General features: G+C 47.2%; 1 protein-coding gene across 1 annotated transcript; it reads right to left on the bottom strand.

Moving 5' to 3' along the window:
* Positions 1-38,521: 38,521 nt before the first annotated feature.
* Positions 38,522-134,843, bottom strand: LOC138492667 (catechol O-methyltransferase-like). The gene is made up of 5 exons (XM_069619986.1): positions 134,755-134,843; positions 123,893-124,089; positions 57,093-57,286; positions 46,379-46,510; positions 38,522-38,744 (listed from the first exon to the last, which is right to left on the bottom strand). The coding sequence occupies exons 2-5, from the start codon at positions 124,029-124,031 to the stop codon at positions 38,565-38,567; spliced, it is 645 nt and encodes a 214-aa protein (XP_069476087.1). The 5' UTR covers positions 124,032-124,089; positions 134,755-134,843; the 3' UTR covers positions 38,522-38,564.
* Between the last annotated feature and the right edge of the window lie 6,426 nt (positions 134,844-141,269).

The raw sequence follows: 141,269 nt of genomic DNA, 5'->3' as shown, positions 1-141,269 counted from the left end.
CGTTTTGACCTAAACTCCAAACCCTTCTGCATAGTAATGCGCTTACCTTCAGTTGCATTGGTCCCACCTCGCAACGCACCACAGCCGCCCATGAACAACACATTATAGGCACAATGCCTTCTTCCCCAGTAACGCAAGCCCTCTTTCATACTACATTGCCGCCATTTAAAAACATGCCAAGTTCTCCTTCTAAAATCTAACCGTCGTACACCGCCATTTGTGCAGCCATGGACCCCGACTACAATGCTCGTTCAGAACCTTGATTCAACTCCCTGGCCGCTCGTCAGGTCGCACCCCATGAAAGTCAAAGATACCGGAGGAGCAACGTGGCAACCCAATGCATTCCTCACCAACTCTCCGTATGCATACTCTTTCCATTTTTACCACAACCCAGCGGTCAAAAGCCAAACCCCATGCACCTTGATAGCAAGCCGAGCAATCGCATTCCACCTGCCCGTTTTACAAACATTTATATGCATAACATTCATAACGAATGCATTGTTCTAAACCATTAATTTACCTCATAATTGAAAAGTGAGCCATGAAACCCTCGTGTATAAGTGTGCTATACTGCCATTTTGTTACATAACTTAAGCCGTCAACTCACCCAGCTTGCCCATTTGTATGCACCTTGTTCCTCTGTGAATGTGCACCAACCCCCAAGCAACTGCATTAATTGTGTGCGCCCATGCGACGCACCGTTACTCGTGGTGCAACCAAGCCGCGGCAGACAGGTCCTTAAATGCACAACATTTCCCTCTATCCCTGAGCGATATCCGTAACAAAAGCGGTCTCTGCTCTCCATTCCGCAAAAACCCAATACCAACATCGCTCCATTCCACTTACTAGTTCCTTTGAACCTCTTAAAGCATTCCATATGAAACAATTAAACCCACGCCAACCTGGCGTGCACCTGAACACAGCTGCCGTTAGCCCTTTCTAAACAAGTTAATCACGCTATCCGTGAAGAGATTAGCACATTCGAACCTGCCACAAAACTTACTCTTATGTGCTGCATTCACAACTCTAATTTTACCGCTGGGTTTATACGAAATTGTTTAAACCACCCTGCACGCAAAAAGGCATCTAGAAAGACTTTGTAGGCTTGCATATTTATTTATTTAATTTGCATTTTTATAGCGCTCCGGGGGCATCGAGGCGCTGTTACGGGAATATGCCTTAGTTGCATAATTATCACGTGCTTAATACCCAGACGTTTCTAAGTGCGGACCCGGGGATTTAACCTGTGCTGCTTCGTGTCGTCTTGTTTGCAAGGCGTGCACGTTGCCGCTGAGCTATCCTGCCAGCCTTATCACAAAATTAGCAACTGTATACTGCAACGGTTTCCGGTAACAAATCCGTCAAACTTTCCTTAAAACCCCCATGACTATCCCTTTACCTAACTCACAGAGAAAACACAAATGCTGATAGATTACTTGTTCCCGTTCATAGTTAGAGCAAAGAATCTGCATGAGGAGCTGAAAAATAGAACTACAAAGACTATAACAGCAAGCACGCCAACACCAACACAAGGAACAAGTCCAGGCCTACGACACAGCCACGCATTGGGAAGTTGGTGAGCCAATGGTGGTTAGAGGAAGTCTATGAAAAATCTCAAAGGGAAAGGAAAAGGAATGTAAAACCTTCTCCTACCACAGCGATGCAGCCAAGGAAACCTGCTCCACCGAGACAGCCAGAGTGGAAAAGCAGCACAGATGCATTTAGAGACATAGTCATAGCAAACTACAGAAGAACGCTAAGAATCAAGAGAAGCCTGTACGAAGATAACAACGAACTAAACGATTACCTGGACAGCACAGCCCATCTCGGAAACAACATATGGTACCAGCACATGAAGGAAGTAGGACGAAGTCAATCAGAAGGAGAATGCTTCGTCTGCGCTCTTCTACCATACAGCATGGGAAAATCCAAAATCTTCGTGGCAGTAGAAATTGATGTCCCCACAGCACACTGTATGTGACACGTAGCAATGTGCAACACCAGAGGACAATTTATGGGAAGAGATGCCTCGTTGATATGGGCCAACGAAAAGGATTACCCAGATGAAGATGGCTACGTCCAGGACATTAAAACAAGAAACAGGGCGCACACCAGGAATCATGTGATCAGATACGAGAATCCTGACGTCAAAGGATCAGGAATAAGATGGGAAATAAACCCAAGACTGAATGTTCAAGGAAAACTGCAGAAGAGGCTCAAATCTGGAAGAACAGAGGCCAAATGCAGATCTGAGGAACAGTAGTCTCCCCAGATGGATGGGAAGAAGGAGTAGTAATCTGCCGAGCTTGGATGGTCATTGGAGCGTGCCAAGAAGCAATAGAGAATTCACAAAGCTTATGCAAACCTCTATGGCCGAAACTAGTAAAGCTGCTAACATGGCTCGAGGACAGAGGAGGGCCCCTGCAAATAGTACCAATGGAAAGCCCGAAACTATGCTTCAGAAGTAATGGCACGAGGAAGATGGGAGAGAATGTAAGCTGCGGATGAATCTTTGAAGCCCCAGGAATGACACAAGGAACCGCAGTCATTATGGACTATTAATGGGCGTGTGGATCCGATGCATACATAAGACTGCCGAAGAACAGGGGAGGCATATGCACACTGGTGAACGTCCACGTTCCCGCATTAGTGATCCCTAAAAATGACCTGAATTTGGACAGCTTCCGAAAGCAGATGCTCATCTAAGAAAAAGGAGATCTGTGGAACTGGTATCCAGGATGAAGAGGGAAAATTACTTTTCTGCCAAATCAGAAGAGGCATTCCATGCAATCCCATACGAACACAGGCTGTTCAGCCTCACCTCAACAGTATTCACCACACTGCTCCTGCCACACATCCAAGTTGGAGTGAATGCTAAATGGCTGCAGATAACCAGATGGGAGTTATTGCAGACGATCAACACTACTATTAAAGGATTTAACGCAATCAAAAAAGAACTGAGAGCAATCAGACTGATGACCCTCCAAAACAGATATGTACTTGACATTATCACAGCGATGGATGGAGATGTTTGCGCAAAAATCGGAGAATCATGTTGCACATTTATACCATCGCACGATGAAGAAAAGGGAACCCTAACAGAAGCCATAAGTATGTTGACAAACCTAAAGAACCAGATGATCGATGAAAGTGATGAAGTGGACGATGACAGCTGGTTTGGAGCCCTGTTCTCATGGGTCCCACAATGGATGGCAGATATATTCAAGTTTCTGGGAGCCTTACTAGCAATGGTACTACTAGGATTCTGTGTTATTAAGATAATCATCACACAGTGCCAGAAAACTGCGAAGAAAGCCATTGGAGTGAAAATCATGGTCGATGTCAAACCAGGATGGAAGCCCAGAGACCTGACTGATGAAGAAATAAGAGACTTTGTGAAAGCCAGTGAATTTGCGCCAGAAGGAACAAAATTTACGTACCCTAGGAAACGTAGAAAGTATGAAGGGAAATGGATCTACTGCAGCCCAAATGGACAATGCCAGTTGATGACATGGAATAAAGATGAACATGTAAAAACAGCAGGAAGTTTTGAAGGGTGTGATAAAAATATGGACCCCAAAGACGCACACGTTCACACCATCATGTACAAACCCTGAAGACGATGAACAAGACACTGAAGAATCTATGGAAATAAATACAAAAGAAGAAGCAGAAGTGGTCGATGAACCGACCAGAGGGGGGAGTGTAGAGGAGGTCCCAGGCATGGCCTGCACCCCTGTCCCCCACTTTGAGGTACCAGGAGCGTACTCGCCAAAGTATGTGACATATGAGGAGCAAATGAACAACAGAGAGCTGCACTAGGTCTCTGCCCAGTGTACATCAGAAGAGCCGTACCTGTTGAAGCGCCCATAACCAGATAGTCATGGGCTGCACAATACCCTCTTAGACAACCATACCAGCAGCTGAGACAAAATGAAGAGTACCTACAGGCGGTCCACGAAGAGACCCGAAGAGCCTTAATGGATGGCCAGTGGAAGTGACACAAGAGCCTGGACAAACTCGAGGGTGAACGAAAACGGTTATCAAGGATAACATGCTAGTGTGTGCAGCTATGAAAACTAGATGTAATGGACACGGTTAAAAGAGACGATGTTAAAACGTAAGGAAACGTTGCTATGAGGTAAGATGGAAGTAGCCAACCAGTTAACGTGTGTAAATAGGCTCGGAACGCAAGAAGCTGAGAAAACGATACTGCTTGCAATGCTTAGCAGAAGAATAAAGCGGCCAGCGCCAACCATATATCTACCTCAATAAGGCACACTATGCAAGTGCGACTCCATTTTGTAAAGCAGAAGTATGCTCAGGCGGCCAGAGGCCTAACAGGCCAGGTTTCATATCTCATCCAAAGCTAGGAGAAGGAGCGGAATCGAAACTCAACAAAGAGCAGCTCATGCCTGGGAATTTGAGGTCAACCCAAGGAAAGGGGGAGAGCGACAACGCTGGAGAAACGAAACTTCAGAGCATACCAGCCTGCCCCGTGAAGGTCAAGATAAGGGGGGCCCAGGCAGGTGGCAAGGCTAAAGAAGAAACAAATACACGAAAAGCTGGAAACTGAAGCAGATTCACGGTGAACAGACATGTGACCAGTCAGGCGCGAAGAGTTACCAACGGCTGATGTCACCCAGATCCAAGGGTGCCATAACTTCTCCAGATAAGAGGCTACAGTTTCAAGGCCATCCTCAGCCAACTAATTGACACATAGCCCAAAAGCACTGATTGATGGACAGGAGGCAGGGTGAATCTTGGGACACTAGGCACCTGGGTGTCCAGTCTGCATGCTGCTAATTAAAATGGAGATTTATGCCTAGGGGTGTAACCCACCCAATCACAATGGACCATTTAATCTAAGGTCCTATAGATATTATAACCAATAGGACGTCGTACTTGTAGTGATGTCTATCTCGCGTGATGTAGAGGGATGGGCATAGACACCCACCCGATAAGAGTTGTCCAATCCGAATGCTCTGTTACCATAGACAGATATAGCACCTATACTTAAGTTACCTTTCCTAACCAATTAGATGGCATGACAAATTTGTAGAGTTAGACGTCAGTGATGACGAGTTTTGTGAATAAGTGTTGCTGTTCGACTGAAGTTCGAGGAAGTTGGAGCGAGACAGGTGATCGCAACAATGCTGATTTCCAATTGTTTCCCTGTTTGATGTACTTGTCATTAAACGGACTTCCCTTTGCCAAGCTACTGAGTCCTCATTATTGAGTCGTGTTGGAGTAAGTGAATCCTGCACCCCCATTCCTCACATAGTGAAGCTATCTTGTCTTACAGGACTGACCCATGGGCCCGTCAGTGGAAATACCGCCTTACTGTGCAACGGACCACGGTGGTCCCAGGCATTCATGGCACTCCAGACTCTCTGGCACCCAGAATGTGTATTAGAATCAGACATTCCAGCCCACATCCTGGAGGCACACACACAAGGCATGCAGAAGCCCACAAAAGCATTGGGATTTGCGGGAAAGTGCATGACCAAATAAGTACTGACCCGGGTTGACTCGACCTGGGTAAGGCGAAGGGGCAAGATGGCCAAAGGACAGGACAAAGAACCTCGTGGCATGGCCATTTTGGAGCTAGGCCACCTATTCGTGCCAAACGCGGTTAACGCAGTTAAAATAGCGGGAAAGGGTTAAAAATCATGCAAAAAGATAGCTGCCACCAGTCCTGTCCATGACCCATCTGCACAGTTCATAAAAAGTCCAGCGAGAGTATCTAGGGCCTGTGGAAATGACTAAAGACCCAAGTGTGCTGTATGGTAAGATACATTGCACACTTGTTACATATTGCACAAAAGCTGCAACATGAGGAAAGGACTAATGGAAACAAAGTCTCCCTGGACTAACTGTCTTAAGGGCATGTCAGTTTCCCCATAAAAAGTGAGCGAAATCCCAGAGGAGTGCAGCTGAAGGCTCTGCTTCTCTGGCAAAGTCAGTCAATGGTGTCTAAACAGTAGCAAAAAGTTTGGGGGTTGACACATGGAGGGAAAATTACATACAATTATGAAATCTTTCCTAACACCGAGTAACAATAGACATGTCAGGAAAACATTTTATGGTGTGTATGCCAGCGATACATGCCACATGTGACTACCCTGCAGACGCCCTGTTAGCCTGGGGTTGAAAACCGATCCGCAGGCCCAGGGTGCAACACATTGGATAGCTCTATAGCTGGAGGGGGATACGCCAACAGTGTTTGCAGCTTGGCACACTTTCCACAACACCCCATATATACCAATGTTTTAATATTGATTATGTGAAAAGCATTGCAAAGTATTTACAGAATATCACTCTGCTGGTCCAAGACTAAAGCTATTACATGAGGACAACACTGTATTTTCTTTATCAATCAAATGTCAGAATGGCGTTCGCTGTCAGGCTGTGTTGAAAATTTACTCGAGCAATCACAAGCAAAACGATCAAATGGTGAAGACATTTGTTGATAATGGTAAGACATTACACAGCGTGTATCGATCTTGCAGTCTTTGTAACCTGCGTCAGAAATGCAGGTGTGTGTTCTATTTATTGTTAAGTTTATGAGTAATAGAGTGGTATACCTTTCATCAAGAATTTCAAGTGACAGGTGGCCCGCCCCTTTAGCACGCCCCTGTACCCCTATGAATGTAATCCCCCAAAAATGTTATATACATTTTATACAAACGCTATAAGAAACCTGCTGTAGTGCATATAATATTTGATTCCGATGTATCCAAACTCCTATACATTTAATTGGGGGCTTTAACAGGGCTGGAGCTAGCCAGGGCATAGCCCTGGCATCCTTCAAAAAGTGCTCCCGGACCGGGGTTCTGCCGGGCTACCCTCCTGCCCCCGACTAGCCGTACAAGCACCAAACACCTCACGCAGCCCTTGAGCGCAACAGATCTGCATGGTTAAACGACTGCCTGCAAGGTTGGAGCTTCAGATTACAAAAAACTGAGCGGTCCCCACCTTGCAGGCAACCCTTTAACCACACAGTTATGTTGAGTTAATGGGCTGCCTGAGGGGTTTGTACTTCTCAAAAAGAAACAAAAAGGCAGGGCGCCACGATTATTTTGCTGCGCCCTCTCCCTTTGTTTCTTTATCACTGTCTCAGACACTCGCAAGCGGTGCCTGCTGTGGTCCGAGACAGTGATTAAGAAACAAAAGGAGAGGGTGCATCCACACACCCCGTCCCCCTTTTCTTATCTCCCACTATTCCCCCTGTCTCATTACCCCCACCACTAAGGCCATACACCCTTGTCCGAGCCCCCCCTCAAACCTTTACACCATTTAAAGCGCTGTCTATTAGACATGGCATGGACCCACACCAGCCCACCCTAGGAAGGTGGGCTATGTAGTGGCTTTATGATCAGCAGGCATTGTAATTCTTTTTATCCTGGAATTTCTTTAAAATGTTTTATTGAACGTTAGCATTGTCTGCTCATTTCTACTTGATCAGCAGCACCAGACAGGCAGTTTCTTAGGACATGGCTATAAAAAAGTATGTGCAAAATAAAGTAACATATTAACAGATGACTAATGAGTACCCAGGAATGCACGCCGAAGGGACTCACATCCGTGCAGCAGCATGTCCACACCCACATGTTCCATACAGTGCACATGTTATGCTATGTTACTATGCTTTTATACTGCACCGATATCAGCACCGGAGTACTTTCAAAACGCCAAATCCTTAGCCCAGGCCTATAACCGGGCCTCAGTCTTCTGAGAAGAAAATCACAAGAAAGGGTGATGTAAAATGGAAAGGAAGAGGGGAAGGAGTTTGCAGACGCAGAGAAGGAGTTAGGCATCTCACTTTCTGATCACATGACAGCACTACATGGGGTTGTATCATTTGCTTTTTGAAAACATTGGCATAAAGAACAGTGATGCATTGGAGAACAGCAATAGTCCATATGCAAATAAGCCTCCAAGATGGCTCCAGAAATGGATTGCTACGGGCGGCCATTTTAGAAAGAAGCACTGCCATTCTGCAGCAATTCTTACAAAGGAATAAGAATAGATGGAGGACGGGAAACCTGGCACTGTTGCGGTGAGGACACAGCCTGTCCGAAAGTAAACACAGCTCAACATTGTATCGCTGCACTACCAAGTAGGCGATATAACTAGACATGACATTTCTGACGAGCCCTCTGTCTCCCAGTCCAGACAGGATGTTACCTCATCTGAACAAGGTCAGTCTTCCAGCTGGCAATCTATTCTTGAAACAGTTACTTCCGAGTTGCAAACATTTCATTCTAAAATGGCTCCCCACAGGAGTCACATTGAGGGCTAATTTACACATATAACCTCATTGCAAGGTGGGCGGTGGGGGAAAAAGTGGCAGCAATTCCGTTGCTGCCACTTTTCTCGAACCGCCAAATTATAATGTTTGCTGGATTTACTGTGCTGTAATTATACCAGCGGTAAATCCATCAAAAATTCCCATGGACTCCAAAACAGTGAATTAGCACCAATTGTAATCCCATGCTAACTACACAGGACCAAGAGGTGATAACAGTAATTGAGTTTGGCGGTATTTCAACAGATTTACCGCCAGAATACCGCTTAACTCATAATGAGGCCCATAGTCTATCGCTATTCTCCCGGGTGCCACTGGTGATCACTTCAATGTTTGCTTTTAGAAAATCGATGCACGACACTACTTGAAATAACACTAAGACGCGATTGCAAAAGGCAACTTTCAAACTTTACCATTCTATAGCGCTGATCTGTTAAGTGGCTCCGTGCCGCCTGTCTTTGTGTTCAGCGGCTAGATGCCGATAGGGGCAATTGCTTTACCACACCTTCCAACATTAAGGGTTGTTTAGGTGGTTTAAGGTTAGATATTATGCAACAATTGTACACGTGTGCTTTTTTCCCAGCTTCAGAAACCTTCATAAAAAAGCATAAACAATTCAATTGTTAAGCCAAAGCAGATGCACTTAACATGGCTCCTGTCCGGTCTATGGCTGGGGAGGGTGCAAGTGCCAGCACTTCTTGGCAGGATGGCTACATGCTAATGTCCCCCTCTGCCGCGTTTTCACTGGCTGCCTGGTCCCTTCTGAGTCATACAGGCCACCAGGCCCTCCTCGCCGAGTCTACCCAGGCACTTCGTTCTCCCCGACTCCCTCCCCACCCCCTAACCTGCACTTGGCCCTTCTGGGCTCCCCCCACTTGCACTTGCCTGGCGGGCCCACACCCCTACTGAGCCCGATCCATCCCTGTCCTGGCACTTACCATGTCGACCCTTATTCCCTTCACTCCCTGCTTTCCCCTGCCACTTGTCCTTCTGGTCTCCCCTTGGCCCTCGCCGCTCCCAGGGGCCCTCTCCCCCCCGACACTTGCGTGCTCTCCACTCTTCCCTTCCCATCTTTTCATTAGCATCACGCTCTGACCGGCAGCAGGGCTGCTGCGCTTTTAGGAAGGCAGGAACCCAGCACTTCCCAGCGGGGCTGCTGCACTTTAGTGAGGCAGTAACCCCGTGCTTCCCAGCAGGGCTGCTGTACTTTTAGTGAGGCAGTAACCCAGTACTTCCCACAGCACTTCCCAGCAGGGCTGCTGCGCTTTTAGGAAGGCAGGAACCCAGCACTTCACAGAAGGGCTGCTGCGCTTTTAGTGAGACAGTAACCCAGCACTTCCCAGCAGTGCTGCTGCGCTTTTAGTGAGGCAGTAACCCTGTGCTTCCCAGCAGGGCTGCTGCACCTTTAGTGAGACAGTAACCCAGCACTTCACAGAAGGGCTGCTGCGCTTTTAGTGAGACAGTAACCCAGCACTTCCCAGCAGTGCTGCTGCGCTTTTAGTGAGGCAGTAACCCAGCACTTCCCAGCAGGGCTGCTGCACTTTTAGCGAGGCAGTAACCCAGCATTTCCCAGCATGGCTGCTGCGCTTTTAGTGAGGCAGTAACCCAGCAGTTCCCAGCAAAGCTGCTGCACTTTTAGTGAGGCAGTAACTCAGCACAGCTGCTGCCCTTTTAGTGAGGCAGTAACCCAGCACATCCCAGCAGTGCTGCTGCACTTTTAGTGAGGCAGCGTCCCAGAGCTTTCCAGCAGTGCTGCTGCACTTTTAGTGAGGCAGGAACCCAGCACATCCCAGCAGGGCTGCTGCACTTTTAGTGAGGCAGTAACCCAGCACTTCCCAGCAGGGCTGCTGCGCTTTTAGGAAGGTAGGAACCCAGCACTTCCCAGCAGGGCTGCTGCACTTTCAGGGAGGCAGTAACGCAGCACTTCCCAGCAGGGCTGCTGCGCTTTTAGGAAGGCAGAAACCCAGCACTTCCCAGCAGGGCTGCTGCACTTTCAGTGAGGCAGTAACCCAGCACTTCCCAGCAGGGCTACTGCACTTTCAGTGAGGTAGTAACCCAGCACTTCCAAGCAGGGCTGCTGCACTTTTAGTGAGGCAGTAACCCAGCACTTCCCAGCAGGGCTGCTGCACTTTCAGTGAGGCAGTAATCCAGCACTTCCCAGCAGCGCTGCTGTGCTTTTAGGAAGGCAGGAACCCAGCACTTCCCAGCAGGGCTGCCGGGCTTTTATGAAGGCAGGAACCCAGCACTTCCCAGCAGGGCTGCTGCACTTTTAGTGAGGGAGTAACCCAGCACTTCCCAGCAGGGCTGCTGCACTTTTAGTGAGGGAGTAACCCAGCACTTGCCAGCAGGGCTGCTGCACTTTCAGTGAGGGAGTAACCCAGCACTTGCCAGCAGGGCTGCTGCACTTTTAGTGAGGGAGTAACCCAGCACTTCCCAGCAGGGCTGCTGCACTTTTTCAGTGAGGCAGTAATCCAGCACTTCCCAGCAGAGCTGCTGCACTTTCAGTGAGGTAGTAACCCAGCACTTCCCAGCAGGGCTGCTGCACTTTTAGTGAGGCAGTAACCCAGCACTTCCCAGCAGGGCTGCTGCACTTTCAGTGAGGCAGTAATCCAGCACTTCCCAGCAGGGCTGCTGCGCTTTTTAGGAAGGCAGGAACCCAGCACTTCCCAGCAGGGCTGCTGCGCTTTTAGTGAGGGAGTAACCCAGCACTTGCCAGCAGGGCTGCTGCACTTTTAGTGAGGGAGTAACCCAGCACTTGCCAGCAGGGCTGCTGCGCTTTCAGTGAGGGAGTAACCCAGCACTTGCCAGCAGGGCTGCTGCGCTTTCAGTGAGGGAGTAACCCAGCACTTGCCAGCAGGGCTGCTGCGCTTTCAGTGAGGGAGTAACCCAGCACTTGCCAGCAGGGCTGCTGCGCTTTCAGTGAGGGAGTAACCCAGCACTTGCCAGCAGGGCTGCTGCGCTTTCAGTGAGGGAGTAACCCAGCACTTGCCAGCAGGGCTGCTGCGCTTTCAGTGAGGGAGTAACCCAGCACTTGCCAGCAGGGCTGCTGCGCTTTCAGTGAGGGAGTAACCCAGCACTTGCCAGCAGGGCTGCTGCACTTTTAGTGAGGGAGTAACCCAGCACTTGCCAGCAGGGCTGCTGCACTTTCAGTGAGGGAGTAACCCAGCACGCTGAACCCAGCACTTGCCAGCAGGGCTGCTGCACTTTCAGTGAGGGAGTAACCCAGCACTTGCCAGCAGGGCTGCTGCACTTTCAGTGAGGGAGTAACCCAGCACTTGCCAGCAGGGCTTTTTACTCCAGTGTGCATATAACTATGTGAAAGTTAAAAAGGCGGGGGGCGGCAGCGAAGCGGGAAAGCTCGAGCTGCGGAAATATTCTGTAATGCAACTTCTGGGGTGAAACCCCGGGATAAAGACCCGCAATGGGGTGGCGGGGGTGGGGCGATGGGATGGGGGTGGGTTGGCGCCATCGCTTGTGGCTTTCACCTGCACTAGGCAAGGCCCGCCTGATATGGAGGCGCTGTACTCACCTGCTGGGAAGTCTGCTCAGAAGTCACGTGACCGATTTATACAAACAGCGAATAAAGAGAATGGGCAGGAAAAAAGCGGTGAGGAGGAGAACCCACGAAACCCGGCTTCCGATTGGTGAATCCTCCTTGCGAGCAGCATGAACACATGTACCAGCCAATCGCGCGGACGGGCGGGGTTTGCCAGGGGCAGGGCAGGTAAGTGGGAGGGAGGGAGCCTCCCTCCACCCCCACAGGAGGTATTCAGTTTGGCTGGGAAATGCGTATTTCGTTCAACGTTTCGAAAGAGTCAGGGCAGTACAATGTGTAACCCATAGCTGGCATGATGCTTCCCTTTGTCATGCGTGGCACACCTCGAGCAAGTCACGTTTTCCTTTTGCATGCTGGGACTTGTAGTTCCGCTTTTCTCATTGTAAGCATGGGCTTACATATCCCAGCATGCAATGGAAAAAATCCCGGTCGGTATATGGGTGTCACGCAGGGTATAGGGCAGATTGGCAGCTATACAAACTTTCACTTTCGCACTTTTTTGCGCTTTCATTTTTTGGCATTGCTCTACAATTCTTTTTTAATTTTTCTAACTTTTGATAGTTGTTTTGTTTTCAATATTTGCTTGACTGTCAGGAGTGTAGCCCAGGGCATTCAAGCTCCTGCTGCTTCAGAGATCTCGGGTGTAACCAGAGTTGAATTCCAGCCGGGCTACCCCTCACTTTCATCCCCCACCTGACCTGAGTGGGATGAAAGACTTGACTGGTGACGAAAGCACTACCGGCTGCAGGAGTGCAGGGGTGAGTAGTCGCTAAGGTGCCTACTCAGCAGCCCCACACTACTATTTACAATGTCTGCAACAGCGCCACGATGCCTAGGGGCTGATGCACGCCTTATAAATGTTAATAAATAAATAATAACCCAGCAGGAATCCCAATCATAAAGGTGAAACGGGCACAGCTCGACAGGCACGCCTCCTTCACCCCCTTTGGTGGCGCAAGCTACTCTCTTCAGAGGGGCTGTGAGGTGGTACAGAAGGAATCCAAGCAACAATAGCACTGTGGCACCAAAATAAAAGAATGCCCAAACAAGGCTCAATAAATAGAGGTTGCATGTCATTTTTCCGCTAATTGAAAGCCACGCATTAAAAGCTGCGCGGTCCTAAAAAAAACGAAAAAGAACGTGGCAGAGGTGTTTTTTTTAAATTCGGGGGTTGGGGGTTTCACCCCTTGAGCCCACCTTTCCTCCTTGCTACCCTGCTTACTCAACCCCCACCACATAGACACTTGAATGCAAAAACATATTAATTTCGTTCCTCCTTCTCAAACATTAGTTTTCTCTCTCTCACACATACACAGACACACTCCGGCGACAGTCCCACGGCTCTTTCTTTTTCTTTAAATTAGAGTAGGCGCGGGCGGACCCACGCAGGCGCTTCCCCATCCTAAAGGATGATGTGCACCAACCCCACCAATCAACACACAGGCCACACTTCCCCGCAAACCACCAGCTACCCAACCACACCCCCAATCCAACACCACCAGCCACCCCACCGCAAACACACACCCCCCACCACTCAAAACACCACCCAGCGAGCCCGGAGACCAGCGCGCAGACCCGCGAGACCCCGGTCCGTACGCCTAAACATGCGCTTCAGGCGAGGCACCGCGCGCCGCCACCCACCCACCGCGACCAACCCGAGCGACACCCACACTTCCACACGAACCTACAGCCACCAAACCACAAACAACCACTACCCCAATCCAACACCACCAGCCACCCTACCGCAAACAACCACACCCCACCAATCCACACCAACAGTCACAACACCCCAAACTCACACCACCCAGCGAGCCCGGAGACCGGCACGCAGACCCGCGAGACCCCAGCCCATACGCCTACACATGCGCTTCAGGCGAGGCACCGCGCGTTGCCGCCCACCCACCGCGACCAACCCGAGCAACACCCACACTTCCACATGAACCTCCAGCCACCTAACCACAAACAACCACCACCCCCAATTCCACACCACCAGCCACCCAACCGCAAACAACCACACCCAACCAATCCTCACCAACAGCTACCCTACCGCAAACAAACGCCCCCCACCAACTCACACCCCGTCCCCAGCTCCGCCAACTACCCGCCACTCCCAAACGCATCCGCCATCCGCGCAACACCTCTCAACAGCCCAACCACCTTCCCGAAACATGCCGGCCGCACTTCAGCGTCTTGACCCCATTCCTCTACAAGATATGTCAACCCGTCACCTGGGGTCTCGCTTGGCAGCCCCCGCGCGCAATAGTGTGCGTCACAGGGGCTGACAGTTTGATTTAGAAAAAAGGAAAAACGCTCTGCGCAATCACAGATCGGTCTTTATAAATCGATTTTTTATTTCATCGTTTTATTTGTAAACTATATGTTCACTTATTACCAAAATAGGATCTTTCATTAAACTAACAAAAATTCAAAGAACCAATTAAACACACAAAACACAACTGGCCCTCCCCTGCAAGGGAAAACGCAGAGAACACAGATGTTAGATAAAGGTGGTATATAGGAGGCCTCAGGGAAAGCTTCAGCAGCAAAATGTCAAAGTTAATGATTTGTCTTTCAAAAGGTAAAAAAGGGGACTTAAAGGAATTAGGGCCCTTTACAGGGGACAAGGGGGACAGGGACACTTCAAATATATGTAGTTCTTGCCTTTCAGGGCTCAACTGCATTGAACCCGGATTTTCAGTGTTGAACCGGTAGTCTGGATGCTTTCGGGCCCAGTTGGTGTTGGGTCAAAGAGTGGCCCTGACCGGTTGCAGCCATGTGGTGCTATTTGGCAGCGGCGACTTGTTGGTCGAAGATGCTGGGAAATGGCAGGTCGGTGACGCTGAATGACTCAGATGCCTTGAGTGCGGAGAAGTGGATCAATGCTTTCAGGCTCCACTAGCTCAGCTAGGCATTGTTCTACTGCAGTGGCAACAACTTGGAATTGAATAGGCTGGTAACCAAGCAGGCGGCGTAGAGTTGGGGGACACTAGGCGACCCGGTGGGTCTCAAATGCGGAGACAGCAGAGCTTCAGCGTCAAGTGAAACGCGGTCAGGCATTGAAATGGAAGCTGACACCGGCGGTTCCCTTGCAGCATTTTGGACAGTGTTGAAGGTGCCCACACCAGCATCAAAGTGGTTTTGATGTGTCGAGAGAGCCAGGTGTCGCGTCCTTGCTTTTTTGGTTGCTGGGAAACCCGGTCTAGGATCACGGTGGCAATGTGAGTACTTTCATGTGCGCTTTCCAATCAAGAAGGTCTGTTGAGATCACTTGCAAGGTGCTATGTGAGCAGGGTACTGGGTACTAGTGTCCCAGTGGCAGTAGGCCTTCTCGAGTCGGGTCGTCATCTCAAATCCTTGGGATAGTTAGGGAGAAACGTTTTCCTCTTCCTTGGAGCTCCTGGTCGTCACCTTTTTGGTAGAGTCCTTTGAAGTAGACTCTACACCCTAACAGGTTCCAGTGAATCCTTCTTCAAGCAAAGTCCAAAGATGAACCGGCTGAGTGGTGCATTGAATCTCCTCCTCTTTTTATATAAGCAAACTTCCACAGCGGATTGGTCCAGAGCAAACCTGTTGTTAAGCGTCCAATCCACGCTGCTGTAAGAAATGTTCTTTGCCTTCTGATGGCATAACCATAGTGCTTTGTCTGCAGCAGATGGGGATGGGGACAGGAAGTGTGGGAGCCCTAGCTAATTTGAAGATGGCAAGACCTCTCTGTGGACGGTAGCTCACTCCTGGGCTATTGTAATTCCAACCCCGTCTTCTGATTGCCTACACCAAAGGGGCTCAGGTAAACAGCACTCTGGTGTGAGGTGGCCATTTTAATCACAGTTCTGTCCCTGAAGCATCGGTTTGCAGAGGACCTTCAAAGAAGTGTTACTGTTCCCAGGACAACCCTTTTCAGGGGATCAAAGAGAGGGCTTTCTGGGCTGCACCCAACAAGTTGTTATGGCTATGCCCAGACGGTTCAATACACGCCATGCCCTGTGTTGAATGAGTCACTGTCCACCAAACTGGGAATAAAATAACCTCAAGTGACTGTATAATTAGGCAAACTCAGTAGCCACCATGTCAAAAGTAGACATGGTTTATAGTTAGCTTTTAACAACTGACACCAGCCTTCTAAGGGACTCAATTATAAAGGTGTTGAGCTAGAGGTGTATACAGTTAAGAAGCGACCTATCTGCAAGAACTTTGGGTACCGCCAGCGCTGTTTAGGATTGGGCATGTGACCTTTCAACCTGCTCTACTGCTCTGCAGGGCAGCTGCTGGGGATGTGCGTTATGCTTTTTGGGGTGGAGCATTATGAAAGTGGGGTCTCATTAGCCGATCTTACTTTCAGAAACAGAATGAATCACAGCACTGCCTTTTTAATAAACAATCTTGGGCTTCCTGCCCTCACAGATGGCATTCCGTCACAACAGGCACAAGTGGCGAGATGTGACGATGTTGTGTTGCCATAGTTGCCAACACTTTTGAAGCTTCATAGGTACTGCGTTCTACTGTTTCCTAGCACAAACACATCCCATACATATTACATACATACATGGTGAACATGAGAGGAGCTGGGGCTTCATACTGAGTGGGGGCATAGGGAGCGGGGGAGGGACACGAGAGGCACACTTTAGCATGGCTGAGCTCTGGGTAGTAATTGAATCATAGTTGCCAATTTATGTGTCAGACCTCGAGCCAGCCCTGGTTTTTCCTATACTTAACATTGGAGATAAAAAAAACTGCAAGTCACAGCATGCAATGGGAAAAACGGTCTTGAAAAACTACAAGTCACAGCATGCAATGGGAAAAACTGTCTTGAAAAACTACAAGTCAAAGCATGCAATGGGAAAAACTGTCTCGAGGTGTCACACATGGCAACCTGGCAGCTATGGTGACTGTTCTCACTGCATTGTCTACAGCCAGTTCCCTCCTACCCTTTGCATGGCTCCCCCCAATCGATACATTTACCTGCAGTGCCCAAAACGGACGAGAGCGTGGGCTGAGGACTCGTGCTCCCATTACCATATCTTCTTTTGTTTGGTTCCGAAGTCCTCCGGGTTTGTAGAAGAGCTAACCCCAGACTACCCAGGCCCAGCCGCTTGCACTCTCCTAGCCTGGGGCAGAGTGGCATGGCTGACCTTACCGGCAGCTCAGTGCGGGATCATCCATTAGGCCAAGAAGGCACCGGTCCGGTCTATGGGCGCGACTCCTTTTAGGGGCCCCGCAACAACGGATCAAAATAAAGCAGTACAGGAAATTAAAAACTTATTAGGAGATAATTTGCGATGGGGGGGGGGCGACATTCCGAGTGCCTAGAGCCCTCCAGAGGGTTTAATCCGGCCTGTGGCAGCTTTGTTCATATCTGGCATGTAGGGTGCCAGCCTCTTCCCCTTTTGCTTCAGGAGGTCTAGGTCAACAGATGGCAGCAGCCAGCGAGAGAAGGTCCCGTGTAATTTAGGGACAGCAGAGATACTGACCTTTAGCCTTACAACTGGAGAGCAGGTGGAAATATCGCTGTGGACTTGGCGTCAAGAGACATACAACATAGCTGCCACGTTGACCTGTGTCGCGCTTGACACCTCGCGCCAGTCCTTTCCCCATTGCAAGCTGGGAGTTGTAGTTACATGTACCCATTGTAAGTCTGGGCCTACTACACGTCTCAGCATGAATGAGAAAAAACAATAGTGGCTCCTGGTATCATGCGTCATACAGGGCAACATGGCCGCTATGACATTCCATCTGGTGTGGACTGGGTCACTGGGGATTTCAGATGAATCCAGGCTACTTTATAGTCTGAGTGGTAGATGACCAAATTGCTCTGTAATTTCTACGGTCCTCGATGGAAAGGCGCTGCTCCACAGCTGAGGAGCTGGAACACTGGGCATGTGGGTGAGCAGCAGAATCCATTGCCGAGCGGTTGATGGGACGACTATTCAGGGGGGAATCGGCTATTTATGTCTATATTGGGGAGACTGGCTGAAGAGATGGCGCAACCAACTGTCAAATACATTCCCTCTCGTTTCCTCAAATCCATCAAACCTGACAAATAGTTTGTGTAATTTCCCCGGGAGTGGAAAAGCTCAGGGCTGAGCCTTACCCATCTACAGGGACGAAGGGCATCCGGGTGTCCTCCGGTCTATCGGCCACAACCAGTAGTGGGTGTTTACTTCTTTTTATTTTTATTTATTAGTGGTTTATTAGTTTGTTCAACAAACTTTCACAACTTTAACATTACAAAAACCAACACTTGGTAAAATAAGCAACATTAAAAAGAAAAGTTCTTGTCACAATTTTCCATGATGCAATGGGAAAATAATGTTTCTGTGGTAACAAAGGTCGAAGGAAAAAAAAAAATCGCTTTATAAACCCATTCCAAAATATGATTACTATACATATTCATCCTTATTGCAGTTTCTCAGCCACAAGGTCTTTTAAATCATACATCGGTGGTGTATGGCCAGCATATACATACCACTATTTCTAAAAAATATACAAATTTCATCTAACCCCAGTAAGTAGTGCGTGTTTGACTTACCTCCAGGCAAGCCCATTTTCGAGTATCCATGTAATTGAACGACGGGGACATGTTACGTTTACACTTTTGTGTAAACAGGCCCCGCCGCCTCATTTGCACAGCGAGTGCAAAAGGGAGGATAAAAACAGGGGGCATACAATAGTGTGCCCTCCCCTGAGTGAGGTCGGTGTATGGCAGAGCAGTCTTGGATCTAGACAGACCAGTCACCAGTGTGCGATCGTGTTTGCCAGCTCTGGAACAGCTGGACGTGCAGTGCAATATAATTGCGAGGCATTGTCATGCCAGGCTGTGTGTCCCAGTACTAGAGCTGCAGGACTGAGGCACATCTGTGCACTGGTCGATCCTTCTCTGATTGAGATAGATGAGAAGTGTCAAAATGCACGTGTGTTAGTCAGTACAAAGGTGCAGTGCTTTAAGTGGGCTGGGGCCTGCCGGGACCGGGCCCCGACATTCTCCAAAAAGTGGGGCCGAGCCAGGGTCCCCCGTCCCACCTTAACATTGGCGGATGCATTATCCTGTCGCGACAGATGAGAGCGGGTACCCCACCACCGGATCGCCTGATGGAACGTCTCATTGAGGGGGATCCTGTCCTCGAAGCTGCCCGTCGACTGGACCCAGCGGGCGTCGAGGAACTCTTGTAAGGGGCGCATCCGAAGCCTGCAAAGGCGCACCAGATAAATGCAGGAGGACATCATCCCGAGGAGGGACTTGATAGATCTTACCCTGGCCATGTCCGTGGCCAGCAGACGCTGCACCCTGCCCTGAATGGTCCTGGTCCTTTCCTCCGACGGCAAGGCCAGCCGCGCCACTGTGTCGAGCTTGGCACCCAGAAACAGGGCGACTTGCGACGGAACCAGGTGGGATTTTGGAAAGTTGATGGAGAATCCCAGGTCCGTGAGCAGCTGGACGGTCTTCGCAGTGTGCTCCACGGCGAGCTCCCTTGTACTTGCCCGGATGAGCCAGTCGTCCAGGTAGGGGTAGACGTGGATCCCCTATAGGCGCAGCCGCGCTACCACCGGTGCGAGGCACTTGGTGAACACCCTGGGTGCCGACTTCAATCCGAACGGGAGGGCCTTGAACTGGTACTGCCGCCCTTGGACCACGAACCTGAGGAACTTTCGGTGTCTTTTTAGAATGGGGATGTGGCAGTACGCATCCTCCAAGTCCAACAACGACAGGAAATCGCCCCCTCCAGCTGTCCCAGCACGTGCTGGAGGGTGACCATCCGGAACTTCTGTGCCTTGATGTACTTGTTCAGTTGTCGCAGGTCCAGGATGGGGCGCCATCCTCCTGTCTTCTTTTTTACGAGGAAGTACTTTGAGTAAACTCCGGAGCCCCGAAGCCTCTTTGGGACGAGCTCGATGGCACCCTTCTTGAGCATCGCCCTTACTTCCAACTGTAGTTGAGGGACGTGATTTTCATTCCTGGCCACGGGTGGAACGCGAGGGCACTTCTTCTGAAACTCGAGGGCGTGCCCTTGGGCCAGGGCGTCCAGCACCCAACGGTCGGTGGAGATGGACTCCCACACGCTGACGAACCTCGCCAGCCGGCCTCCCACCGGGGTGCTTTGGTGGGGGCCCGACCCCATGGTCAGTTCAATCTTGTTTGGAGGCCGCCTTGCCTCCTTGACCTCCCTGTCGACGACGACGGGCATCACCTGACTTGCCGCGTCCCCTGTAGGCTTCCTGGGACGAAGATCTTGCCACTTGGCGGTACGTGGAGGAGCCACTGCCGGATCCCTTGGAGCCACCTTGTCTGCCTCCGGAGCTCCGAAAGGACGGCCGTCGTTGTTGGAGCACTCCTAGTGCCCGGGCAGTCTCTGTGTCTGTCTTGATGGCCTGAAGGGACTCATCAACCGCCTTCCCAAACAGGTTGTTCCCGTCGAAGGGCATGTCCAAAACCTTGGTTTGTATATCCTAGCGGAAATCCGTCGCCTTGAGCCATCCTCGTCTCAGTCAAGCGCCGTTGCCCAACTGACGGAAACCGGTGTCGGCGATGTCCGTTGCCATCGTGATGGCGTGGTCCAAAGCAATCTCACCTTCCTGTAGGATTTCAAGGGCCTCAGCCCTTTTGGCGTCTGGAAGGAAGTCCAACAGAGGGGTGATTTTGAACCACAACTCCCTGTCGTAGCGGGCTACGATAGCCAGGGTGTTGGCCACCTTGATAGTCGTCGCTGCGGATGAGATGACCCGTCGTCCCATCGTGTCCAGCTTCCTGCCCTCGCCGTCGAGCGGGGAAGTTGATGTCGAGGCCGATGCCCCCCCCAGGTTTCTTCTTTGCCGCCGTCGAGACGACCGAATCCAGAGTAGGTTGCGCCCGAAGGAATAAGGGGGCAGCGTCGGGGACCCGGTACTTCTTCTCGTACCGGTCCCTCTTTGCCGGCGCCGTGGCAGGGTTCTTGAGGAGGGCGAGCCCCTCATCCCAGATGTCATCAAGAAGTGGTATGGCGAGGACCGTCTTCCTTTTAGCCTCGCGCGTTGGTAAAGGAACCCTTCCTTCTTCTTCTCTTCTGGGCAGAGCTGGAAGAGCTCGGATGCCCTGGAAATCATGGCATGAAAGGATCCAATCTCGTCGGGCGGGGATGCCCGAGCAGGGGGCGACGGGGGACACGTCCAGTCGTCGCCTCCATCGCCATCTGTACCTGTCATAGCCGTGTCCGTGCCTGTATCATCCCTGTGGGTAGTAGACCGAGGGGAGGGCAGAGCAGGCCGCAGAGGTGGGAGAGGTGGCGTAGGATGCATCCTCCTCCTCTTATGCGGTGGACTTTCCGAAGGTCCCAGCTCCGGTTCCCCCGTCGGGTCTGGCTCAGGTACCTCCGTCAGGGGGAGGGGCAACCTTGTCCTTATCTCCGAGCATAAGGACTGAAGCGCTGACAAAATGGCCACCGAAGTGTCCTGCGGTGCCGGAAACGACGGGCGCGAGGGCTCTTGAGGAACCTCGTCGGCGACACCATCACTCTCGTCGTCGCCCTCGTCGGGATCCCTCCCGATGGGCTGGGCCTCTTCCACGACTTCGATGAGCTCTTCTTCAGAGGTCTTATCCGTATCCATGATGGCCACCTGCCCCCACCTTTTCCAACGAGGACTTCGTGGGAGTCTTCTCAATGGGCCTGAAAGACGACTCCCTCCTCGGTGGCAGGGAGACTCTGGGTCCTGAGGTCACCTCCACTGGCGTAGCCTCCACAGGCTGAGCCAGGGCCGCTGCGACATCCTCAATCAAGGTCACCTTGGGGGGAGGGTCCAAGCCTTGCTCCCCCTCTGCTGGAATCTTCGAGATCGACTGGGGCCTCTCCAGAAGCTTCGCCGGGTTCTCGGAATTCCTCTTACCCGAGCCAGAGCGTTGGCTCGTGGTTGATAGCGCCGGGGAGGATGCGTCGTGCCTGGCAGCCAAGAAGCCCGACAGTTCGGCGCTCCCGGTGCCCGCGGACTCGCGGTGCTTGGCCTTCTGTTGGGCCCCCGTCGCCGGGGCGCCCCCACAGGACTTAGAAGACCGCTCGGACTTCTTTTTCTTCTTCTCGCCTGACGGGCTCTTCCCTTCCAGCCAGTTGGCGAGATGGAGGTGGTGATCCTTCATGGTCCGCTCCGACATGTTCCCACAAAACGCACAGTCCTTCTCCATGTGCATCTTGCTCTCATGGAGACAGTAGAGGCATAACAAATGCTCGTCCTCATTGAAAACATTCTGAAGCTGGCATTCAGGGCAGGTCCTGAACAGCTTCCCGGGCGTCGAGCTTCCTTTATCCTAGGCCTCGGAACTTCTGGAATCCTCCAAAAGCATAACTCGACGAAATCTTCACCCTTGAGGGGCGTAGAAAACTCCGAAACGGATCCCCGTTGATCGGATGTAGAAACGGTGGAGCGTGAGGCTCTATTTAACCAAAAAATGAGAAAAATCTCCTGAAAAAGCGCGAAAACGCAGCAAAAGCTCGAGAGCTAAGCACGAGGACTCCCAACACTTGAACGTGCGGTAAAAATCCGAGGATGGCTGCCAGAGGCGGGGCTTAGGGAGAGGGCAGTCATTGGCTGGGGGCAGTATGACCCAGAGACCAGTGATTGGTTACTATTAAGAAAGACAGATCAGAAACGAAACTGATGCTGATTTTTTTCTGTACCGAGGATTCCCGGCCTGACGACGGGGAATATTCATGAGCATGTGAATCCATGCCAGACCCCATGCTGGAGAATTAAGAATCCTGAGTGTGGCACATGCTAACAATCACAATTCTATCTAGATGCGACGCAAGCTAAAGTTAAGAGTCCTAAGTGAGGCACATGCTAAAAGTCACATTTCTATCTGGATGCGACGCAAGCTAAAGTTAAGAGTCCTAAGTGAGGCACATGCTAACAGTATTTCTATCTGGATGCGACGCCAGCTAGGGTTCCGAATTCCATACGAGTGTGGCACATGCTAACAATCACATTTCTATCTAGATGCGGCGCGAGCTAGAATTAAGAATCCTGAGTGTGGCACATGCTAACAATCACATTTCTATCTAGATAATAATAATAATAATAATTTGGCACTTATATAGCGCTACAAACCCTCAGGTATCTGAGCGGTTCTTATTATTCCCACGATGTGTGGTGCTCATTTATCGACCTCGGAAGGATGAAAGGCTGAGTTTGGCCCCGCCGGGATTCGAACCTGCGTTAGCAGACTCTGCACAGATGTCAAAGCGAGCGTTCTACTCGCTGTGCCACTTGACCGAGATGCGATGCAAGCTAAAGTTAAGAGTCCTAAGTGAGGCACATGCTAACAGTTACATTTCTATCTGGATGCGACGCCAGCTAGGGTTAAGAGTCCTTAGTGAGGAACTAGCATATGCAACACAGGCAACATTTACAATCCATTTACAGAGGTCACAGGTCTTCCTAGGTATGTATTGTTTAGGTTTATCTCAGTCTACGATATGGAAGGTAAGGTAGAGTGGCGGGGGCTTTCTGGAGTAGAGTAATTGCTCTACACCCCACCCATGCCACACTCAGTTATGTTGGTGTCTGCTGGCTTCCCCTGCTGACACCAGCAGACACATCTTGGAGCCGCCTTTGTAGGAGACGCCCTTTGCCTGGTGGCCCTTAAGCGAGGGCTGCCCTGGGAGGAGCGGTGATGAGGGCCGAGAGGACCAATGGGAGCAGGGGGACAGGAGGGAAGGAGAATCAGGGGGAGGGCGCGGGTCAGCAGTCAATCAGGGCCGGTGTTGTGGGCCAGCATGGCCAATCGGGGACGGTGGGAGGCAGGCAGTGGAACAAGTTGGGAAGCGAGGGAGGGCTGGGGAACGGGAGCCGAGGAGGAGCACCAGAGGGAATGGGGCACACACAAATGCTGCTTCTTGGGTGGAGCAGAGACCCGGAGGGGCTTAAAAGCACAATTCGACTCACCAGGGCAGCAGGCTTGGAAATGGAGGAGTGTAACGCTCACCTGATTCCCGTACAGGCGCCGGTCTTGACTGGGCGTATACCGTATCTTCAAAGGTGATGTGTAACACACGGCTGGCTCTTTGGGCTGGACCTCTGTGCACTGTATGTTTGACTCGAAGGGTAAGATGTCTTAGGTAAGTGAACGCCGTGCTCTCCATCTGCCTCGGGGCAGGGTGCTGTAACCAGTTTCTTCACTGGATAAGGGGAGCAGGCCTCTTGACTTCAGAGGACTGCTGTCCTTCGTTTACTGCACGAACGGTAAGTTTCGAGTAATTCTAATGTCTTTAAAGTCTTTAGTAATGTTGTCTCTTGTTTTGCAGGGTTCCGGCGATGGTGGATGACGGACTGAAGTGAGTTGAAGATGGAGCCCGTGTGATGAATAGAAGCGCCTGGAAGCACGTAAGTAAGCGCTTGTTGCCTGCTTCACGATGCGCTCTAACTGTCTTTTTATTTTGCAGGTACTAGTTCGGAGCGGCTGCAGGGTGCCGGAATACCCACTGGGTTAGATGTGGAAAGGAGTAATGGCACGTGAGTATTAAAGTTCCCCAATGTCTTTAAACGCACCTTGTTTTGTCTTTCAGATGCGTGATGCAGCGCCGAAGGCCTCCGGAGCGTGCGCAGAGTTGGTAAGCTTTTGTCTTTCAGATGCCAGAATGCAGTGTGAAGACCTCCGGAGCGCACGAAGAGTAGGTAAGCCTTTGTCTTTCAGAATGCAGCGCGAGGCGTTGGTGACAGCCGATGGCCCAGGTAAGTGAAGAGCTGTCACTGAAGACCGTAATGCTAACCTGTTCTTTCTTGTCTTTATAGGTGTTGCTGAAGACTGGATTCAGGATGGTAAGCCTTTTTCCTTAGGCCCAGGATCAGATGCAGAAGACACGATGAGCGTTCTGCTGCAGAGGATGCAGAATAACGCAAAGCAAGATTCATCCATCGGGTGTGGTTTAAATAGCCTCCTGTAGTGCTTAGGTGTCTCCTTCCACAGCCACGCCTAGGTAAGAAAAGAGTTCCTGCTTTCCAGAAGAGTTCCAGTGTTCTGAACCTAGGGAGTGGCTCCTGCCCCACCCAACAGGAAAGGTAGTTCCAAACAGAAGAGGATCAGAGGCTCAACTGGCAGGCAAGTAAGCAGCATGGTCTGCTGCAGGTAAGTCCACGCAAGCATTATGAGCCCGGCGCTTCCAGCGCTGGGACTGGGCATATTTATGAGCCTGGTGCCACTGGCGCCAGGACTGGGTCCAAAAGGTCCCAATTGGGACTGGTTGGCACTCGGAACCTGGGTTATGAATCTGCTTCCAAGGGAGTTGGGAAAACCCTGACCTTTTGGAAGCAGAGATCATGACAAGGAGGCGCGAGCAGCGTGGGTCGGTAGGCCCAGCTGACTCCATCCAGGCGCCAATCAGGGCCGATGTTGTGGGCCAGGATGGCCTGTCAAGGAGTTCCCCCCTTCTCACCCGAGTTCGATCTTTGCTGGATTTCTTGATCGATGCCTTCTTGCGTACTGCTCGCGTCTTGAATAAGGCTGCATGAGTCTCTTCCGACTCCAGCGTGCGTTCAAGTACCAGGAAGCAAGGGTCCAGGAATCCAGGAAATAACAGAGTGCGCAACTAGCACACGAGTCCAGGAATCAAGAAAGGGAGGAAGCGACTAGAGTTGGGTTAAGGTGGAAGAAGCAAGGGAATAATACCGCGAGCTACGGAGCACACGTCTGGTCGCTACTTCGCAATAGCATTGAGACGCGTGGGCCCACGGGGGCGTGGCATATTTATGGAACGTACTATGTGCGCCATGAAGGCTGGTGCGAGGAGTGTCACGTGATACGGCCATGATGCGAGAAACAATGAATGCAAACCCCGCCGTGACAAGGACCAGGAAGTCCAGAAGGGGTGCGTTCTGTGGGTCATGACAGCATGCCTCTTCCAAAAGGCTGTTCCACCAGGATTGCCCGGGTGTATAAGGTGAATCTTCTGAGTAGTCGAGGGGTCTTGAGATTAGAAAGTGGTTCCCAGGTTCTTTCACTAGGAGGATATCCTTTCCATTCAACCAGGTATTGAAGCTGACCCCGTTTATACCTGGAGTCACATATTCAAGACACTTCATATTCCAATTGGTTGTCGACCAGTAGAGGAGGAGGTCGGTAGGATTTCCGGTAGGATTTCCGGGAGGATTGGTAGTAGGGTTTTAGTAAGGATGTGTGGAATACATGGATGTGTAGACTAATCCGATATGAAACCGGGTTGATAACTTCCTTGATGGGAAATGGACTATAGTACCGAGGAGCCAACTTGTTTGGCCATAGATGCCGGGGAAGTAACTTCGAGGACAACCAGACTTGATCACCAATTGCATAAGAAGGACCTGGTTTACTTTTTAAATCCACATACCTCTTAATCTGAGTTCTGGCTTTCTCTAAATTTTCTTTGGCCTCTTGGTGTACGTTGATGAGGGCTTCAATCCAGGAGTCGACAGTAGGTACTGGTGTAGGATGAGGGAGAACAGAGGGTAGAACTGATGGATGGAACCCTTGGCTACAATAAAAGGGGCTGGTCTTAATTGCTGAATGGTCAGAATTGTTGTAGGCAAACTCAGCCACGGGTATCAGGAGCGAACAGTCATCCTGAACCCTGGTGGCGAAACATCGAAGATACTGTTCCCGGGTCTGATTAGCACGTTCTGTGGCCCCGTTGGTCTGGGGATGATAACCAGATGAAAGGGCGCGTTGGATTCCCAAAATGCCACAGAGATGTTTCCAGAATTGAGAGACGTACTGAGGTCCTCGATCAGATATGATCTTGGAAGGGGGTCCATGTAAACAAAATATGTGTTCCAGGAAGATTCCAGCAAGTTCGGACGAGGATGGTAACTTACACAGAGGTGTAAAATGAGCCATATGAGTGAACAAATCTATGGTAACCATGATGGTCGTGTACCCTCGGGAAGGTGGCAATTCCACAATGAAGTCTGTTGCAATGACTTCCCATGGCCTTCTTGGCAGCGATGGTTGCATTAGAAGACCCGCCGGTCTCTTGTTATCATGTTTGTTTTGACTGCAGACAGCACAAGTTTTGATGTACTGCTGTACGTCGGTCTTCATTCCAGGCCACCAAAACTGTCTTTGTATAAGATGGAGGGTGTTGGTTATCCCACGATGTCCGGAGTAAAGGGTATCATGACAGAGGTTTATCATTCTTTGTTGTAATTTCTGTGTAGGAATGACCAGCGCATTGTCCTTGAATAAGTATCCTTCCTTAAGTCTTAGGCTTCATGGATTCTTCCTTGAAATATCCTTCCAGAGATTAGAGGATTGGGTTTGTACTCGAATTTCTTCCAGGAGGTGGACTGCTTGAGCTACAAAGATTGTGTGGGGAAACATCTTAGGATAGGCCTTGTCTTCAGTAGTTACATAGTCAGGACGTCGGGATAAGGCATCAGCAATCATGTTTTGTGATCCGGGAAGATGAGTGATTTGGAATTGGTATTGGGCAAAGAAGTAGGCCCAACGCGCCTGACGACTGTTCCTGCACTCCAATGATTGCAGAATTTGAAGATTCCGATGGTCAGTGCGGACCTGAACTGGATATCTAGCACCCAGAAGTAGACGTCGCCATTCAGTGAAGGCCTGGCGGATGGCTAGCAATTGCTTTTCCAGGACGGGAGGATAGCTCAGCGGCAACGTGCGTGCCTTGGAAGGAAGACGACACGAAGCAACACAGGTTCGATCCCCGGGTCCGCGCTTAGAAACCTCTGGGTGTTTAAGCGCGTTATAAATACGCAACTAAGACAATAAAAAAACAATTACGCATCCAAAAACAAACAATTCCTGTAACAGCGCCTAGATGCCTGTGGGCTGTGTGAGCGCTTTAAAATGTAAAATAAATAAAAGACGGAATAGTGTGTCTCACTGGGAGTCAGGGTTCGTGAGAGGTAAGCAATGGGGTGTTCCAGTTTATCCTCAAGTTCCTGTTTCAAGGCCGCTCCTATGGCGTAGTTAGAGGCATCCGTTTCCACTATGAATGGGCGATTTATGTCTGGTTGGGCCAGGATGGGGGCTTGCGTGAACTCTGTCTTCAATCGCTGGAATGCTTTGTCTTGCGGTGTAGACCAGATAAAGGGAGTGTCTTTCTTCAAGAGAGCAAAAATCGGCTGGATGATCTCGGAAAAGGAAGAAATGAACTTCCGGTAGAAGTTGGCAAGCCCCAGGAAGGATTGAACGTGTTTCACAGAGGTGGGAGCAGGCCATGCCATTATGGCCTTTACCTTTGAAGGGTCCATACCAATTCCTTCTGGGCTAAGGATGAATCCCAGGTAGTGAACAGAAGTAACGTGAAACAAGCATTTTTCGGGTTTGGCTAAAAGTTTGTGTTCACGGAGTCGTTGCAGTACTGCCTTTACATGCTCTTCATGCTTTAGAGGATCCTTGGAAAAGATCAATATGTCATCCAGATAGACAATGACAAAAAGGAATAACATATCAGAAAACACCCTGTCCATAAATCGTTGAAAAACCGCGGGGGCATTAGCTAGTCCAAAGGGCATGACTAGATATTCATAGTGACCAAAGGGTGTTCTAAAGGCTGTTTTCCATTTGTCTCCCTTCCCGGACACGGATCAAATGATAGGCACCCCGGAGATCCAACTTCGTGAAGACTACGGCGCCTCTCACAGCTTCCAGGATATCCGAGATCAAGGGTAGTGGGTACCGATCTTTGAGGGTGCATTGATTTAAGCCACGATAGTCGAGGCAAGGTCTGAGTTCCTTAGTGTCCTTCTTGGGAACAAAGAACAATGAAGCACCCGCTGGAGATGTTGAAGGTCTTATGGTGCCGTTTTCAAGGTTGGTATCCAGGTATTCTCTGAGGGCCTTTTTCTCAGGTTCGGAAAGAATGAACATTCTGCCAAAAGGAATCACTGCTGAGGGATCTGTATCTATGGCACAGTCTTCAGGTCTGTGAGGGGGTAAGGCCTTGACTATGGCAGCTGAAAATACATCAGCATATCCCTGATAGGCCTCTGGGACTTGTATGATATTAGAAACCATGAGTGGTGTTTTCAGGTCGCTTGGTGGTTCTTTAAGGGGTGTGGAGGAGGTATCCAGGATTAGACAGTGGGACATACAAAACTCAGAGCCTAGGAATAGTGATCCTGCTGTCCAATTGATATACGGATTCTGCTTCTGTAACCAGGGCATACCCAATACCATGGGGTATGGGCTGACTTAATGATGTCGAATGTAATCCGCTCTTGGTGATGGTTTATGGAAAGTTGGATCTCTTTTGTCTGCAGGCTTATGGGTCCTGAAGAGAGGGGTCTTCCGTTGATTGCTTTCACCGGCTGCATGGTGCTTCGTGTCTCGTACGGAATATGACTAACAACCCAGTCTTGATCAATGAAAATTCCCATAGCTCCGCAGTCCACCAAGGCCAGAATGGGATAGGTCTTATTCTTGGAGGGCGACAGGAAGGCTTGTAGAATCACCAAATTGTTTTGTCCAGGAGAGTTCAAGGATGTAATTGATGTGGAGCAAACATCTCTCTCCCGAAGCTCTGCTCCATCTAGGATCAGGAGCTGGCGTTTCCCGAACGCTGAGGAGGGGCCAGAGGACACTCCCTAACCAGGTGTTTGTCTGAGGCACAATACATACACAACCCCGTATGAATCCTTCTCATTCTTTCTTGCGGGGATATAGGTCCACAGAAGGCTCCTATCTGCATGGGTTCTGGTTCAGAGATTAAGCCTGGGTTAGTGTCCGCTTTGGTGGTACTCTCAAAGGACAGTTTCGGAGGATTAACTTTGGATTTCTTCTTTTCTGCCTTTCTTTCCTGGATACAAAAATCTATTTGCATGGAAAGGTCCATTAGTGCCTGGAATGAGTTTGGACGAGCCACTCTGGTCAACTCATCCTTAATCTCCTCATTCAGTCCTCTCCTGAAAAGGCTAAAACTCGCCTCCGGGGACCAATCAGCTTCCTTGACTAACTGCTTGAATCGGGTAACATAGGTGAGCATATCCTGGGATCCTTGCTGAAAGTCTAACAGGCCTTCCTGGGCACTATAGACCTGTTCTGGACGGTCAAACATGGTCTTAAGGGCCTGTATGAAGCCATCATAGTCATCTAGAAGAACGTCGCCGGAATTAACGAGGGGTGTAGCCCATGTTAAGGCGTTTCCTGAAAGGTGGGAAATTATGAAGCCCACTTTAGCCCTGGGAGTTGAAAAGTAGTAGGGCTTAAAAGTAAAGTGAACCAAACATGAATCCAGGAATCCTCGAAGGGTTTTTGGTGAGACATCATATTTGTCCACTATACCGCCCAGCAATACACTTTCTTTTGTGGCAGAATCGCGGGATACAACTAGTTGTTTGAGAGCGGCGTTTTCCGCCTTTAGATTCTGCACTTCGGTTGATAGCTCTTGCATGCCACGCATTAGGTCCTGGACGGCCGCTTCCATGTCCATATCGAGTTTGGTCGGAAGGCGTCTAAACTGTCACGGAGTTCCCCCCTTCTCACCGAAGTTCGATCTTTGCTGGATTTCTTGATCGATGCCTTCTTGCGTACTGCTCGAGTCTTGAATAAGGCTGCACAAGTCTCTTCTTCCGACTCGAGCTTGCGTTCAAGTACCGGGAAGCAAGGGTCCAGGAATCCAGGAAATAACAGGGTGCGCAACTAGCACACGAGTCCAGGAATCAAGAAAGGGAGGAAGGGAGTAGAGTTGGGTTAGGGTGGAAGAAGCAAGGGAATAATACCGCGAGCTACGGAGCACACGTCTGGTCGCTACTTCGCAATAGCATTGAGACGCGCGGGCCCGCGGGGGTGTGGCATATTTATGGAACGTACTACGTGCGCCGTGAAGGCTGGTGCGAGGCGTGTCACGTGATATGGCCATGTTGGGAGAAACAATGAATGCAAACCCCGCCGTGACAAGGACCAGGAAGTCCAGAAGGGGTGCGTTCTGTGGGTCATGACATGGCCAATCAGGGACGGTTGGAGGCGGGCAGTGGAACAAGTTGGGAAGCGAGGGAGGGATGGGGAACAGGGGCCGAGGAGGGGCACCAGAGGGAATGGGGCGCACACAAATGCTGCTTCTTGGGTGGAGCAGAGGCCCAGAGGGGCTTAAAAGAATAATTCTACTCACCAGGGGAGCGGGCTTGGAAATGGAGGCGGCGCGAGCAGCGTGGGTCGGTAGGCCCAGCTGACTCCATCGAGGCGCCAATCAGGGCCGGTGTTGTGGGCCAGGATGGCCAATCAGGGATGGTGGGAGGCAGGCAGTGGAACAAGTTGGGAAGCGAGGGAGGGCTGGGGAACGGGGGCCGAGGAGGGGCACCAGAGGGATTGGGGCGCACACAAATGCTGCTTCTTGGGTGGAGCAGAGGCCCAGAGGGGCTTAAAAGCATAATTCTACTCACCAGGGCAGCAGGCTTGGAAATGGAGGAGGCGCGAGCAGCGTGGGTCGGTAGGCCCAGCTGACTCCATCCAGGCACCAATCAGGGCCGGTGTTGTGGGCCAGGATGGCCAATCAGGATGGCCAATCGGGGACGGTGGGAGGCGGGTAGTGGAACAAGTTGGGAAGCGAGGGAGGGCTGGGCATGCCAAGGTGTGGCACCGGGCTTGCGGTCTGCGGGTTTGCACATTGTGCCCCAACTACCCCAGTGTCAGGACCAAATGGCAGAAGTCTTTGCTCTTATAAGCTGGTATAAGGCTTCTTCAAGAAGTGCGCGCCCTGTCACGCGGCAGAGATAAACAGGCAACTCTGAGCCAAGTTCTATGGCTCAAGGTTTTTATTTTAACCAGTTGTAGAAGTGTACCAAAAAAAGTGGTGGAACTGTGACCCGGGTGGGAAGCAACGTGCAACACATTTTTCAAGGGTTGCAGCCATGCTGCTTGACAGCCAACTGAGTTGGAACCGATTTCATTTTAGCTGTAACTGCTATTTATTTGCATTTTTCATAAATATTTTGAACATTTCCGCACTTTGTGTCACTGCTGACACAGAGATAAAAATGTGTTTTTCATGGCGAAGAAAACACTAAAGAGTGCTGAAAATTCATCTGTGAGCTCACTATTACCATGCCATTACAGCCATCTAATTTAAATTCAGCAAACATGAAATACATTTTTGAGGCTCCAAGGGAGACGAACTCAAAATTTTACACGACACAGGCCTGTTCCATGGCACCGGACCGAAAACGCCCTTTGTCACAAAAAGTTGATTTAACATTTCTAGATATACATTCAATCTAGCTTGTTCTAATTCCCCTGAATACAGTCTTTTTTTGCATTTCTCATAAAAATGTTGAACATTTTTGCACATTGCGTTACTGCTGACACAGAGATAAACATGTGTTTTTCTAGGTGAAGGAAAAAGAGTGCTGAAAGTTAATCGGTGAGCTCGCTAGCACCATGTCCTTGCAGTACGAACACCATCAGAAACACAAAAACTGTATTTTGCCTTGACATGAAAATTAGTGACTTTTTCATCCGAGTGCCATATATGCGCTCTGATGAAGAAGTCATTTTTTTCAAAAAGCGGTTGTGCTCGTCAAATCGTCTTCACAAGATCCCAAGTGCTAAATATATTGGCTAGCATGCACAGTTAAGCTGCAAATATGCAAAATTAAGGCGTACTGGTGTCAACAGATGTCAGTGTCAGAATCAGCCCTCAACAGTGAGCCGAGCAATAAGGCCTCAGACTGGAATTATCAAGTATTCAACTAAAACAAAAAAAGTTGTATATATAGGTGAGATACACATGCGGGACACTCCATCAACACCAGTGGTGGGTTCTGAGTCGCACTAATGCAATCAGAAACAAAAAAGCGATATTTTGCCTTGACATGAAAGTGAGTTACTTCTTGGTCCGAGCGCCATATATGCACTCTGACCAAGAAGTCATTTTTTCAAAAAGCTGTTGTGCTTGTCAAATCTTCTTCACAAGATCCCAAGGGCTAAATATATTGACTAGCATGCTCAGTTAAGCTGCAAATTTGCAAAATTAAGGTGTACTGGTGTCAACAGATGTTGGTGCCAGAATCAGTCCTCAACGGTGAACCGAGCAAATGGCCTCAGACTTGAAATTTCAGATTTCAACCAAAACAAAGTTGTATATATGGGTTAGATACATATGTGGGACACTCTATTAACACCAGTGGCGTGTTCTTAGTTGTACTAATGCCATTAGAAACACAAAAACTATATTTTGCCTTGAAATGAAAATGAGTGACTTCTTGGTCAGAGCGCCATATTAGTTCCGGGGTGCCAGACCCTGGGTTTGACCTGTTCTGGACAGTCATGCTCATTTGTGGGTAGTGCTGTGCCATAAACATGCGACTCAGGTATTGGGTCAAGCTCTGGACCTGGCGCTCCAGTTTTGACACCCTCTCTGTTTGATATGGGGGTCCTGGGTCAAATCGTTGCTGCTCCCGGGAAGGGTAACTGTCCCTTCTCCCAGAGTAGCTTGTAAATGGAGGGTTTCCCTGGTAGCCCTCCATCCTTGGCCTCCCTTCTCCCTGATTTGGGGGTCTAGACTCCTGAAAGTGGTGGAGAGTAAGAAGGGTTGTTCTGAATGTTGGGGTTTGGAGGGTACCTAGGGGAAGAAACTTAAACTAGAGGGTGGAAGATTACTGCCTCCTGAGGGAAGTTTGGCAGGAAGTTTGGGGGAAAGTTTACTGGAGCCGTACTCACCTGATTGGATCCCCCCCCTGAGCTGGAGGAGTCCATACGTACCGCAAGATGGGTCTTTTCCCCTTATACCTTAGGCTAATGTAGTCGGCAGAGTCAGGTGACACATTTGAGGGGTACCCTGCCTGGATTCCACCTGCTTGGGATTGGTCAGTGGGTCTTCTCTGTGTCTGCTTTGGTTTGTTAACAAGAGGTATTTTTAGGCCCCTCCATTTCTAGGTCCAAAATGGGGTTATTCGTCACCTCCACACCTTTGTAGCAGCAGGGGTGTTGGCTGGTTTGGGATTTTTTTTTGAGGATTTTTGTTTTCTAAATGCTTTCGGACTTCATAAATCCAAGCAGATTGCTCTATTACCCAGTCCAGGGTCCTTTCATCATGGAAGTCCCTCACTAGTTGTGTGATTATGTACTTAGGGAAGGCATGAAAATAGGTATTGATGAACTCCCTACTGTTCGTGCCCACCCGTCTAGTGGTTTGTGCAAATGCCTGCTACAACTCTTGGACAAACTCTCTCGGTGCCTGATCTTCTCCGCACTGCACATTGTAGGCCGCCTTGCGAGCCTCCTGGGGGTTCTGGTACACAGTTAAGTGCTTCAGGATGGCAGCCTTGTAGGTAGACCACCTTGAATGATTCTGATCCTCCAGCGCAGCAAAGAAGCTGGAGTATTCTGGGGAGAATGTCCACTTGGCAAACTCCATAGAATTCTAGTAATTTTTGATGCCAAATGATGTCATCATCTGGTCATACAACTCCAGATGCTCCTAGACTTGAGTACTTGGCATTTGTATGGTAAAGAGTCATGACGTTTCTAATGGCTTTTATTTGTCTAATGGAGTCTTTTACCAAAGTTCTTTTTTGTTTGGCAGCCTTCTTTTTCCACTGCACCTGAGTCCATTCGCTCTCAGACTCAGAGCTGCTGCTATTTGAGGTCCCATCCCTATCATCTAGGCGCTCCCTCAATCTGGGAGATGGGGAGGCTCTCCCAGAAAGACAGGGCCTAGTCTCTTCTGCCCTGTTGCATTGTAGGCTCTCTGGATCACTTCCCTTGGATTCCCTCTTTCGCACAGGGGAGTACTCGGCCGACTCCTCCCTCCTTCTGGGGTTGATGGAGAATTCTCACCACCTCCCTGAACGGGTGGAGGTTTCCAGGATGCTCTTTTGGGGCCTAAACTCAGACTCCTTTTTTTCTGCAAAGTTTACCAGATGGTGCATTTGTAGCCGATATCTCTGCCAGTCCCACTCCCTGACCTTCACGTCTTAGGAGTCCTCCTGGTCAGATACATTAGGCAAAATATTTTTGAACCAAAGCTGTGATGCACGTATATCTATCTCTGATGGACACTAGCCTGCCGGCTCAATCATGCTAGGCCTAATTGAGTCTGGCTGCCTCATGGTTCCCGGTTCTTATGAACTGGTAGACATGAAGTTAGTAGCACCATGCGCATATAGGGTGGCGAGTTGGCTTGAGGCCCCAGGTACAGAGGACATCACACCAAGGTCAGGGGGTTCCCTTCCATTCCCTAGCCGTTCGGGGTTCCTTAAGGCCTGATTAAACCTAGCACACTCCTTCTCCAAACTCTCCAATTCATCTTTTTCAGCCCCTATTTCTTGGTAGTACGCAGAGACCTGAGCTTTGTACTCTGCTACCAGGGCTTGACTGGCTTCTATGACCTTATCTTGTGCTACTACTTGGCCATGGAGTCCCCTGTTCACATCACAAAGGGCCTCTTTTTCTTTCTGTGCTTCTTGTATTGTCTGGGAATACTCAGACCATTTCTGTTGCAGGAAACTTATCTCCTCACTATGCGTATTTTTGGTCTGTATTGTATGTTCTAGGTCACATTCCATTTGTCTCATATACCCCATTTATTTTTCATTCTCTAATTTTATGTTAGTCTGTTCCTGAAAACATGACTAACTTTTCTCCAGGTCTGCCTTTAATTGGCACACTTCCTGGCATAGGGCGTCTTTTTCCTGATACATTGTGCCATTATGTTCAGTCATGTTATTTTTCTGCTGTTTCATAGCGCTTAACTTCTGGCGCTCCTGTTCAAATTCCTCTTGGAAATGGACCTCTTTAATAATCAACCAGTTATTTTACGCTTCCAATTGCTTAATCTGATTTTGAAGAGCGCCATGTCCTCTAAGCAGGCTCTATTGTATGTCACTTGTTGGTTCAATTTTAGTTGACTCTCTTTCAGGTAATCAGTCCTTTTTGGGCACTCCTCCTTTAGTCCAGATAATTGGGACTCCTGCTCTGAATTATTTTGTTGCTGTACTGCCAACCCCTCCTTTACCTGCTGAATGAGGTTTCCTAAATCTTACTCAGAATTTTGGCTCTCTCGCATTGTCTCCTCTAGCTGCCTTAACTCCAAGTAAAACTTAACTTTTACTTGCTCCAATAACTCAGATTGACTCTGCCCAGAGGCTTCCCTCTCCTGGTACATTTCTTCCATGATTATCACGTGGAAGTACATATATGCAGTGAGTTGGACCATTTTAGTTTGCTCATCTTTAGTAGTTTGCGTCATGCACAAGTCGGTCAGGGCTTGATGTAACAGGCCACTGTCCTGCCACGCATCCTTATTTATGGGGGTCACCTCTTGCATCATTCTAGATTGCTAGGCTTTGTGTTTTTGTTTTGCCCATTCCCCTTTAATAAACAATTTGGACAGAAGGTGCTTTCTAGCCATGCCTATTTCCATGGTGCTCATTGTGAAAGGTGTTCTGCACCTGGTGGGTTGTCTATGCAAGGGCAAAATCTCCACCCTGCTCCTGCGTAGTTTATGCTTACAATATTTTATTTTGAGACACAGCCCTGATACCCAGGGTACACGTTTTTGGATGGCGCCTTTACAATGCAACCCAGCTTTCTATCCACTAAAAGTAACAATACCTTCAATGGGTAGTCTGCTTTGCTGCACTGCCACGGGTGAAAAACACTTTTCTCAATCACAGCACGAGGCCCCACTTTGTCATGGTAGATTGCACGGCACTCGCCAACTAGAGAACTCCTTCCCCTACAATGGATGTGGCGCACAATAAAGCACTTTTTTAATCTTTAATATACTACAGATTCTTTTTTAATGGGCCTCCAAACCGTCTTGCACCCAACCTCCACAAACACCCCGGGTCACAATGGACTAGGAACCGGGCCGGTGTGTAGCAATAATATGTTTATTAATTTATTATTCAATGTAAAGGAGTATAATCAAATTACAGCAGCCACCAAAGTTGTGGCAACACAAAATGCAATAATCTCTACAAAACAACCAGGTTAACATATCCTACTACAGTTAGTTCATGTTTTTAATGGCAAAACAGAAAAATAACAATTTACCACAAAGTGATGACACCTACAGTTAAGCACTCCCCCCTGCAACACTCACCCCCAAACCCAATTAAACTTGATTCCTTTGAATGGAAGGCAGTGGCAAAGAGTAGGAATATAGGGGAACATTTGATTTGGGGTGAAGCCCACCACCACAAGATGGGAAGCCAGCAAAGAAAGGGAAACCTGTTTTTTGGAGCAAAATGCAAGAATGGGGTTTTGATTATATCTCACAACTGCTAGAGGACAGAATAGAAGAAAGTCTGTATTGCTTACACTTGGAAGATAGGCTAAGTTTTAGAGAATACTAATCAGCACACCGGGGCAAAAGATATAAAGTAGGGAAATCGGTTTTTGGGAGATAGCAAATGAAAAGGGAAAATACAGTGGCAAATGGAAATTTTCAGTGCACATGGGTGAAGGTTGTGACCACTGCCCATAACTAGTACCTATTCATGTGTTAAAATATTTGAAAGAAAAATAAATAGTCATAGCACCCCTCTGCGAGAACGAACATGCCTAAATGTCCTGTTCTTTGAGAAGATACCCTCTCAAGAGTCCGCAGCCACACTTTAACTCCCTGTACCTTTCACAGAAGGGAACTGTCCATCTGCATATCAGTCGTTGTCCCGCACACATGGGCAGACCTGGGCTCACTGTGCTCAGAGAGGCACAGCTCAGCCTCACTGACGAGGCCAAAACATGGGTCTGGGGTTGCTGTTGGTACTCCTGTTCAAAATAGGATTACTATAGCATTTCGGTGCTGGACTGCGGAAGTGGGCGGGACGAACATAAAGACTGATATGCAAATGAATATTCCTCCTTTGTGAAAGGTGCAGTGAGCTTAAACATGTAGCTGCAGACTCTGAGTGGGCACATTCCCATGGAACAGTTTATCATGCCATGTTCTTTCTTGCAGATGGGTGCCCTGACCTCCTTTTCCATGTTAAAGGAACTTGGGGCTGGTCACCCTAAATTACCTAGGGTTATCCAGACATGGACCCCTTGCTCGCTGTGCTCAGAGAGGCACACCTCCACCACACTGATGAGGCCCGACGCGGCTGAAAAACGTATCTGGGGTTGCTGTTGGCACTCTTGTTCAAAGAAGGATTGCCATAGCATTTCGGTGCTGGACTGCTCAAGTGGGCGGGACAAAGATTGATATAGAAATGTGGATTCCTCCAATGTGAAAGGTGCACTGAGCTAAAACATGTGGCTGCGGACCCTGTGTGGGCACATTCCCACAGAACAAGTTATCGTGCCATGTTTTCTCTCGCAGAGGGGCACGCAGACCTCCTTTTCTATGTTAAAATATATTTGGCCATGCACACTGGCCATGACCGAAGGCCATGCTTAATGCCAGTTACTGTTGTAATGTAATTAGTGATGCCATCAGTGATGTGATTTGTGATGTGATCATGGTCATAGGCTGTACAAGAGGGGTCACAAAGTTAAGGTGGCTTTAGCTGAATTTCAGAGGTTTTGTTGCATTAAGTGCTCGCCTGAACATCCCTGCAACTGAAGTGTTTCCTTGAAAAAAAAAAAAATATAGATATAGATATAGATATATTTATATCTATATAGATACACACACACTCATTTTTGAGTTGCATTAACTAAGTCCCATATATTTGACATTGCTCTGCCACTGACTACCATAGGACCCATAAAATTCCCACAATCTTCCAAAATAAATGGCAGCGAACAAGTATTCATAGAGATCTGCAGTTTATTGGTCACGTGTGATGTCACACTCAGCCCCTATACACAGCCTTTTCCAGCGCATCTTCCTCAGTCGAGTATTCCACGTGTGATGGGAAGTTTGTGCAGTCGTATCTTCCGCTGGTTCGGACGTACTCCAGGAAGTCTGGGGCACCGGGAGTTATAACATTGTCAGCCAGTAGAACAGAGCCAGCCTTGAGCAAGCCACATTCCTAGAAAGGAAAAAAATGGTGAGATCACTCCGCCATGCATTTCCAAACACATTTCTGCAAACAGAATGATCATAAACACACAAACACACAATCCAAAAGAAAACATGTATTGAGAATTAAAAAAGAGACTAAGTCAAAAAAAATGATTTAGGAATGACAGAGAAAATGTTCATTCTCCAATAGGGGATGGGCGACAGTCTCTCGGTTTTGAAGTCCTATGACACGCTAAGCTTTGGGAACTTTCAAGATGTTTTAGACTACAACTCCCACCAACCCCAGCCGTCAAAAGTCAATTGTGGGGGATAATAGGAGTCTTAATCCAACACAACTGCAGAAGCGCAGGTTTCCGATCCCTGCTCTACATACACAGCTTTGCAATGGCGTTTCCCATTCCATGGTGGTCATTATCTGAGTCACATTGTTAGCTTTTTGTGGAATGTTTGGCTTTAGTTGCCATTTATTTGTGTACAAACTTAGAAGCAGGTAATTGGTTTTTAGCCCATTTGAGCACTCAGGATCTTTCAAATCTTCAGCCCCACCCATGGACTTCCCTTGTTCCTTTTGGGTATCTGAGGGGAACCACAGTGGTCTCCCTTCTGGCAACCACAAGGTGGTGGTCCCAAAATGTTGACGGCTGAACAACTATTTAACGCGTGGGGCAAAGTAATTCACTAGATGCGATGGGATTTTTCAGTGCAACCTTCAGATCAGATCATTTCTACTTTTTGTGGGTTTATTTTCTCTTATCATAATTCCCTCTCTTTCCACCAACCACAGTTACCCGATTTTTTAAACTGATTTCTGTATGGGGAGTATTATTTTCTATGTTATCTTTGGTAAAACATAGTCTCTTAATATTAACATAATGCAATATAAAGCTCTTAAGTGCAGCTGTGGACAGGAGATTCAGATGGAAACAAGGTCGGTGTTGGGCACCTACATTGTGTTGGCAGACGGGAGGATGACTCGCTCTGGTATGTGCCAACCCGATGATGGAAAGGGGCGGAGCCTTGAGAAGAAGGAGCCCTTTAAAAACTGTTACGCACGCAAAGCGCGTGAAGTGCTCCTAAGTGCAGTTGTGCGCAGTTGGAGGCAGAGGAGCTCCGTGAACCTGGGCGCACCACGGAAAGACTGTGAATTACTTGAGGAGCAGGCGGTAAGGATCATTTATTCTACACATTTTGAGAATGGTACTTTTTACGTAGTAAACAAAGGGATGCCTCAGAGGAGAGAAATGGGCTGGTTCCCCCTGCGTGCACCTCCTCTGTGGCCAGGCTGGTGTTTTCATCCCCACCTCAGCTCCAGCCCCCTGCCCAAGCAGCCCTCGAAACTTTGGAATATTCCCTGCCAGGAAACAAGATAGCCATGTCTTGTCGGTATTTCACGCTAACTTCTACGAATATAAAGAAAAAGAATACATACTTTTTCAGGCCACGCAGTGTGAGCCTTGGGGACTTGCCAACCTCTTCCTTTCAGCCCCAAACAGTCTGACCCTTAAACCAGATCTACAGTAGGGCTCACACTACGATCGGTTTGAACACGCCATCCAATGACCTTACATTTGAACCCGGCGCACATCATGTTTCCTGTCCATGTTTGGACACCACAACCCATTTAAAATTGAAGTTGAAGAGCAGCTGGACTCCACACTTTATTCTACTGCCTCATCCACAAGTTCTCACTCATCTTACAACCCGCCACGGCCTAAAGGTGGCAAAGAGATGAGCATTCCATCATTGGCATTGCTAAAAGGTGTACTTAACTCGCTAGTTAAAGTATACGCGTTGATTCAGCAGGAAGTTAAGACTCATACGTCCGGCTCTATGTCATTCAAGAATATTCCGAACAACAAAGGTGGCGGGAACTGACCCGAGAACCTTCAGATTGGCTACTTAGCCGCTTACCTGAACGGACACTGCTGGAATACTTAAGGCCCAGACGCCCTTAATAAGGACCAATTGCCACTTGCCCTCCTCCATGGTAAAGACTTTGGTCGAAACACGTGTTGGCTTTTTTCCTCACATGCACCTAGCATACGTGCTAGGACAATTGGATTTTTACCAACAAATAAATCTTACATGTGAACGCGAACCAAGAGTTGCTAACTTCTTTCAAATCGACTAACAGGAAATTAATGGTTCCAAACATTCACCAGAGCCATTATTAAACAAGGTTTGCATGTCCACCCATACCTACTAGCATTGGGAACCTTTGGAGTTTTTAGCTCCCAGACAAACCATGTTATAGGCTGCAGGACACATTGGACAAATCAATTTAACCAACGAGTTGCGCAGTGGACCGTCAATGCTTCAAAACTTCCTCCAAACCCTAATCATTTCCTTCTCCTAGCTTTCTTTCGGCATCCCTCTCTCGGGTTCACGCTTGCCACATTTCACAGTTCATAACCTTGTTGTAAAGTGGGTTTTCCTTCACCTAGCTTTCCTTTGGCAATTAGTCAGATACTTTCAATTGTGAAAGGGATTTGATGTAACCCTTTTAGGACCATTCTGATGTCTTACACCACCCATTCCTAGGGCCTTCTGGTTCTTGTAGTTTCAAAACAGGTGCCGGTCAGAGCCTTTCAAATGTGCACCCACGTGGCACCGGACCACTCTGCACCTGGACCTTAACTGAGATTTATTTATAGTTCAACACACAAGTTCTTTGTCTTGCGAATTCCTGGCATTCAAAAATGTTGCTACTTGCAACCTTGGGCTCAACCCAGTTCGATTTGCTATCAGTCTCCTTCGACTCACTGGCTGTGCTGAACTCGTTGGCTTCTCTGATCTCTAGAGTCAAGGATAGTACCACAGTAGCAAGCTTGTCTCTCCGCCTCCGTTATCAATGCAGGAGGTCCCCGTGTACCATTAACATCTGCTGCTCCACACGCCAGCTGTAACTCCCGGTCTTATGCTTTACCCTTTGGCGGTTTTTGTAGACTTGAGTTGAAAAGGGCAAAGGCAATTCCTCCGTCGTCCTTCTAGGTCTCACCGCCTTTCTTCTCCCTTTGAACTGCCGGTTTGGGGTAGCTGTCTCCTCCTGCGTTCGGCCTTGTTCAAAGTGTGCTTTCCTGCTCCGCCTTTTATCCCTGTGGGAAGGTAGAGGGCCATCAGGTATGCGTGGTTATTGTCCGCCTGACCCGTGGGTTGGGACATGTCAGGTAAACAGCTCTGGTGTTAGTCCATTGTCTGTTACAGTGTAAGAAAGTGTTTGTGCGGGAAAAGGGGGTGGGATTTAGAGCCTCTAAATATCCTACAGGGTAGGATGGGGAAAAGGTGTTACAGCGAAGGGGATGCCGCGTCTCAACCCTGAGTGTCCCACTTCCACTCCCCGAAGACCCCTCGCCCAGGTGATCCTCCTTTACTGGTCCACCCCCAAGAACTGGATCCAATAGCAATGGCCGTGTCCATTGGACGACAGATCTCCGGGGACTAGCAGGTGAGACAGCTTCAGGTTTCTCACACTACGTACCTTGATGCTCGGTTTGAGCTTGCCTTTGATGTAGCTGAGTGATGTAGCTGAGTGGTCAGAGTCATCCCGCCTGTTCTGTAGAAATATTGGGAGGCACAGACTGTCTCCAGCCTAGGAGTCATGAGTGTGAAAGGGCAATTCCTCCGGTGGCTGGAGGGAATTAGCCGGTTTTGAGGGCATTTATGAAGGAGATACAGTCCTCATTGCAGTGTATGCTTAGAGGAAGGGACTTCCTCTGTGTATGCTCATAGGAAGTGACTTGAACGTAGAACGTGGGAGCTTGAACGTAGAAGGAGGATGCTCCAATTCTGGTGGAATTGAAAGGGGTGGTCACAAGGTGTGCAGAGCCAGATCTAGGGTTTCTAATGTGATGGTAAGCTTGTCTTGGAGGAATTCTGGGCCCGTTTTGTGGAGGGCTCGGTGTGCGATGCACATGACCTCAACAATGTCTGACAGACATGGCACCTATGAATGCCCTGTCCAAGTTATTCCTCAAATGTGATTGGGTAACATAAGATAGATGCTGCGGCAGGCCCAGATAAATGACAGAGTACCAAACATGTTAAATGGCATTACGGAAGTAAAGGGCCATTGGATTAACCACTACAGAATTATATTTCACTGCTACAGGAAATATTAGATGTAAATGTTCCCAAATCTTTCTGCAGGATTGCTTTGCCACTCTAGGTTTCTTGAAAAAAGGGTAGCAGATGGAGCTGCCGACATTAACACTTACCTTGATTCTGCCCAAAAGAGTTTGGACGAGTTGATAAATATGCAGTAAATTCACATTCAGATTAAAAGAAATGAAAGGTTTACAAGAGGAAATTGAAGTTGATCAGATACCCTTCAAGCTGTGGAAAAGCATCATAAAACAGGTGCAAAATTAAATCTAAACACACCTCCAGGTGAAAGAAACTTAATGCAGAGTTTTTGATTCGCAAGAGCGATTATTATCTGGGTATACAGATAAAGGATAATTTACTAAGCAAATGATACAACTATACACTAATGGCTTGCTTGATAATGTGATTCTGAAATTACATTTAAAAGAAAGCCAAGAAACAGCAGAAAAAAAGAGGTTAAATCACAGGCTGAGTTTGATCAGCCGTATCATGATTTGAATGTTGTAAAGCAGCAACGACCGCAAATGGCCAAAGAAAATGCCATTGCCAGACAAGAAAAATCACAAAATTTACAATTGGAACAAGCGGACGCATAAGGAAATCAAAACAGGGTGTTTGTATAAGAATTAGCAAGAGTCTGGGTGAGGAAGGCCTCTCCAACTACCAACTACTAAGGCCCAGTCCTGCATCCCTAATTTCCCCAACCTGCTACCTGAATAATCCCACTGGTATAAATGAAGTGCAGATCTGTCAGTGCAAATAATAACCCCCAAAGAAGGAGCTACAACATTTTATAGAATTACTAGCCACCAGTGAAACAGCATATGAGTCTTCTCAGGTCAGCAACGGGTTCAATGTAATGTCACCGGGTCAGGGACCTGACCATGTCAACGAGGAATGGGAACCCTCCCAATTTACGGTAGGCGGACCACCATGGTGTTTGCCAAAGCCAAACCTGTCCAAGAGGCAGAGAGAGGGGGCTGCGAGTGCCCCAGTCTCTCTCCCTTCTACATATGCCTGGCTACAATTGGAGAGTTCCAATTTTGATCATCCCAAACCTGCTGTACAACATGCTGGCCTGTGTTTTCCCTCTCGCCTTTCAGGATCGCCAAGACCAGAATTCCTTGCAGTGGAGAATGGAATATACAGCCCGCTGGAAAGTGAGGTTGTGGTGAACATCAAGCTGGCGGATCATGCCCAGGGCAGACCGGCAGTCCAGACGCTCATCCAACACAGAACACGAACTTTGAAAGAGACTTTGGCTGTAGCGGACAGCCATTGCGGGTCACCAGCAGACGAATGTTCGAAAAGGGGCGGGGCTTAATTGGCACTATATTTCCCATCACTGTTACCCTGCCCGTGAGGGAGAGAAAGGCTCAGATTGGCCTGGGGAACAAGCTGAGCCTGCGAGCCAATGGAATAGTGAAAAGGAGGATAAAATGGGACAGGAAGAATGGGGTAATCTGGATTGTTCGGGGGAGGTCAAGGGAGGAGAAGGCATACTGGGATACCGGGAGGATGGCAGAGTTGAGCATGGAAGAGAATTATAGAGAGTGCGCGCAAGGTGAAGTATTGGTTGGTGAGAGAAAGTGGTACTTGTGCGTGAGAGTGTGTGTATGGTGAAGGAAGAGAGTGCAAAAGTAGTTGAATTATGTGAGAGTGATTGAGAAAGGTGAGTGAGAGCGTGAAAGCAGGGTGACTGTGAGAGAAGGAGAGGTCGAGTGTAGTGTATAGTGGGAATAGAGAGGAGTGGGAGGAGTGGATAGTGGGAGAAGAGTGAAGAGTAGTAGAGTGTAGAGGGAAGGAAGAGTAGAAGGGTAAAGTAGCAGTGGACATGAGATGGAAGGACATTGGTGGGACAGAGAGGATGAGAGCGGGTGAGGAAGAGGAGAGCGGGAGGAAGAGAAGGGAGGAGCGTAGATCCTATCACAATACTTAATAAAACCCTTGAAAAAAATCTCTTCGAAGGCTGGTGTGTTCTTGAGGCAACACATGGCTATTCTGGCTATTCTGGCTATTCTGGCTATTCTGGCTATTCTAGTCAGAATGCTAAATTCAGACAGGAAATGAAAGAAAGGCAGTTAATTTGAGAACATGTGACTGAAAATCAGAGAGAAACAGGTACAGTGGCAAGGAACATATATTACCCTATATTTTAAATCCCATCCACAGTGCCCAAATAGTTTTGAGTAATGATAGTGGCTGCAGTATGCCTGGGCCGTGTCTAGACACAGGGAGGTGTGCTGTTCCCGTGCCAAAAACATACCTAGACAAAGGTGAGAGGTGGTCCTTCAGGTGTGGAGGGCCTGGGGATAGGTGGCCAATTTACTGTGTCAGGAGTGGGTGCAGTGGGGAAACATTTGACAATCACTTAAGAGAGCAAGAGTTCAATACTTTTTTTATTTATTGGCACCGCTTTGATAACCCGGGGTACTAATAGCGGTAGTAACGGGTTCCATGGGCTATACCGAGGGGTAACCATCCTGGTGCCCTTGTTAACCACCCTTGCTTTGCTCGGGCCATTAACTTGTGATGCCCGGCCTTTTGTCCCAGTACAGCCTATGAAACGTGTTACTAACGCTTAATTACAAGTAGTTTGGCAATTTTCTTAATGCAACTTTACCACTGTATTACCGCAGCACCATACTATAAGGTTTAGAGGTAAAGTGGAGGACCTACTTCCAGCAGAATGGCTCCACTTTACCCCTAAAAATCCTTGGAATTACTGCTTGCGTTAATTCCACAAAAATCCTCATGGAGTCCAATCGACTCCAGAAATGGGGACTTGCACCTCTGTGCCACCACTTGTAAAGCAGTGGTACATGCATGGGACTGAGTGGTGGCAATGGTAACAGATTTTGCCTGCAATTCAGCTTATTTGCCACTGAATTACCATCATTTTCTCCAGTATCTGCAAACACCCACTGCACTCATTAAGAGGTGGCGTGCAGGTTACTTTACTTTATCTCAGAATTCTTTAGGAGAATACACAGAATCATCAAAAACATGAGACAAATATTGGTTACATTATCCTTGTCCCTAGGAGCTATTTGGTTCCTCGGTTACAGTCATTGATGAACATAATTTAAAGGCCAACACGTGTTTCACACTTTCTAGTTTGACTATCTGTGCCCAGAGCGTGCTTCTTCAGGGCCAGAAACATCATTACATTTGATCTATTGCTCTGAATAGATTTCAATGCCCTTTCAACATATGTTAAGCTATCCTGATTCATTCCTTTTTTTAGCCAAAATATCAATACAATGTTAATTCGTGGAACATCGGTTTAGGATAAGAGGATCCTAGCAGTGCTTTACAAAAAAGTAAGAATCTTTTGCATGTTGCATCTTTTCTCCTTGTTTTAGTTTCACACATGTCAAAGTGGTTATGACAAAGCGCCTGCCCATGTAATAAATGTACACTAAACGTGCCAGCATCGACTGTTCCATAGAAGGTGGCCCGAAACCCATTACCGCAGGACCCTGGGGATTATAATGCAATGAGAGGCAACATTTTTAAGAATAGTCTCCAGCTTACCTCCAGCAGCTTGGTGTCCGGGACATATGCCGTTTTGAAGTGGTCAATAAACACAAAGTCCAGACTGTCCACCTTGTGTTCCTTCTTGAGTTTTGGGATTATCGCCTGGGATGAACCTTGAAGAACCTTGACCTGCAAAAGGTGGAATATGTGGTCATTGCTGGTGGCAGTCCATAATGCCCTGGTCTGCCCGGAGCCCACGGAGTCCCCGGCCCTCACCTCCCTCTTCCCTGCGATAAGAAACAAAAGTACTGAAGCAAACAGACCTCAAGTGATAGCCCAAAATGAATCCCAAAATCCTTTATCTTTCCTAGGGAGAGTTTGTATGGTTTCAAAATGGAGAGTAGCAACTGGGGAAAGTATCGAACCTTATTTACTAAAAGGGCATTAATAATATATACTTAGATTTCATTATTATTGGATTAGATTCATTAACGACTTAGGGCACTAATATTGCATTGTTCTGTTGGCCGTGCAACTGGACTGAGTGTATCATATCACTAAATCTATTTTATGGAAAAGATGAATGGTGCCAACAACACTCAAGTGTCAGCGGACCGTGGAGAACAGCAATTGTTAGGACGATGTTGCAAACCTACATTTAAAGGTTTTATGCAAGGTTGAGATCTTACACATCATTCCCTCTTTCATGGTCAAGGTTCAGGGGGCATGTTCAGGACCCCAAATGTTCAACAGTTCTGTTGGCTATTCCAGTGCCTGTACTTTCCTCTGCACCGCAGAAGTCAATGATCCACCTTGAATTTAGGATGCAAAGTAGTGTGACCCTGCAAATGTCTTGCCCCACATTTATGCCTGCAAAGATATGTTTGCACTGAAATGTGCTTGTTAAGTCTTCTAGAACTATGTGCAGTCTCCCTCATATACCTGGTCCCATTTATGGGCAGGACCTTGATTTGTGAATACTTTGGGGTACATAGAATATCATTTAGAAATCTTGTTTTTTTCCCCTGATTTTATGGAAGCCTCCAATGAGGGATCAAAGCTTTAATGACTAAAGAGGGACTCCGCGTATTTATGTTTCCACTGTAATCCTCAAGCCCAAACTCACTTGGGTCGATTCTGCTCCTGTGTGTGAAAGACCGGGTGGTAATTGTGGCCTCTAGCATTTGGTGAATGGACCCTGCCATATTGATGAACATAGATAAGGCATTCAACACAGTAAAGTACTGGCATGTAGGCTGCAGGAAATGCAATTGATGAGCAAGATCAGAATCCTCAAAGACTAAAGAGACCTCAAATAAATTAAATATTAGATTGATGTCTGCCCCAGAAGGCCAAATCCCTCAAGATGTACAGATCCAATTCTGAGTCATGAAGACTGCTGGGTTTTTCTTTACATTACCCAGAAAATGTAAAGGGAATTCAAGAGACCTCCTTGAATGTCAGCCTCAGTGTTAAATGCATTTTGACACTGACCTCTGTTACCCTGAGATGAAGCAGAAGTTAATGTTATCATCTCCTGTTTGAGTGTTGAGGCTTTGGCCTGGGCCACATTGATCTTGAAAGGTGGATATCTGTCACGCTCACCTGGTCTCCACGGGGGCATAGCACGTGGCTGCACGAATGATGTCTGCACTGGCGTGGTACTGCGCAGATGATGATGCTTACTAAGACTTCTCTCTTATGATCACCCCCACGAGCCGTTTGTATGCAAGATCGGAATAAGATATTAGCTACTGAGTGGGGTTGGATTGGACCCACCTCCTCAACCACCTGATGCCCCACTCCTCTTTGATCTCACCTTAGAGTTTTGTAAGGTAGGCCCTCCATCCTGCAATCTGGCAAGGGGCGCAATTAACACAGCCTTTTCCTGGATCTAGTTAATTCTCTGATCCGGTGAGCAGTTGCCAAGTCTTGGAGAGCTGGGTCAAACAGGTAAGTCTCTATGCCAATGGTTGCTTGGTATAGGTGCTTGAAATCTTTAATCCCCAAGTCCTTTTTTGATTGGTGTTTTGTCTTTTCTTTCAGGCGTGGTCTCGAGTGGATTTTGAATGGAGGATCAACTCTTCCTAAGATGCTGAGCAGATTTCCTTCACGTGAGTAGAAGTGCAGGCGTGTGGCGCTGAATGTCTGAATAACTGTTTTCCCTTCCGTGCGCGACTAACCTGCTGTTTCTTTTCCTTCTTTGCAGAAGCGGTGCGGCTCCAGAATGAAGAATGGAAGAACCGCTCCGAGGATGTTCCAGAAGAATGCTGACCCCGTGTGAGTATTAGATGCCTGAGCGGATACCTTCCCTTCAGCAGGTGCGGAGGTCCGGGGAACGGCTGAAGGAGCAACGGATAGATGGAATGCTGCAGGTAAGGCCTTTGCTGCTGTACTGACTTCGTTTCTCTTGTCTTTCTTCTTCCAGGTACCGATGGATGGATTTCTGGACGGGCGTGGCTGTAGCAGTTCGAGGACAGGACAGACACGGTGAGCGTTACGCTGCAGAAATGCAGAATAACGCGAAGCGTGTTCTGCCTGCAGGGCGTGGCTTAAATAGCCTTGCAAGTAGTTCCAGGTAAAGTAGTCCCTCAGCCACACCCTGGGTAAGCAGAAAGGCTCAGCCTCACTAGACTGAGTAAGTAGTTCCATGCGATTTAACCCATCTCATGAGCCTGCCGCCAGCAGCGCCAGGACTGAGTCCAGGAGGTTCTGGGACACTCCTTTGGGGCTTGATAAGCCCTTATGGGAGTCAGTGACTGGGGTGTGCCCATCGGATCCAGGGGATTTTGAGCACGAACCATGACAATATCCTTCAATAAAAGACTTCATAGAATTTGGTCAATAGTTGATAATTTAGCAGGCACAATCCAGGAGATTTTACCTCTGAGCAATCAAGGTAGGGTGCCTCGAGTTAACAATGCACACACTGAATGCACCAAAAACTGGAATGAAGGCCTAGGATGGTGCTGCGTAGTTCCAAGGATGCTCGGAGTCTTAGTTTTTTAGACAGTCCGTGAAATTTTTGCCTAACTGATATGCATGCAACAGAGCCAGGAATTACTGCTTCCGTCTGATACTGGCCAGTGGTCGGCGGTGGTAGCTGTTGCAGGAGCGAGAAAGGGGCGGAGGATGCCAGTGCACACAGTTGACTATGCCCTAACCATGGCGCTGCACCATCCATCCTAGTATTGTGGAATGTGCTGAATGCAAGTGTGTAGCTGACATGGTAATCCAGAGCCCAGGGCTGGAAGGGAGGAGCCGGCAGCCAGCCTTGGGATGTGGATGCAGTAGAAGCTTGCATTTCCGGGAGTGAGGCGGTCTGAGTGCCATTGATGAAATCAGAACTATGAATCGCTGCCGTCGCCAACAGCTGGATGAGTCTCTGCAACAGCTGAAGCCTGAAGCCAGAGATCTGAGGATAGGGCAAACATAATTCAGCAAATTGAGGTTGGAAGGTACAGGATGGTTGTTTGATACTTCTTACAACCTCCCCTCTAGCCTCCCTCTTTTTTTCTCTCTCCTTTCACCTTCCTGCCACGTCTTGGTGAGTATGCTCCAGAATCCAGTGACTGGCAATACCCTTGGACACAGTTTCTGGCTTAATCTCTTTAACCTGCCAGACAACTGTGCTTTGGGAAGGAGGGCTTTCTTTTTGGTGGCCAGCTAAAGTGACTATCCTGCACCATCCGGCCCCACCCTCTGACCGACGTCTTAACGTCCATAGGGGTTTTCTTCTGAAGGGACTCTGTGAGCTCATGGATTCACCACTGTGGGCTAGGAGCTACTGATGGACATCCCTGCATAGGCCTATTTCTGTTAGGCCTTGTTAGGACAGTTTTTCTGAAGTTCTGCCCAAATTCATCAAAACCATTCAACTGAGACAGTACAAGACTCCACTCTTAGTACAAGGCTGTAGCACGTGATTTCAGGGTAGCGCAGAAAGAGCAGCCAGGCTTATCTTACGAGGAAGAGAGGGCTGTAGACCGGTACAAAGAATCTATAACACACAAAAGAATTAATAGAAACGCAGACAACCAGAGTATTGTCAAAAATAAAGGTTTATTTTAAATACAATTAGGCCAGGATAAGTCTTAGGGCAAGTACTGCTCAAAGTCATAAACACATTATAAAGAAAACACAATACAATGTTTGTAGGTACACAGACCAAAGCATATGCCCTTATTTGGAACACCTAACAGTAGTTCTAGGGAAGTCAACCCTTTTTAAACACATTCAGTATAGGACACACCTATTCTTGGGCAGTAAAACCAATGGTTACTTTCAGATTACATTCAGTAATACCATGGTAGTAGACATTAATGGTTGTACCGTGATGCTCAGCAAGAAACCACATAATAAGTCAACTGGACAATATACATTTTGTGAATAGTGGAACACTTATTCTAGGTACAGTAAAAACACAACTACATTTGTGATAACACACAGTTATACTAGGTGAGTAAAACCCAAGGATGTAATATTCAATTACAGGTGCTTTTGAGATCAGTGAAACACAGATTGAGATGAGCAGTAATTCTTTTAACTTATTTTAGTATGACACACAGCTAACTCAAGGTATGTAAACCCCATATACTTTGTTAAGGAACTATCAGCAACTTGGGGCAGGTATAAACCTAAGACTGTTTTTCTGTCTGTCTAAAACAGAACAGGGAAAGCAAAGCCCAGTGTTACTCTTTGTAAATGACTCACAGTTAGTCATTCTAGGTAGGTTAAACCTAATGCAGACTTATTCTGGACAGGCTAACAGCAAGTCAGGGGAAGCAAGACCCAGTTGGGAATCTTACACACTCATTTTCTGAAAGAAATAGTTAAGTAAAGCCAACAGCATTACTTTTGAGGAAGAGGTGCAACCATAAAATAACCTTATATTGACTTTTCAGAATGGCAAAACATTTCTAGGGTAAGTAAACCAACCTTATATATACTTTCCAGAAAGGTTAGAACATACTTTCTTATAATCCTCCAATGAAATCTAGGCATGCCTTTCCAAGCAGCAAAATCTATGATGGGACAAGCAATGCCAAATCCAATAGAAGCCAATAGTTTCAGAAGGGTGCCTTTAAGGATCAGGACAGCCAAAGTTAAATGGACGAAGTCAATAGTTCTGATGCACTTCTTGGATAAAGCCTTTCACAAAGTCATATAGTTCAGAAAAATCACTGGAGGAACACAAGCTGCTGTTGAGCCTGTGGAAAGGGAGTTGAGATCAACTCCAAACGTTAAGCAAGTGCCCTTCTCAAGTGAGAAAGCATGACTTATGGCAACAAGGTAAGTACCCAAAGCCCCACAATACCTCTGGTTTGAAGAAAATGTTCCAGCTGGATTCCTCCTTGCTAAAACCAAACCGATCCTTGTTCCTGTGCCTCAGTCGTGGGGACAAGAGGGCTCCTGCGGCAGTACTTGGGAGAGGGCTTTGCCAGCTATGGATTTCCTTTGATTCAGCGGCTCTTTGTGGTTTCAGCGCCTTTCAAACAGCACTGATGAAGAACGAATATCGCTTGTCGTTACAAAGGTCCAGCACTCTGGTGAGGAGACTTTTCAGACTTGAATCTTGTCTCTGGAGTTCTAGCAGGATGCCCACAAAGTTTCAGCATGATTTGGAATTTGGAAGACCGTGCACCGGCAGATGGCTCGAGGTCCCAGGGTATTAGGGTATTGCAGCCCTGCAAGGCCACAGCATGACGTGGGGTGGCTCAAATGCAGGTCTTCTTGAGTCTAGTGGGTCTACCCAGGCTCTGGATCGGAGTCGTCGTTTTAGGAATCCCCAAGTTGTTTGGAAGGAAGGGCTACAGCGGCTCAGATTACACAGCAAGCTCCCCGATCACTGGAAAACGTCTCAGCTGCTTTTCCTTCATCATCCTCTTCGGTTTTGGTTCAGGTGGTCGACTTGTCTTCAGATTCCAGGTTCGGAGTATTTAACAGGAACTACAGCACAACTTCTGCATTCTCTCCCTGCATTTTACAACAAGGTGCAGTCTGGCTGTCCAATCTGGACAGACAGTCCCCAACTGGGATTTGTCCCCATTCAGGCAAGGAGAAAGACAAAGGGCTGCAGAGTTTTGGACTCCTCCCTTGCGTCCTGCCTTCACAGACAGACTGGAGCCTGGGCAGGGAGTCCATAGGACTCCCGCCGAAGATAAAAATCACAAAGGAATTTCCTGCCCTGGATGTCAGGAGAAGGAAGGAGGACAAGAAACACTAAAATGGCAAAAAAGAAGATGAGCCATTTTGGTAAAATGAGCACCCTTGGGTGCCTTTACCGCAGCTGTGCAAACAGGCAACGGTAGAGGTGCATCAAATTAGTAAAAGGTATCACTGCCACCAGCCACTAAAGGTAAGCCTGTCCCTGTAACAGAATTGTTACCATTTTAGTGTGAAAGGGGATACATTGCATCTCCCCAGCACTCCACATAAGGTGGGCTGTGCCGGTTTCACCTAACAAAATGTAGAAGGGATCCAAAGATCCTTTCTACCTTTGGAAACTGTAGTTCTCAAAAGGTTAGCCGGAGAAAGTTAAAAGGGGAGCCCAAAGGGCAAATGTTGGGCAGTATGTGCCAAACATTGTCAAAGAAGATACAATTAAAACGGCACTATGGAGAGTCTAAAAAAATAACACCCATAAAAAGAGTAAAAGACTTTGTGTGTGGAAAAATGTTCCCACTCACTGAGGCATAAGGAAAAATAATCAACCAGTAAAGCAAAATTTCTGGGGTGACACAGGTCAGGAAGATTTATCATTACTATGAAAATCTTACCTAACAGGCCTTTATAACCAGTTTTCCTATTCTTTGCTCACCTTGGACTCATTTGGACATTAAGGACACACATCTTTTGTGCTATTGGTTTGGTTTTATTTTTGCTGTTGTTCTATAATGTTTGTTCTTCTCTTCCTTCAAGCATTGTGGCGTCCATTTCAGGTAAATGAGTGCTATTTGATATGATATTTGATATGATATTTTATTTGTATAGTGCTCTTACACAAGTGTTTCAGAGCGCGACAAGGCAAGGGAGGGGAACAGGGGAGAACAAAACAATGATCTTACTAGGCACAGTGACACTGAGAACGCTCAAGTGCATGGGAAGGGAAAAGGGGGAAAGTGCATGTGAGGGAGAAGAGTGGAAAGTGCGGAGCAGAGGATAGACAGATAAATAATAATAAATACATAATAAAATAGATAATGGAGCAATAAGCAGGAGTAGTGCAGCCAGCAAGTGGCAAGTGCTGTGTGTATGGCAGCAGACTGGGTAAGTCTGACAAGTGCATAAAAAGAAGAAAATTAGGGGTGGGGGACTGTATGGGTACAGATACAGTCCCCAGTGCAAGGGATGGCCCGGAGGCAGTGCAGAAGGGTGGCAGGGTGAGCAGGTACCTGGGCCCAGGGGACAGAGGGTGGCCAGGTACACAGTGCCAAGAGAGAGCAGATCAGCAGGGCAGAGGGGGAGCAAAGGCAGATGCAATGAGGAAGGTCTTGAGGTGCTTCCGGAACCGGAGATGGTTCTCCTCAAGTTTTAGAGTGGCAGAGAGGCTGTTCCGGAGGGAAGACCTGGCCGAAGACAGAGATCTATTCCCAGCTTGTTTCTTTGAGAAACGACTGACCCTGAGGGAGTTAGAGGTAGAGGAGTGAAGATCTCCAGAGGGGAGGTATTTGGGATAGCTGAAGGTATTTCGGACTCAGGCCCCAGAAAGCCTTGTGGACAATCCAGATGGTTTTAAATTTAATCCTTGCATCCACTGGGAGCCAATGGAGAGATTTCAGAACTGGAGAGATACGATCCCAGGGCTTGAGGCCAAGGACAAGTCTTGCAGTCCTGTTCTGGATTAGTTGCAGAGGGCGAAGAGTAGAGGCAGGTAGATTCAGAAAGAGGCTGTTAATATAGTCCAACCTAGAGAGAACCAGAGCTTGGGAGACAGTGAGCTTCTGGGGGAAGGAGAGGAAAGGAAGAGTACCTCTGAGGAGGTGCAGTAGGAAGATTGACATTTTAGAGACCTCAGAGATGTGGGCGGAGAAGGAAAGTGTGGAGTCAAAGATGACCCCAAGGTTCTTAGCCTCACAGGTGGGGATAGGAGGAGGGCCAAGCGAAGCCGGCCAGAGAGAGAGGGGAAAGGATGGAGAAGGGTTGCTGATGAGGAGGATCTCCGTCTTGCTGGCATTCAGACAGAGATCATTGGAGGCACACCAATCTTCAATGGCAGTTAGGCAATCAGAGATGAGGGAGGGAGAGGAGGTGGCCGAGGGCAGCCTGAAAATGGGTTGAGTGTCATCAGCGTAGCACTGGAAATTTGAGCATAGAATGGCAATGCAGTGGGCGAGAGTTGCCAGGTATTGGTTGAAAAGCCAGGGTGAGAGGTTAGATCCCTGGGGAACACCACAGGTAGAGAGGAAGATAGAGGATAGGAAGGAACCCAGTTGGACCTGGGAAGGTCGATCAGAGAGGAAAGAGGTCAGCCAGGCCAGAGCCTGATCAGTGATACGCAGATTCTCACAGAGACGGTTGAGCAGGATGGTATGGTTGACCGTGTCGAAGGCAGAAGAGAGATTGAGTAGGATGAGGATTTTATTTAATAAATAAAATTCAAATACAACCAAATACAATAAGAAGGTATGTTTGTTTCCTGTGAAAATCAGAAATTCCGGCTGCCTTATTATGGACAAATATGTAATTTTTAGTGCAAATGCTCATTATAGGAAATAGAACATAGGCAGCCTGCAGAACAGAGTGGGAACGATTGTTGAGTCAGCAGATCTTGGTAATTAGCTCATGTGAAGCCTTCCGTTGGAATCTTTTCCCCCGTTTGGGCAGGTCTTATTAGTGGATTCCAGATCTCATGCAGATAAGAACCCAGTCCCAATCCAGCCTATGCTGCTGGCATTAAAGAACGCAGAACCAGATCAGGGACACCGAATCATCCTCAAGATCGAGGACTTCTCATCCTATAACTTTAGAGGCAAAGATGGAAACAAATAACGTATGGAATGTTAGATCATCAATGCACCCACATTTAATGTTGCTTCTGTTGGGAATTCCTTGGCAAACATAATAGAACCCACTTATTTATTGCAGAGACCCTACAGTATAGCGGCCGGAATGCCTTCTACAATATTGGATGCCTGGTGGAGGCATTCAGATATTCTGAGGGCATAACAGTAAAGGGGAGTCGCCTTTATTAGGACTCAAGGAGCAGTAAGAAATCTCAAGCAACATTCAGCCTCAAAGAGGTTGCTCGCTTTCCCACCCCCCATTGGGCACGCAGTAGTGAAATGAACCTTCTACATGGAAAAGTATATCCCAAGCAAAGACGCACGGTCCTATCAGCCAGGCTCTAGATTTGTGTATGAATTCAAATGATGTAAGCCCACAGAAAGGTTGTACAAAGCCTACTACTGCCAATGCTGGGGCCCAATTATTTTTTGTGGGGACTAAATTGAAAATCTCCACACCTGTACCGGCCACTGAATTATCTCACCATACAACAATGGCCATTCTTTAAGTAACAAGTTATAAGAAGCAAATGATTATTAAATTGCATCTTTGAGGTTCATTTGATCTCGTATACTACCAATGAGTGGAAAACTGCTTTTACGTCTTCCTTGAGTCATGTGAATACAAAGCAAGCTCCAGAAATGCAAGAGAAACCAGAAGCCAGGCATTCTCGCTCTGCTTCCTCAGGCCCATTCAACAACAGACTCACTCCTGCTGTCGTTCAACTCATAAAGGATTGCAAGCCCGACCTCCTCAAACAAACCCTCTATGAACCCACTCCACCCTGTCGATGCCCCAATGCCATGGGACCTGCCGCTTCCACCTTCTGCCCGTCCTTGCTGCCATATGTGCAATCTGAAAAGCTTTTCAGATTGCACGTAACCTCATGTACCCCCTCTTTGTGCTCTAATCTGTAACCCATTTATCACCTCTATGTAACTTGTATCTCCTGTACTTGCACACCGCTCAAATGCTTCCTGAAGCGAGGGTTCCTCACGTCTGCATGATTGACAGACAACTTGAAGGCAAAGAACAGATCCACTTTTCCTTGTGCATTACAAAAGCTTTCTTCAGGACTGTGGTCTTCAGTTCTTCCCTCTTGCCCCTGAATGACTCTGCCTTCTCGACAGCAAAACAGTAACTCACAATCCCTGGAGTTTAGAGTGTCCTGCACTTCTTTTTTGGGTCTTTCTTGTCTCAGGTTAGATTCGTCAGTACGTCACTTTGTTAAACCTGGATTTAACTGGTACCGCATCCCTCTCGTGGCTTGGGTTGTCTAGACAGAGTTGCACATCAGACTTGTTTGCGCGTGTTGTACTCCCAGATTGGCAGGCTTCTACCCTCTCTTTGCAGTGTTGGCTAAGCTTAATTGTGCATTTCTCCAAGTCTTCATCTGCAACCTGGTGTCTCTCCACCACCGAATGTTCCTGGTCATAGCCAAGCCTTTGGGCACTCCTTCTCATCCCCTCTACTTTTCCCTTTACATCTTATTACCTTCTTTTCTTTCCTCCGTTTATTCATTCCTTCCTCTTCTCTCTTTTTCTGCTATTTTTGTGCTTCCCAAAGAATTGTCTTTAAGTTGTAACAGATACTTCCTTGCAATCAAAAGGCTTACTGCTCCATTACTGCTTCACCATTCTGTTCATCCAGACTGGGGCAGTCTGTAGGGAAATCAGGAGACTTCCTGGCAGGCCTCCACCTCTGCATGGCTGTTAGGGCAGAGCCAGTCACAAATAGGGCAAGGGTAGACCTGTCTCATACTTACTTTGTCCTGGACACCAGCAAAGTTGATCATCTGTTGGGCGATGGCAGCATGGCGCGGGTTTGTTTCAATGGTTAAAAGTCGGGCGCCAGGCTTCAGGAGATGTGCAGTCCTTACTGCGGAATACCCACAGTACGTGCCCAGCTCCAGACAGGTAGAAGGGTTAGTCTCCGTCACAACCTTATCCATAATGGCACCTGAAAAACAAAGGAAGCATGTGAGGCCCGGACGCCACCAAAGTCCACTTGCTTTAGCTGTAATGCTCCGTGCCCTGCGGCAGACAGTTTCTCTCAGTTCTTATTGGCTCTTTTGGAGGTTTACAGTTGCCTTCTTCGTATGGTTCTCTCTTGAGCCTATGAAGAAAGAGCCTGGCTTCTCTGGGGGCCACAATTGGGGCCCTGCAGAGATGCAACAGGCTGCACATCCTGGGCCAATTCACAAATATATGGTTTACACTAAAGAAAAAGTCTTACACCTTGCAAGAGCAAATTTCGCATGATTCAGAAATATGAAATGTATTCCAGGCACATGAAGGGTTATGCTGGCGTAATGTGCACTGGCTTCCATACTCAAGACAAAACCAGCCGCCGCCTCTCAGCTGCAGGTGGTAGATAAGGAGACAGGAAGGATTACCAAATTGAGTGCTTTGATGAATCAGCAAGGATTCTCCCAGAAAGCCTGGCCTGGCACCAGGCTCGGACGGGCCTATAGGGCAATGCCTGAACCAAAAATGCTAAATGCTGCTGTGGGCCCCGTTTCTTTTGTCAAAGTGGCCCACTTTTCTGGCCCACGTGAGCTAGTTTGATGAGTTACTTCACCATGCGGCTAGCAGTTTTTACCAGTGTTACTGAATAAATATTCTTTAAAATGCACAATTTGCATCACATTTCATCAAAGACCTCTCCCTTGGGCACTACTCAAACAGTCTGTCAGAAAAGAAGTGAATTGCCATTTGCAACCGCAGGACACTTTTTCATTGGTTCCTGAGACAATTTTATGCCATGGTCCGACCCTCTCTGGGAACCTTCTCATGTGGCCAGGGAAAGGCAGACGCTTTCTGATCCCAACCCTGTGGGTGGTGTTCAGCGGGCTGATCACTTGAAGGGGGGAATCGGGTCAGGAGGAATGGGAAACCCTTTGTTTAACTTTCCCCGAAACCCTACCCTTCTAATGGCTTTTTGTAAAACATAAGTAAGAAAAGCTAACTTTGCCATTTGGGACTTCAAGTCCCATAATTCCCTAAGTACTGGCACAAAGAAAAGGACTAAAAAGGTACAATGCTGCATGAGTGGTCAGATCATTCCTTCAGATGACCCACACCTGAAGGAGATTGAGGGGTTTAAAAGCCCTCTCAGGTGCAGGCCTTTAGCAAGAGGAAGAACAAGGGCAAGAGCAAGCACCAGAAGCAGTGTGATTCGTGCAGGCAGCCGACGCGGAAGCTGAAGGAGGGAGAAGACGTCAGAACCACTGTTCGGCAGAAATCAGCTGCCAGTCCTGAGAGGGTTTGTACCCCCAGAAGCCTGAAGTGCAGAGGTCGTACAGCGGGAAGCATGTAAGAGGGAAGATTGCCATCTTCTGACCTGTTCTGCAGAGGATGTGCAGCGGCAAGCGAAAGCGATGGAGGCTCTCCTTTCCACGAGGCTGTCTCCGATGGCTGGCATGCACCAGAGGGCCTCAGGAGCAAAAGAAGCTCCTGTTGGAGGTGGCCCGGGCAATGGCGGACCAGGAGAAGCGGTTTGCCACTTTGGGAGGAGCCACAGAAGCAGAAGTCCTGTGATCAGCGAGGGGATCGGACGTGCACGCCTTACCCGGGGAGTTGACAAGTTGGTAGTGACCTTGGAGTGCTCTGCATCCGCTCGGGTGTTCAAGATGGGCATTCACGAAGTAAGCAGCACTTGCGTATGAGTCAAAGTGGTCCTAAAAGTGTTTTTGAATACCGAGTCATTAAAAAGCAGAAAACACCACATTTAACTAAACCAAATCCAAATGAGTAACTTTAAGCATGTCATTTTGTGGAATACTCAGCAACCCGATGGGTTGATATTATTAAGAATTAATGCATACAGCCATTGCCCAAGCCCAGAGAGACTAAAATCAAGGCAATTCAAATGCAAGAGATATTGCAACAGCCAAAAAGCAGCTAGTGAGAGTACATAAGTTGTAAAACGTGTTGCCCATACTTTGTACAGCATGTAGCTGGTATAAACTCACATTGCCTAAGCCAATTCTTGTCAGTTGATCTTAACTACAAAAGCTCTTGTTGTGAAACGCTGTTCGGGCAGGGGAGTATACCCGGATGGCAATCATTTGAAGGAGTAGGCCTGGTATGGGAGTAAACCAGATATGAACTGAGGCAGTAGGCTTGGCATGGATGTAAACGAGGTAGAAGTTGATGAAGTGCTATATGATGAAGTGCTATAAAGTGATCCTGACAAAGAAAAAGTTATGTTGCTTGTGATGCTGAGGAAAGAAACTCTTTTACCACAAAACTGTGGTAAAAGAGTTATATTTTCTTTCTGTTGACAAGTTAAAGTTGCAATGAACTGTGTTGGAACTTTGTAGCAAACCAGGATTTCCTTATTTCTTTTTAGAACTGTGGATCAGAATCCTGCTTAAATCTGGGGAAAGGGAATTCCTCAAGGTTTTCAGGAGAGAATGTGTGTTACATTACGAACTTAATCATAATACTATTGCTGTTGTCTTTGAACTGCCATGCATCACCTCATTTGTTTATTGTATGTGAAAGTGTGAGGCACAGATATTCTTTGTTAGAGTGTTTCCTTTAGTTTATTTTAGGCAGGGAAATCCTCGTCAGCATAGCGATTGAGAGGCTTTTATCCAACCTTTTCATGTAATAAAATGGCATTTGTTTAAAAACCTTCACAAAGTTGTCCGCCTCACATTTCTGACCCCTCACAGTGTCCAATGTGATCTTATTCACACAGAGCCTGTAGCCTAGGCTCTGAATTGCACAAAGCAGTTCCTCGCCCGATTGTCACTCCTTTTTGGACCATGTGATTGTGTGTCACCACACATTCTCATATTTGGGAGTTCCAAGATGTTGGCCCAGCCTATTAAAGGCTTGGTCCATGGAATGAATGGCAGGGAAATCATTAAATGCAATGTGCAACCCTATGACGGAACAATAAGTGACTCTTGTGTAGTAAGTAAGTGTCTGGAAGAAATTGGGATCTGGATGGAAATAATTGGCTACAACTTAACCCAAAAAAAACTTAAGTGATTTTATTTGGTCCTTTGCTTGAGGGGAAAAGTTGCCGTCCACCCCCCAGTTTTTGGGGACTAGCCTCAAATATGCGAAGATAAAAAATCGTGGCTGTATTTGGCAGAGCGATCTAGGCTGTAATGGTCAGGTCTCAGCCAAAATACAGTCTGTTTTTTACAACATCCGTCTCTTACGTCAAGCATTACCCTATGTACCTGCCACCCACCGTGCGATGGCGGTGGGAGCTCTGGTCAATTCTAAATTAGACTATTGTAATGGGCTCTTGGCCAGAGCTCTGGCCAAACAGATTCACCGCCTACAAAAAGCCCAAAATCCAGGTGTAAGACTGTTTTTTGGTGTTGCCAAGAATACACCAAATTCAGGTCTTCGCCGATCACTGCATTGGCTAGCGGTGGAAGACTGCATACAATTTAAAATTGGATGTCTGGTGTACAAATATGTATCAACGGACTGGAGCCAATTTATTTAATAAATAAATTGAAGCAATACCACCCGACCCAGGCCTTAAGATCAGTACTTGCTTTCTATTCCCAGGACCAGCTGCATCTCATGAGGAGACCGTAGCTTTTCACTTGCTGGACCAAGATTATGGAATAGCCTTCCGCTGAATCCAAGGATGACAAATCCCCGATCAATTTTCAGAGCAGGGTTAAAGACCTACCTTTTTAACTAGGTATGGTTATTTTACGGTTCTCTCTTTAAATTTCACTGGTATTCATATCCATCTATAGTGCTAACTTCTGTTTTTCAGCGCATGATTCCAACTGCGCCAGGATAAGAATCAGTTACTTGTGTGCGTGATACACAATTCAAAATCAAAATCAATCAAATCAGCCCATAGACAGCAGCCCATGGCCCTGGGGAGGGAACACAAATGTATAAAAGATGGACGAAAGCAATATTGAGTGTGGGTGTTTGGAGTAACAGAGTAACAAAGAGTGGACAGGTGGAGGTGAGGGAGAGCTGATGGTGCAGGAGGGGGTGTGGAGAGAGCTGATGGTGCAGGAGGCGGTGTGGAGAGAGCTGATGGTGCAGAAGGCGGTGCAGGGAGAGGTGTGGAGAGGGCTGATGGTGCAGGAGGCTGTGTGGAGAGAGCTGATGGTGCAGAAGGCGGTGCAGGGAGAGGTGTGGAGAGGGCTGGTGGTGCAGGAGACAGTGTGGAGAGAGCTGATGATGCAGAAGGAGGTGCAGGGAGAGGTGTGGAGAGGGCTGGTGGTGCAGGAGACGGTGTGGAGAGAGCTGATGATGCAGAAGGAGGTGCAGGGAGAGGTGTGGAGAGGGCTGATGGTGCAGGAGGCGGTGTGGAGCGAACTGATGATGCAGAAGGAGGTGAAGGGAGAGGTGTGGAGAGGGCTGATGGTGCAGGAGGCGGTGTGGAGCGAGCTGATGATGCAGAAAGAGGTGCAGGGAGAGCTGTGGAGAGGGCTGATGGTGCAGGAGGCGGTGTGGAGCGAGCTGATGATGCAGAAGGAGGTGCAGGGAGAGGTGTGGAGAGGGCTGATGGTGCAGGAGGCGGTGTGGAGCGAGCTGATGATGCAGAAGGAGGTGTGGAGAGGGCTGATGCTGCAGGAGGCGGTGTGGAGCGAGCTGATGATGCAGAAGGAGGTGCAGGGAGAAGTGTGGAGAGGGCTGATGGTGCAGGAGGCGGTGTGGAGCGAGCTGATGATGCAGAAGGAGGTGAAGGGAGAGGTGTGGAGAGGGCTGATGGTGCAGGAGGCGGTGTGGAGAGAGCTGATGGTTCAGGAGGCAGGGTGGAGAGAGCTTAAAGTGCGGGAGGCAGTGTGCAGAGCTAAAGGTGCAGGAGGCAGCGGGGTGAGAGCTAAAGGTGCAGGATGATGTGAAAAGATGGAGCGAGCTGAGAGAGCAGGAGGAGTTGGGGGTGCAGCGAAAGAAGAGGAAACATGAGGAGGTGAAGACGCCACGAGATGAGGACAGGTCAAGAAAAGTACTATCAGTATCTTAGTACCTTTCAAGAAAAAGAAAAACATCACGGGGCAGAGGCTCAAAAATGTGCGCAAATGTAATAATTGAAGAATATGTGCTTTTTGCATTTGCAATCATTGCTGAATTGCTCAGGTCACCTTATTCACGATGGTGACCTGCGCTTTTAAAGAGGGATTGGACAGTGGCGCAAAGATGTGCTGTCTAGCACGCTCCCGACACTAATGTATGACAGGCTCTCAGCAACCATGTGTTTGATGGGAGCGCATTTCACCAAGCCGGCCGTTAAAGGCCCTCCGGCTCAGTGAAATGACAGAAAAAAAGCATTTCCATACAATTTAGGGAAGGGAAATGCAAGTGTGACAGGCGGGGTAAAACCATGGCCGTCACACTTAAAGAAAAAATCGCCATCTATTCATCCCTAAGACTTTCTGAGAGACCACAGAAGGTCAAATGCTTTCAGTCTTGGGACGCAGGCTTTGATATAAATAACCAAATCCTATTCATGACAGTGCACGTGTTTCTGGTTTCAGGCCTCTGTACAGCAGCATCCCTTCAGGAAGATGTTGGGTATGGCTTCCAGCTGAGTCAATAACAGGGCGTCGAGGCAATATATAAATGTTCCCTCTGATTGAGAGAAAAAAATAAACACAGTGCGATGGACAACCTTCTTTTGCCTGTTCGAGCCCGAAATGCTAACATTTGACTCTCACAGAGAATGAGCGAGATTGTACTGCACTGGGACGAATCTGGAGGTTATGCCCCTACGTCTCTGGGGGGAGACACCCCCTTTGAGGCTAGGGAGGTGAGTCCACTCAGCAAAACCCTCCCTAGGGCTTTGGGAAAGTGGGACCTCACTGGAGTGACTACCCTCAAGGTGACAGGCACTCACATTCCCATGGGGAACGCTCTATACCTAAGGCGTTATCTGCATACATGGGAATCCGAGAAACTGATGTTACATTCACCTGTGGGGCTCAAAATAGTATTGAGCCTTTGGATATTTCGCTCAAGACAACAATCCTGGTTTCTCCGTGGGCTTGAGATGAACGCAAACAACACGCCCCTGTTTGGTCACGGAGCGGAAATAAAGGAGCGATCACCCCCAAATGGAGGAGACAGAAAATTACGCAGAGGTGAGCCTCCGACGTGGGCACATCATTGAGCAGCGCAGCCCCGGAGCACAGCAAAACCAGCTTTGGTGCAGAGAGAGACCAGAGAGAAAGAGATGCTGTCAACCCGGGCAGAGTCGGCAAGGATGACAGAAAGAAACACAGGCCTTATCTGGAGGTGCAGTTCCCCAGCCACCATCCCAAATGGGCCATGCAAGGCTGGGGAAGCAAAGCACCCTTGACCTTGCATGGCTCTTTTAGCATGTGCGCTGGGGAACGAAACTACTTTTCCCTGTGAAAGTTTCAGCTAGTCCAGCAGCGCTTCCTCAGCTGCAGAAAGCAGTTGGGGGAGTGCTCTGTTTTTTTCCACTCGGCTGCCTGGCTCAGCTTCTCCATAATGGGCAAGGGTACGGGAGGGGCGGCGCCCCCGCGTCCAATATGGACGAGCCGCATTTGCATCTAACCACTTGGTTCGGCTTCGGTGAAAAGTGCTGATGGAGGCCTCAGCTATTTTGCTTCGGAAAATCCAGATGAAGCTCAAGTTAACTATCAAAATTGGTGACTTGTCCCACACAAGAAACGATTCAAACTGCCTCTCATTTCCATAATGTGTTCTTATTTAACACACAAAAAGAAGGGTTTGCAATTCTGCTGAACTAACATTTTCTTCACACTATAAATAACGAGCAGGAAGTCTGGGTTAACCAATAAACAGGCATTCTTTAATAAGTATCTTTTGTTATGTGCCTAAGTCTTGAAAGCACATTTGCAAAACCTAAAAGGGCATTTTTAGGCACTCATTACTTTGCGTTCTGGAACTTGCGTTCTTTTATTCAATAGAGGGGCGGGGTGGCTCCTTTTTGCATACCTTATTTGTAATGATTTATACATTTGTGCGCCTGTTTTATTACAATTTGTGAACTGTGCAAGCCATTTTTATAAAAACAAATTATTCTTGAAAGCCAAACATTAACACACATTTCTACCAGCAGGACCTGAGGAGAAGTGCTTGGTATGGTATAGTATTGTATTGTTTATTTATATAGCGCCTATACAAAAGGCAAGTGTTTCAAAGCGCTTAACCAAAGTCTGCCACCCTGGGCAACTCATGTTCCCTGACTGTGCCTTATCTGTGGAGTTTTAATGAAAACGACTTCCTGTTTTTGCACAGCATAGATGAAAATTGTTAGGGAGATTTTCCATAAACCCGGTGGTCATGGGTTGTAAGTCTCTCTTCCTACCATAGGGTACCAGTGAGACCCTCAAACCAACCAAGCTCTCTAGGTGGTGGTCGTGGCAGAACAGCCCAGTCCTAACACTTGGACAGTGGAGCTGGGTAGTCAACAAGCACAGTACACAATTTTCTTTACCACCAAATGAGAGAATGCCCACACGTTATATTTTGATCAAAATAACATCTTCATACAAGAAAAGGCAAGAAACAAATCGCTACACATACATTGTAAAACAAATTTGCCACAATGTATCAGGCAAAACAAAACAGTTTGAAAACGAGTTCAGTAAGCGTTTCCCAGAAGGGTAAATTCATTAACAGTTAGGTAAAACACTTTTCGTATCTAGCCTGGGAAGTTAAGAAGAGGCCGAGGTAGATGAGTTGTGTGGATAAGGGCTCCCTTTGTCTCCTCTTCCCTCCTGGTCTCGACCACTCAACTCCTCCTTCTTAGATACTTCAACATCCACCTGGATGCTTCCTGTCCTTCCTCTGGACTCTTTTGCGACTCTTTGCAACTCTCTCTCACTCTCTATTCTCCCCTCTGGCCTGACTCACTCTGCAGGGCCCACCCTGGATGTTCTGATCTCCTCAGACCCTCAGACCTTCAGACCTTCCCCTCTCTATCCCTCTCACCACTCCTCTCTCCTGGACGGGTCACTTTCTCTTTTCCTCCCAGAGCACCCTCTCTACCCCTGAGGCCAAGCCAACTCCAGCACTGCCACCCACCTTTTCGGTCATCCGACCCATGAAGCGCGTGTCAGTTGAGGCTTTCCCCACCACTTTCTCTTCCTCCCTCCCCCTTTGGCTGACTCACACCCTGACACAGCCCTTTCCATGTTCCACTCTGCTATATCTGATACTTTCAATGTTCTTGCCCCTGTCATGAGGATCCGCTTGAAGCCCAAAGACAAGTGAAACTCCTGGTACGACTCAGACCTAGTCACCCTCAAACGCAAGTGCAGGGTGGCTGAGAGGAAATCCAATCCTGCCACAGTCTCTACCTCTACTGTCCCTTCCCAGGCCCTCTGCACGGCACTTGCTTCTCATTTCATCTCTAAAACTCAGGACATCCTGTCCTCTCTCTCTTCCTCTCCCCCCACATCCCTCTACTCCCTGCTCCTCCTCTGGCCCTTTTTCGGCCACCTCTCCTCCCCCCTTCTCTGCCTTTCCACGGTTTTCCCCAGATTTTCTAGACAAGTCCAATCTATGAAAGTCTCGTCAAAACAGGTGCAGCCCTGTTCCTCCAAAACTATGAAGGACCATATCGACTCCCTGGCTGCTGCTCTGACCGACCCCTGCAACCACTCCTTCACCACTGGAGTATTCCCATCCCCCCTGAAGCACTCCCTGGTACACCCTCTGCCGACCCGTCCTGCCCGGCTAACTATCGCCCAATATCCATCACTCCCTTCCTGGGTAAACTCTTGGAAAGCTGGCCATCTTGCAGCTCAATCTCCTCACTGAATCTGTTGGTTGTCTTCATGATCATCAGTCTGGCTTCAGAGCTGCCAGAAGCATGGAAACTGCTCTCCTGAACATCCCTGAAGACCTGCTCTCCAACCTCAATTCCAACATCCCTTGTGTCCTCATCCTCCTTGATCTCTCTTCTGCCTTTGACACGGTCAACCATGCCATCCTGCTCAACCGTCTCCGTGATATTCTAGGTATCACCGGTCAGGCCATGGCGTGGCTGACTTTTTTCCTCTCTGATAGACCCTCCCAGGTTCAACTTGGGTCCTTCCTCTCCTCCATCTCTACCTCTACCTGTGGTGTTCCCCAGGGGTCTAACTGCTCTCCCTAGCTGTTCAACCAATACCTGGCACTTCTAGCCCACCGCATTGCAGCGCTCTGCCCCAACTTGCAGTGCTATCCAGATGACACTCATTTTCAGGCTACCTTCAGCCACCTCTTTTCCCTCTCTCATCTCTGACTGCCTGTCCGCCATCCAGGAGTGGTGTGCTGCCAACGATCTCTGCCTGAATGCCAGCAAGACTGAGATTCTCCTCATTGGAACACCCGCTCCCTCCTTTCCCATCACTCTCTGGCTGGACTCCCTTGGCCCTCTTCCTGCTCCCACCTGTGAGGCTAAAAACCTTGGGGTCATCTTCGACTCCACACTCTCCTTCTCTCCCCACATATCTGACGTCTCGAAGAAGTCACTCTACCTGCTGCACCTCCTCAGAGGTATTCTTCCTTTCCTCTCCTTCCCCCAGAAGCTCACTGTCTCCAGAGCTCTGGCTCTCTCTAGGCTGGACTATTGCAACAGCCTCTTTCTATATCTGCCTGCTTCTACTCTCCGCCCTCTGCAACTCATCCAGAACAGGACTGCGAGACTTGTTCTTGGCCTCAAGCCCAGGCATCGTATCTCTCCAGGACTGAAATCTCTGCACTGGTTCCCAGTGGCTGCGAGGATCAAGTTCAAAACCCTCTGCCACAAGGCCTTCTGGGGCCTGGGGCCTAAATACCTTCAAGTCTCTCTTCCTAAATATCTTCCCTCTCGAGCTCTTAGCTCTTCCGCCTCCAACTCCCTTAGAATCAGTCGCTTCACCAAGCAACGAGTTGGTGGTAGATCTCTTTCCTCGGCTGGGTCCTCCCTCTGGAACAGCCTCCCTGCCTTCCTGAAACTTGAGGAGAATCATCTCCGGTTCCGGAAGCACGTCAAAACATTTCTCTTTGCTTCTGCATTCTCTCCTCCTCTCCCCTGCTGACTTTCTGGTTGTTATTGAAATTTCACTGGTTACCTCAGGCCCAGGACCCCTCCCCCACCAGTCGCACAGCTGCACTGCCTTCCTGGCAATCTCGCACTTAGGGACTGTTTTCTGCATCCCTACAGTTCCACTACCAGCACTTGACACCTGATGTCTGCACTTTCACTGGCCACCTGCTGGCCGTACTTACTTATTGTTTCTTATTCTTATCCCATGTACTGCACTTTCCCCCCTCCCCCTTCCCATGCACTTGCGTGATCTGAATGACACATGGCCTAGTAGGATCGTTGTCTGTCTTCCCTCTGTTCCCCCTCCCTTGCCTCGTCGTGCCTTGAAACACTTGTGTATAGGCGTGTTATAAATATCATATGATATCAACTCTCTCTTCCGAGGTGATGCGCACTTCGACATAAGCAAATGCAATGTAAATAATTCTCTTCTTTTATTCTTGCATGAGGCATGCAATGTCAGATTGCCTTTTGTATAGATCCCTGGTATTGACGAATCCAGGGTGATTATCAAGGGACTCCACTTGCACTATTATCGCTAATCAAGAGAATTATGTTCAAGTTGCCATGTTTACATATTCACATATATTCTTGGGCATTGATTTCAATGACAAATTCAAATTATTCTACACAAGATGTTTAGAATGAAACCTAAGTTTTTCAAAGTAAATGCATATGACCCACATATAATTCAAACTGTTTCAATTTTTCATTGTGGCCTATGAAAAAAGAAAGATCAAAAACACAGGCCTCAACACAAACACAGTATGCTACTTGCAAATGACACTTACTTGGGCACATTTGCTTTTGCAGCTTAAGCAACCACCAGCAACTGTACATATTAAAGACATTCTGTGCAGTAGCCAGAATTTGACTTAAACACCAGTGCAGATCCATGGAAGGTTCTTCAAGAGCTTTGCTGTTATCAAATGGAGGCAATGTGCTCTTTCTGGATACAACCGCTGAAGCGGTAAGTGCTCCCCCCGCTTGCCCCAGGACCCTTTAACTTGCGCATGCCCCTGGGCCCACCAGCCCAGCTAACAGGGCTTTGTTGTGCAGTCTTTCTGTGTGCCCGCAAACCACCTCTCCTGATTGGCGGATGATCCAGGGATGTGATGCTGGGGCCCACATAACATTGATCCACCCAGGGCAGCCATGTCTCCGCCTACAGGAACATTCAAGGTAAGGAGCATCTAATGATAAGTGACTGTACTAATGTGACTTCCTCCCTCAATCCTCTATCGACAACATTGGTTTCCTTTGCTAATGTGTTCTCTGATATTTGTGAGTTCACATTGTGTGCTATCTTAAGTATAGATTTTCCCACTATTCACTGATGTCACACAAAGCTCGTTTAAAGTGAGATCATGCTAGAATGAGAATTTGCTACTATTGAACATTTTGCCTCAAGGTTTGTTTAAAGTGAGATCATGCTAGAACGAGAATTTGCTACTATTGACCATTTTGCCACAAGGTTTGTTTAAAGTGAGATCATGCTAGAACGAGAAATTGCTACTATTGACCATTTTGCCGCAAGGTTTGTTTAAAGTGAGATCATACTAGAATGAGATTTTGCTGGAAGCGAGATCGCTCAGATAGTTGACACACAACCAACCTCAGCACCAACCGTCACCGACCTACAACAGCCACAGAACACCCATAACTTCTACAATGTGCAAATAATACAAGAAGGGCAAACAGACAAGAATGTAGAAAAGAGCAAGGAAAAGTAAAAGACACCACAAGGACATTGAATGCCAGGAACAGCCAATCAGAATTCGAAAGAGCTTTAAGCCACCATGACCCCGCATTAAAGGAACTAAAAATCCAGACTCCTGGAACCTCTCCACCCCAAAGAAATGATGTACGGGCACAGCCACAGGTCTGGTCACACCCTTGGAGTGACCTTCTGCAGGGATGGACTCTCTACTACCACCCCACTGGTACAAATCACCACTGGTACAAATCATCTGGAACGACCATCATATGAGCCCTTTCACCATCAGAACCCCAACCCGTACAGAAACAACAAACAAAGTGGCAAGCGACAACCAAAATAAACTGTAAAAGGCTCAATCTCGAAACCCTAACACAACTACAAGGAACCACTAAACCCGATACCTCCCAACTAAACAAAATGATGCCAGACACCTGTAAGAGAACCTTCACACCTAGATCACAGACATGCTAGACCAACTAATGGGAGTGGCGACAGCAGTCACTGGGTGGGCAAATAAATAAACCACACCTACAAGCTGTGTTTCTCTCCTCTTTTATCATTTCTCCTCTTCAACAATTAGCAAGACACAGTTATCGAAGTTAGTGGGAAAAGCGCAGAGATGTACTGGCACAGATGCCCACGTCATTAAAAGATAGTGGCTCAGAGTTTTAGCAGTAAGTTGTGTTGACTGCACCACCAATCTTTTAATGTATGAGGTGGGGTAACGTTGAAGAACTACTACATCTGCCATGCTTGGAAAAGGGATTTCTAGAGGGCCGGGGCTAACTCAGCACGGCAGTTCAAGAGGAGGAGAAAGACGGCGCAGACCGAGGGTGATGAGGAGTGAAGCAACCTTATCTTTCCAATCAAGGCACTCGGCAGTGCTCTGTGGGCATTTACAGATGTTAATGTCACTGCGCTGGACCCAACTACATTAGCTTCAGGCCCCGCTTGTTAGACAATCCTGGCTACGCCTCTGGTTAGAACACGGGCTATAACACAAGACTCCAAATGCTGTGCGTGAATGCAGTGTTGGAGGGAGAAGAGTGGTGCGGAAATTTGTTTTAGAGGGGTGAAGAAAAGTTGAAGTCTATATTTTGAGGGAGTGAAGTGATCCTCTCCGCAGCCACTGTCCACCCCCTTAGCGCATCTCTGAGAGGTTCTTGTTGAGCTTATGTTTAATCTCGCATTCAAGCATTATGCTATGTATAGTGCCCACTGCGATTCACAGGACCACATGGCACATTGAGCCTTGTGTCATGGATGAGGGTGCTGGAAAGGGCTTGGAGGTTCTGGGCCATTCCCATCATTATCCAGATCCTGATGATCAGAAGACCTTTATCAAGTGCTATCTTAGCTGGCTCGAGGAGGGGTGTCTGAACAGTAGCTCATAGCTAGTAGTAAGAGCACCGTTCTATGCTATGATGCCACTCCCCTTTGGGGGACTTGGCTAGGCAGAGCGCACTGGATAAAGGGTGAGTTAGTGATGACTTGGCATGCAACGATGCTTTGTACTTAAATGTTAGCTATAAAATGTAATAAGAACGTAATTTTATAAATATTTCATGTTCCTCGGCGGATATTCCCTGCAAGCATGTTTAAATCACAGCGTGGCTTTACCAAAGAAGGGATTGTTCCAGAATCTAAGACTCACAACTCTTCCTACGGGCTATGTCATGATGGTCATCTTGGTGGGCCCTCGAACAGAGGTATCCAGTCGCTGTGATTGTAATTTCCAGCCGAACCCTTCAAATGATTCTGCGAGAAGCTGACAAAGACATGCTCCACATGGACAGTCATGTGAACTACATCACACCCCGCTGTCGCCCATCTCTGGCAAAGGCCCATCAGTCTGTTCTCATGCTGCAGCTTTGTAGATACCCCACTTTTGTACTTAGACCAAATAATCATCAGTTTAGTAAAGCATACCTATAAACTCACCCTCATTTCGTGGGTCACCCAACCGGCGCATATTCTCACCAGCACAAGAAGCACTGTGTTTTCTATAGACTTCAATATATCACTTAGATAGCAAACATTTTATCACCTAACTGGATCTTGCATCACTTGAACGGGGTCACCTGCCAAAAGTAACTGACTTGAACCCATGTTGGACACTCATTTGGGAGAGCCTGTAGCTCATGTATTTACCTGTGCCCAGTTGTGACTAGCTTAACTGATATCTATAGAGCTCTCTTTAATAACTATGTACTTTAGCTTTCTGCAGTGAAATGTTAATAGAAATACTATGTGCAGTGAAATGTTAATAGAAATACTATATCAGAGTGTTGACTGCTTTCTTTGGTTCTCCATGGGGGGAAAAGGAATCTATTAAAAGAACAGAGAAACACTCTGTTGATATGCATTGGAGACGGTAGCGTCTTCTGCATTTCCATGACAACTGATTACGTAAAGGCATTGATATGAAGCTGCCCCCTGCAGCTTCAAGCATCAGCTGCAGGGGGCGGATGCTATGATCTGTATACAGTAAAATCCACAATTTCTTACAAATCTGATTTCTAATGGTATTTTGGGAAATAATATTACTGTTACTAATAAATTTGGTTGCATTTACTAGACACATAAGGTTTGCAAGGGATTGGAGGGTTCCACAAAAAGTGTGGACCACCATTGTTCTTTCATTGTATACACCATCAAGTGTCAAGGTTGGTTTATCTCCCTTGCACACCACTACTCTTCAAAAGTCTCTAAGAGTTAATAGAAACTACAGGTGTGCTCCTAGTCACTCAGTTGATAGGCTTGAAGATGTTGAGTATACATTCGCTGACCCGAAACGCATTCCAGGGGAACACTTCACTATTCACAAGAACGTTGATTACGAACGCCATGTGTTCCACACCATCAGGCAACTACCGGGTGAGAAGATGGACAAGTTTATGACACAGGTGAGGACAAAAGTGAAACACTGTGTATTTCATCAGTACTCTAACGAAGAAGCCATCAAGTTGCAGGTGATCGCAGGATGTGAGTCTGCAAACCTCAAGAAGTAATTCCTATGAAGACTTTATACCCTAGCAGAAATAGTGCCCCTGGGCCGGAAGACCACTGCCTTAGAACTCCAAGTCTCAACCATGACCAACCTACACATTATCCCATCAGTCCCGATCAAGGAGGAAGCTGTGCAAAAGATTTTAACACAACCCACCTCATCAAAGACAAGGGCCACTGCTTCCGGTGCGGATATGAATTCCAGCATGAGGGCACGTGCCCAGCAATAGTGCAGGAGTGCTCCACATGCGGAGGTGAAGATCACTTCAGGGCCATGTGCCGAATCCCACGGTTACAGGTCTCCCTCCCCTCCACCAATGGGTGACTGACACAAACAGAATGACAGAAAATACCAAACCATACCAGAGACCAGCGCTGCAGTCGACCCCAATGCTCACTGTCACCCGAGTTCAGGAGGAAAGGTAGGAGGCGTGCACATCCACTCTGCAATACTTCCTCCTCTACAAGTGAGTGGGAGTCACCGTCAAGCTCGGAACAAAGAAGGAGATGGGCCTGCTACACACTGGGCAGAACACAGACCAAAGCTGCCGCTCACAGTGAAAGTATTCGATTTTCTAATAGACACAGGCACAACAGTAAATGTCATGCCAGAAATCGAATTTCGATGGCTATCGCAGCCCCCCATCTCAGGCAGGCTCAAGTGGACATATAAGCATACAGCGCAAAACAGCCGCTACCATGCATTGGAGCATTCACAGCCACCTGCAGGCACAAAGAGAAACAAGAACACATCACCATCCATGTCATCCCTCCCAGTGCTGTTTAAAGGAATTGTAAAGTTAAGAGGAAAGAAGATTCAGCTTCACATTGACACTGCCGTGAAACCAGTCACCCAGCACTACCACGGCATACCTTTCAATATTCAGCACCAAGTGGAGAAGGAACTACAGTCACTCCCGCTTTACATTGACACTGCCGTGAAACCAGTCACCCAGCACTACCAAGGCATACCTTTCAATATTCAGCACCAAGTGGAGAAGGAACTAAGTCACTCCTCGATGCAGACATCATTGAATTTGCTATCGGCCCTACCCCGTGGATCTCCCTGGTAGCACGAGTCCCAAAGAAAGGCCCAGAGGGACAGATCAGACTTTGCGTTGACATGCGTGTCCCCACCCAAGCTATACGACAACACCACCAATCCCTGCGCATTACTGACATGATGCACCTCTTGAATGGGGCCTAAGTCTTCTCCTGACTAGACCTAAACAAAGGGTACCACCAGGTTGAGATCAGCGAGGAATCTCATAACATCACCACATTCACTACCCACCACGGCCTGTTGCTCTAAAAATGCTTTGGCATTTCATCAGCTGCCGAAATCTTCCAGGAGGAGATCCAGGAGGAGATCCAGAAAATCATTTGTCATATACCACACTGCATTAACTACAGTGATGATATCCTCATGTTCGGCAAAATCACAGGAATCTCATGGTGCCACATTACTAAAAGTCTGCAAAACGCTCAACAAAGTATACCTTACCTTACTCTTAAAGAGAAATATGCATTCAATAAGTCAACACTCAAACACTTCGGACCAAGGCCCTGACCAAAGCCCTACACTTGTTAAATGTGGCACAAGTCTGCTCATTTTGGGGCTGGAAAATTATTACACGCGCTATCTCGCTGATTTGCATCTACTTGTGACCCCTGCAGACTCTCAGTAAGAAAGACATCAGGTTCACGTGGACTCAATCCCATCAGGAGTCATTTGACCAGATCAGGAGAGAAATTGCAGCATCGGTGTGCATGTCCTACCCACTTGATGGGAGTTCCATCTGAGAGGTTAGTGAGTGAGACAAGTGTGTCTCTAGTTGATATTATTGTTGAGGAGGTTTTAGATACTAGTTATGGGTCATCGTGTCATTTAGGTATTAAGAATGTACAAAAAGCAGTCAAACAGCCTTGAAAATGGACGTCTGATCTGAAATGCGTCAGCGAATGCGAAGTGTTAACATTTAACAACTTTAGGACAATGCACTTCTGGTTTAACTGCGTGATGTTTTAAAGAAAATCACTTGTTTATCAACAATCCTGAACTGGAGGCTTCCAGCGCTTTAAGATGGGTAGCAGTACCCTTGAGATAGATGCCGATGCAGATTTTATTCATACATCAATAATCAAGACGACACAAATAGTTTGGCAACCGTTTGTCTGTTTTAATGTTAAGTATTGAAAACAGGTAGTACAACGAACATCAGCAATCGCTCAATACTTTGACTAACTACTTCATAAAAAAGTTGGGTTCTTATACCCATAACTGGTCATAATCGACATTTTGACCTGCGTCATTACCAACGTCATCCTACGTGGCAAACTAAAAAAAACTATCGGGAAGTGGGATAAGTTCTAAGTGAATATCTAAACATGGGTTCTATATCTGTATGGAGTAACAGAGAGAGGTATTTGGATAGTTCAGGTGGGGCAACTAAGCCCTCCCTTCAAAATGGCCACTATGAACATCACTAAATGTATGACGTCTCATTGGCTACACAAACTATAGGACCCCCAACTACGTGGTCCCCTACAATTGGTTGCCTCTAACCACTGTCAGTATTTTTCCTACCTACGTTAGCAGCACGCAGACTGAACAACCAGGTGCGGGTGAGCTTGTCTTTGCACCAGCTTCCCACCAATTAAAATATCATCCATCATCACCTCTATGGTCCAGTGTCAATTAGTGCTTTCAAGTTGGCCTTGAGTATGTACTGTTCTCTGAGAATTTTTAAGTTAAGAAGTATGGGCACTTGCCGGCTTCCGTGCGTAGGTGTGATCATCTTGCTCATCCAACTTTCTTCCATCACGTGACTGGACACCATGAAATTGAGTCTTTTTGTGTATTTGAATTTATTTTCAACAGTCCTCTGACGTCTTTTGTTTTTGCTTGACCTCTCTGAACAGGAGCTTCTGTTCTTTTACGTTAATTGTATCCAATCAGCCAATTCCAGTTTGATACGACCTTGGCTTTCTTGGCTCAGTGAACTCCTTAGCTGAACTTTTATTCTGTTTAATTCAATTGCTTTTCTCAACTGCGACACTAATATGAGGCCTTCTTGCGTAGTTCAGTACCGCTTCATACGTAGTGGAAACATCCATCCTTTACTTGTCCATATGTATCTATGGAGGTATATATGTATATGTTGGTGCTTTCCGCAGTCTAATCTATTTAAAAGCATGTGGCTAGCTTCATGATTGATTTGCTGCTTGCGTTTCATTGCATCTGTACACATTTAAACTAACTATCTTCATCAGGTTCGTAGCATAAGTTTCTTCATCTTGATCCCAAGATGTCACTTATCCTTGGTATTTCTTTGTTCTTTATAAATCGTCTGCCTCTCTGGTTCGGTTATCTTTCTATATGGGTGTTGATTCAACTTTATATGATGTCACCATTCATCCTGGTCATTCAGTATCTTGGCTTCTTCAATAATCTCGTTCAAATGGCCATCATATTGTCTTGGATGCAAGTATGGTTTCCTCAATGGGTACTTTACCTCCCATATTCTCTTATAAATAGGTATTCTTATGGGTACTGCACAGAGCCCACGCTCTTCTCTTTGCTGGTTCAACTGTTCAGTATACGTCACATACTTTGGTTCATACTTTTCAGGTAATGTAGGCGGGGCAGGTGGAGTGGGGGTACTTGGCTCCTCCTCTACACTCCCCCTTTGGGCGATTTATCGACCACTCTCACATCATCTTCTGTATCCAGACATCCAGGTCTGAAAAAAATGCTTCTTGGGGGAATCCATATTTGCATTACTCCCTTCAAGCATCCAGCCGTTTTCACATGCTCATCCTTGTTCCATGTCATGAGCACGCACTCTCCACTTGGACTGCAATAGATCCATCTTCCCACATATTTTTTATGGTCCTTTGTATACAAGAACTTTGTTCCCTCAGGTGCATGGATACTGGCCCTCACAAAGTCTCTGATTTCTTCATCAGTTAGATCTTTAGGTTTCCATCCTGGTTCAACATCAATCATGATCTTCATCCCTATTGCTTTCTTTGTTGTCTTCTTGCACTGTGAGGTTATTATCTTGATCACACAGAATCCAAGCATCACTAATAATAACAAATCTCCAAGAAACTTGAACATATATGCCATCCATTGTGGAATCCACGAGAAGAGTGATCCAAACCAGCTGTCATCGGCAATGTCTTTGAACTCTTCTATCATCTGGCCATGGAGGATCGTTAGCATGTCTATGGCCTCTGCCAAAGTTCCATTCTCGTCATCATGAGAAGGTATAAATGTGCAACATGATTCTCCAATTTTGGCACAAACACCTCCATCCATAGCTGTGATCATGTCCAGGACATATCTGTTCTGGAGGGTTATTGTTATTGTTGTTGTTATTTTGCATTTATATAGCGCCTTATATACCATTGGTATGGTCTGAAGGCGCTGGTAGGTTGAACGCCCTTGGGAACCGAAGTTCAGGTCAGTAGAGAGAGTCAAGGTGCGTGTGAGCACCAGGTATGTGTGCAGCTGGTGCGGTATTCAGGTAATAGCTGCTTCTTAGCGGTAGGTGTTGTGGTTGAGAGATCAGGAGTATGTGTTCGGTCTGGCAGGATTTATCCAGACCAAGTGTGGCTGCATTAGGCCTGAGGAGAACGCGTGGCTGGGGGTGTGGAACCAGCAGTGTTTTACTTAGAGTAATGTGTAGAATGCGGCGGATGTTGGTATGAGAAAAGTTATGCAGAATGGTGTTCTAGTATCTCTGTGTTCTAGTTGAGTGGTGGTGTAGAGGGGAGAATAAGCGTGGTGGTGTGATATGTTGGGTTGTATGCTCTTTCAAAGCGATCTCTGCATTCTAAACCATACTATATACACTCACGCAATTCAATGTGCTCCAGTCCGTTCCATGCACTCCTATTCACTCCATGCGTCACAATCTGCTCCACACACTCCGGTTCGCTCGACGCACTTATGCACTCCAATCCGTCCCGCGCGTTCTAGTCTGCCCCACGCATGCACTATGCATTCATCTGTTTTCCGCACTCACCCCCTCTACGCACTCAGCCCCCTCTACGCATTCATCCCCATTTACGCGCTCATCCCCTTCTACGTGGTCATCTCCTTCTACATTTTTTTTTTCTTTTTCTTTTTCATATGCACTCATCCGCCCTCCACACTCATCCGCCCTCCGCACTCATGCGCATCCATCCACCCATATCCGCACCCATCCGCACTCCGTACTCTGTACCCATCTGCACTCCGCACCCATCCGCCCTCCGCACTCATCTGCCCCCCTCGCTCATCCGCCCCCCGCGCTCATCCACTCCCTGCGCTCATCCGGTCACCACGCATTCAACAGCAGTATGCACCCATCAGTCTTAAGAAGTCATTCGTTAATACGCAGTAATCCTGTTCTATTCGTCTGCTCCATACACCCATCCGCTCCGTACACCCATCCGCTCAGTACACCCCACCGCTCAGTACACCCCACCGCTCAGTACACCCCACCGCTCCGTGCACCCATCCGCTCCGTGCACCCATCCGCTCCGTGCACCCATCCGCTCCGTGCACCCATCCGCTCCGTGCACCCATCCGCTCCACACACCCAACCGCTCAACCTGATCATCCATTCTATACACTCATCCAATTTAGATATTCATTCGATTTGTACACTCATTTAAATTATATGGTCGTCTGTTCTTCCACTCGTACATTCTTTCACTCAGTGCATTCATCTGGTCCACAAACTTCATCTGTTCAGACTATTTCGTCCACGCCATTTCTTTCGTTCGCTCCTCATGCATTATGTCTATTTCAGGAGTTTAAGTCTCTTTACTGTTTCCGTACGATTTATTCTTATTAACCACTTTGTTGTTTTGATCTATTTTATTCGGATAGTTCTGATTGTCCTTTTAGTTTATGTTATCCGGGTTATTTAGGGTTTACTAGCGGTCAATTTCTCGCATCAGGTAGATTGTTGGGTTGGTGTCATTGAGATGCTAGTAGTCTGTTTGGATTAGTCTGGTATGGGTTGGCTTTAGGGGAAGAGCCAGGTTTACAGCAGTTTGCGGAAAGACATAAATCCTCAGTTAGGCTGATGTGGGGTGGGAGTGAGTTCCATAGGGTGGGGGCCAAGGCTGAGAATGATGATCCGCCTAATCTGACTGCGTTTGTTTTAGGTATGACCAGGAGGCCGGCTAAGCTTGATTTTAGGGTACGTGGGGGGTGATAGGGTTTTAGCTTGTCTTGAAGATAGTGAGGTCCAGTTTTATGCAGTGCTCGATGGGAGATGCATAAAGTTTTGAAAGTCACCCTTCATGCTACAGGAAGCCAGTGCAGCGTCCTAAGGGCTGGGGAGCTGTGGTCTCTTGGGCCGAGCGCAAGTAGCATTTTGGCTGCTGCATTTTGTGCCCTTTGGAGTTTATTCAGTTGGTAGGCGTGGATTCCGAGGTATAGGGGGTTTGCATAGTCCGGTCTTGATATAACGATTGCTTGGACCGCGGAGAGTCTATTGGGAAAGGAGAGATATGGAAAGATGCGCCTAAGGGTTTTAAGGTGGTAGTGGCAGGACTTGAGATGTCGTTGACTTGGTGCAAGAGAGTTAGGTCAGAGTCGAGCGTGCATCCAAGATTTTTCACTGAGTTGGAGGGCGTCAGTGAGTTGCCCATGGTGGGTGGCCAGGGTAGTGGGTGCGGAAGAAGATCAGTGTTGTCATTGGGTCATCAATCTTACAGCTCTAAATTCTTCTCTGATTGCATTGAATCCCTTTATGGTAGTATTAATCGTCTCTAGCAATTCCCATCTGGTGATCTGAAGCCACTTGGTATTTGCTCCAACCTGGGTCCTTGGCATGAAGATCAACGTGAACACTGAAGAAGTCTGGCTGAACAGTCTATGTTCATACGGAATAGCATCAAAGGCTTCTATTGATTTGCTGAAAAGGAGTTATCTCTTCATTCGATTTATCTGCTCCACAGATGTCTTCTTCCTTAGATGAGCATCTGCTTTGTGGAAACTGTCAATGTTCAGGTTACCTTTAGGAATCACCAACGCAGGAACATGGACATTCACCAATGTGCAGATTCCTCCCCAATCTTTAGGCAGTCTGATGTAGGCCTTGGAACCACAGGCCCAATAATGATCCATAATGGCTGCTGTCCCATGCACCATTCCTGGCACATTGAAGATTCGACCACATTTCCGATTCTCTCCCATTTTTCTTGTATCATTGTTTCTGAAGCATAGTTTAGAGCTCTCCAATGGTACTATCTGCAAGGGTCCTCCTCTGTCTTCGACCCATGTCAGTAGTTTAGCAAGTTTTGGCCATAGTGGCTTGCAGCCATTCTGCACCAAGTCAACAGTTTCCTTACAGAATCCAATTATCACCCATGTTCTGCAGATCACCACTCCTTTTTCCCATCCATCTGGTGATAGCACTGTTCCCCAGATCTACATTTGACCTCTGTTCTTCCATATACGAGTTTCTTCTGTGTTTTTTCTGTGGTCTTCAGTTTTTTGTTCACTTCTCTTCTGATTTCTGCTCCTTTTACTCCAGGTTTTTCATATCTGATCACCTGATTCTTTGTCTTGGCATTGTTTCTTGTCTTTATATCTTGAACATAGTCATCTTCATCTGGATCTGTCTTTTCAGTTCCCCATTTGGTAGAAGCATCACTTCCCATAAATTGACCTCTTGTTTTGCAAAGTGCTATGTGCGAAAGACAATGTGCTCTTTGGACATCAATTTCAATTGCTATGAAGATTTTTGACTTCTTCATGCTGTATGGCAGGAGTGCACATACGAAGGATTCTTCGTCTGATGTTCTTCTTCCAACTTCTTTCATGTGTTGGTACCAGATGTTATTTCCCCAAGTGTGCTGTGCTGTCCATATAATCATTTAGTTCATAATTATCTTCTTGGATACTTCTTTTGGTTCTCAAACTCTTCATGTAGTTACCTATGACTACGTCTCTAAATGCATCGACATAGCTTCTTCTGGCTGGTTTGTTTGCAGGAATATCCATCTGGGTTTCCTGCATAGCAGAAAGTTCAGTAAGTCTTTCTTCATCCATCTGTGTTTTTCTAGCAACAGCTAAAAACGGCCACAAAGATTCTGCTATAATCTATGCGCGTAACTTTTCCTTGGGACTTGTGCTTGGGACTATTGTCACTGGATCAGGTGTGTCTGTATGCATTATCTGTGTAGGTCCAACATTTATTTTATTAACCCCTTGCCTTGCCTGATTCGCCGACCCTGTCTCCGGCATTTAAAAGCAAGTTCTGAAACACGTACTATGTGTGATTGACTGCTAACAACCTCCATTTCAAGCTCAGGCATCTTCCCATCTTTTATTGGGACAGGAATGACTATGTAAGGTCTAAGCTGCCTGGTAGTTGCCACGCTCACCTCTTCCTTCTGCTCAGAAACATATACAGGAGTCTTGACATCATGTGTTCCTATATAAAATGCAGTTCTCACTGTCAGAGAAAGTAATATGAGTATGAATATAATGTATGTGTAGATAATACCGTGATAAGTGATTAGACAGCATCTACTTCTTGGACAATGTGTACGTCTGTCCTCATGGGGCAACACAATGTTACTATTCAGGTTCCCCCATCTCGATCATTTGATGCTAAGGAAGGAAAAACAAACTTGAATAGCTCTGCATTTTTAGATTGTTTCTGGAAGCTGTTGTCTCCATTCAGCATTCCTCCTCGATCAACTATCTGCTTTCTTGATGCTTTAAGAAATGACTATCTTCCTCTCTGGAACCAGTTTTTTCACCAGTCGGGATGCAAATGTTCCTTTATCGTTAAGAAGAATGTCCTCTTTGAGCCTTTTTAAAATCTGCTTCATTTATTAGTTTCCAATTGATGCCCCAAATCTGCTTCAGTTGAGATGACATGTTGCTTTCCTGCCAGCATGAACAAAGAGTTTTGTCCTTTATTCACTTCCTCGATCTGTCCCTCGGAGGAAAGTTTCTACACAGCTCTGTGATTTCTTTCAGAATAGATTGCCACCTGTATTATAATTCCTTCCAGGATTACATTCAAGTTATACAAAGGTAGCGGGCGCCCCTCTCTCGCAAGAACAGACATGATAACCTGTTCAGTGGTTATTAACCACTTGAGAGTTCGCAGCCACTGCTTTTACTCACTGTGCCTTTCACAGATGGGAAATATCCATTTGCATATCAGTCTTTGTCCTGCCCAGGGGCAGTCCAGCACCGAAATACAATGGCAACTCCAATCTGAACGAGAGTACCACCAGCAACCCCATACACGTGTTTCACCCTTGTTGGGGATCATCAGTGAGGTGAAGCTGATGCCTCTCTAAGCACAGTGAGAGGGAGACCACGTCTGGTTGCCCCAGGAGACCTAGGGTTACCAATCCCAGGTTCCTTAACAAATAGTTTTACAAAGGTAGCGGGCGCCCCTCTCTCGCAAGAACAGACATGATAACCTGTTCAGTGGTTATTAACCACTTGAGAGTTCGCAGCCACTGCTTTTACTCACTGTGCCTTTCACAGATGGGAAATATCCATTTGCATATCAGTCTTTGTCCTGCCCAGGGGCAGTCCAGCACCGAAATACAATGGCAACTCCAATCTGAACGAGAGTACCACCAGCAACCCCATACACGTGTTTCACCCTTGTTGGGGATCATCAGTGAGGTGAAGCTGATGCCTCTCTAAGCACAGTGAGAGGGAGACCACGTCTGGTTGCCCCCAGGAGACCTAGGGTTACCAATCCCAGGTTCCTTAACAAATAGTTTTACAAAGGTAGCGGGCGCCCCTCTCTCGCAAGAACAGACATGATAACCTGTTCAGTGGTTATTAACCACTTGAGAGTTCGCAGCCACTGCTTTTACTCACTGTGCCTTTCACAGATGGGAAATATCCATTTGCATATCAGTCTTTGTCCTGCCCAGGGGCAGTCCAGCACCGAAATACAATGGCAACTCCAATCTGAACGAGAGTACCACCAGCAACCCCATACACGTGTTTCACCCTTGTTGGGGATCATCAGTGAGGTGAAGCTGATGCCTCTCTAAGCACAGTGAGAGGGAGACCACGTCTGGTTGCCCCCAGGAGACCTAGGGTTACCAATCCCAGGTTCCTTAACAAATAGTTTTACAAAGGTAGCGGGCGCCCCTCTCTCGCAAGAACAGACATGATAACCTGTTCAGTGGTTATTAACCACTTGAGAGTTCGCAGCCACTGCTTTTACTCACTGTGCCTTTCACAGATGGGAAATATCCATTTGCATATCAGTCTTTGTCCTGCCCAGGGGCAGTCCAGCACCGAAATACAATGGCAACTCCAATCTGAACGAGAGTACCACCAGCAACCCCATACACGTGTTTCACCCTTGTTGGGGATCATCAGTGAGGTGAAGCTGATGCCTCTCTAAGCACAGTGAGAGGGAGACCACGTCTGGTTGCCCCCAGGAGACCTAGGGTTACCAATCCCAGGTTCCTTAACAAATAGTTTTACAAAGGTAGCGGGCGCCCCTCTCTCGCAAGAACAGACATGATAACCTGTTCAGTGGTTATTAACCACTTGAGAGTTCGCAGCCACTGCTTTTACTCACTGTGCCTTTCACAGATGGGAAATATCCATTTGCATATCAGTCTTTGTCCTGCCCAGGGGCAGTCCAGCACCGAAATACAATGGCAACTCCAATCTGAACGAGAGTACCACCAGCAACCCCATACACGTGTTTCACCCTTGTTGGGGATCATCAGTGAGGTGAAGCTGATGCCTCTCTAAGCACAGTGAGAGGGAGACCACGTCTGGTTGCCCCCAGGAGACCTAGGGTTACCAATCCCAGGTTCCTTAACAAATAGTTTTACAAAGGTAGCGGGCGCCCCTCTCTCGCAAGAACAGACATGATAACCTGTTCAGTGGTTATTAACCACTTGAGAGTTCGCAGCCACTGCTTTTACTCACTGTGCCTTTCACAGATGGGAAATATCCATTTGCATATCAGTCTTTGTCCTGCCCAGGGGCAGTCCAGCACCGAAATACAATGGCAACTCCAATCTGAACGAGAGTACCACCAGCAACCCCATACACGTGTTTCACCCTTGTTGGGGGATCATCAGTGAGGTGAAGCTGATGCCTCTCTAAGCACAGTGAGAGGGAGACCACGTCTGGTTGCCCCCAGGAGACCTAGGGTTACCAATCCCAGGTTCCTTAACAAATAGTTTTACAAAGGTAGCGGGCGCCCCTCTCTCGCAAGAACAGACATGATAACCTGTTCAGTGGTTATTAACCACTTGAGAGTTCGCAGCCACTGCTTTTACTCACTGTGCCTTTCACAGATGGGAAATATCCATTTGCATATCAGTCTTTGTCCTGCCCAGGGGCAGTCCAGCACCGAAATACAATGGCAACTCCAATCTGAACGAGAGTACCACCAGCAACCCCATACACGTGTTTCACCCTTGTTGGGGATCATCAGTGAGGTGAAACTGATGCCTCTCTAAGCACAGTGAGAGGGAGACCACGTCTGGTTGCCCCCAGGAGACCTAGGGTTACCAATCCCAGGTTCCTTAACAAATAGTTTTACAAAGGTAGCGGGCGCCCCTCTCTCGCAAGAACAGACATGATAACCTGTTCAGTGGTTATTAACCACTTGAGAGTTCGCAGCCACTGCTTTTACTCACTGTGCCTTTCACAGATGGGAAATATCCATTTGCATATCAGTCTTTGTCCTGCCCAGGGGCAGTCCAGCACCGAAATACAATGGCAACTCCAATCTGCCATTGTATTTCGGTGCTGGACTGCCCCTGGGCAGGACAAAGACTGATATGCAAATGGATATTTCCCATCTGTGAAAGGCACAGTGAGTAAAAGCAGTGGCTGCGAACTCTCAAGTGGTTAATAACCACTGAACAGGTTATCATGTCTGTTCTTGCGAGAGAGGGGCGCCCGCTACCTTTGTAATACTATTTGTTAAGGAACCTGGGATTGGTAACCCTAGGTCTCCTGGGGGCAACCAGACGTGGTCTCCCTCTCACTGTGCTTAGAGAGGCATCAGCTTCACCTCACTGATGATCCCCAACAAGGGTGAAACACGTGTATGGGGTTGCTGGTGGTACTCTCGTTCAGATCGGAATTGCCATTGTATTTCGGTGCTGGACTGCCCCTGGGCAGGACAAAGACTGATATGCAAATGGATATTTCCCATCTGTGAAAGGCACAGTGAGTAAAAGCAGTGGCTGCGAACTCTCAAGTGGTTAATAACCACTGAACAGGTTATCATGTCTGTTCTTGCGAGAGAGGGGCGCCCGCTACCTTTGTAATACTATTTGTTAAGGAACCTGGGATTGGTAACCCTAGGTCTCCTGGGGGCAACCAGACGTGGTCTCCCTCTCACTGTGCTTAGAGAGGCATCAGCTTCACCTCACTGATGATCCCCAACAAGGGTGAAACACGTGTATGGGGTTGCTGGTGGTACTCTCGTTCAGATCGGAATTGCCATTGTATCTCGGTGCTGGACTGCCCCTGGGCAGGACAAAGACTGATATGCAAATGGATATTTCCCATCTGTGAAAGGCACAGTGAGTAAAAGCAGTGGCTGCAAACTCTCAAGTGGTTAATAACCACTGAACAGGTTATCATGTCTGTTCTTGCGAGAGAGGGGCGCCCGCTACCTTTGTAATACTATTTGTTAAGGAACCTGGGATTGGTAACCCTAGGTCTCCTGGGGGCAACCAGACGTGGTCTCCCTCTCACTGTGCTTAGAGAGGCATCAGCTTCACCTCACTGATGATCCCCAACAAGGGTGAAACACGTGTATGGGGTTGCTGGTGGTACTCTCGTTCAGATCGGAATTGCCATTGTATTTCGGTGCTGGACTGCCCCTGGGCAGGACAAAGACTGATATGCAAATGGATATTTCCCATCTGTGAAAGGCACAGTGAGTAAAAGCAGTGGCTGCGAACTCTCAAGTGGTTAATAACCACTGAACAGGTTATCATGTCTGTTCTTGCGAGAGAGGGGCGCCCGCTACCTTTGTAATACTATTTGTTAAGGAACCTGGGATTGGTAACCCTAGGTCTCCTGGGGGCAACCAGACGTGGTCTCCCTCTCACTGTGCTTAGAGAGGCATCAGCTTCACCTCACTGATGATCCCCAACAAGGGTGAAACACGTGTATGGGGTTGCTGGTGGTACTCTCGTTCAGATCGGAATTGCCATTGTATTTCGGTGCTGGACTGCCCCTGGGCAGGACAAAGACTGATATGCAAATGGATATTTCCCATCTGTGAAAGGCACAGTGAGTAAAAGCAGTGGCTGCGAACTCTCAAGTGGTTAATAACCACTGAACAGGTTATCATGTCTGTTCTTGCGAGAGAGGGGCGCCCGCTACCTTTGTAATACTATTTGTTAAGGAACCTGGGATTGGTAACCCTAGGTCTCCTGGGGGCAACCAGACGTGGTCTCCCTCTCACTGTGCTTAGAGAGGCATCAGCTTCACCTCACTGATGATCCCCAACAAGGGTGAAACACGTGTATGGGGTTGCTGGTGGTACTCTCGTTCAGATCGGAATTGCCATTGTATTTCGGTGCTGGACTGCCCCTGGGCAGGACAAAGACTGATATGCAAATGGATATTTCCCATCTGTGAAAGGCACAGTGAGTAAAAGCAGTGGCTGCGAACTCTCAGTGGTTAATAACCACTGAACAGGTTATCATGTCTGTTCTTGCGAGAGAGGGGCGCCCGCTACCTTTGTATTACATTCAAGTTAGCAGTGTTTCTTGGATCTCTCAGAAAAGTTACCACATCCACGTGTCTTCCAACAAGATGTGGGTATTCTTCAATTAGATGAAAGAATACCACACTGACCAGTCTATTTGCTGCATTTGTGTATTTTTCACTGTACTCGGGCAACTTCAAAAATTCTTCAGTGATGATTATGAGCAATCTTCTTTTGAGCTTTTCATTGTCAGGATTTTGAATAAAAGCTGGAATGCGACAAGTTCTCCCCACCAACGTAGGATAAGAACGTAACACCAACTCAAAATAAGTATGTGCCTAGTAAGGTCATCGCTGGGCAACACCATGAGTAGAACCAAACAAGTATTCAGTGTAAAAGGAAACGGGGGTATTGTACCCTCTTCCAATTGCTGTGTCCATGACCAGAATCTGGCATATCCTTATTCTTATCAAGGCTTAAGTATGCCTCAGTCCAAAGTCAATAAGCTACTGTGGCTTTAAGAATGCAGATCTTTCCTTAACCCTGCAACTAAGATGCACAGAGTGTTCAAATGTGTCCTTTTACCCTTTTATTTATAGCTCAAAAGGGAGTGTCCAACATCAAGCCACAGTCCACTAAAGGTTTCTTCACGCTTTCCACTTGTCAGGTTATGCATCCTTCTTCTTCGTCATAGATCTCGTCTGCACGTGCTGTGGTTCTTCCCCGATGATGATCTTTGCAGTGGGGTGCAAGGAGAGGGGTTTCTCCAGATCAGATTTTCGTGTCTCCCAGGAAGATCCAAGCTCGACTACCCTGCAATTTGACAGCAGATGGCGTTACGTCCTCAACGATAAAAGGACCGTTGAATCTGGGCTCGTCCGACTTTTTCCTTGTGTGGTTATGAACTAGGACCGTATCTCCTGGGTAAATACTTGGAAGTTGAAATGTGGGAGCTTGGTTTGTTGAAGCATTTCCTTCTGTGTTCTGTACTGCCTTAAACCCTCGTCTCTGCAACTGTCCTGAAATTGCAGAAAAACTAGATGTCAAATAGTTCAAATAGTTTTACAATTCAAGTCCTAAAACTTCTGATGTTGGCTGAGCATCACTTCTAACTCGGGATGGAGGCATTAAAGGTATTCTCATTCGCCTTCCTGTCATGATTTCATGCAGCGTAAAATGGTGGTCAGAACCTGGTTGGTTCCTCAATGCATACAATGCCAGTGGTAGGCACTGCAACCACCCTTTTTTCAGAGTAAATTTCAACTTGGCTATTCTTTCTTTTAACAGGCCACTGAGCTTTTCACAGATCCCATTTCCTTGCGGATGATAAGCCGAAGAAAACTTGTGTTTTATACCAAGCAATGGAGTGATCGGCTCGAAAACTGTATTAACAAAATGAGGTCCATTATCCAATCTCATTACTTCGCACACTCCCCATCTAGGAAACACCTCCGGGACTATGAATTTAGCTGCACAGGTAGAGACTGGGTGTGTGCATGGACCTGCCTCTATCCATCTAGAAAAAGGACACACCACAATTAATAAGTATCTATATCCATTGCATACTTGTATCATGTCGACATAGTCAATATTCAAGTGCTGAAAAGGGCCATTAGGTCTTGGGATCACTCCCCTCTCTATGCGCAGTGTATGCCCAGCCGTGAATTATTGGCAAACAAAACAATTTACTATAGAAAAAATGCAAGATGCTCCATTAGGTTTGGTACGAACCAGTCCTCAGCAATAGTTAAAGCAAGATTCTCCCTAGTTGTATGTGCTGGGTAGTGTAACTGTTCTAGCGCTCCTCTTAATAAGGCTATAGGCATCACTGGTTTACCAGTGCTGTCCTGTCGCCACAATGCTTCAGAGGGATTTAAAGAACACCCTCTTTGTTTCCACAAATTCTTTTCCTCTTGCAGTGCCTCCCCTTGGAGCTTCACTACCCGTGTTTTAGGCCACACCCACAATCATCATCACATTCATCCTTTCATTCACATCAATGGTTTCAATATTCATCATCCCTGTATCTGCATTTGCAATGCGCTTGGCTTCAGTGTCTGCTGCTTGATTTCCACGCAAGATAAAATGTGTCCCTTTCATGTGACAACAGCATTTGACAACTGCAATGCCCACTGGGAGTTGTAGTGCTTTAATAAGCCTGTCCAATAAGGCTGCGTGCTACACTGATGTGCCGTCCGCTCGCAGGCAGCCCCTCCTTTTCCAGCGCGCTAGTCCTGCGTGTACCGTCAATGTCACGTAGGTGGAGTTGCTGTACACTGTCACTTCCTGGTCTGCGTGATTCTCAATCGCGAGTATCAACGCCAATAATTCTGCAGCTTGCACTGAATAATGAGATGGCAATCGAGTACTCACGAGCACTCGAAACTCTCCATTTGCCAAATGTTTCACTACCGTGGCACCTGTATATCTTTGATATGTAAATATGAATGTATCCCACCCTGAATCTAAGAAGTCTAAGCAGAAATTATTTTAGGAATCACTCAATAAATACTTTCTGGGTGACCTCTAAGTTACATCAATCAACCAATTCAATTACTCATAGAAGTCTTGGGATAATTGAGCTGGTTGGAGAGGGAAAACCATGTTTATTCACATGTACTCTTCAATTCATATTAATAAAGTGCATTTATACAAAGAAAGTCTGAACTCAACAGTGATGTCTGTGTAACATTCAATAATAAGCATATCGTAATCAAAGAAAACCATTTGTCTTCATGATTCATGACAAAAAACATTGAACATGACAAACAAAATTAAAGTTTCAAAGTGTAACATTGAAGGTAAGTTTAAAAAAGGAAAACTTAAATGCAGTTCCCTTATTATACACCCTGTTATGGGTGTCTTGGAAAAAAAAAAACCTGTATCTTTCCCTGGCGATTACTCTGTTTGGAAAAGAGGCAAGAATTTATAAGGGTTCAAGATTGTTCTAGGGCTTTAATGTAGCCTCGTGTCTGGGTCTTTATGGTAAAAGAATTCTTAGCCTAGGTGGGGCTTGGTTTCCAACCAAGCTCTTCACGTTTCGGCAGTCATTAGACATTTTGTTCGTCCGCCTTCATCAGGGCGTCTCGTTTGAAGACCCTGTATAGATATGCAAAAAACAGAAAGTGAGGGGGGGGGGGCGTGGCCAGGAGCCGACCGTGCGGCATGGCTCCTTAGGTGCTCCTGGACGGTCCCGTCGTCGGAGTGAATTCCCCGCAGCCTTGGGCTCCCACCGAGCCGATCTTAGAATCTACAGCATTATGAAGTCCTGCTGCATCGATTGTGTAGAGTTGGCAGCGATTATATGCCACCTGAAAGCCTGGTGAGCCGTGTTCGCTCCCGTCGGACATGCGTAGGAAAATCTAAAATGGCGACCGGGCGCCCGTAGCACTTCAGGCCTCGGTGGGGGAGGGGCACCCCTCCGCTTCATCTTCTGCACCCACTTTTCCCATCGGACGGAGCCTCCTCCCCAACCCGGACACATCGCCCCGCGGGGGACTCCGGCGACTGCCAGCGGGACCCGAAGTGTAGCTGAACGGCGGGACACAGCCCGCGGCCCCGAACTCACCAAGGGCGCGGCCGCCCCCTCCAACCAGGAGGCAATCCAGCGGACCACAAAGCGGGGACCCCCTCGTAAACTCTTTCTCTGGGTAAGAACACCTTCCGCCTCGGCTAGGTCTGGTTGGTCTGGTTGGGGAACACCCGCTTCATGCCAACGACGCCTGGGATTCAGGGGCTCGGATCGTCATCGGTGAAAGCTCTTCCCGACGCTCGGAGTGGCCTTGGCACTCCACCCTCCCATCCGGACTCAGCGTACCCGCCTAGAGCCCTCTGCACGTCGCCCCAGTGGACCCTGCATGCACTGCTGGAGCCGGGAACCGCATGGAGAGCCCCCGAAAATCTAGATCTACGTCGGGGGGCATTCCTTCATCTAAAGCAGCACCCTCGCCCGACAACAGCAGCCCTCGATCAGGCTATCCTCACCTCCGCTCCTATTGTGCCTCCAACCTGGCTCCGGGGGGTCTTGGCCCCATTCAATCCGCCCAACGCTTCTCTACCCCGCCGGCTGAGTCTAGCCTACCCGTCCTGCAAAGAACAAATCGCCGGGCAGCTCACAAAACCACTCTGTACTCATCCCCATCGCCCATGCCGGTCTAAACTGACCATCAACTGAGGGAGGCTCGCCACTATCCCCCCCCGATACTGGACCTGTCTGGCAGGGCTGGACCCGGGATCTATGAGTGGATTTGGTGGTAGAGCAGCAGCTCCTCTTCCCCTACTCCCACCACTCGGCAGGACCATGCCAAAGAGTGGTAAATCGGTGAAACAAGCAGATATTGCAGCAATGATGTCCAACTCTGGCCAGAACAAGGCAGGCAAAACCGACCAGACCACTACCGCGACATCCAGCACTCTTCCTTCACCGGAGCAACCGCAGGCCAAGCATTTCGCCACCAAAACAGACTTAAAAAACCTTCTAGCAGCCCTTACCAAGGAGATCCATAAGGGCATGGAGGAAATCACCAAGAAGATCGCTTCTCTTGACAGAAGGGTGGAGGAGGTGGAGAAGTGCACAGAGGAGGTGGAGAATGGCCTTTGTGACAACGCTTTCGAACTAGAGTGTGGCCTAAACAGAATCGCAACCCTGGAAGCCAGATGTGACGCACTCGAACTCAAACAGGACGACAGCGAGAACCGCTCCCGGCGCAACAACATCGCATCCGCGGGATCCCCACCTCAATCACTAACGCAGATCTTGAGAGCTTCGTTAAAGACCTGCTCAGGTTCATTATAACCCTCCCGGACAGTGCCCCGCTGGAGATCGACAGAGTCCACTGTACGGCACCTAGGCAAGCTTCATCCTCCCCTCCTGATGTTTTTGCCCGGATCCACTTCTTCAGGGTTAAAGAGGAAATAATGAGAGAGGCCAGATCATCAAAACAAATCACTTTTAGAGGAGCGAACATCGCACTATTCCAAGACCTGTCGAGCATAACCCTTCAAAAAAGGAGAGCCCTTCGTAACCTTACAGAATGGCTTCAGGAAATGAAAGTTCAGTATCGATGGGGCCACCCCACATCTCTGTGCTTCGAGTGGGAGGGTGTGCGCAGGCAAATCCGGAACCTCAAGGAGGCAAGCCGATTCCTAGGAACAAAACCCGCAGACCAGGACTCTGATCATGCTACCTGCTCTCAATCCCACCCCGGCTCGCCTATATCCAACCGCTGGTCCCGGGCTGGTGGGCGACGGAGGCCCCGGGGCCCCCGGAAGCAGCATAACCCGGACTGATTGGAGGTCCCCACTCGTCCTTCGGTTGCCGACTCTCCAGACTAAGGTCTTTCTTCTCTTGGTGATCCCCCGCAACCCCCGATTTTCATCAGCTACCAAGCTTCCCCACATCCTACACGGGAGATACTGTGATAACATTCAATACCCAGGGGGACAGCAATAGGCACGCATTCTAGAACACACCCCCAGGCCCATATGCTCCACACAGCCCCTGGATCCTTTATTCCATGACCCGGGTGGCTTCTCTGTTCACTTAGTGGGATGCAACTCCCGGCGGCGGGGCCCGCCAGTAACCCCACGAATGAGCTTTATGGTCTCATTCCCACAGTTTTGGGGTGGGGTAGGGGCAGTTTTGGGTTTAAAGAACTGTTCAACTCCCCAAATTCCCCAGTTAATGGTGATAGTTTTATTAGTAGACATCGGTAATTGCAGCACAATACCACGCTCACTCGAGAAGGTTCCACAGCCCTGCAGCCCTTACATAGCTTGCCTGCACAATTCATGCTATGCGCCCAGAAGTAATAGACCCTAATAACGCTTGAGAGATCCGCATCCTGACAAAGAATGTCCAAGGTCTTAATTCCCCCAGAAAGTGCAAATCGGTGGAGCACAGGCTGGCAGCTCTAAACGGAGATATAGTAATTCTCCAGGAGACTCATCTCCTGCCAGCTAACGAACACCTAATCAAATTCAAGCGTTTAAAACAGGGCTTTTTCGCCTCTGGCGGGGAGAAGAAGCGAGGGGTGGTGGTTCTTTTAAGTGACAAATTCCCTTTATCCAACCCCACAGTTAAAAAAGACCCATCGGGCTGATACCTTCTCATCCGGGGTCATATTGCAGACCAACCAATCACAATCGCTGGGATCTATGCCCCGAATGCAAATCAGGACAAATTCATAGCTGAACTACTCCCCCCGCTCCTAACTTTTACCTCAGGACATCTCCCAGTCGGAGAAGACTTTAACTTAGTTCCTGACCCCATAAAGGACAAGTCCCTACCCCCATCCAACCCTGACTTCTCCCGAGCCCTGGTATTTGCTAGATTTCTCAGGGAATCAGGCACGGTTGACTTATGGAGGGTAGCCAATCCTGACACACAGGACTACGCGTTCTTTTCGAACGCACAAGGTGGTCATTCCCGAATCGATGTGTTACTGGCCTCCAGTACCTTATTCCCTTGCTTTAGCAACATCGAAATCCATACAAGGACGGTGTCTGACCATGCACCAGTCTCGGCAGGCCTCTATCTCGGGAGGCCCAGACCCCCCTCCTAGATTCTGGAAGCTCAACGATTCCTTGTTATTGGACCAGGTGATCAGGGGCGAGGCAGAAGACTCATTGGTCAACTACTTTAATGAAAACCAGAAGCCCGAAACCCCAATTGAGCTGTTATGGGAGACCATGAAACCGGTTATAAGAGGGTTATTTATTAGCGCTGCCTCTGAACAATATCGGGTCTCCAAACTGCTCACACAATCTCTAGAGTCCAAACTTTCCTCCCTAGAAAAAGATCTAAAAACCCAATATTCCAGAAAGGCGGACAGGGAACTAAAAAAGGCGAGGAGGGCTTTGGAGATGCACTTGGCCGACCGCACTGCGAAGGCACTGGCATACACGAAACAATTTTATTATCACAAAAGAAATAAGGCGAACCGGCTGCTAGCGTACAAATTACGAAAAACTCACACTAGAAACAACATCACTAGTCTTAAGGGGTCTGATGGGAAAAGTCCAACAACAGCGTTATTTGAAATCCTTTCACACCCCCACGGTCTCTTCTCCCCTAAGCTCCCTGGAAGCCCCAATCTCTGTAGAGGAAATTCTAGATGCTATTAAATCCCTTAAGAACACCGCCCCTGGCCCTGATGGGCTAACGCCCAAGTTTTATAAATCATTCGCTCACATTCTGACCCCGCAACTAGTACTGCTATTCAACTCATTTCTATCTACCAAAAAGGTAACACATACTATGGCCGAATCAACTACCATCTTACTGCAGAAGCCGGGAAAGGACCCTGAGCAAGCAGCCTCTTATAGGCCAATCGCCCTAATGAAAACTGATGGGAAAATATACTCAAAGGTTCTCGGGGCCAGACTGGCTAGGATTCTTCCCGAGCTAAATCACAAAGACCAGACGGGCTTTATCCCGGGCAGAGGAACACACGATAATATCAGGCGCACACTCAATATCATCAAGTCTGCCAACAGGATGAAAACTCCGCTCCTGGTAATCTCTCTCGACGCACATAAGGCGTTTGATCTAGTGAACTGGGACTTCATCCGGTACACCCTCTCCCATATGGGCCTAGGTCACAACTTTATAACCTGGTTAATGGTATGTTAAGTACACCCATCAACGCAACTCCGAGTCAATGGGAGGAAATCGACGAGCATCCCTATGTCAAGGGGGACGCGCTATCTCCCTTGGTGTTCGCCCTCTTAACAGAGCCATTAGCAGCAAGAATCCACCTTAATCCTAACATCAAAGGGGTCATGGTGGGCGGGACTGAACACAAGGTTGCACTCTATGCAGATGATGTACTTTTCACCATCACTGACCCAGCCAGCTCGCTACAGCCCCTACTCGATGAATTAGAAGCGTTTGGAACATGCTCTGGGTTCAGGGTGAACTATGACAAGTCCTCTGTCCTTCCGATCAACCTCCCGAGGCACCAGGGAAACACCTTATGTCCTTAGTTTCCAATCCCATGGGCCAACACCTCGCTGGAATACCTGGGCGTCCAGATCCCCAAATCCGGCCTACTAATCTACAAACACAACTTCCCTCAGCTGTTTAAATCACTATGCGCAGATCTGAAATGGTGGGACAAACAAGAAATCTCGTGGCTGGGCCGGGCCGCCGCAGTAAAAATTAACTTACTCCCCAGAGTGCTGTATCATTACCACGCGCTCCCAAATCATATTCCGGAAGCGGATCTTGCCTCCTTACAACGGGATATCATTAAATTTATCTGGGGGCGGGGGGGAGACCTCGCATTGCCAGGAAAATCATGATCCGCAGCCGACAACTTGGCGGTCTGGGGGTCCCTTACATCTCTAGATATCGGCGCGCAGATCAACTCGTGCACGCTTACACTTGGACCCGCTCAGTAGATCACTCAGCCTGGTTGCAACTGGAGGAAGCATGGTGTAAATCCCCCCCCTTTCTGACTTGCCTCACATCCAATCTCAGAAAACACCACCAGCAATGTTTCCGCTTCCAGCAACTTGTAACACAGTGGACAGTTGGAAAGCTGCAAACAGAAAATGGGGAATCAAAGCCTCACTGGACCCACTAACCCCCATCTGGAGTAACCCGGGCTTCTGCCCTGGCCTTTGCATCCGTAGCTTTGCCAAGTGGCCGAAGGGCAGCCTCCACAAAATCTCAGACTTCTTAAAGGAAGGCCAGCCGCTTACCTTCGAGGACTGCAAGGCGAAGTTGAATATCACCGAGGAGGAACGATTCCGGTATACTCAAATCCGGCACTGGATCTCACAACGCTCCGTCAGAAAACGTGGGTCCAGGGACCTAACTCCCCTCGAACTATCACTGACAGCATCCCCTCCAAAAAGGTAAGATCTACACCCTCTACAAACTCCTAGAAAAAGCTAACCCTGAAGCGAAGGAAAGGTACATGGTGAACTGGGAGAGGGACTTGGCCCGCTCACTGGAGCCTGATGTTTGGGACAAAATCTGGTCAAGACCAATGTGTTACCAATAGGGAAGGGGGATATAAAGTATGCTTCAGGTACTATATTACACCAACCCAACTGCATAAAGCGGGCGCGAGGCCCTCACCGAACTGTTGGAGGGGGTGTACGCAAGAGGGCTCGTTTTTCCAACTCCTATGGGACTGCCCTAAGGTGGCGCACTATAGGAAGGGGGTCCTGATGCATGTCCGAGCAATAACAGGCCTGAACATCCCGTGGGACCCCAGAATAATTTTGCTGGGTGACCCGGGGGAGGCGGATGTGCCGATGTCAGGAAACGCTGCTTGCCTTTGCACTCATCTATTATTGGCGGCCAAAATTGTCCTCGCTCGTCTCTGGAAGCATCACGAAGGCCCCTCTATCCCACTATGGTGGGCCAAGTGTTGGGACATTGTTACTGCGGAATAACTCACTGCAATTCGCCTGGGAAACCTCAATCCCTTCCAGAACACTTGGGCCCCATTCATGGACTACGCAGACCGTTTCCCGGCCCTTACACTAAAGCCGACTAGCGTCCGCTGGCTGAACTGAACTTCGCATGGACGCGGACTAGTCCAGTATAAAGATATTTCCCCCCTCTCGCCATTTTCCCGCCCAAACACTGCTATGAATGAGTTGCATACTAAATTCCCTCTCCTATTATCTATTCCTTCCACTGTAATGAACTATTCCACCACAATCATGCGCTAACTCCGGTGTCTACTGTTTAATTTGTTTCTTTCTTGTTGTCACTGATTAATACTTGAATAAAATGTTTATCTTGAAAAAAAAAAACAGAAATTGCGATTTCCCCCTCTCAGTGCTGGTCAGAGTGTATCTGACTCTGTGCAGCATGAATAAAAACCTCCAAGGCATCAGCTGTGGAATTACCTGCCGATACTGTGATCCCAAGTCTTGGGTCGTGTCTGGTCTGGAGTACTAGGCCATCCCTTGACCTCCCGTGAGGTTGCTACTATCCATCTTTATTTCCCTTTCCTAATGGGGTTTGCTCTTGTCCCTGTGGGTGTAAAACATAGTGGCGGAAACTCATATTAGAGACAACAGTTGGTATGGTGCAATTCTGATGCAGAATGAGGTGCCATTTTAAAATGCAAAGGGCCCTGTTGGATTACCTGGGTGAGTATCTAGGCTTCTTGTAACGTGGAGAGGACTAGAAAAGAGCTAGTAGGGCATGCCATGCAGTGAAGTGATCGTCTCCAGCCTTGAATTGTTCCTATGGCGTTCCGCTGCAGCTGGAAAAACAAACCAATGTAGAGCTATGTGTTTGTTGAAACATCTAGTGGTGGAGTTACAGGAGGTGAGCAGCAATTTAAGACATAAATTGTACCTGCACATGGATAGCTTGCGGATTGCGCTCTCCAGGATTGCTGTGGTCGTTCTGGTGGGGTCCCCCACGGTCTGTGCGCCTGTAATGAATGAAGCGGTCCTTGCTGTCAGTGAGATGTTTGCTCGTTGCATATGTTCTGAAAGGCATGTTTTCATAAAAAATTGCAAGCAACTGCTGTTAAGTGTTGATGGGTCGTGGTTGGTATGCCGTGAGGAAACACAATTGTCCGAGGCGGCGTGCTCCATACAGAGCAAAAAATGCTTTTATGCTGGGGCTTAAGCTTTATAATTACGCTTACCTTAGTATGCCCTTCAAAGTACCGCAAGGATCCAGACGCACCTGAATGCGTCTGTGTCTGCAGAGATCCGCGTCTCTATGCGTTGTGAGTCTCGCTGGTTGCTATGGAGTTGCAGACCGAGGTTCTGCAACGGTATTGGAGCACGTGACCCCGAAAGTCACGTCTCGGGGCTGGCTACGCGCAATGGTATGTTCTGTTGTCAAAGTGACGAGGCTTCCATTAGTTGTGCTGGTCCTTCGTATTGACTCCGGATCCGTGTCAAGTCTAAAGGGCCGAGGTATGTAACTCGATGCAGTGTGTAAGTTAAAAAGTGCGATATTATTGTTGCAAAGAGTGTGTTCTGCAACGGGTTACACCATGGTGCTGGCCAGTGCCAATCAAGAAGAAAGAAAAGGCAAATCACGCTAACCCTGTTATGGCTCAAATCCTGCTGGGGTCTAAATATAAAAGCGTGTAAAATGTGCATCTGCAATTGCAAAGTCGGTTTTGAAATTGCATTGTGCCGATGTGGTGTTGGTATACACCATAACTGTGAACTTGGACACACACTATGCGTGGGAAAGCCTAAGGGGAGTAAGCTAGGCTTAGGATCTCTTATGTTGTATGTGGTGGAGTTGATTCAGTGAACTACCGGCTGAAAAATGTCATTTAATCCCTGGTGGTAAGAGTCTAGTCGGTGAATCATCTGGATTCCTTGTGTAATAAGCTGTGTGTTAAAATAGCTCCACCCTTCACTTTCTCTAGTACCCACCACTTAATGTCATTGCTTCCACAAAATGTGACACCAAAGGTGCTGACAAAGTTTTGCAACGAATTTTGTATCTGTGTTCCGAGATCCTTAAACGTACTGATCTCATTGTCTGTCCTACGTATCTCAAGCCGCACGGGCATTCTATACAGTAGATGACATGGGAACTCTTACAGTTGGTAAAGTCTTGAAGTGTCCATTCCCTCTGGCCAATCTTGAAAGTTTTCATTTTACTCGTGAATTGGCATGCCACGCAATTCCCACAGGGGTGGTGCCCTTGTATTGGACATAACGTTCTTTGTCCTGTTTGGAATGATTCAGCTTGGAAAAGGGAATGCACTAAATGATCTTTGAGGTTTTTAGCCCTCTTGTATGTGAAATGTGGTGGTAAGTCCTCTGGTAGGTTAAGTTTGGCAATGTGCCAGTGTTTCTGAAGGATTCTCTTGATTTTTGCTGTATGTCTACCATGCGTAACCATGCAAATGAGGCGGCCGGCCAGCCCCCGGATCGGGCAGAGCGTCTTTCGGCGTCTTTGCCCATCATTTTGATGGATTCTTGAGGACCCGTAAATGAAGACAAATCGCTCCCCCTGCGAGCGCATTCTCCTTTACTCTAGGAAGCTCATCACAGAACTCTTCATAGTTCACGCAATCGTGTATAGGTTCTCCTTCAGTGATTGGCTCAGCTATAAACATGGCCGGGTTCACTATTTTTTTACATCTAACTACTTTAATCGCCAGACTCGATAGGACTGTGAAGTCAATGTGCCGTTTGGTTTTTCCAAACTAGCAAATAGTGCGTGTTCAACAAATAACGTCATAGAACATCCCATTACTATGCTTGTAGCCTTTTCTATGGTGAACGCGGCAGCTGGCAAACTTTGTTCGCATGGAAAGTGACCTATCATTACTGGGTCCAAAATTCCACTGTAATATGCAAGGGGCTTGTACTCCAACGTGGTTCTCTGTGTGAGTACTGCGGTCATAAAAGTACCATCTGTATGCGAGAATAAAAATAATTCTTCTACATAATTGGGGATCTCTAGAACTGGGGCTGTACAAATTGCTTTTATCAATCCATCAAACCCTTCTTCCATTGCCTCAGTCCATGCATTTTTTTCTTTCATTGCCTGTGCTTTCTTTAAGGCCTTTAAGAGAGGCCGTGTGTACGAGCTATAGTCAAAGACCCATGCCCTGACATAATTGCATAATCCTAGAAAACTCTGCATCTGTTTTATCATGTGTGGCTTAGCGGTTTTTAAAATGGCCTCAGCTCTTTCAGGGGGTAACCTTCTTTCCCTCATGTGAAATCAATTGGCTTATGTACAACACCTTTTGTTGACAATATTGTAACTTTTCCTTGTCAACCTTATATCCTTTGTCAGCAAGTATAATCATCAACTGAACAGAATCACGTCTGCACTCTTCCTCTGTGGTGCTGCAAACTAAAATGTCATCTACGCATTGCAGCACAAAGCTTTCTAAAGCAATATTGCTAAAGTCCATCTGGAGGACTACTGAAAATTGATGGGGACTCACAGCACCCCTGGGGCAACCTTGTGCTTTTTAATCGCACTTATCTAAAAGTAAACAATGTCAAATCTTGTGAGTCTTTGTGCAATGGGTTTCAGAAAAACGAATTATTCAAGTCATCACTGTGAAATATCATGCATCAACAGGTATATTACATAGAATTGTAGACGGGGTCGGGACTAAAGGGAACTCAGCCTCTACAATATGGTTTATTGGCCGAAGGTCTTGTATTAGTCTCCAAGACCCCCCCCCCCCTTTGATTTCTTAATCGGATAAACTGGCGTATTACATGTTGACTCTGACATACCTTGTTCCATCATGGCGGAAATCGTCTTGAAAATGCCTTCATCTGCTACTCGAGACATGGGATATTGTCGTGCTCGAGGTAAAATTGCTCCTGGTTTCAATGTAATCTTCACTTCCCCAACCCCTTTCAGTAAGCCTACGTCATAGGGGCCAATGATCCATAATGAAACTGCCACTTTAGCCATATCTTCATCAAAATATTCAGGACGCTTATTTGCTAGCATCATTGTCTGCAGAACTCTCTTGATCGCATTTACCCAATAAGCAATTCACATTTCAAATATTAAAAAATCATCAGATATGTCATCTCCAAACGATTCCTCATCAGTGACATCAGTCACTCTGCAGCCTTCCTCAATGGCAATTATTGTGCTCCATCGTCTACCTTTATCATCAGTTGCATCGAGCAAAGCCATATTTCCTCAGACTATAGCTGCTTCTATGTCTAAGGGAAAAACTTGCCCCTCCTCTTCGTCCATGGGTATCTGAGGCCTGAATAGAAACTCATCTGGCATTCTCATGGTTCTGCCTACTAGACCTGGTAGCCATGTTAACAGAATACGTATCCCATAATGGAATACCTCGGGTTCAAGCAGTATCGCTCTAGGCAATATCCGCCCTGTGAATGCCATGATCATTTCACACACGTTCAAGTAGTACATTCCCGGTGTTGAACTTATTGTGCCTTCGTCTGTAAACAAAATGGTCATATTCATTTTTGTCATTAAATCTCGTCCTAATATGTTGACAGGTGTTTGCCTCGAATAAAGCAGTGGCACCTTCATATTGTATTCTCCTATGGGGACTGGTAACTCTTCTGTGAAAGGAACTCGACTTGTCGCTCCTGTAAAGCCTTGAGTATTCATCGCATTGCCAGACATTGAAAATTTGCCCTCATGTATACACGAGTGTGTTGCACCCGTGTCCACTAAGGAAAAAACGTTGCCGCCTATATTTACGACTATCCTCAGTTCCTCATGAGGATTCAGAGTTACAGATAGGACTGACCACATCAGGTCTCCCAGTGAGCTGTCCTATTTCGGGTACAGTTTCACTCCATCACTCGTGATTGGATTTCCTCCATCAACAGTGACACTTCCGCGTCATAGGCGGTTCTATGTTTGTGTTCTGCTGAAGTTGCATGGGAGATTGCTGCAACAGTCCTTGCGGTTGATTACCTGTTACTTGCTGTGATTGCAAGCCTTGCTGCACTCTTGGTGCTTGCTGCTGCACTGTTTGATCTTGTGCAAATCCATTTCCGCCCAATGCGAATATGCAGATGGATTTGGCATGCTCCGTCTCGAAAACTAATCATTCTGTACCATCCCTTGGCTCCTACACACACAAGCTATGAGCCCTGCCATTCCACATGGCCAACTTATAAGCGATGGTCTCCCCATCTGCCCATATTGCATATTCTGATTGCCGTTTTACATATTCTGAAAACCTCCCTGATTATTCTGCCAATTCCCTTGATTACCTTGTCAATCTCTTCCTCGATATCCCCTTCCTCGTGGAGCATATCCATTATTTGTCTGATCAAACTGTGTGGTTATTTATCTGTGGCATGTTCACTGCCTGCTGCGAATATGATCCAGCTACACTAGCTAACATTGCTCCTTCAATGGCGTATTTGGACAGTTTTTTGTGAACTAATTTTGCTGCCTCACCTTTTTGCGTATCGTCCTTTTTGCAATTTTTGTCCTGTAGGAGTCTGCAATAATGTGCAATGGTTAACTGGATTTCCGTCCACGGTTTAGCTTCTATACCCACTAATTTCTTGAGCTGCTTCTGTACTTGCTCTGGCAGCCCCCTTGGCATAATATGTGATAAAATACAGGTATAGATTTCCCCCCCAGCCCGCGAGTTTCAAGTGTCAAGCGTCTTGAAAACTTTGAATGTCAAGCAACGGATCCTCTCCTTTCATCTTTCTTGTCATTATAGCTCCCATATCAGATCTGTTTGGATATAGCACTCGTAGCGCTTTCCAAATCGCTGCTCTACAATTGTTAAACAGCGTTCCATTGTTCACAGTGTTAACTGCAGTCACACCAGGGTAACCTGCCTGTGTCCACATGTAATCAGCTCTCTCACCAAATATGGCAATTAGAAGACCTTTAATATCCCCTATAGCTAATGTATTCCCTCCCGTCATTTTTTCTAACTCATGTATCCATTTTCCTGTGCCGGAAGTTAAATTCGAGAGTTTACATATTAAATTTTCCCTATCCATCAGGGGCCATGGTATATACTGCGGCCTGGCCTTTCCCTTTTCTAACAAGGGGAACTGCGACGCTGCAAACTCATTCTGATCTCTCATTATTTGTCTATCTAATGGCAGAGTAATATTCCCACTTCGCTGTCTACTGCCAATGATCTTAGCCTGCTTACATAAGGCGGGGATACCCCCCTCTGACCGTGGGGTTGCCCCTTATGTTGGTCTGACTGTTTCAGTGGCTCTGATACCTTAGACGTAGACCATCTTACTCCTTTATACAAAGGCGAATATCCCTCTGGATCACATATATCACTTCTCTCTTCCCTCTGGAAGGTTTCCCTTTCTTCGTCTGATACTTCTTGTGCCCAACTCGTGTGACTTCTCTCATCATCATCTCCATTTAATGTTAGTCTGTCTAAAGACAGCTCCTTATGTTTCGCACTACCAGAGGCTTCCTCCGTGTCATACAACCAAGTGCTTTCGAGACGATAATTTTTTTCCCTTCTATTGTGATTCCATCTGGGCTTGTATTTCATGATAAACTTTATCAATCGTTTCCCCAATACTCCGTGAGTCAAAGTCGTCTTCTAGATTTACTCTAGACATGCCTGGTAACGACTCCTTATCTCCTTTCCATCTCTTTATTTCTCTCCTTGTATCTAGAGATGTACTTGCTCGATCACTTCTCTCCTTTTTCGCGCCTCTCCTTGTCTCTCAGGACTTTGGCGATTATATCTTTCTTAGTATCTTTCTCTGGGCCCTCGTCACTTCTTTGTGTAAGTGACTCACTTGACGGATTGCTATATCCCGTCGCTGCTTTAAGTTCCCTTAATGGTATAACCCTTTGTCTTTCTTAATCTCGCCTTTCATTTCAGACGGGGCGGGCGGAGCAGAAGGCTCAACCCCCTCTTTGCATATATCGAGTATCTAGTCTAAAGGAGGCTCCTCCTCCTTTTCGTGTTCATACATTTTCCAAAGCACAAGACTTGCTAGGCGCTTTTCTAACTATTTTCCTGTGTGCGCAGCATGCAAATGTCATCATGTGCTGCAGAACTGCTCTCGATAATGACCCGCCTTGTGGCCATGGCATAAACATTTTGTCTGCGGTTCCTTTAAAGGAATAGTGCGCTCAAAAATGTTACTGTCACAAGCGTTCGGGTATGTGTTTTTAAGCATACATTGATCGACCGTACAAACATTTCCTGTGCACCTTACCGTAGTTTTCCTGATTTTTACACATGCGAAATCAGGCAGCAGGACGCAGCCATCTTGTGCTAATCTTATCTGTTGCTGCATCATCCTAAGGTGAACTGCCCTGGTGGCACTGAATCATTTCCCCCCCGCCCCTAAGGCTGACATCACCAGACGTGTACGGCCCATTTTACAAAACCAATGCACTTCTCGTGTCAACGTTCTCTGCGCTCCAGCTAATGACGTGTCTCCATGGAAATGGAAGGATGCCTCTTTCCTCAATAAGAATAAACAGACCGCTTCTCATCTGACAACAGGAGAGTTGCTTTATCAATTGTTTCACTGTCTTTTTTGTGTATCCTGTGGCTCGTTTCTGCTCTGTTTAGCTATTTTCGTTGCTCGTAGCACATACAAATAGATACTAGTACTATCATTACTATCTATTTTAATTTTGTCGCATAATGGCAACAATACAGCCCTACCAGTACGAGCCAGAGTATTCCGAGGTGGAATTATTCAAAAGAGAAAGATGCGGAAACGATGGGGCTTCGGAAGACAGTTGGGAGGACGAATCACCAGATCAAGAGCCTGAGCCTAGTTGCATGGATGACGTCTCCACCTGGTGTACCTGCAATCAGTGCGAGGTCATGCCAACCAAGGAGGAGAATTGCTGCTGCCGAGACAACTCTGGATGCTTGTCCTACATATCGGAAGACAAGACACGGCCGCAATGCATTCCCGAGCTGCATGACTTCAGGGCAGCCTACCTCACACGGTCCGTGTTGAGGGTTATGATGGTGCTTATGCACGAACTTCGCGCAACAGTTCGCCCTCGTAATCCAAGTAACGAGTAAGTATACTCTACGTGTGATGTCACTTGTAACATTTGTATTGGCAACAATGCCATAGGATACAAGATTGTTTTTTCGACTTGGGTTTGATACACTTATCTTGTTCATTTAAATACAATTTGTATCTTTCTCTTCCACAGGTGGTACAGGTTGGTGGCCTATTGTGCATTTACATTGTGGCTTTATTGGACGCTTGGACGCCTTGTTCGACAAGTAATACCCGTTGTTAGGCAGAAACCTGTGCAGTTCCCTTAGGGACCACTGCAAAAGATTTAAGACTACAGGTGTTTGGCAGTAAACCCACTTGGTAGCAGTCTGTACCACACAGATTCACTTGGTAGCTGTGGCTGAGCAGTCAGACTTCGCTCAAGAAGAGTTAGGCAAGGGGGTGCCCGAGGAAGGCGGACAAGATATGGAACAAATGGGAGGAGGCCCAATGAAAGACTGTATTAACATGCATAATGGACGTTAAGGCATAGTGTAAAAAGTAATCCAATTTGGCACTTAGCGAGTGATATAATGGACATTGCAGACCCTCTCCTCTTTTTCTTAATTTCTTTTTATTCTTCTTTCACCTAACCAAGTATTGTTTTATTGGTCATATAGGTGGAATGTTTACATGAAGAATGTATGTTTTATGATGTTAAGATGAAAAAACAATAAAATGTGATATAAAAAAAAAGAAGAGTTAGGCAGTATGTAGAGTATACACAATAGGTACAGAGACACAGTAGTACAAACAAACACTGACCAGCGCTTTGGTGTAAAAGTATATAATTATTTATTGAAGAACACACTTGAAATTTACACTAGCAAAAACGAGGTAAGTAAATTCAGCATACAGTCACTATCATATATATACACAACCCTATTCACTTATTAGACAAGTCTTAGTGAGAAACACCACTTATTTTCAGACAGAGGTGAGCGCTTAACATAAGATGACACTCTAATAAGCTGTAAAGAAAGGGAGGGAAAAAGGCAGAGTTAAAGAAGCACACAAGTTTCAATACTTTTACAAAGAACCACCGTAAGGCAGGATAGGCAGAGTTCTACTGGAGAGCAAGGAAGTCAATTTCAAGGCCCACTCTTGGAGAGAGCAAGCAGAAGGCGTCCAGGTTCACACAGTGGGGTTATGCCCAAAGAGTCTTGTTGATAGTTTGTGCAAAGAGGATGAAATTAAAGTCAGGCAAAGTTAGCCAGCCCAGGTTAGAAAGTCGAGGCTTTACTGTCACCCCGAACGATCTGTCGCAAGGGAAGCTAGGCGGGACACAGTACCTTAAGTGTGAAGGAAGCTCCAGCGGGGGGCAGTTGTTCCTGGCAGCAGGTGCAAGTCAGTGTTTCGTCCAGAGGAAGAAGAGGTCTCGCCGTGGAGGAAAGATGAAGGTCGTTGCACTGCCAGGGAAGAAACCAGCCGCAGAGTCCTCCGGTTAAAAGGTGCTACCCTGCTCTTCACAGTAGTGGTAAACCGTGGTATTCCGGTTGCCGGGGTGCTTGGCACAGGCAAGGCGGCCACGAGATGCTCCAGGAAGGTGAAAAGAAGGCAAAACTGGTTATCCCCACCAGTCAAAGGAAGAAGACTCTCCGGACTGGAGATCTCCTCTGTCGTCGGGAAAAGTGGTGAGACGGTTCAGCAGGGCTCCACCGGTGGTGTCGTCGTTGCAGGTCAGCTCAGCTTCTCCCTCCTTGGATTCTTAGGTCCTGTGGCGACTTCTGAAGTTCCAGTCCCCAAAGCCCTGCTTTTATGCAGCACACCCCCATTCACTCAGCCTAGCTGTCAATCAAACATGCTAAGTGGTGAGCCGGCCGGCTCACCACTTGGGCCAATCACACAAGAGTGCGACTTGAGTTACCGAGGTAACTAGGTCCAGGGTGCCTAAACCCCCTCCCGCACCCCCTGTGGTACTCAGACAGAGTGGCACCACTTTTGGAGGCTTCTGTGGAGAAGCACGCCAAAAAGTGGAACAAAGGGCTCGACTTGAGTTGGAGTCACAGAAGAGAACACAAATGCCATTTTAGAATCGAGTTCTAGCAAAAAATACCAACCAGTGAATTAATATTAAATAAATAAACCGGCGGTATGTTCGAGGTTATAAGAATTAAATAATTAAAGTTGGTAGCCTCGAACAATGGGAAAATCCCATAGAGATATATTTGCGGTTGAATATAAAAAGTAGTATCCACTGCCACCAGCCAAAACTCGATCAGGGGGGACGGAGACGTTCCCCCTCGAACAACAGACCCCAGGGCAATCGAATTACCCCAACCAGTACGTCCACAATATGATGGTTTGTACTGGTTTCTATTCATAATTTGGGACTAGCAAAGCCAATGGTGACTTTACATGCCCTGGGAGACAGTAGTCAGTCCCAGGGTATGGAGTCTATGTTGGGGGGTCACTTCGACACCCCTGGGTTACGGCACGCAGGGTGCTGTGTAACCCACATCAAAAAAAACACATGAGACCCTATGGAGTAAAAGACCCCATAGCCCATAAAACACATGGAGAGTTAAAGGAACACCTCAAATCATGTCTAAGAGTGGGAGCAAAAGAATCTCACTCTTAGCAGGAGAGAAAAAAATAAACCCCAAAAATCCAGCAAAGCTGCTGGGGGACTCACTAGGTTTGGAAAATTAGCCTTACAGAGAATTCTCCCTAACACCCGCCTGTGACGTTGGTGCTATTAGAGACACATTCCCCAGTGACAGCGGTCAGTACAGTGGATTTTCCCACACTGTGCTGCAACCCAAAGTATGTAATGTGTAGTGCATTTGTGCCATCAACATCAGCAACAAAATAAAATATAACTGAACTTTTATGAATGGTTGCTTCAATTTTTCAGTGAATCAAGGACACGCTCACCTGTCCTGGCAGGGCTGACTGGGCAGGAACAGCCGAGGTGTGAAACACCATGTACACTTCAAATCAGTGTTATGCCCTGGGGCCATTGTTCACATGTCCTCCCCAGACCCAGTGTCTTCAGGCAGGCCCACTGAAGCAGACCGTGCTCCTGCAATCCACATAAGTGTGTCTCTCCATTTGGCAGTGTTCCGGCCCTTTCCTGCATGCCTCTTGGCCGTCCATCCCCCCCTACTCTATTAATGGCAGTTTGCAGCTGTGGCCGTGCCCTCACGAGGGGGCTGGTGGGATGGGAACGGCCAAGGTGCCAAACACCATGTACACTTGAAAGGTATCTTCTGCACAGCGGACATTGTACACATGGCCTCCCCAGACCCAGTGTCTCCAGGCAGGCTTGCCTGAAGTAGGCTGTGCCCCTGCTATCCACATAAGACCACGCCATATACACGTCACTCATACTCATTCACATACAAACCCACTTTTCTAATTCTTTATAAACCCCTTGATATTTATCATGAGAACATCTGTGAGCACTGCAAGTCCACTCGTTATAGTGCTACCTGTGAACATCTCTGAGCACTGGAAGTCAACTCGTGATCGCGTTACCTGTTCTCCTGCTACTAACTACCCTGCTTGCTGAATCTAAATGTTTGTTGTTCAAGGTAAAGGCAGGTCACCTAATCATCTCTTCTTGATCACTAAATTTCTATCTATTTCAAATGAATGTACCCAGTAGTGTAATGTTCATTCATCTCATTGCCATTACCATTGACGTCTGTTTAATTTGTTCTGTTCTCGATATATAGCAATTGTCATCAGTGTCAATTGGGATAGAATTGCATCCTTCGCGGACCGTGTCTATAAGCAGGTTTCCTTTTGATGCATGAAAGTACATTCAACAGACGAGTAACACGTTACGATTTGCGTCACATCAATCAATTCTGTATGAAAGTTATCCTAGTGTATAGTGGCATACGCCACACAGGTTTTGCTTCTGTGACCAAAAAAAACACTGTATAGAAAAATGTATGATATAATTCCATCTTTCTCACGCATTCATGTAAAATAATTTTTTATCTATGTGTACTTTTAACAGACCTTTCAACAATGCCGGCTTGTATGGTTTATGGTTGCCGTTCTAAGACCCATACCAAACTTAAGGGCACAAAAATGCCTAGATGCCCGAGGAATATAGATCTAATAAGAGAATGGGTCAGATATTGTGATTTGCCCCAGGCGAGCTTGAGAGTAGAGGCCAGGATGTCTTGGGGGAGTTGAGGGGCGATCGTTTTCACATCTGCAGCCTGCACTTTAATATGTACGACCAATTGCAGTACACAAAGAGGCATCAACTCAGAACGTCTCGTAAATTGCTTCCAAATGCAATTCCAACTCTATTCATGCACCCGCTGCCTCAGGTGAGTCACGGTTCATGGATTAGCTGTAGGCCTTGGGGTACTGAACAGGTAACTACATGAACAGATTGGTGCTTTCGGTGTAAATAATGTTTCTTACTAAACTTTGCATATTTACCAGATTGTATTGCTTTATAACTGTACCCCATTTTGCTAGACATCTGTCCCTGGTTTTAGGAGCATCCTAGAACATGATGTATGAACACAGAAAACTATGCCATAGTGCCCTTCAAAATAAGCATAATCTTTTTGTGATCGGTTGCTTCACATGTCAATTATTTTAGGGGAACATATTGACTGAAGCACAGACTATCGGTAGCGACGACATCACCGACACGTCCAGTATACCAATGGTGAGCCATGCAGACTTGCTGAAGTTCATATTATTGAGAGTTGGACCTTCCCACATATCTAATGCAAATCTTATTTTCCCCTTTACCACTTCATGACAATGCACTGAAAATAAAGGAGCAAGATCTGTATCCATTTCTTTTCCGGAGTCAACAACAACTTCGAGCGCCTATCAGGTAGTTTTATTTAGCTTTTTCGATTACAAAAATGTATTATACATGGAATTTTAGATAATATGACATCGTTTACGTAGCCTGTTTGTTTACATAATGTTTCACTTATGGGTTTTTATTTATATGTACCATTGTCTGCATCCGATTGTCTCTGTTCAATTTCACTGTTTTCATCCATACTAAAACAAGTACTGTGTTACAGGGCGATGCTGGTACTTCGACTACAAGTACATCATCCTTTGGAGCTGGTCCAGAGCATGAGGTATGCGTACTGACAGTTCCCTTGAATGAAAGAAAGTAAATCCTAAATCTGATATTATTAACAGTGACATTATAATAAACGTGCATCTTTCAAACATTTACCATTTCAATTCTAATGTTACAATTTCTACCCTAATGCCGAATACAATGCAACATGCTTGAGTGCAACATTACAATCAGTAGGTTTTGCACGGTGATCTCTGATCGAGTACACTAGCCATCAATCAGGTGAAATTCGAAATGTATATTTTGACTAAATGAAGTACACTGTTTACGACGGTATGTATGTAAGCGTTGTGTGCGATGAAAGAATTTGATTTCAACTACGATTGACTTTTTTTAAATGAATATTCTATTCAAGGGATGTATACAAGGTCGGGAATTAGAGGAGGAGGCTCATGGATCAGAGGTGGCGGACCAGCTTGCTGGTGCGGTCATTACAGTGAAGAACACGGTTTCACAGATAATCAAGAAAACAAGGGTAACTAACAAACTATTTTGTTTTACGAAAAGTGGTTTGGACGGGTGTTGTCTTCATAACATGATTTTTAAAAAATCTAAAGTGCTATATACTGTATGTTGGATTTACATTGAACATGTTTTTACAACCCATCTCATAGAGGCCCAGAAGAAAAAGAAGTATGAAGACACAGACAATAAATGAAACCAAAGATGCTGCTTGCCAAACAGATTTCACCATGGAGCAACTATTATTTGAGGTGCAGCGTAGTCCAGTCAATAAGCAGACTCGAGATGCTTATGGTCAATGGCCAGAAAATTAATTGAATGTGACTGGCGAAGCAAGCAAAGTGTTTTTGGACCATTGTTACAATGTGAGAACTCGATAAGATGAAGAAGAAACTGAATATAAAGATGCTTTTGAATTACTCAGTGACCACTTCACCCGATCTACACCCGCAAAAAAGAGCCACCCAATAAACAATCGAAATTGATGGTTTCTCCAATTCATGTTCAAATGACACAAGCAGAAATAAAAGACGCTGAAGCCTCAACGCAATTGACTGAGGAGCTTGCCAAAGATCTCGACTTCAGTGTGTCCTGTTCAGCCGATATATCCACCACAGTTGAGTCACAAACCACATTCATACAGGACGATAGTCTAATAAAGGAGCACACATACATTGTATTCGACAGCTGCCTGGTAGAGATTATACTGATGCTGAAATGTGTCCATCCAGTGAGGGGGACGGGGAGGGATTATGCGGGCAGCCATTGGTGAATGTGACTCGTGTATCACAAGGCACCAACCTGAAAATCCAAGCCACCTGTGGCCAGCTCCATGCTACATTTTCATGGTCCACTCAACTGATGCTGGGAAAAGTGCCAGCTGGAAATCTACTGTGTGCAGCAGCTTTACTTTTCAGTGGCTCTACTTTTAGTAAGTTGTCCAGCTTCTGTCAATTTGTGGGACTCCAGTTCCTTTCTAAAATGCAGTACTAAAAAATATCAACAAGAATATTTATTCCCTGCTATTAGTGAAGGTTGGAAAATTGAACAAATGTCAATTGAAAGGACATTCTGACAAACGTGTCAGGCTAGCTGCTGATGGGCAGTGTGACAGCCCCGGATTTTCAGCAAAGTACTGCACATACCACTTTCAGGACATGGAAAATAAAACAATTGTGAGTTCGGTGGTCATGCAGGTGTCCAAATGTAAACCCTCAGTGGCCATGGAGAAACATGGTTTTATAAAATCCCTGGAAGATCTCCAATCAAGGGGAATGCAAATAGACCCCATAGCCACCAACAGACATGTTTCAATATCCAAGGCCATGCAAGAGCAGTTCCTAAACATTCGCCATCAATTTGATGTATGGCACGTTGCCAAATCAATCAATAAAAAAAAAAAATCACAGCTGCTGATAAAGAAAAAAAAAAAGGTTCTGAAAATATTTTACAGTGGTCCCAGTCTTTGAGCAACCATCTTTGGTGGAGCTCCAAAACTTGTGGTGGGTTTGTGTAAATTCTACTTAAAAAATTGTGATCATTAATGCACCACTGTTCCAACGTTCGCTCTTGGACAGAAAACCTACATTTTCACCAAAGTGCACATGGACCATTATTGGAGGAGCAGGAATGCAAGAAGAAGTGGTTGGTTCCATCTTCAACTCCACACAAAGCTCTTGAGAAGATCGTGTTTGATAAAACACTAACAAGCGGTCTGAACGGACTCGCAGAATTCTGTCACACAGGAGATTTGGAGGTGTTCCACAATATATCCCTAAAGTACAGGCCCAAGAGATTGCATTTCGGCATAAATGGGATGCAATATCAGACACTACTAGCAGTATTAGCTCATAATGAGAACGTAGGGAGAGAGCAATAGAGGACTGCAGGAAACTTTGGGATGCTTCGTTACAAAATAGCCTTTACGAAAAGAAGCAGATAATTGGTAGTCAAGCCAATATACCAGGAAATGGTATTCGATTTTGTGGAAGATCTCACTTAGATTGTGTTGGGCATACATACTCATGGAATCGCTCACGATTTTGTTCCTAGGACACATACATTGCCACAAAACATTGCAAACGTGCCCTGTCCACCAAATGCAGACCTCGTGGAACAGTTCACTTCCTGGTTCAAATGATTAGCAGTTATTTATTTGTCCAACAATGTTTATATGAAGTGTCCAAATAAAGCATTCAAATTGTCTTTTGAAATCTATCCTATTTGCCCATTTGTTTTTGCAAGAAGTGCCTTTTGGAGGATGCCAGACAGCGTAATGCTCTGCATTCACACTTTCCGCTTTCGTCAAGCTATTGTGGGTCCTTCAGTAATCGGGGGAGGGTCAGATGGATATCAGCATGAAAGCAACTTTGGGGTTCTGCAGTTGCCTTACCAAGCACGTGTCCAAATAGCTGAATAAATATGTGTCCCACAAAAGGGATGAGACCTAGGCTAGATAAGAAACTTGGCACACAAGAACAACTGACTGTAAGCAAAACAACGCATGAAAGGGGGTTGTTGGTCAGAAATAGGTGCATTCTGACCTATATTTTTTTGGGGGCATGTGTTAGGGGTCTTTGCTATCGGATGCCTTATCAGAGGGTCTGATCTTTGATTTGCAGCCTTTGGAGTCTTACGATTTCAAACGCAGTGAGGTAGGTGTCAGAGTTACCAAAATATATGACCACCCCTGAATAGGTATATGGGAGGTGAATTTTAGGTGATGCAGGGGTAGGGTCTGGGGACCAGATGCGTTCAAAGGGAACAGGGGTCATTAGTTCAGGGGACCGCAGCCTGGCAGGAGGGGGTTGGAGATGGCATGAGTCAGTGAGCAGAGATGGATTGTGCACTAAGGTTGGAGCAGGGCTTGCTCGACATTCTCCTACGAGCACATTTTGTCAGTACCCGGAACTCGCTACTTGCAAAAATGATTTGCTGCATTGCTGTGAGAACAGAAGACGGGCTTAGCTGACAGGTAGTGGGGGCTGGCTGTGCAAGGTGCTGGGAGAGTGAGCAGTTCAACAGAGGGACTCTTAAAATAAGGCACTTAGTTCACTTCCAACTGTTTTCATTAAAAAAGTAAATCACTAGAAATTTCCCACAGCATTGATGGATGCCAGCAAACAATTTGTTTGTTTTTCAAAAATATTTCACATGCCACATTGGTCTGCAGGGCTATTCGCTCCCAGGGGACTGAAGGTCTCTGTGTTTGAATTTTGCTTGTGAGCTGTGCACACCCATGCATCCTACACAGTAGAAGGTTCGATTGTTTTTCGTCCTTGGAAGAAAGGGAGGATTCGGAATGGAATGAATGAAGGAAGGTGTGTAATACTGTCAAATGTGATAAGGTTCACCATTCCAAAACTGGACAAAGGAACATGTAATTTCATTTTATGAAAATGCATTGATCTGAACTGACACTCTGCGTTATGCCGAGAAAATGGAAATGCTGAATATTCTGTACGTTTTACTGTAGACGGGTTTATAGACGAACAAGTCGATGTTTCATTTTCTGACAAGTATTGCTGGCTTACATTGCAATGGGTTGTTGTTTGTGGCATATTGCAACGACATGCAAAAACAACCTGTGTGTACTTGTCTTTGTCCCGGGCACATGGGCAGTCCAGCACCGAAATGCATGTAGTCCACATCTAGGTTCCCCCAGGTTCCACCAATGCCAAATTCTACGCTAATATTCAGTTAAAATGCTGTCTATGTGTACTTTGAATTCTTTCGTCAGCTTCCGCATCCCATTGCGAGCTAAACATACTCCATAACACTAACCTCTCAAGCACATCGTAGACTCCAACTTTCCATGATGTTTTCTCTGCGTTTCCATTGTTTCGTATTTGTGTTCATCATTAATTTTCACACGGTGCAGAATTAATGGGTAAATTGATAAATTAGAATAAAGAACGGCTACTGAGACACATTTCTGTTATGTTTTCTACAAAGCTACATCCACCCATTCTGCGAATGTCATCAGTTCCAGATACCAATTGATGGTTTCTTCAGCCGCCAGCTGCAGATACACTTAGATGGCTGGATTACAATCACGCTGTTTTGGGACGATCGCCCCGGGCCGATATGCCCTTTTGCGGTACCAGCGATAAGGAGCAACCTGACATTGTTTGCGGTGGTCTAGCGCCAAGCTGATGCTGAAGCCTTGCCATTCACGGTGCTTCCAATGCACTTCTTATACCCAAAGGAACACTGTGTGACTCACGATAAACATTTGTGGATCAAGAACAAAGAAAGAAATTACCAATGTGGTTGAATATGGAAATCGGTGGATGTTCTCGGAGTGTTTATTGTGAAATAAAAGCACATTATAAATTGCAGAGTATTGCGGTTTCCTTTAAAAATAATGTTTTGTATTCAAAATTGGGACGGGCTGTGTTGTGAGAGGATGTGTGTTGATATTCCAGGTTCTGCGTCAACTGACGTGAACACGTATATGATGACTGGGCGCATTTGGCTACGCTGCCCAGTAACGCCATGGAGATAGGCGGAGAATATCGCTTGGAATGGTGATGTCAGCTGCATGGGCGGGGGATATGATTTAGTGCCACCAGGGCAGTTCACCTTAAGGTGATGCAGCAACCAATAAGATTAGCGCAAGATGGCCGCGCCCTGCTGCCTGATTTCGCATGTGTAAAAGTGAGGAAAACTACGGTAAGGTGCACAGGAAATGTTTATATGGTCGATCAACGTATGATTAAAAACACATGCCCGAACGCTCGGGACAATAACATTTTTCAGCGCACTATTCCTTTAACCCACTCTGCACTGTATTGTTTATGTTTAAGCGCATGCTTCGGTAGCTGTTTGCAGAAATGCACTAATGGAGTAACTTCTTCCATTTCGAACCTTCACTTGTCTCTTTACTACCACTCGCTTATGCTTTAGTTCCAATTTTTCCAATTTACTTCTCAATCAAAATACACTTATGAGCGAGCACCAATCGTCGCAAGCTCCAAACCTGTCACAACACCATTTTTTACTTTAATCTTGCTAAAAAACAACCATCAAAGTTCAATTATAAAACAATTAGTTTTCGCATCTCAACTTCACGCTTTCTTCTTTCAACTCTGATGTCATTACACTTCTTTCAATCACATAAAACAAACAGACAATCTTGACCTGCTACATATCTTACTCGCAATCTTTTCCTAAGACTCGCCTTACCCTCTACACCTGCTCCAGTTTGGAACTTAAGCTAATTCCTTTAAGACTGCCTTTAATCAGTCTCGTCTTCTATATGTCCCGTGTAATGGGCTCTGAATTAAAGCTTCGGCTAGCACTCTTTAAAGCCTAGGAACAGGGCGTATCCTCATAGCGTGGCTACACTCGCAACTATTTTTCTTTATATATTACTTGGCAACACTATCTTGTTTCCCATATATATTACACTCTTACCCTTGCATTATATTTTATCCCGCCTCCCTCTGTTACTCTGTTATTTACTATGCATGCATCCCTTTGCCACACTCTTTGGTCTATTCACTCACCGTTCGCATGTTTTTCGTCTTCGGACCCTCAGGATCACCGCCTTTTCAAGCCGCTTTCTGATCCGCTTTGCGTAGATGTGGGAGGGGTTTCTATCTTAAAATAGGGGTCCTGTCAAACCGTCCCTTGCAAGGAGTTACCTATTCTAACCACTTCTATGGGGTGCTTCACGTCCTGTTAGCCGAATGGCAAAGGTTGTGTGATATTGCTGAGACTCGCCGATGGCTTATCTTATCTAACCATCTAATCTCTGCTACCATGTGAACTGAAGGCTTCCAGCCCTTTAAGATGAGTAGCGGTACCCTTGAGATAGATGGGGATGCAGATTTTATTCATGCATCAATAATCAAGACGACACAAATAGTTTGGCAAAAGTTTGTCTGTTTTAATGTTAAGTATCTAAAACAGGGAGTACAACGAACATCAGCAAACGCTCGATACTCTGACTCTAACTACTTCATGAAAATGTTGGGTTCTTATATCCATAACTGGTCATAATCGACGTTTTGACCTGCGTCATTACCAACGTCATCCTACGTGGCAAACTACAAAAACCTATCGGGAAGTGGGATTGGTTCTAAGTGAATATTTAAACAGAGGTTCTATATCTGTATGGAGTAACAGAGAGAGGTAATTGGATAGTTATCAGGTGGGGCAACTAAGCCCTCCCTTCAAAATGGGCACTATGAACATCACTAAATGTATGACGTCTCATTGGCTACACAAACTATAGGACCCCCAACTACGTGCTCCCCTACAATTGGTTGACTCCAACCCTGTCAGTATTTTTCCTATCTACGTTAGCAGCACACAGACTGAACAACCAGGTGCGGGTGAGCTTGTCTTTGCACCAGCTTCTCACTAATTAAAATATCATCCATCCTCACCTCTATGGTGCAGTGTCAATTAGTGCTTTGAAGTTGGCCTCGAGTCTGTACTGTTCTCTGAGCGTTTTTAAGAAGTATGAGCACAACCTGTCTTCCGTGCGTAGGTGTGATCATCTTGCTCGTCCAACTTTCTTCCTTCACGTTACTGGACACCATGAAATTGAATCTTTTTGTGCATTTGATTTTATTTTCCATAGCCCTCTGACGACTTTTGTTTTTGCTTGACCTCTCTGAACAGGTGCTTCGGTTCTTTTACGTTAATTGTATCCAATGTCAGCTAATTCCAGTTTGATAAGGCCGTGGCTGTCTTGGCTCAGTGAACTCCTTAGCTGAACTTTTATTCTGTTTAATTCAATTGCTTTTCTCATCTGCGACACTAAAATGAGGCCTTCTTGCATTGTTCAGTACCGCTTCATACGTAGTGGAAACATCCATCCTTTACTTGTCCATATGCATCTATAGAGGTATATATGTATATGTTGGCGCTTGCTGCGGTCTAATCTATTTAAAAGCATGTGGCTAGCTACACGATTGCTATGCTGTTTGCGTTTTATTGCATCTGTACACGTTTAAACTGACTAAGTATCTTCATCAGGTTCGTGGCATAAGTTTCTTCATCTTGATCCCAAAATGTCACTTATCTTTGGTATTTCTTTGTTCTTTATAAATCGTCTGCCTCCCTGGTCTGGTTATCTTTGTATATCGGTGTCGAATCAACTTTGTCTGTCGTCACCATTCATCCTGGTCATTCAGTTTCTTGGCTTCTTCAAGAATCTCATTCAAATGGCCATCATATTGTCTTGGATGCAAGTATGGTTTCCTCAATGGGTACTTTAGCTCCCTTATTCTCTTAGGTATAGGTATTCTTATAGGTAATTCACAGAGCCCACGCTCTTCTCTTTGCTGGTTCAACTGTTCAGTATACATCACCTACTTTGGTTCATACTTTTCAGGTAATCTAGGCGGGGCAGGTGGAGTGGGGGTACTTGGCTCCTCCTCTACAATCCGGTAGTTAAATGTGAATGACTGCAATTTACGTGAAGGTCCTTTTTTTGTATACAAATGTACAATGGAATGTAACACAAATATGTTCTGTAAAACTGTCTATTGTTTATTTCTATTGTAAGATTTAACACACAAACCGGTGCACTTGGGAATCACATGTTGGAAACAACTGCTTATTTCTAATAGCTGTTTTTTCTTGTCACTGTTTTTCGGAGATCCTGTATGGTCAGGGGACCTTACCCTGTTTCACCTGAAAATCATTTAAAGATGTAATACTTTGAGTTTCCCTTAACTGTATTGATTGATTCAGTTGTGCACCTCTTCACATGTGTTTTTTGTACCCACAAGGACATGCCACCTTTTGACCCTGACCACTAACTGTCACAGACCAAATGGAGCCATGATCATGGAGGCAAGAGCTGACAAGCGAGTGAACCGGCTCATAGTTTCGAAGAGTAAGGGGAGAACCTACCGAAGAACTGGGAACCAATAATGACGACGGGACAGCAGAAAAAGAGGTTTCTGGATACACTGGAGAGGAAGAAGAATCTGCGGCAGAGGGAGGATTTGAACGCAGTGATGGACGCTCAAGTGCTGATGGGAGACTTTGCCAGACCATAAAACGACCCCGAGGGTGGATTGAAGAAATAGGGTAGGACATTGTTATTTTGGGGGGAGATGTTACGTTGTTCCACGGACTGTCACGAGACACGTGACAGGGGGGCACAGAGAAGATGGGGAAGGTCATGTGACCATGGTTGAAGAGGGAGGGATGGAACCTTAAAAAAAGTAGTAATGTGTTAACCCTGAACCCGTACGGCCACCTCTGGTGTTCAGTCTGTATGTGTGCATGAGGCCGCCCAAAACAGAAAGCATGGTAAACATGATTACAATGCACCATTCCTTTCAAACATAGAGATGCCAAACAGGGGATCTACTGGTTTGTTTTGGGTTTCTAGTGGTATACCTTCTTCAAGCTGTGGGATACATCGACCCACTCAGCAGAATTCTTATCCATAACCGAGCTGCACTTCAGCAAAACCAACAGAATTGCTGCGCTAGCTCCTTTGGGCACCACTGCCTCGCATCAAAACTGCGTTTAGCAGCTACAAAAGGGTGGCTGCACTGTTTGCCAAGCACTATTGGGCAAGTGGGAACAGGGAGCACCCTGGGAAAAGGCTGCCAGGGTGTGTTCTGGTGTGTACTATAGAAGCGGGGTGAAAAAGCAGCGCTGCTTTGCTTCTAGCCCACATTTCCCATTGAAAAAGGGAAATATTTTAGATTTAAAATGATGCCGCTTTGATGCCCTTTTCATCTGTCCTACATTACTCTGCTTTTATCAGTGAGGCCCTGCCATGCCCATCCATATTCAGATTGTGCTCCATCAGAAGAGGGCATTATCCCTGAATGGCAGGCTGTGTCAGACCAGATCCAGGAAATCAACAGAAGCTTTACTTTCAGCTGCACAGAAAAACACTTGACTTTTGGGCTGCAAAATGTCAAAAACCACTGCTTCAAAAGATCCCTAGCTCTAAGGGCATATGTCAATTTCAATGGACTGTGTCTTAAACAGATTGCTGTATGAGAGAAATTGATTATGGCTGCAAAATTATGTGGGAAATTACGAAGGAAGAGAGAACCTCTTGAAATGGTCAGCCCAGCAGATTTCACGTTTAAATGTGCTTTTGCAAAATAAGAAAAATACCTGTTTAAAAGACTGAGGAAGCTCCAGAACAGGTTTTTCTGCTGGCTAAACTGAGATCTTCCCCCAAAAGGAGCCACCATAAAACTTTGGGACACATGCATGTTAATTACTACCTTTGAAAACTTTGAATGCCCAAGAGTAAGAAATATCACACGCTCGTCAGACTTTTTTCTGTGGTCCAGGCTGAGACAATAGATTCTGGGACACCGAGGTGTGAAGTGGGGAAGTGGCAATAAACATTCAATCAAACTGGAAAACCCCCATGACCACCCTGGGCTGAATTGACAGTTGGTGGTAGCCTGGAAAGACATACCATATTTGGAGGACAAAGGCAGTCCCATCTGTCTCAAAATACTATTTGATGAATAAACTTTTAAGACTGTTAATTCTGTAACTGGACAGCGCAGAAATGTAAAAGTTGTACAGTTTAAGTGTCATGTTTGTGGCTTTTAAACAAGACGTGTTAGCCTTCACTGGCATATTGTGGACAGAAATGGCAGAGAATTGGAAATTCTGAGGAAAGTGCATACAATGCTACTTTGAAATTAAATATTCACATGCCTTATGACTATATATACACATGTATAAAGTTATAGAATTTTAGGTAAAGTAACTTCATTGAAAAACCACGTAAAACTATTAGACGGATGAAACAAAGTCCTACAAATGTGAGAATTGGACTGCAATGCTCTGCATGAAATATGTGATCTGCCTATGTAATTTATTAAAGTGCCACAACTGAACAAATGTGTAATTTATGTTAAAGGCTGATTTTAGCAAAAGTAACTGTGGGATGATCCTATGCATTGTAAAGCACACATCATAAATCTGATATCATGCCCCTGAAACCCAACTGGCTGACAGCAAGGTGGTACCAATCCCCCCTGACCATTCCAGTTGTTAGAGGCATGCCCAGCCTAAACCTGCCCCATCGTACAATCCTATGATGTCACCATGCCTTATAAATAAGAGAGGCTGACAGAGGCAGGGACAGACTATCTCCTGAATCTCCAGCACCGGCATATCCTGACATTCCAGATCGACCTTTGCAAGATTCCAGACTCTACTGCAAGGCCAAAGCATAGCTGATCCTATCCCAGCAAGGCTAAAGAATAGCTGATCCTATCCCAGCAAGGTCATTGATCCAGAAACTCCACTAAAATCCCAATAACAAAGGGGAAAGCTGTGATACCCTTTTGGGAAAGATCCTGTGACCAGACTGGCTTTTTGCCCACTTCCTGCATGCCCGCTGTATCCTTTCCATCATCCAGTGACCAGACTTCCCCAGCTAATTGCTTTAAGGAGCACCCACTATCCTATGACCAGAACCTTTTGAGTCGAGAACCCGGTTGGATGTCTCAAATTCCAAACTCCAGTGCTGATTGTGAGTATTTCCCCCATCCCATAGCAACACATAGTCTACCCCATCTTGATACTCTGTCTTTGTTCTACTCCCTAAGAAATCCTATCCTTGCCTTTGTAACTTGTTTAAGACTGTTAGAATTCTCTGTGCACCCTGTCCTTGATTTTCTAGTGTTAGCACAATTTTTCGATTCATTTCTGTCTCGCATAGATCAGATCATAGATCATAAGTCCTTAGCAATATTTTGATTAAATAAATACATTTTTCCTGAAGAAAAGGGGTACACTGTGTGAATGGTTACAACTGCAGTGTAACTTTTATATTCATGGGTGGTGTTCCTCTTTTCTAGCCATTCAATCTAGTGTAAGTAAAACTTGTCCTTTTTCTTTCAAAACGGATTTCCTCTTTTTAACTGCTCTATTTTCCTAAAATTGAACCTCATTCCACCTTGAAAATCTCATTATATTCTTCAGCTATAGTCACTCTTTCACTTCTATATTGTCCCTGTGATGTGCAACTATCACCCAGCCTAAAAACCTCATTCCGAATCTGTGTTGTTCACCCGTTTAAAAAAAAAGGTTTTTGACATTTAAAGGTGAAAAAGAAAAATTCAACTTTTCCATGTGTGATTTGACTGTACTGTGTTCTCGATTTCAACCTCCTTTGTGAACTGTATGCCTTTTGTGATACCTTACCTGATAGCTGCTAGTGATATAACATCCCTGATACTGTGATAAAACATATGTACATCATTATTTAACCACACATAAAAATGTATTATTTGTTAAAATCTGAGTGTCATTTTTGCCTCTTATTTTGTGAGGGGAAGTCGGATTTTGATTCTGTTTGCTGCCTCATATCCCTGACTAGCTGCTGCTATCCACTCAGATTTCGAGTAATTTTGGGTTGAGGGTACATTGCAGAGGGAAACCTTAACTTGGGTGCTATCTGTCCTAATTGAAAAAGTGCTCCTATTCATTTGTGCTTTGGATAAGTTCTTGTAGAAGGCTACCCAAGTGTATTTCAGTAGTTTTCATTGTAATTATCACCGCATTGGTGATTGCTGCCCAATATAAAAATTGTGTGGTTTCCTTTGAAATTAAAATAAATAAATATTGTATTCCCACCAACCGGCCTGGTTCATGGTCCATTGTGACCTGGGGTATTTGTAAAAGGGGCTGTGAGACTGGTTGGGTATCGGCTCAATTTGAATTCATAGAAAATAAAGAGAAAGTATTCTAATTGAGTGCCAAATCCTAGGCTAAGGGCAAGAGTCCTGATCCGGTGTGTGACGCCCGGTTAGAATCCTTCACAAAGCCCACCATGAATCTGAAATAAAACCTGGAGGTCCGATTATAAGATACGCTCAAGGCACTTTTAATTCACTAGCATCATAAATAACCAAATCAATGGTACCCAATGAATCGACCATGGGCAGATGAAAGGCTGAGTCGACCTGGTTAGGGGTGACACCTCTGACGGGAAGCACACTGATCTCTGAGGTGAGCGCTTAACTCACTACCTTACACAACTTGCGTAAAATAAAACTACCAACTGAGCATTTAGACATGTGTCCATCAGCTCCCATCTCATCCTCCCAATGGAGTCAGCTAGTGGTGGAGACGGGGGGGGGGCGTAAGGTAAGGTAGGGAGATCAGTCACTCCCCTTAGCTCCCCCATGGTGCCTGGTGCACACTCCTGTCTCTCACAGGGCTCGCACATGCCGTGCTAGCACTAAACGAGTGCCAACCCCTGATGTTCAAAAGAAATAAAAATACCTGCATGGGAACCGCTATTGCAGAAGGTACTGGCAGAGATGGGCTGTGCCTGCGGTTTCATGTATGTGATAAACAGGGACAATTACTGGCAAACACAGATTGTGGCAGTGGCCAAAACAGGCATAGATAGGATGTGTCACCAGCTTCAGGCATGTGTTTTTAGTCACCATTACTGTCAGAGATTTTGTCCATTGTTACCAGGGTATTTGTAAAAAGGGGTGCCAGACAGGTTGGGTATCGGCTCAATTCGAATTCGTAGAAAATAAAGAGAAAGTATTCTAATTGAGCACTACGTCCTAGACTAAGGGCAAGAGTCCTGATCCGGTGTGCGACGCCCGGTTACAATCCTTCACAAAGCCCACCATGTTTCTGAAACAAATCCTGCAGGTCCGATTATAAGATACGTTCAAGGCACTTTTAATTCAATAGAAGCATAAATAACCAAATTAATGGTACCCAATGAATCGACCAAGGGCAGATGAAAGGCTGAGTCGACCTGGTTAGGGGGTGACACCTCTGACGGGATGCACATTGATCTCTAAGGTGAGCGCTTAACTCACTACCTTACATAATATAAAAACGTGTGCAAAATAAAACTACAAACTGAGCATTTAGACATGTGTCCATCAGCTCACATCTCATTCTCCCAATGGAGTTAGTTAGGGGTGGAGACAGAGGGGGGGGGATAGGGAGATCAGTCACTCCCCTTAGCCTCCCCATGGTGTCTGGTGCACACTCCTGTCTCCCATAGGGCTCGCACATGCAGTGCTGGCACTAAATGAGTGCCAGCTCTGATGTTCAAAAGAAATAAAAATACCTGCATGGGAACCGCTTATGCAGGATTGCTTGGCAACCACCATTTGCTCAATGGCTCGGCACCGGTGCGCACTGAGTTTTTCTGGGGTGCACTGGCCTACACGTCTGTAATTGTGTAGTTCCCCCCCATGCACCTCTGTCTGCTGCCAAGGAAAGACAGCAGAAAACAGACCTAGGGGTAAGTGTAAGTGTACATGAGTGCTTTTCGAGCATGCGTGTGTGTGAATATGCTTGTATGGTTGGTCACTTTAAATCCCTTGCAGAAGGTGCTGGCATAGATGGGTTGTGCCTGCAGTTTCATGTATGTGATAAACAGGGACAATTACTGGCAAAAACAGATTGTGGCAGTGGCCAAAACTGGTATAGATAGGATGTGTCACCAGCTTCAGTCATGAGTTTTTAGTCACCATTACTGTCAGAGATTTTGTGCCAACAGCTTCATGTCCTGTCAGTCATTTACACTGACAATTACTGACACAGACAGATTGTGGCAGCAGCCTCGTGCATGGGATTTAAAGTCACCATTATTGCGAGGATGGGTTGTGGCAGCAACTTCATGCAAGAGAGTTACAATGACCATTACTGGCATAGATATGTTGTGGCTGCAGCCTCATGAAAATGGTGTAAAGTGTTCCTGTGTAGTGCACTGTTGGTGGCATGTAATATACTGGATTTATTCATGCGTTACTATGGCTTTTTACCTCTTTTTCTCAAATATGCTGCAGAATGCATCATCAGTCACGCTAATTTGCAGAAATATTTGGGCACCTCAACTGAAAATATTAAGCAACATGACTGGTCGCTTCTATGTAATTTTATGGCATTTTAAAGGCCGAACACAAAAAAAGACTGATTTTGTGTGGCCTTTAAAAGGCAGAAATATGGCATTCTGAACAAATCCACCTTGAAATCCACCGCGCCTTGAAACACTTGTGTATAGGCGCGTTACAAATGCCATATCATATCATATCATACCCCTGGAAAGTCGAGCCCGCCCCCACCCTCACCTGCTGGATTTCTAGAAAATTAGGGGGTTTACAGCCCAAACCCTTTCATCACCCACCATCCCCCTTCCCAGTTCAACACATTCCCTCTCCTCTCCCACAGTCACGCAAATACATATTTCCACCTACTCCACAACAAACATTCGCTCTCTTCTCCAGTACAAACACGCACGCCCTCACTCACAATAACACACACACACTAACAACACTGAAACTACACTTACTTCTCTCCAACGACATCCCCATCTGGCCGTGCCGGTCAGCCCCTGTGTGTAGGGGCTTGACAGTTTGATTTAGAAAGACCACTCAGGGTGGTCTAAATCAGTATTTTTCTTTGGTTTTGTTTGGGGGGAGATTCACTCCATACATACTGGCCATGAATCTTGAAATGTACTGGAGTTTGTTTTCTTTCCCTGGAGATACAACTGCACATTGTATAGTTTTTTACAGCATGTTTCTGAAAATGTGCGACTTCCATTACGGCGCGGCGCAGTGATCACGTAGATCACTTTGCCATGGAGCTGCCACCCGCCCCCCGCTCACTTTACCTTCCGGCGGTGGCCGCCGACACATCTCTGTCCCTGCGGCATCAGTTCCTTCCCTTCTTTTTTTAATTTTACTTTATAGTCCCCCTCTCTCCATGTACACCAAATAAGGGGAGCGGGGGACACCCCCACAAGCCCTGCCCCCTTATTCAGTGTAATGGGAGTTGGCCTTTTTGAACGGTGCAAAAGCGCAGTAATGGGTCGCTCTGAATTCTCCCGTTGACATTTGCATCATATGCAAACATTTCAACAAAATCTCAGGTGGGCGAGTGGCACACTTCAAGGCTACTTATTTATTTTGAGATCCGTCACTATGCCTGGGCACGCCCACTAATCTGAGGAAATATTTAGGCTCCTCCACTGAAAACATTCCGCACCCATGAGAGGTCACCCATGAGAGGTCACCCATGAATCATTTAGAATTATGATACCCCTTCAAGAGCTATCCGGTCCCTGGCACCGAAAGCTGCCTCTGCCACTGCAGTCAGTTGCTCCCCCACCGACTCCTGAGACCAGGTACCTTTCTCGTCCCCCACGTGCATCGCCCACTCCTTCTCGCCGCAGTACTTGTCGATGGCATCAATGACACTCTGAGGGTCCCCTCGAACTGCGTTCTGCAGCACGTAGTTCAGGATACGCTGTTCCTTGGTGTCCGCCATGAAGATCTGTGCCTCTGTAGAACAGGCGTCTTGAAGAGCGCGGTGGTGATGTACGTTTCTGGTGACCAGCATTACCATAGGCGGGCAGAAGATAAGTGAACACAAAAGAGAAGTTAAAAGAAAGGTCAGGATAACCACAACAAGCAGAAACATAGGCGTAGGCAGTGATCCCTGACACCTAGTGCCACAAACAGTCCTAACAGGTGTGTAGTGGGCTGGTCAGTCCTGTTCTGAAACCAGCAATATTTTCCTTATGTATTTACGCTGAACTTCCAAAATTCTTATAGAACATGGAAGTCTGCTCTAAGACCATGTCCAACCCTGTGAGGAATCGTGAGGTAGGTGAGCCCCCAAGAGGGACCTTCAACACGGGGGTGGGGGAGGGCAAATTACATCAGTGTATGAAGGCTATTATTTAGAATAATTATACATATCCTTTTAGTAACATGCACAATCTCCAACAATGTAGAGTATATGAGCTACCAACAAAAACACAAAACAAAATGAACATACAATAATATCAAACCAAAATACATGAACCGTGAATAAACGTATGTAAAGTGCAAATGGTAGCAGCGCAAGTAGCTGGAAAGTAGCTCCTTCTTTCTAGTTTCGATGGAATTGATCGATGGGCATGATCTGAGGGGGAACATACAACTTTAAATACCCCAGTAAGTCCACTGTTCCCATTCTGCATATACTATACTATCTTTGGGTTTTCTGAATATCATGCTATGGGTGGATGTCATATCACTCCATGCCGGCTGTATCACTCCATGCCGGCTGTATCACTCCATGACGGCTTTTCAACGTTGTCTTTCAGGTTTCTCATTGGTCTTTGAGCCTTGACACCACATGGGATCATGTGCAATGGCTCTACTTCCCATCTCTCTTCTTCCCATCCAAGCAGGCTATCTCTTCATCTTCCCATCTCCTATTCCTCTCTCCTGACTACCTTCCCTACTCCGTTTCTGCTCGCAACCTTAGTGTCATCTTCGAACCATCTCAAAGCTTCTTCGCTCTTCATCTCCAAATCTGCCACTGCAGCCAGACCTCATCTCTTCAACATCAAGAAAATATGACATCTTCTTCCCTTCAACACTGCTAAGCACCTAATCTCCTCTCTAGTACTCTCTCAATCTGACTACTGTGCCAGTCTTCTCTGTGGCCTTCCCAGCTATGCTTTTTCACCTCTCGGCAAATTACTCAACGTTGCTGTCCGAACACTATTCAACCTTCCCCACTTCACCTCCACAGCCCTTCGTCAGATAGGTTGGTTATTGATCTATGAGACGGAGGGCAAAGTATAAACTCATTCTCATCATCTTGAAAACTATACACAGACTTGCCCCATCTTACCTATCAGCCCATTTCACCCCCCTCTCTCCCCCTCACTTCCTATGATCATCCTCAGCAAACTTCCTGGCCACCTCCCGTGCCCCTTGTGCTCCCTCTTGTTTCCGCCCTCTTCCTCTCCTTGCTTCCTTAGTCTGCAATGTTCTTCCTCTCCCTCTTTGCACTGCTTCAACTCTATTTAAATCCAACCTCCTAGCTGTCTTCCTTTCTGAGGAGACACTCGCATAGCGTTCTACGCGACCACATCTGTCCGTTCTCTTCCCCCCTACCACTCTATAACAACCCCAAGGCACTTCTGCCTCACACCTTCATCCTAAAAATGTGTACTTCCTCCACTATCCCGTTCCTATATCAGGCTCTATTGTCCTCGTACCCGATTCATGTATCTACACACCCTGCATCATCGGGTCGAACATCTACATCCTCTCAACCATTGTTAAGGACACTGGTCCTCTGCTCTGGGGATGAATGGTAAAAAGCTGTGTAAGCATTTTTGTGCCAAAAAGGCATCGTTTTCCTTGTAATTTTAATTAAATAAAATACATAATTAAATAAATAGAAATGTCTATAAACAACGTTGTAAAACACTTTACTTAGATGTAACTTGCAGCCTGTTCACCCATATACACAGTAGACGAAGCAGCTTTTTATAGACTCGTTTGTGTGCCCACTCATTTATTGAAATGTTTAACTATTATGCTGCGGAAGGGCTCAAAACTCACTCACCCACAGACAGGGAGTCAGCACTTTAAGATCACTTTGGGGGTGCACTATAAAAGGACAGATAACATAACATACATTATCCGACACCGCCCTGCCTGCCTGTGGACACGCTACCAGGTTTACCGCAAAGGGGTTTGGGAATAAGGGTCAGTTACTCCAGAACTCCAAACACAAGGCTGAGGGAATTACCCAGCACAGGTAATATAGGAGCTAAACAGAGGGACACTTTTTGGGGGAGCTGTAACACCACCAGGATTGGACCCCTCCTTCTGGCTCAAGCCGAATATGATCCAATTACTTACAGGTAATCTGCACTGCTCATAGTCATGATCTTCATCGTCCCAGTACTTGCATGTGCGGTATCATCCTCCCTTGACAGCAACCCCTTTTCTATTACTTAATAATCCCTATGTTCCAGCATGCAATCATTTTGAATTCCTGATAGCAGGAATCTTCAAAACGATTGCATGCAGAGACATAGGGTTCCTGCACTTGGATGATTGGTTACTCAAAGCTCCATCAAGAGAGTCGCTGACACAGCCGGTAGCCCTGACTTGCAGGTTGCTGGAATCAGTGGGATTTCTTATCACCTGGACAAAATCCCAGCTCCTTCTATCTGAGATTCTCCAGGATATTGGAGCACGTTCCTGGACAGAGCCTGGGAGAGTAATGCTACCAGAAGACAGGATGATAAAGCTCCAGAGAGAGAACCCTGTGGGACTTCCTACTCGAGGAGTATGGATCTGCAAGGGACTTCCCCAGGGCTCAGGGACACATGGCCTCCTGTGTATACCTGCTCCAATGGGATAGCCTACATATGAAGCCATTGTTGCTACACCTTCACAGACACTGCAACGATAAGTCGCAGGACTTCAGGGCGGTGGTTCCAGTCACTGCGGCAGTGAAACTGGGGGTGCAATTGAACAACCTAAACAGGGGTTCCCCAAAGTCAGTCCCTCCCAACCATTCCGACGCCAAACACCAGCAGGACGGGATAGGGACCCGTGTTGCGGAATCGCACCAACCAGTCGTGGACAGATCAGGAAGCAGCCTGTTCCTCCAACTGGAGGGAATTGGTGGTGGTGCCCGTGCCCGGCATTTATTCTCACCATACATCAAAGGGAAGACAATGGTACCAAGGACAGACAACAGGACAATGGTCTCCTATAGCAACAGACATGGCGGCTCTAGGCCTCTGGGTCTCCTGGTGCAGGATCAGGGTGCTTCGGCAGAATTGAATCTTCTGTCATTGAAGGCTGTTCACATGAGGGGCTGGGACAAAGTAGCAGGTTGAACAGGGTGCTCCCCCTCTGCAGGGTGGGAACTGAGTGAGGAAGATGCCTGCACCCTTTGCAGGACGTTCACAAATCCCAGTGTGGGCCCGTTTGCCTCCCTGCCAAATGCCAACGTGCCCTAGTTCTTTTTCTGATACCCCTCCATTGGAGCCGGGCATCATGATGCAACTTCAGCAGTCTGGCCGAGGGGTTCCCGCTATGTCTTCCCGCCTCAACCCAGGATTCTGAAAGTAGCTCTGAAAATCAGGGACTCCGCAGCGGAGGTGTTCCTAATGGCACTATTCTGGACTCGCCGAGGCTGGTTCCTGCTTCTGTTGGAAATGCAGTAGCCCCAGTATTTCCCCTTGCAACTTAAGGGTGCTTTCCATGAATAAGCCATCCCCATTTGGAAAGGCACCAGTCCTTTAACCCTGAAGGCTTACGACGGGCATTAGGGTAACTTCCAGGGCTGGTATACTAATAAGGGGGATCTCCCCCAACTAAGGCACTGTACCCTGCATCATTCAGTTGTACAGGAGGGGTTGAAAGGAGCTTGGCTGACTCTACCCTGAGTGCTCAGTAGGCAGCCATCCACACATTTCAGGACATTGGGACTGCGGACCAGGAGGTCCTCAACTTGGTCAACAGTCTTCCGACAGGAGTATCCAGACCTGCCCCGATATCAAGGCTTCCTCCTGGAATCTGTCTCTGGTGCTAGGAACATTGCAAACATCACCCTCTGAACCTCTCAGAGACGTTTCCATGAAATTGCTGACCCTTAAAACAGTGTTTTAGTGGCCTTCGCTACTGCAGGGTAACTCAAAGAAATGTGTGCACTGACTTGTAAGGGCACCTTATCTTATTATCCCACTGGGGGCTCTGTTTCATTCCTTGAAGTTCCACATGACTCAAGCAATTGTTCTTCCACTCTTTTTTCCTAGTCCTCCCCCCCCCCTTTGGAGATTAACTGGAACAGGAATGATTCACCTAAAAAGGTCTCAAGTGATCTGAACCCTAGACAGCCTATTTGTAGCTATTACTACTTTTGTAAATAAATTATTCCCAGGGGCCCATATATTTTCAAGCACACCTATTACACATTGGGGCAGGCAACTCTCAGCCCACTGCTGCTCCCCACAATGTCAGCATATTTGGGCTTGAAGCTACAACTCCCACCAGCTCATTTCAGGCGATGGATGCACTAGGCAAGTCAGATGTGTGTGGGGTATAGATGCCAATCAACATAAGAGAAAATAATAAGAGATATATGTAAGTGCTTCTTTAAACACAATCATTCTTGAAGATGTTGCTGCGATTCCAGCGGTGGCAAGTGGAACATGTTGACTATCTATCCACAGAAAAACGAGCAAATGTGCTTTTCTCCTATAGAAAATGTATTAGCAAATTCATTAAGAATCCTTACTGGAGTAATGTACTTGCTTGTAAAGTGCTGTAGCTTAATCTTCGTGTATAGTTATGTACTCATGATGGGAACTCTTCTTTGACAGTGACTTTTCCCCCGACCTGACCGGTGTTGGTGCTGCTGGCTGGTTGTGGCCGTGCTGCTGATTATTACAGTAGCATAGCTGCACCATTGTCATGCAGGCTGCCAGGAGCACTGTGTGGGTATGGCCAGCACAAACACCCATGATTGATTGCCAGATTCCAGTTAATGGTTATCCATTATAATCTATAACTAGCAATTCCCTGGCCACCTGGATCGTCAGGTCCATGGATAACAATGAGCCGGCCTAGCATGCAGAGACTCTGGCCAGCAAACACTGTTTAGCATTTCCCTGCCCACCTGGATCGCCAGGTCCATAGATAACAATGAGCCGGCCTAGCATGCAGAGACTCTGGCCAGTGCACACTGTTTAGCATTTCCATGCCCACCTGGATCGTCAGGTCCATGGATAACAATGAGCCGGCCTAGCATGCAGAGACTCTGGCCAGCCCACACTGTTTAGCATTTCCATGCCCACCTGGATCGCCAGGTCCATGGATAACAATGAGCCGGCCTCGCATGCAGAGACTCTGGCCAGCGCACACTGTTTAGCATTTCCATGCCCACCTGGATAGTCAGGTCCATGGATAACAATGAGCCGGCCTAGCATGCAGAGATTCTGGCCAGCGCACACTGTTTAGCATTTCCATGCCCACCTGGATAGTCAGATCCATGGATAACAATGAGCCGGCCTAGCATGCGGAGACTCTGGCCAGAGCACACTGTTTAGCATTTCCATGCCCACCTGGATCGCCAGGTTCATGGATAACAATGAGCCGGCCTAGCATGCAGAGACTCTGGCCAGCGCACACTGTTTAGCATTTCCATGCCCACCTGGATAGTCAGGTCCATGGATAACAATGAGTCGGCCTAGCATGCAGAGACTCTGGCCAGCGCACACTGTTTAGCATTTCCCTGCCCACCTGGATCGCCAGGTCCATGGATAACAATGAGCCGGCCTAGCATGCAGAGATTCTGGCCAGCGCACACTGTTTAGTATTTCCATGCCCACCTGGATCGCCAGGTCCATGGATAACAATGAGCCGGCCTAGCATGCAGAGACTCAGGCCAGTGCACACTATTTAGCATTTCCATGCCCACCTGGATCGCCAGGTCCATGGATAACAATGAGCAGGCCAAGCATGCAGAGACTCTGGCCAGCGCACACTGTTGTTGCTTGTTGTGTGGCTACTACTGAATGGTATTTAAAATAGCAGTTGCCAAATCAAAACATTATAAATCAAACTGAGTCTGAGACAGTAAGTGCCTGGGCTGAGCCCTGGCAACCCCCCCCCACAAATTAAGTACTGGGAATAGGGGTATCTGTGCCATGTCAAACACTGGCACAGAGTCAAGGCAAATAGAAGAGCTCCAGGGAAGAAGGCGGCTCTGCTCCTAAACTCAAATCAAAGGGCAAAGTGCAAAACTCATTCCAGGACCAGAGTGAAACCCGTGCATGGTCCCTTACCTTGACTTGCCGGGCACAACCAAGTCACGTTTCCCAGGATGCAAGGGTTCCACCGGAAAGGCCCTTATAGACACTGCACAGGCCAAACCCTTGTCTGCAACCTCAATGCATCTGTAATGAACCAGCAGTAGGCAGTGTATGGAATGTTCTAGTTCACCCCTGAACCACTGGGACATTCCCTACACTGTTTTTTCCCAGTGGCCAGTGGGCGTCACCTGCACACACTACATCACTGCAGTCCACCCCACACTAGACAGCTTTTTTTGCCACACCATGAGTCCAAAAGACATACAGTGTGCTCATAGGAAAGTAATGGGGCAAGCTGCGAGCAGCCACCCACGACTTGTGTCGAATTAATAACACCAACAACTTGGCAGCTCCTTTACTTATAAGCACAGGCTTTAATTGTGGGGGTTTTCCCATTGGTTAACATTCTAAATAACTGAGAGATGTCACTGCCCCTAAAGGCTTGCCTTACTGTGACAGTGTAAGATCTGAGCATGTCAAAGGGTGATGGGGACCCCTCTCAATCTGGGCCAGAAGGCCTACAGCAGTGTTTGCCAGAGCCAGTTTTGCCCCAGAGGTGGGACAAGGGATTTGGCAGGGCTCTAGTCCCTGTCACCACTGCATGTGCCTGGCTACAATTGATAAGTGGTACTGGCCAATTGTAGGCCCTGCAATGTCCTGTTCTGGCCAGTGTTTACTTTCATCCACTGCAGAGCCAAGAAGTCCTTGCAGCAGAGGAAAGAACACACAACCTACCAATAAGAAAGGCAGCGACAACCCCTGATCCGGTGGAGCGAGAAGCAATGCAGACCAGCAAACAGGACGCTCAAGACAACTAATTAAGAACATTGAAATTGACTATGTTTGTCACCGACCATCACTACAAAGCTTTGGTGGGCCTGTGTTTGCGATGGTGCGGTACTAAGAGGTCCTTTAAAGCCTCATACCTCTATGATTCGAACCTGGTGAAAAAGCTTTACAGAGATTGACCATGGAAACCAGGTGAGCACCGGAACCAATGGGGGGGATAAAAGGGGACGCAGGGAACAGAGGAGTGTGGGTTGTTTGGATGAGGTAAAAGGGAGGAGAAGGTGGACTAAGAGATCAGGTTGAGAAACGAGGGTGCAGCGGAGCAGGGACGACAATTACAGAGGGTGTGTGCAAGGTGAGTTATTGGTTGGTGAGAGCAGTGAAAAGAGTAACTGAGGTCAAATGTAAGAGTAGGATGGCTTATGTGAGAGTGAGTAAACCAGGCCATTGAGAGGCTGAAAGGAAGGTGACTGTGGGAGAAGAAGGGTTGGGGTGTAGAGTGACAGCAGAGAGTAGTAGAAGGCGTGTAGAGAGTAGAGGGAGGGGAGAGCAGTAGAGAGGGGAGTAGTGGGAGTGGAGAGGGAAAGCAATGTGAGTGGTAGATGGGAGAGAGTAGAAGAGAGTAGTGGGGAGGAGAGTAGAGCAGAGAGAAGCACTAAGGAGTAGAAGAGATAGAGGAGAACATCAGAGGGACAGATGGAGGAAGAGTAAATGAGGAGTGGGAGGAAGAGGAGGAAGGAGAGTAGGAGGAAGGGAAACAACAGCATGGCAAGGGGTGCAAGAGCGTGAGAGGTAAAGTCTGACTGGAAGGCACCACTTCATAAAATCATTTTTTCTGTGACACCCCAGATTCGAATCCACCTAAAAGATCTGAGAGGGAGTCAAAAAGAAGTGGTTACTGATCTTTCGTGACCACCTTGGGATTTAAAGAAGTCTAGGCTAGTGTGGAAGGAGACATGGGGAAGACCAGAGAGTGAGAGATGGACCTTAGAGAGACCCTACTCAAACATCTTCAAGGGTTGGTCTGTTCATGAGACCACCTGTGACATTACTTTCATGTCTTGTACAAGTGTTCAAGCAGAATTCTATTTTTGGGTGTTATACTCTCCCTTTTTATGGAACTCCCAAACCACCCTTCCTTTGATTTACTACTGTGGACAGAAGGAAAAGTCCTGATGCCATTACAACTCTTTTCACCATGTTGTCCTATGATAGCCTAGAGGGCTCCTAGAACAGGGAGGACTTTTAGGCAGCCAATTATGGCCATAAGGTGATTTTATCACACCGCTATGGTGCTGCAGCGTAGGCTGGTGGGGGCTATTATTTACTTTCGGCTTCATCAAGGGTGCAGCCAATGCTAGCATGTTAGTAGCCCAATGTCCCATTATGGTGGCCATTGGGTTATAAATGTTATTTTTGTAAGTCCTACTCTTAACCATGCTCTGGGCCTTACCTGTCTTTGGGGAGACCAAGAGGCAGCCCAGTGGTGCAAATATGGGCTCACACTGAGCCCATCCCTGCATCCGCTATAGTGGTGTTGACTAGTTTCTTGCCCTAGACAAGCCAATACACAAACTGTGTGGGTGGAACTGACTGTTGGTGAGGTTTACGGCCAGCCTCATTGGGTTGCTGCCAAACCCTTTGTGTGTCTTCTTTTTGTGTGCCACACTGGCCGAACTGTGCCCTATCCCTTAGATCCTGTTTCATCTTTTGGCTGCTGAACGTGCTTCCTGGGCTGTCCCCCATCCTCCCGTTACCTCACTGCATGGACTGGATGGCCCTGGCTAAGATGGTTTCCTGACCATTTCTGTGCCGTCTTCCCATCGTATCCTCCTAGTTGTAACCCCTTGAGGTGCAAAGCCTTTGTCGTCTATAAGGGTGGTGTGACACCATTACCCCACCTCAGCTCTTCGTCTGGGTCATCTTGGGTGACCTTCACAGTTCTGCTTATCGTTAGATAATTCTCTGCTGGCTGGTCTGCTTTGCCCTCAAGCCCACGCAGATCTGCTGCCGTAATCTTCCTGGTGCTTTCACTCCTGGCTCGTGTGTCACCCTCCTGACAAATCTTATTAGTATCTTTTTGGTCATTATTGTTGTCGCTGGTGCGGGGTGCAAATCCCTGGGTGCCAGATCCTGTAAATTATCCTACAATAGAGGCAATTAACTCTGTGTTGTGTTCTGTTAAACTAGTGCTGTAAGTACTTACGTATGGATCTAGGGGTAGTGGGTTATTCTTCAGATTTACCCATGGGGTACCCTGGGTCTGTGCTAGTGGGGCTCTGCAGGTCATCCTCTACTGCAGTTCACCATTGGCTTTCCCTGCTTTGCTTTTTTTCCTGGTTTTTCTGTGAGCGCTTCAAAGGGATATCGTCTGATGTCCCTAGGGTTGGTTGCCTTTTTCTCTGCATCTGTGGCGTAAAACACAGACATCCCTGATTTTATCATTAACACCAAGATGCAAGATTCTTGGAAGATTAAAAGGGCCCAGGTTTCAACATACAGCAGAAAAGTATAAACACTGAGATGGGAGATTCCAGGAAGAGGGGAAAAGGCTAGGTTTCAACATACAGCAGAAATGTATAAACACCTAGATGCGAGATTCCTGGAAGAGGGAAAAAGCCTACGTTTCAACATACAGCAGAAAAGTGTAAACACTGAGATGGGAGATTCCAGGAAGAGGGGAAAAGGCTAGGTTTCAACATACATCAGAAAAGCAAAAACACCAAGATGCAAGATTCCCAGAAGAGGAAAAAAAAAAAATGTTTCAGCATGCAGCAGAAAAGCAAAAACGCCTAGATGCGAGATTCCTGTAAGAGGGAAAAGGCCTAGGTTTCAACATACAGCAGAAAAGCAAAAACACCAAGATGCGAGATTCCTGGGAGAGGGAACACAGGTGGCACAGATGATTTAATGTTGGATCCCACCAGCGGTGGAGGAGAGGCAGGACGGGCTGATTGGCACAAGCCCAGGGGTTGTAAATTAAGGTGAGGGGAAATTCACAAGATTTTGCTCAGCACCCACCCGCCCCCCTTAAATATTTACATAATATAGGACATGAATACATTATTAAAGAAAGGATGAGTTTCCTGTAATGTTGGAAGCAAATTAAAAAAGGCGCACCTCCGTTAAATGTGCAAAGCAATTCTTGAATATGTTCTGCAGTGTACAACCCTTAAAGGAATATACCCAAATCTTCTGACCAGTGGTTCCTGGAGTCTAGCGGTTAGGGCATTGATTCTGCTGATCCGAGGTCGGGAATAAAAGCAGATCCTTTAGCTAAAGGGCGCAAATACTTTCCCCGGCCGTAGCGGAAGCCCCCCTGCTGGTCTCTGCGGGGGGGGGGGGAGAGAGTGGGGGTGTGGCACCTGCGTGTGTTAATCCAGACTGGGTGCTGTAGCGCGCGCTGCGGGTAGACTGTGCCATGTCCTGATTCTGGGGTCAAGTTCTCGAGCAGTGAGGTGCATGCGGAGGGGGGGGGGGCTCTGGCTGCGGGTTATCGAGGGGACTTTTCCTGTGCACTAAGCACCAGGTATGGCCCTCTTGGGGGGGGAAGTGGTTTTGAAATGGAGGTCCAGTACTCACCGGCAGCACTAGAGGGAAGTCTGCTCTCAAGTCCCGTGATGGCCAAATGTGTACAGAGAAAAATCGAATAAAGTCACGAGTCATAAAAAAAAAACAGGGAGGGAAAGCAGGCTTCCGATTGGTGGGATTCTCGCCACCATGTTGGACACAACCAATCGGACAGGGTGAGCTGGGTGTAGCGAGGGCCGGTTGGGGGAGGGCTCACTAGCTCCACCCCACAACAGGTAATCACTTTTGCTGAGAAAGTTGTATTTAGTTATACAGGACACTGTCAAAAGTCCATGTTTCCGCGTATTTGTTAACTGTTTTTTTTTTCTCGCAGAAATATTGTTTTCTAATCGACCAGGCGCGGCTGAAAATGTCTGGGGGCCCATTTCAGTATGATGGTTGGTGCCCCCCCCTTGCTTGCAGCGGAAGTAAGTCTGAGGCACCCGTGGGGGTGGGGGGTTGGGGATACATTATAGTGGAGACAAATAAAATACGGCCAGGGGTTAGTAATAGCCCAAGAGATGGCGAGCCAGCACGCAGCTAAAACACAAAATGCCCACGGGAAAGCTGTACATCCTTCTTTGTCAGCAAGTGGCTGACGTGGAGGAACCAGTGTTAAAAGCCAACGAGGTGATAAGGGTATGTATACCCTACGGTGGACAGTTGTAACGGCCTGAAGGGCCCCAGCAAACCCTGGAAGGCCCCATAATGAGAGTAATATAGAAAGGAATATATGGACGTGTTATAAGAATGCTGACTGACAACATGGGGGCAGTTACTGGGGGCCTCCAGAAGACTCGAGGCCCCTTTCATCTGAAAAGTTGAAAGGCCCTGACCCATCCCATGAATCGCCTGTTTAACTAGTTTCATTTTCTTATGCTATCTGCTTGCCAGCCAGCAGTATAGCTCACTCGATTATTGTGCCTGCTTCAGAGATCCCGTGAAACCAAACTTTGAATTCCAATGGGGCTGACTTTTTCATCCCCTCGGATGAAAGGAGTGACGGGCCCCAGATGTTGTGCCACTGGTCTCTTTTTACTGGCACCCAAGAAAGTCGTCCCCACTGGGCTGGGACCCTGTGAGGAGACTATAAGGGCAGAGAAAGTCGAGCAGTCTTAAGTTAGGGGGACCATAGTCTCCAAACCATGACACTTTTGCATAAACACAAAAAAGCGTCATGAAATACGGAGCCCTAAAGCATGAATAGGCAAAAAGACTAAGTCCAGAGAATGATATTACCATAGGTTCCCTCGTTTCAGACACGTTTCCCCCCTCAAGGCCAGTGTAAGGTGGGCAATTGCCCGGGAACGGGGCAAATAATGTGTCTAGGAGCCGAGGGGCTTTGATTAGGGTCAAGCTTCTAAGGCGTTCCCTAAATCTGGGGCCATTGACTGTTTTGAAGAAGCTTGTTAGGACGGGGGGGAGGGGGTCATAGTGCGAACACACTGAAATACTCCTCTCCCTTCCCCCACCCACCTCAAACCAGGGCGTCTAGTCAACTTATCTCTAAACCTTTCCTTTGTTTGCTCGGTGTCATTGGCTGAGAGCCCCAGGGATGGCTGGGAACCAAAAGAGGCCCTGGAAATCATTTTCAAAGTGGCCCCACATTTTCAGCAACCCTTTTCCTATGAGAATATTTGGAGAAATAATAGGTTACCACACAAAAGAGGCCCAGGGTGCAGAGTCCTACCAGGAAATCTCCAGAGGTCTCCATAGGCCAGTCCACCCCTGCCAGGGTGCAGAGGCCTACAGGGAAATCGCCAGAGTTCCATATAGGCCAGTCCACCCGTGCCAGGGTGCATAGGGCTACCAGGAAATCTCCAGAGTTCCCTATAGGCCAGTCTACCCCAGCCAGGGTTCAGAGGCCTTCCGGGAAATCTGCAGAGTTCCCTATAGGCCAGTCCACCCCTGGCAGGGTGCAGAGGCGTACCAGGAAACATCCAGAGTTCACTACAGGCCAGTCCACCCCTAGGCCCAGGCCGCAGAGGCCTACCAGGAAATCTCCAGAGTTCCCTATAGGCCAGTCCTCCCCTGGCAGGGTGCAGAGGCCTACCAGGAAACATCCAGAGTTCACTACAGGCCAGTCCACCCCTGGGCCCAGGCCGCAGAGGCCTACCAGGAAATCTCCAGAGTTCCCTATAGGCCAGTCCATCCCTGCTGAGAGCAGACAAAAGCGGCCCATCAGGTGTGGATGGATTACAAAAAGATCTCGGTTTCAGGATGGACATATATTTTTATTCGCCTATAAAATGCCCCACTGCAAATGGCAGTTATACTCCCTCATAAATCATTTTATGTCCCAGAAAGAAAGGAAAACTAGGAGTGAGTGCGGCCGGGAAACGCCCCGTTTATTTAAACTGCACGCGACGGTGCGCGCCCGTCATCGGGCAGCGCCACAATGAGCATCGTAAGTCTGCCTGGACACAGGCGATAGCAGGAGACACATTTATAAAACCCTCACGGGGAAACTTAAAGTAACCTTCGGTCAGAGAAATAACACTTGCAAACTCTTAACAACTTTCCAGCATCCTTTTTGTGAAGCATGGACGCACGGTTTCGTGTGATAATGCCGCCTGGAAAAAGTCGCCAGGCAGGCAACTTATTTCCAGACCTCTAACATACTTTATATTATAAACTCCCATCCTAGAATATTTGGAGAAAGTGTTTGATTTTACAGAGGGAACATTTTAGGGGCCAGGTCGCCTCCTCGTGGCCATTTTCCAGGCAACTTTATCACTGGACACGTGACGCAATTGGTAAGTCTACTCTTTTTCCCACAGCACAGGCCACTACAAGTTGCCCAGAACACTGCCACACACAGGGTCGGACTGGGACAAGAAATAGGCCCGGTCAGCAAAAAGAAAGTGTCCCACCCCTCGCCTCACAAAAATGGCCCATGCCTCGCCTCAAATAAGTGGCCCTTGACCTCTGATGACATCACCGGAAGTGATGTCATTTGACTCCACCCCAAAGTGACATCCCAGGAAGTGATGAAACACCACCTTTCACCCCTTGACGAAACAGGAAGTGGCATTAAATAGCATTGATCCTAAGTACACTAAATTACTGGGAATACAAGCAGACGTCCAAGGCCAAATAATAATATGTTAGCACTTACGGTTAAGCTTTTTTTTTTTTTTTATAAAAACAAATATTCATATAATATCACCCAAGCTGTGTTGGTACTCATTTATCGACATAAGAAGGATGAAAGGCCTTTTGAAAAAGAAAAAAAAAAGTCAAACTTTTTTTCTATTTTTTTTTTTCTTCCAAACCGGCCGAGGCATGGCCAGAAGCTGGCCCCCACTCGCCAGGCACGATTTCGCCCCGGCCACGGGCCGAAAGGCCGAGGGGCAATTCCGCCATTGGAGCTTGTTATCAGTCGTCTGACGGGTTATGGAGTGTGGAATTGCTCCTCCTCCTGCCTCTCACCCCGTCACCTCCCAGCAAAGTCCTCCCACTCAGCTCAGCCACACCTAGCGCAGTCAACCGAACCCTCATCAATTCTCTCTCTCTTCAACTTGTCTCTCACACCTAAGCAAAAAATGTCCCACAGTCTCAGGCACCCGACACACCGCACAGTCCCTCGACTCATGCTTCCCCACTCGAAACAGACAGTCATTCAGCCCCACATACCCTATCCTCAACCGATTCAGCATCACCTCCTCCCCCTCCTCCATTCCAGACTCCCCGCATCCACCTTCACCGACACTTTCCCACGAACACCAAACATCCACCTGCCCTTCATCCCACTCACCCACCTCTCCTGCCACTCATCCATGACCCTTCTCACCATTACAGCCTTCCCCTCATCCACACTCAAAGGCAACCTCACATCAACCTGCAGGTCACGTTCTCAGGGGAGAGAGTAGGCGGATCTCCATTCACTCTGCAAGCCTGATTCCACTGGATCTGGGTGAGCGGGAGGCGAGGAGGCCCGAGTTTACAGAGAAGGGAAGACAATCGAGCACGGGAGGAGGAGGGAGCACTTCGAGGAAGAAGGGTGAGGTGCATGTTTGCAAAAGCGGCGTGCTTTGTTACTAGAGGGGCTGTGTGTGACTGGTGTTGGGGAGGGTGAGAGTGAAACGATAGCTGGTGGTTGGTACATGCGTGGTGGGTGGTCCTGCCTGCCGTTATCAGTGGGCAGGGGAATACTCTGGAGACAGCGGCTGCGGGTGGTGGTGTGGGGGTGCAAGATGGCGTACATCCTGCGCCTGGGAAGAGTGATACTTTGAGCGGTAAGGGGACCCATGGGTCTACAGGGGTTGGTGGTGGTGCAACTTACAAGGGGTCCTTTAGGAATGCAAGGGGGAAAGGTGGGAAGAAGAATGGAAAGAGTGATGGTGGGAAAGGGAAGTTGGGTACAGGTGGTGGTCATCAGTCTCTGGCGGAGGGTTTGGCAGGTGTTGGTGTTGATGCTGGGAGGAGTGTTGATATTGGGAGGAGGAAGGTGGGGTCTCTTGGGGATGACAGTGGGGCACTGCTTCGGAGTAGATCCCCTGTGGATCGGAGTTGGAGGGCAGTGGGGGTTCTGGTGATGGACAGCAGTATGTGAGGTTGCGGTTGAAGCCATGGAGGCAGAGTCAGGATGGCAGGTGGTCATAAAGTCGGCGAAACCCGATCAAGATCTTAGTGGTGTAAGCCCTTTCGTAGTATCTGAGTGGGTCCGGAAAGGAATTGGTGCTGTGCAGTCTGTTCAAGTAATTAGTGGGGGGCGTTTGTTGGTTAAAGGTGTGGGTCAGGTGACCAGGAACAAGGAGTTGGATTTGGTATGTCTTGGGAGATATCCTGTTACTGTGTCAGAACAGGGTGGTGCGGTATGTAAGGGAGTGATTAATGGAGTACCTCTTTGTGTGCATGATAGGGATATGGTGAATTCCTTGCAGGAGGTGGGAGTTTTGGAGGTGTGGATGTTGGGGAGGAAAGATCCTGTTGGCGGTGTAATTTCTACGACTGTGGCTATTCGGTTTAGGGGGAGTGAGGTGCCAGAGCTTGTGTTTTGGGGGTTTCAGCATTTTCAGGTGAAGCCATATGTCCCAGCCCCCCTTCGGTGCTATAAGTGTCAGGAGTATGGTCACCTAGCACGGTCTTGTAGAAGTCTTGTAGAAGGGAGAGGAGGTGTGGGAAGTATGGTGGGCCCCATGATATTTAGGAGTGTGTGATGGAATGTACACCAAAGTGTTGCAATTGTGGTGGAGATCATGTTGCTTCTTTTAGGGGCTGTGTTACACAGGTGGAGGCCTGTAAGGTTGTGAGCACTAAGGTGAGTCAACATATCATTTATGCAGCAGCAGTTCAGAAGGTACGGGAGGAGCAGCAGGTGGTGGTGGTGGGGTGTCCTGCTACAGTGGTGAAGCAGGTGGAGGTAGAGGATACTCAGCCTTTGGGGGTTGAGGGAGTGATTGGAGGGGGTCTTACTATCAAAATGACGGATTTGTTGTGTTTTATTATCGCAACTATTAACATGACAGCTGGTTGTCCGTCGAAATCGGAGAGGTTACAGGCGGTCGTGAAGGCAGCAATTTAAGGATTGGAAATCTCACAGATAAGGATTTACATAAGATGATGAGATGTGGGGATGTTCCCCGTGAGGGTTCAGGGGTCTGAGGTTGTGGCAATGGAATGCAAGGAGTTTGTTGGCGAATGGGCAGGAGTTGAAGAAAGAGTTGGTAAAAGTGGGTGATGTTGATGTCGTATGTGTTCAGGAGACATGGTTGAGAGAGGGTATTCATTTTCATTTTCCGGGATATGTGTTGTTTGGGAAAGATAGAGTGGCGGGTCGTGGGTAACGGGTATGCATTTTGGTGAAGATTGGTATTCAATGTTCTGTCCTTGAGTTTGGAGGGGAGTTGGAATTGATTGGAGTGAGGTTATTTACGGGCTCTGATGTGTTGGTGATTTTGAATTTCTACAATCCGTGTAGACCTCTTGATGTGGGGGCTTTTCAGCAGGCCTTGGGGCAGCGGGACAAATATATTCTTTGTGGGGATTTTAACTGTCACAATACGTTGTGGGATAGTACTGTGACAGATGTTAAGAGGGCTATTTTGGAGGTGATGGCTGATGAGTTTGGACTTGTTTTATCGAACTCGCCCGGGCATACTAGGACTGACATTCATACCGGTATGGGATCTTGTTTGGATTTGACATGGGTATCAGCAACTATGGTTTCTAAGTGTGTTTGGAAACTGAGGACGGATGGGGAGATGGGGAGTGATCACGGTTCCATATCCGTAGAGGCAGGTGTTAAGGTGGTGAAGTCGGCAAGTCCAGCCCCGAGGGGGTGTAACTTCCGTAATTTGGATTGGGCGAAGTTTGGAGAAGGGTGTAGCAGGTTGATGGGTATGATGGGTTTGGGTGATGCTCAGGGGGTGGGGGTGCCACGCACTGTGGATGCAATGGATTAGGCTCTGCAAGATAGCTTTCGCAGTGTTGTGGCATAATTGGCCCGGCTCGAGGTAAGCTCTTTCAGAAACCTGAGGTCCCGTGGTGGTCGTCAGAATTTACAGCGGTAGTTCAGGATAGGA

The sequence above is a fragment of the Ambystoma mexicanum genome, chromosome 10 (genome assembly GCF_040938575.1).
Source record: "Ambystoma mexicanum isolate Mex_15411 chromosome 10, UKY_AmexF1_1, whole genome shotgun sequence".
NCBI classification, from domain to species: Eukaryota; Metazoa; Chordata; class Amphibia; order Caudata; family Ambystomatidae; genus Ambystoma; species Ambystoma mexicanum.
The sequence above is the reverse complement of the archived record's forward strand: the minus strand, read 5'-3'. Positions and strand labels throughout refer to the sequence as shown.

Coding starts and splice junctions, on each gene's coding strand:
- LOC138492667 (XM_069619986.1), bottom strand. CDS start 124,031: ATGGCGGACACCAAGGAACAGCGTATCCTGAACTACGTGCTGCAGAAC. Junction 57,287..123,892: donor GCACGTGGGGGACGAGAAAG/GTACCTGGTCTC, acceptor TTTGTTTTTCAG/GTGCCATTATGGATAAGGTT. Junction 46,511..57,092: donor TTGCTGGTGTCCAGGACAAA/GTAAGTATGAGA, acceptor CACCTTTTGCAG/GTCAAGGTTCTTCAAGGTTC.